Source organism: Taudactylus pleione, unplaced genomic scaffold (genome assembly GCF_031769625.1).
Source record: "Taudactylus pleione unplaced genomic scaffold, aTauple2 ptg000183l, whole genome shotgun sequence".
NCBI classification, from domain to species: Eukaryota; Metazoa; Chordata; class Amphibia; order Anura; family Myobatrachidae; genus Taudactylus; species Taudactylus pleione.
In genome coordinates, this window is record NW_028284585.1 from 12,267,202 (window position 1) to 12,411,380 (window position 144,179).

Genomic DNA, 144,179 nt, shown 5'->3' on the forward strand with positions numbered 1-144,179 from the left:
TAGTGAAAAACAACAAGACACACACACACCATAGTAAGTAAAATTTTATTACATACACCTACCACACTCACACATACTTGCCTTCTGCCAGATGTTCTGTCTACTTCTCCAAGTAGTAATCCAATGGGTGTACCTGTAAAAACAATCCAATATTCACCTCCTTCACTGCGTGGATCATGTCCTTTTCTGTCCATGTAAGCATCTACGGGCTTGGCAAAACTAAAATACATGGACCCACATGTATTGTAATCTAAGGACAGTACTACCCAAATGACCGCTCCGCCGCTAGATTTCACTATAGAAATCTTGGTGCTGAGCTTTCATTGGCTGAGAGAGGCGAGCCTTCTGCCTCTCAGCCAATGAATGGGTCCCACATTGACTTCAATGGTGATAACCACAAAGGTAACTTTGGAGGTTCTCACCATTGAAGTCAATGGTGGGACCTATTCATTGGCTGAGAGGTGGAAGGCTCGTCTCTCTCAGTCAATCAAAGTTCAGCACCTGGATTTCTGTAGTTAAATCCCATGGTGGAGTGATCATTCGGGTAGTACCGTCTTTAGAGGACAGTACTAAATTCGTGGGTCTGCGTATTTTAGTTTTTTTGTTTTGCCAGGTCCGTGGATTTCTACATGGACAGAATAGGACATGATCCACACATAGGAGGAGGTGAATATCTGATTTTTTTTTGCAGGTACCCTATGGATAATCTACTGGACAAGTGGACATGATGGCTTCAGGGATACATAGGTGACTATATGAGATAGTGAGTGTGAGTGTACATGTGTATGTGCGTGTATGTTTTAATAGACTTTTACTGTCACGGTGTGTGTGTGTTCTTTGGTTTTTAAAATATTTACTTTGCCATGGAACTACTGGTACCAACAGGCCATAATGCCCTGCATGTTGGTACTTGTGGTTCTCCAAGTACCAGCATGCGGTGTCAGGCTTGCTGGGACCTGTAATTCCACAGCAAAAGACAATTTGAACTCATCTAATTTTTACACCACACTACACTATCAACCCAGCACCCACCGGCCAGGGGTGCTGGGGATAGCCCCGGGCTGTCAACCTAGGCCTGGGGTGCCCTTGAAAGGGGGACACCTTTATTAGGGGGGTCCCCAGCTCCCCAGGGATCCCTGGCCTTGGCTGACTAGCGGTCAAGGGTAATGCTTTGGCTAGGTGAAAGGGTTCCCATGGTTGTGGCATTACCCACCCAATAGAAAAAGTTTGGTGCTGGTTCTGGAATTTACAGGGGAACTCTAAGCATTTTTTCCCTGTATTTCCAGAACCAGGACCGCATCAGAGCCTAGTGCTGGTTGCATTAAATACAGGGGACCTCTTCATCTATTGTCCCCTGTATTTTGGCAACCAGGGCTGGTCCTGAATAGCCTGGTGCTGGTTGTGCTTAATCCAGCAGACCCCTATGTCAGTTGTCCCCTGTACTTAACACAACTAGTACTGGGTCTCCAAACCCCGGGGCTAGTTGTTCTTTTGAGGGGGGGCATGCCATTTTTTTAATGCATTTTTTCACTGTTTTACATTTTTTAAACACAAAAGCACAGATGGATCTCACTGATCCCGTCGTACTTCTTTGTTTATTTATTTACACACAGAAGCATGTATCAAGAATCTCCCTGATCCATGCATGCATCTGTTCATTTGAGTTATTCAAAACCGAACAGTAAATAAAATTAATAATACGAATGACAACGAATGATTGCACCATTGAACAACATGAATGATAGGAGCTCGGTCGCTTATTTCATTCAGTAACCTGATCAAAAAATGAAACACATGAATCCAGACGATGTCATCCGAGATTGATCTTGGGTGACATTTATAGATATCGGCACCTTAGTAAATTTACCCCATAATGTCTGCAAAGGCTATGTGTAAGTAAACCCTTTATGATATTTCTCCTATGCTCATTAAATCTATATTTTAAAGGCCTTCTAGTTCTCCCTACATAGTAAAGATTACAGCTACAATGGAAGAGAGAGATGACAAACTCCATACTACACAGTAATATAATCTTTAACACAACAAATCTTCTCACTCTTAAGGAAACTGAGGTTCTGTGGGAAATAAACAGCATGTGATACAATTGAGTTTGTTACATCTAAAATTTACCCTGAGGTCTTGGTGGAAACCAAGTAGCTGGGCCTAAAGTTGATTCTCATTGATTGAAAAAACAATTCACAACTATTAAAATTTTAAGATTTGTTTTTTCTTAATAATGATGGTAGGTTTGGGAGGAATTATATCACACAATATGGTGTATTGTTTAAGAATAGAATCATTCTGATGGATTATTATTTTTATCAGTGATGAAGTTTATATTTTGAAATAAAGGTGGTTTCAAACATATTCTGGTTTCTTTGCAGGGAATTACATTTATTTTGTTTTGGTATTCATAAAATTTTCTTATCCATAAGTGACACTTCTGAATAAGCCCTCTGTACTAAGGAACGGAGATAACCCCTTTCTAAAACAATTGCCAATTACTGTATTACTGTATCTCTAGCTTGATTTTTTAAATCTATAACAGAAGTGCAGTTATGGTTCAAGCTCACAAATTGTCCCCTGGGTACGTTATCCTTCCACTTTCTATAGTCAGTGCTTTTTTTATTTTTGTTCGACAGTTTAAAGAGTCGGCCCTGCCATTGCATGCATACAGGATCAGATCCTGGAAATTAATAGTGTTAATTTATGTGTTCAAATTAAGAGAGTGAATAAGAGTTACACGACAGATGAGATGCAGTTGCATCAAGCAATTTTTCACATACTGCGCTGTTGCTAACTGAGCATGAACCATTTCAAAGGTGTGTCTACAGTTACTTGCTATTCTGAGTCGGCTGTATGCATTGAAGATGTAAAATTAATTTGCATCTCCTGCACCTAGCATGGAGTAAGTGTAAGTGCCAATGATAGTGAATGCAGATAAGAGTGGGTGGTATGTTCAAATAGATGCATACATCTTGAAACGTGTAAATAAGGGGTGGGGAACCTTTTTTCTGCTGAGGGCCATTTTGATATATATAACACTTGCAGGCCTGGCACAGGCCACGCTCCTTTTTCGTGTGATGTCACACGAGGATATAGCAATGCCTGGAGCATCCTGATGATGCTCTGGGGAGCTGTAAGGGCAGCGGTGTGACCACCTGAAGCATCCTAAGGATGCTCCAGGCGGCACTGCTGCATAGATTCTGGCTGCAGGGTGCCATTATAGACACCCTGCTATCCAGATGAGGCTAGCAGAAAAAAGCTCAGAGGGCCAGACCAAATGATTTTGGGGGCCTTATACGCCTGGTGTATATAGTCCCATTGATATTCTATTTGTAGCAGGTATCCTGAGTTGCATTCACATTAATCAGAATCAGTCCCATTATTTCTATTTGTTATAATATTTTTGGCTACACTAGGAATAAATAGTCTGTTAATACATACATTCATTCATCAACACATCTATGTAATAATAAACAATAAAGTGTATGACTGTCTGTTTGTCCTTTATGCCAGAGTTTTGTACCTAGTTCCACTAAATATGGCATGGTGGTGTAGATTTACCAGGCTTAGGTTTTTAGCTATTTTTTAAGTTTGTTAGGGCCATGGAGGTCTACATGGTGCCAACCAAGTAGGCAGTGGAGTCTCTGATTTGAAATTTTTGTTTAAGCAAGTTCACTCAGGTTGTCTTCCAGTACTTAAAACTGCACTGATCTGAAGGCACAGGCTGATATGTACCAGTGAGGAGCAGGCAGAGCTCCAATGGAAGAGCAGTGAGTTGGAGGATCAACTGTCACACTGCACCGGCACTGACAAGCACATTTTCATATGCCATGTTCTCCAATGTTGGTCTGCAGAGATTTCTGTTCTGCAGTGATTTTTGTTCTACACGGATATCTGTTCTGAATTAATATCTGAAACCACAGTGATTTGGGAAGCTATTCTGATTTCTGTCCTGTAAGTCACTCTGCTCCTGATAAACCTGCCTGCCTGCACTGTCATTTACTCCTAAATTACATTTTTGTGCAGGTGTGACTGACTTCTGTTTTCCTTGTCAAAGCTATCCCCCTTTAGAATACCACATTCAAACTAAGGGGTCTTGCCTTGGAGAGAGTTAAAGTGGATGAAGATAAAGTAACAACCAATCAGCTCCTATCTGTCGTGATACAGGCTGTGTATGAAAAATGTCAGGAGCTGATTGGTTGGCACATTATCCAGATCCACTTTATCTCTCTCAAAGGCTTTGTATGGGGCAGATATATGAAGCTCTGGAAAGTGATAAAGTGGAGAGTGATAAATGACCAGCCACTCAGCTCCTAACTGTCGTGTTACAGGCTGTGTTTGAAAAATGACAGTTGTGAGCTGATTGGTTGGTGGTTTATCACTCTCCACTTCATAACTTCCCAGAGCTTCATACATCTGCCCTATAGACTCCTAAATTTTGTTCTTTTCACATCCAGCCTTCAAAAGTGTGGTCCTTTTCTGGGCCATTCACTTTTAATGCACAACCAAAGACTATGTTTCAGAACAGCCATGCCACTCAAAAAAATGATCTAATCTGGGTTGCAGCTCCTCAGCTGCTATAAGTAAAAGAGAGGCAGTGCAAGTACAAGCATGCTTGGCAGCTCAACCAGTGTTGAGGTAACAATGTCTAAATACTCTATATAAATGATTAGATAGGTCTTTTTCAGGGCTAAAACTATGTTAGCAAACAAAGGGGTTATAGTCGAGGACAATGCAAAACATGAAGGCTGCAGATGTACTTAAATGTTCATTATTCAACCCAGGAAATGCCAGGTATCCCAGTTAGTATATTATTCTGAGAGCAGAAGTTCTTGTGATTTCAAATATGTGAGAAAAAAATAGATACAGTACATCTTGAAAAAACCTTGTATTTTGTCAGCCTCCTACCATCCTGTCCCATAAATAATGTAAAATAGAGTAATCAGTAGAGAAACCCTTTAAATATGTCTTGAACATGTCACCTATACACTTATATGATTTGGATAAGCAGAATGTTTAAGAAATCCGGGAAGTCACTTTTCTCTAGAGTAAAATAATAATCTGAAATAGAAGAAGTAATGTTATTAGCCAATCTGAGTATTTTATTACAAACATTATCAGTTTACTGTACTTCATATGTTTACAAAGAATAGGAAAAATGGTCTTTAAGTAGCATAATAAAATGCTTATATCATGTCAAATTACTATCATGTTTTAAGATCAAAATGATTTTACATTGCCACAGGTTATCTCTTGTTTAATCAGGATCATGTTATGAGATCAAAATGATTTGAAACAGACTTTCTACCTCCAGTAGCTGAATCAGATTTGGGAGAAGAGCATAAAAGGAACATATCTGCACCTTGGGAAACCATGATGCCCTGCAGGTGGGGAAGATACAATGTGTGGACAGACTTAGAATTGGATGGTAGTGTCCTAACTAAAATCTAAATTCTAGTGTAAAAATAAAGCTGCACAGCATTCGTGGGCTACATGCAACAGCAGCCATGATTGACCCAGCATGCAAAAATATAAACTGAATTGCAACATCGTTTGTCCAAGTGGAAAGTTTCTCCTTTTCTTGTTCTGATTCCAACTCAGAATCTGCACCACAATGTTTATTTTATGAACTTGCAATTTGCTCGTATGATTCATTGTTGAACTAGTGAAGGTAGAAGTTGGAAATTTGTAAAATGCACAAATCTTTAGATATTTATAGAAAGGGCATTGGACAGGTAGCTAAATATTTTTTTACACACAACATATAGCAATCCCCCTTTTCTGGAAAACACTCCATTATTCTAAGCCCAGCTTCCACTAGTTATTTATATGCTATTTGTTAATGTGTCTACACAGTGCCGTACCTGTATATTTTTGTTCCCAGGGCAGACAATGCTGCACCCTCCATTCCCCCAATTCCCTACCACCTCCACAACCCTAATTCCCCTACCCACCCATGCACAACCCAGGTTGGACTTAAACATATGGCTAAACTTAGCTACTATTCTTCCCTAGCTACTCTCTGCTACTGTACATTATCTTGAAATTATGATCTCACATGTGCAGCACTCAACAAAGTAGAGAGCCTCTTCATGAACCAGAAACCTGTGCCACTCATAAAACAAGTAATGTTCAGCCATGGCACCCCCTTAGCCTTGTAACCTGGGTGGCAGCATACAGTAGGTTGAACTACACTCAGTATGGCCCTACCATAAAGCTCTATGGAAAAGACATGGATTGATTCCCTCTCCGTATGCCAACAGCTTACACTCTGCTCTGCTCACAGTGGCACAAGACTTTAGGTAATAGTGGATTAATTTTGAAGGGGACATACCTATTATATCTGGGTAGGGGGAAGGAAATAAACAGCAATTGTTCAAAATCATCTCAAGCAAAGGAAAATAATACATGTGAACCATCTCCTGACCAACCATTTTATAATTACGAGTTGGGTATGGGATGCTGGTGCTTGGGATCTTGGCGGTCAGAATGCTGACACCAGCATCCTGACAGGGTTAGGATACCAACACATGTTGGTCAGTATCTTAATCCACATCCTCTCCTTACCTCTAACCCCTACCCTCACTCCCCAATGCTTAAACCTAACATTCCCCTTAGTGCCTAAACCTAACCTTCCCCCACACTCTAAACCTAACCCTCCCCCTTAGTGCCTAACCCTCCCCCTAGTACCTAACCCTAACCTCTAACCTTCCACCTAACCCCAGTCCTTACCGTCGGGATGCTGGCTGTCAGGGTTCTGACAAGTGTTAGGATTTCAATGCTGCCATTCTAACACCAGCATCCCGACTGTCGGTATTATGACCACATCCCTATAATTACAATGGGCTTGAGGCTTTGAGGCAGATATATTAAGCTCTGGAAAGTGATAAACTGGAGAGTGATAAACAACCAACCAATCATTTTTCAAACACAGCCTGTAACATGGCAGTTAGGAGCTGAGTGGCTGGTCATTTATCACTCTCCACTTTATCACCTTTCAGAGGTTAGTACATCTTTAAGATTATCTATATTTAAATATTTATGATTAATTTAAGCCATAAATAAGTCTAAGCTGGGCAATATTTTAGTAGAAAAATAAAAATGTTTATGTCATTGAAAGGGTTGTTCAAAATTCAGTAGTTGTAGTTTAATGTTATGTGTCCTTGGAGAATGTTTAACCTCTGCACACCTAAATTCACTTCTTAATTATACAATCTAGATGGAAGCTTAGGTCGCATCACAACATTCTAAGCTAGTTGGGTTCACTTGTCGTGAAATACCTACTGACAAGCAGCCCATGATTTCATCTTAGGGATAATGATTAAGAAGAAAGCCAGTATGTATCATGTAATTACACCATAATACACTGTATATGCTTTTGTTTAAATATTTCTTTGTGGCTGCATTGATCAGGTGATTGCAATTAAATGTAGTATGCTATAAAATATTAACCAGTTACAGCCCTTTTATGGGGAAATGGTTACATTGAACTTGGCAGCCCCGCAAGCAAAAAGCTATCAAATGACAGAACATCACCAGAGGACTCAAGTCAGGTTTACAAACAGGTTAAAAGTTCAAGTTTAAAATTCAGTAGTCTTCTGATGACCAATAGAAAATAAACAACTTATATGATCTGTCCTTCTGGTTTTGTTTAGAGAAGTGCACATGATCCTAATTGTTTGTGACACTAGTGTTTGCAGTTTTACATGACAAGCACAATACTTTTTTCTCTTTTTTACTTCTAACTCCAAGTTTTATCTTTGGACTACAGTATATAAACATTGCGTAAATCTTGGACAAATCTGTAAATACTTCTTTTTTACAACAGCTTTCATTTTAGTTGCAATCAATTTTTAAATGTTTTATTAAATTGACTTAAATTAGTGATAGGATTAAGGGTTGCATTGCACTGTTTATCTTTTTTTTACTCAAAGAGACTGATGGAAAGTTCCATTTTCATCATCAATCCCTTGGGAAATTCTAAAAGCCACGTCTAGAAATCAGGCTGTTTTCATAAGCGCTGTATCACGTGTCCAATAAGAGATGACATCACCAAACTTAAATCATCAATGAGAAACAGATACCCAGGCAAATTGACAAGCAAAGTGGAATTCTTCCACGTCAAAGTTTCCTAACTAAATTATCATTAACAGTGACAGAAAAAAAATAGAAATTAAAGACTATTTTAAACTAATATGGCTATTGCAGGCAAGAGCAAATTGAAACGAGCTGAACAGGAGACCTAGGAGATATATGGCTCACAAAAATGTTCCTAAATGCAAGGAGAATGACGTCAATACTGACAGACAAAACTTAGACTCAAAGGGAATTAAATGTTAGATTACATGCTTAATGCATTGCTAAAAATATGTGAAGCATAAGGAGTAAGTGATAATGTAGTTTACTATGTTTCTCATTCTAGACTTGAACAGACGGTATCACTTGACCTTAAGGCAAATATAAACATCTTGAGTCTGTTTAAGACTACTGCAAACATGCTACTCCTTTTATGTATTTAATGAGTATGCTATACATCTTTATCACATGTTAAATAGAATGCTTTAAAAAAAAAAAAAGCAGATAAAACCATTTTTGTATTACCCCATAATTTGGTTATACATGACTTAACATTGATGGACTAATGCAAAGTTGACCATAAAATGAGCATAATATACTTTTTTTAAAAGTGCCAGCGAAAGTGACTTAGAGATGTTCATCTTGAGATATGGCTATTACTGCATGTGTGCCACATTAACAACAAGTGCAAAAATAGTATACAGTATATGCACACATATGCTGAACAGCATATACAGCTACAATGCAGTATTGGCAACAGTTAGGCTCATTATTCACAAATATCACTGATTCATACCAATTAACTAATATTAACCCCTTATCTTGAATTCTCACGATTTAGGTGTACAGCAAATACACATCCACATTACTCTCTTATTATGTTATTTAACGGCTTCAAATCAGCTTACACGATAATAAGATTTAAATGCCATAATTTATTACTTTAACAATCATTAACCACTAATATGTCAGCTTCATTGTCTACAAACGCTACAATAGTAGAAATTGTGCAATGAGTATGCTCAGTGTTGATCAGTGACTGCACTTAGGCTTTTATTAAATTAGCACAAAAATTTATTTTATTTGTGTACACTGTGTCATCACTGCGACCATTGTCCACAATGACCATTGTCAGGTTTCCAATGTCCCTGCCTCATTTACAACCAAAAAGACATGTGCATCTTCCCTACTAAGTGCTTCATTGAACATACAGTATACACCTTACTGTTCCTGAAACACGTTCATCACACTGGTTAAGAGAAAAATATTTAGATATTTATCTTAACTTCATTACAGCTAAACCATACTTATTTTTTGCAAAGAATCAGATAGATGTGATAATAAAAATCACTCACTTCCACTAACCTAGAAATGCTGGACTAACATTGTGCATGGTGATATACATTTTTTCTTTGTTGATAAAAATATATATATATATATTTTGTTTTTGTTTTTAGATCTCTTTCAAAGGAATGGGTATGAAATACTGGTGGGCGCCGGTTCAAATTCCGACAGGACAAGATGCTGGCTAGCACTGGTAAGTACACTAACCGTCCCCTCTCCCCCCCAACCCTTCTTTAGTGGTACCTAACCCTAAAACTCCTGGGGTAATGCCTAACCCTAAACCTTCTCCAGGGGTGCCTTAACCTAACCCTGCCTTCCCGCACCATAAACCTAACCCTCCCAGGGGGGGTGCCTAACCCTAACCTCCCCCCAGGGGCACCTAACCCCAAACCACCTCTTCCCCTAGCCTAACCCTAACCCACCCTGGCGGGGGGCCTAACCCTAAGTCATCCCACGATTCCCTAAACCTAACCCCTCCCCTGCGGCTAAGTGCTAAGATTTACCTTGTTTGGACCGGCGTCTGTCTGTCCTCCAGCGTCGGGATTAAGATAGGCGTCAGTATTTCTAAGCCTACCTTAAGTCCCCCGTCGGGCTATAGCAGTCAGGATATAGACCGGCGGCATTTAGCCTGCCGGTTTATTAACTACATTCCCTTTTAAATAGATTTTCAATTTTCCTCCAGAGGCCAGCAACATAGGCTAGATACCTGTGTCTTCTGATTTCTGGTGGCAAGTCATCCTCAATATTAGTAGTAGCTATGAATGGAATACAATTGTTTTTCAGTACACATTCATCTTAGAAATTTATTATTTTCAGCATTCAATGCTTTAGACATCATTATGTGGCTTAGTTGGTGACTATGGCTTTTTTGTTACTTATTTGTTGTCAAGACCAAAGCTAAACTTTCTGACATTAAAAATATTACTATCTCTGACATTAAAGGGAAGAGAAAGTGGACGGTACAGATCATGTAGTTAGTTGCAGCTAACGGTGTAAAAGCCACTGCTTAGCAAGATTTCCAAACTGCTAACATTAACCATCAATGTCTCCATGAACATGAACCATGGTCCATCACTGCCTCTGTCTTTTAATTTACTGTAAGTTCATTAGCACTCCTTAAGGCTGAGTTCAATAGAAAGTAGGATGAGTTTTAGACTCTGAGAATAAATTGTAGGATTATATCACATTGGAGCTTATATTCAACAACTGTAGTAGTTATTTTATTTCTGTGTATGGGTAGAATGTGAGAGATGCATGATAGATAAGGTTTTAGGTTAACTGATTAATATTACTAAAGGTTAAGGGAGATCTACTACAAAGATTTCAATATTTGTCATTTCTATCTAATAGATTAAAGGGAAATTTATACGTGGATATTTTGGTGATATAATAAAATCTAAAGAGTTTGATGGTAAAGCATAATTATAAGGCATAGTTGTAGAACTTTAGCTAATCAATAATGGTAAATTAACAGTAGAAGTATTCTTTGCTAATCATTACAATATAATAATATATAATATTTTGATGTTGACTTATCTTTGTCAACTATACTTGTTCTTCTAATAAATAACCTGGAGAGAACGTTTTCCTTACGCTTGTTTCAATGTGTATTAGCTAAAGGGGGTAAGCGTAGGTCCATTTTATCTCTAGTTATAGAATATCATTATAGAATATCATTATCTTTTATTTATAAGGCATCTCAAGGGCTCTGTAGCACAGACAGCATATATATCCACATAGATACATAATTACAGTGTGCAACCAGCATAATTATATAGCAAAGACAAAGGGTGGAGGCACTGCCAAGACAATAGCAATTCAGAAGAAGCCAGTATAATATACTGTAGTGTGACTCTGTCATCTATTCCAATCACAGGTGAGCAGGTACTACAAGTATACTCAGGTATGTTGTAGTTAATTATTTATTTCTTTTCTCTCTCTCCCTCTGTCTCTCTCCCATGTTGGCTGACTTCAGCTATAAAAGCTGTCATGAACAACTGCTATCCTCCTCTATATAAACAGTTATAATAGTTTGTGAATGACCCTTTATTTAGTAGATCAGGAAATACGAAGTATGATGTTTGATCTTAACAATATGATTAGTTATTGAACATTTTCCAAATATAAAGTATGACTAAAAATTTGTATTAATTATATAGCATTTCTCTGTTTTCCTTAAGATACATCTAGTAGTATTAAAAATACTGTAGCTACAACATTCTACACCACACTCATCTTATACAGTAGTTCATCTGTAACTTCTCATAGGCAGTAATGAGTAAGGTGTGTATTTGCAGGGTTCTTGAATCTTTACTGTTTATTTCTGCATGGCTTTTCCTGGAATGTGATTGTTACTGACACCTGTTGCCCCCTGTGGCCAATTAGGAGAAACCCCTTCCTATGTAAGTCCAGTGTTTTCAGTACTTAAGTAAAACTTTCCTATGGGTAATTCCGGGAGTGCTTTGTTGTGAATTCCTATCTTGACCTTGCTTTGTTTCCAATCTTGTCTGTCTGTTACCTTCCCTAATCCTTTGCCTTTGTAACACTAAAATTGCTTTTGTCGTTCTTTGATTATATTTATCCTTATCCTGTCTAGAGATGGGTGGATATAAATGGCAATTCTAAATTGGGCCAAGGCATGGCCTATGAACTAACACATTTATGCACCATTTTGGTAAAATACACTTTGAAGAAGCCAATAAACATTTATGACAAATGCCACACAGTTACATATATATTATAGTCCTGAATTTACAGTAGCTGTATTTCAGATTGTTGAGAGTAAAGCATTGTGCTACATATTATATAATGCTATAGCATTATTTATCAGTAGTTCATCAAAATAATGTGGAGGTGGCTTTATGCTAATTTAGTCAATTTTCAATTTACTTTGCATCTCTCTCAGCAATTTGACCACAAGAGTTTTGATTATCCAATAAAATTTTATTAATAACCCAAAATTTCAGCAAATATTTGTAGACAAGCTGACAAGTGATCCCTCACCAATTTTATTCTTACCACTGACAGGAACCCTTGCATGTTCCAGATTAAATATAAGATATCATTTCATCTTTTTAATGCTATTATAGATTTTAATTTTTCATACAGTTTTTATTTGTCACAGAAGGACCCCCAACGATTATCTATTATATAATCAGGTACAGTATTCACCTAGCACAGGTGCCCCAAACACTGTACACAAGGTCACTCTGGCGGTGACAGGTGTCTGAGTTACAGACACTCAAAAGAAGATGCGCATGAGAGCCCTCGCAATATCCAACGCCCCATTACACATTTCCCCTCCCATACCAACCCACTCATCTACCTTAACATAAAACATAATTAGCTCTTCTTTACAATACGAATAAGCTGGGCAGCATGAGCAAGCTTCCATGAGCTGCAGTATCTGTACTGAGAAAAACAGCCCTCCTCTGAACCTTCACACAGTCATATATTGGCTGGCCACATATATAAAGATGCACGCTGGCACATTTAATGTGTGTCTAATGTCAGCCTGCTGCATACTGTATGTCCAACTCAGCATGCATACATAATTGTGTTTTGTCTTGTGTTTGTTATATAAAATGCATCCATCTGTACTGTATATAAGGCCAATATGAACAGTGGTCCTGCTCAACAGTGTGTAAGCAAGTGCAGAATTGTGCCTGTCTCCTTGTTTTTGCAGTAGATGTGGTAACTTTGTAGTAGTAAAGTTTTGCTGACATGTCAGCTAACTTTAGATTACAATTACAATCTGAAATAGATAGCATCAGGGAATGACTGGCTGGTAAATTTTAGCCTGGGGGCCAACTACGCATGGACTTCGACCAATAATTTAAAATTATTAGAATACAGACACTTTTTGGGTAAAAACTTTTTTTTACAGGAGAAAACAGGTCTTTTTGACAGCAAGAGGACTACCTCTCGCCTCACCCTAAATACAGCGTCAATAGGGTCTGTGATAATTCATGTTGGCTGGAAGAACAGAAATTTCTAAAAAAATAAATAAAGCTTCATTCTTGGAATAAACCATTAGTTTGCTGTTTACAGTATTTGTATTGATTTATCAAAAAAAGTACTTGGTAATTATACAGCAGTCACTGTAGATCACAAGCGGAATATTTGAAAACAACGTTACAAGTGCAAGAAGCAGCGTACCAAAAAGAGAAAAAATCACTTCATTCATTTAAATAAATTTAATTGAACCCCTTTGCTGCTGATGGTTTTCTCACCCTTGTGCTGAGGGCATTTTTACACATTTGCGTTTGTTACATTCCAACATCAATATCAAAGATTTTTTTAATGTGGTACCCACACAAATTATACCTTGTTTTTTATAAGATAACATTAGTCTTTATAATCATTCTAACATGTCCATGAAAATGTAACCCAAATAGCTAAACAAAGTGTTTTACTGAAATTTAGAAGCAAATGTGATATTTTTTGTTTAATTAGCACCACAAAGAAATACTTTGTGGTTCTTGTTTTGCCAATAATCCACCTTTCCAAAATAGTAGGAAGCAGGAATCTATGTGTAGGTTTTGACAAAATAATCTGCACTTAAAATGAAAATATATATATTTTTTTGGCCGCTTGGTTTAAACGCTTCCTGTGTGTAGGAAGAGTATGGTAGTTCAACAAGGCCTACCATTTTATAAATGAGACAACTGACTACATTAAAACTATTTTTGTCCATAGCAACGGGCAATGTTGTCACAGGTGATCACCAAACAATAATTTAACTACAAAAGGGGCAACATTATTTGAAAGAAAGGACTCCTATTTTACATTAAACATGTAATTATGGGCATAATAGAACACCCACAATACCTGTTCTCCCTAGCACAGGGTAATATTGTGTGGTGATCACAGGTGGAAAAACAGACTCCCCTCTTTTAAATATGGGCACTGTGAGGAATATAGCGATATGGCACATAGTGCAAATTATATTTTTAATGTCATAACAGATTGGTAATTAAAAGCCATGGAATAACTGGTTCTCTAAATGTGAGGGCAGGAGAGCTGACTGTCTATATTAGGTCATGCATCCTTTGAGTCCTGTTAAAGGTTAATGAATTGCAGGAAAGATGGAAAGCAAACCATTGGACATGCTAATGGCACCTAGCTCTGTATGTTCCTGAAAGGGCCTAATTTCACATTTCAGAGCCACAGCATAATCTTAAGAATTGTTAAATGTCATAGGACTCACATGATAATCATTCTTGGAAGTGTACAAGGCAGGAAGCCTTTGGTTAGAGTCTTGCCCAGGTAATGAAATTAACAGGTTCCCACTAGCCTGTTAATTAAGTAAGGAAATACTACCTTAGAGCTGTGTGTCCGCTCAATTATGGTAACCTTGTCACCAGGGCATGTGTATAGCTAAGCCTTTGTGTCTGCATCTATAGACAGTCAGCACCCTAGGGGGTAAAACAAATAGGAACCAGGCTGATATTCAGGTGTGATGAGATATGGCAGATCAAAGATCAATCATATTTGGATGGTTTATGAGATAAAATGGATGTATCAGTGATAGCTGCAAGCTTGGGAAATTATATACATATAACGGGACTCTATATCCAGGTTGTGTGCGATTCCCAGATCACTGAGGAATACAGTTTTGAAGATATGAGATATCTCAGGAATGCACTATGACAACCACATCATATTTACACTTTTATAACAGATCAAATATGGACCAGGATGATGAACACCCCATATTGTAGGTAGTCCATCCACAGAGGAAGTTATTAGGCTTATTCTGTTATAAGTTTAAAGGGATTTAAACTTAGCTGGGAGGTTCCTGTTCTTCAATTATCTAATCCACCAATCAGAGCGGATGGGTACAACACCACCCTAGGTGTGATGCTCTTCTGATAAAAGGGATTGAAGTCCTGTGTTCGGTGTTCAAACTGGGGGATCAATTTGTCGCATTGAAGTTTAACCTTCATTCCTTGCATTTCCTACCATTCCTCCTGGGCAGAACGCTACGTGTTTTCTAACGCTGCGTGTTTTCTGTAAGTCTACCTCTACCATTTTTATTTTATATTGCTGTATGTACCTTTGTAACCATTCTTTTCTCTGTAACATTCTTTTTTAAGCATTGTACTACCTTTTGTGTAAATAAAGTATTCTTTATTAGTTTATTACATATATGCTCCAAAACCTAGTATTTGAAGAGATTATTAGACTGCTAGGGTGACGCTTCACATATTGTTAAGTATGGAAAGCAGAGGGTTGGTCTCAGCGAACTGTATGGTCATCTGGGATGCCAAGTCTGTGCAATTGTGGAGAGGTTAAGCAAAAGATTAACTGCATGGGAATCTTGCTGAGCCTGTGCAATTATTGGGACAATAGAGGACCGGTGGCCTCTTTAAATCGTTTCCATCGGTGGTGGCAGTTTGGTAAGTAAGGTATTTGTATTACGGCGCTCTGTCTATAGCAAAGGTGCCCCCCCCCCACGTCAGGGATACTGGGTACGGGTCCCTGGCAGGCACCCAAAAATTTGTCAGTGTCATTATGAGGGTGAGAGTGCCCTATATATGGAAGACATACCTTTTCTATAGAGCAGCTTTACGTTTTCCAGTGATCATAGGTGATCACCAGACAATAAGTACTAAGGAGAACAACTTTTTGAAAGAAGGGACCACCTCTTTCTAAAATGGGTGCCCCTGATTTCATGGATGCTTGGTTGGAGGGAGACCTTCCCGCATACCTGAACTCCATGATTTGTCTGTAGTGCAGGTGGTTTTGCCAGGTGATCACACTGATCACCAGGCACACATCTCTATGGGGCAAATAGCTTGATAGAGGAGACCCCCCATTTTTATTTAGGGGTGCCCCCATTTCTGTAGGTTCCAGGGTTGGAGAGATAGAGAGGCTTAAATTATCTCCCACATCACTGGCAATACCTTTAAAGTGTATAAAAAAACAGTGGCGAGATGACATCACTACTCCGGAATTGGTCCCAGTGATCCTCCAAACTCCCCACCAGTGGTTAGTGCCAGTGGGGAGAAAGTAAGTAACCTGGGGGCAATTTGCTGCTGGTGAAGAGTGGGATTTGCCATCTGCAGTTTTATGGTATGTGCGGATGATGAGTCTCACTTATGACAAAATAAGTTATATAGTTTTTATATATTCTACATCTGAAATGCTTTTTTTAACAGCATAAAAACAAATATAATTTAATAAAACTTCTTTCTTTCTTTATTAGAATATTTTTAGATGCACAATTGTCCACTTTTCTCCCCAAATGTCATCCCTGAGAGCAAAAGAGCAGAGAACCTGTTTTTCCATTTTATTTTTGTCATTAATTTTTGTATGCAAATGAAGTTCTGTGCTTTTCTGCTTTACAAATTATGAGATTTATGAAACTAACAGGAAATCATTGAGCCATTATGACATATTTACTAAAAGTATGCATGAGTACAAAGTCATAACCCATAACAACCAATAAAAGGTAGCTTTTACTAGACCGATTAAAGCTAAAAGCTTATTGTAATACCTTGTAATGTAATTTGTTCATACATATGTTTAAGAGAGAAGATGCAGCTAATTAAAAATACAGTTAAATAAAGTGTTTGCGAAAATGTAATTGTATTTTAAACAATAATAATTCTCATCAATATTTTTGCAAATTTGCTTTTGATTTGACAATAGATTGATTTTATTTTTTTATTATAATTATGCATGCATGATTAAGTGATGTTGTAAACTTAGCAATGTCTTCCTGTAATTGTATACAGGGAAACACTGGCCTCTTGGCAGTTCTCAGATGTCATGTAACTTCCTACAGTATTTCCTTCATTTATTATGTTTTGTGTTTTATTCAAAATATAAACCCAACAGGAAAAGAAAGTTGTTTCTACATTAGGGAGGACTCTGGATGTGGCCTTGTAGAACTGCCAGAACATACATGGGACGTGTTGCTCTTTGCATAGTTTTCGTATTGTGATAAAGAGTGCTGCGAGGAATTTCTTCCCCATTTTATTTACACTTTTCAGCAATTTTAGTGTATTATCCCTGCTCATCTATTATTTAACCATTTGTCTTTTGGAATAAAAGTTGCTGTCAGAGTTTTATGCTCACAATGTTAATTTGAAAACAAAATAGGTCACTGAGAAATCAGTATTAATGTCTAGTGCACAAGTGAGTATGATACACTAAGACATAATAAAGGTGATATTGGGACTGATGTAGAATTGGACACATTTTGCACAAAAACACAGGCATTAAAAGCTGCCCTGAAAAAAAAGACACATTTTGCTAAGACTGATGACCTCGCTGTATCTCAAAATGTGTAGTGTCCAGCTCTGCAAGGGTAGCATATGTCCAGTTTTACTCAAGAAGAAAACAGTGGTATATGCTCCATATTGACAGGGCTGCCATCAGAAATTGTGGGTCCCAGTATATATGGAACAGTCCCCCTCATCCAACCTTCCCCGGACTCCAACCTTTTGGATGCACAATGACAGGTCCAGTGAGCCCTGGCATCCAGACCAAGCACATGCAATGATGGACCTTCCCACATGACATTTGCACCGATTAGCCAACACATTAAAACCACCTGCATAATATTGTGTAGGTCCTCGTGCCACCAAGACAGTTCTGACCAGAGGTGCAACTAGGGTTTTCGGCACCCAGGGTAAGATGAACAATGGCGCCCCTTCCCTACACACACACACACACACACTAAACTATGTGTGCCACGTGGCAAAAAAAATGGGCATAGTCTAATATTCAAGGGACATGGCCACTGAAAATGAGGCATTCCAACTTGACATGCTACCCATTTCGCATCACTCTGGAAACATTACTTTCTATTCTATAAGCACCTTACCTATATGATGGTTTCTCACAATGTGGAACCTCTGAAGAAATGTGTCCTTACTGGGAAGACGGCGTCTTCAGCCGGTATTCACTATTCGTGTAGGTCACATCGTCCGGAAGATGCCTGTTTGTGTAGGAATATTAACAAGGTCACCATCATACAACAGCGATTCAACCAGACTCGTTCCCCCTGTGTAACGTCCTGCTCCCTGTGTCTCCCAACCACACCATCTCCTACCTGCATTTCTCAGCCACACCATCATCTCCCCCTGTATCTCTCATCCACGCCATCATCTCCCCCCCTGTGTTGTCTCCCCTTCATTTTATGTCTCTCTATGTGCCCCCTTCATTCTATGTCTCTTTTTGTGTCTCTCCCACCCCCCTTCATTCTATGCCTCTGTTTGTCTTCCCCCCTTCTTTCTCTACCTCTCTGTGTGTCCCTTCCACTCCCCCTTCATCCTATGTCTCCCTGTGTGTCTTTCCCCCACACCCCTCTTCCCCTCACCTCCAGCCAGCGGGGACGGTGAGGCCAGCCAGCAGGCTGAAGCTCAGAGAGCATTATGCTGGTGTCCTGGTCACACTCCCGGCAGCAGCCCTAACAAAGTGAGATCTGCTGCAGCAATGCCGCTGAGCACCACGGTCCTTGCTCAATGGCGCAATGGTGGCAAGTGGGCAGCTATGGGACAATGGCGAGGGGGTGAGCAGTGTGGGTACCATGCACTGACCAGTGACACACACACACACCCTGCTGGGCCTGCCATGGCACCCAGGGCATGTGCCCCGCTGGTTCTGACCCATTGAGGCATCGACTCCACAAGACCTCTGAAGGTTTCCTGTGGTATCTGGCACCAAGATGTCAACACCTTGAACTCTTTGTCATATTCCACAAGCCATTCCTGAACAATTTTTGCACTGTGGCAGGGTTTATTATCCTGCTGAAAGAGACTACTGCCATCACTGAATATCATTGCCATGAAGAGGTGTACTTAATATGTTTAGGTAGCTGCTACTTGTCAATAACGTGTCCAAGTTGGAACTTGGAGAGCCCAGTAGTATATGTGCCTGGTTTTGCGAGGAGTTGTGGCTTGGTAGTGTTAGTAATAAATGCTAAAGTTACAGTACACAATTTGTTTGCAATATAGTACTTTTATGCAGGGTTGGACTGGCCCACAGGGGTACATGGAAATCCCTAGTGGGCTTTACTTTCTGAGGGCCCACCTGCTCCTCTACAGGTCATGTATCAGACTGTGCACTTGAATTATATTTGGTTATACTCTATTAGACAACATGGTTACTCTACTAGAGGGCCAGTTACCTGCTGGAACAGGACCACAGATGAAAATGGGTGCTTGGTTTGCTTCTAAAGAAACTATAACAAGAAGATTCACCCTCCTGACAATCAAAGTAGATGGTCACAACACACTCCTGTGCCTCCCTCTTGTTGGCTGTGGGTTTTATCATATTGAACAAAGGGCCCAATTCAGAACCGCTCGCCAGGATGCGTTCGCAAGCAGCCTGCCAATGTTTGCATTCTGCACATGTGTACGCATCGCAGTGTGCGTGAGCAAACCAGTCCATGCGATCGTGAAGCAATCTCCCCTAATGCGTAGATGCCTTGCTAGCTTGAGTGACAGGATGAGCCGTTTGTGGGTGGTGACAGGGGACGGTCAATGAAAACGGGGATGTGGTGCGAACGCAGGCCTGCCTGAGTATCTTAACACTGTTTCAGAGGCGTGCATAATTAATATGCAGCATCATAGTACACGTCACATGGCTGAATTTGACACTGAAGCACTCGCAATGCTTGTGGTAGGGTATGGTCTGCCACAAGTGCTGCGAATGCATCCGATGGTTCTCGATGTTACCGATTGTTGCATACACTTCCTGGAGATGATGTGTATTGCTAAGGGAAAGTGGGCATCCTAAGACAGACTGGTGGGCATCTGCATACACACCGCATTCGCACGCCAAGACATAGTGGGCATGCTAATGCCTTGCTGTGCAATCATGGAATATGCATACTATGGCTGCGTCAGGGCTGTCTTAACAGCAGTGTGGGCCCTGGGCAAAGCAATGCACTGGGGCCCCTACCCACCCATTCACGGGGTGTCAGGCTCCTGGCATAGGTCTAATGACAGGCGTCAAGATTTTGACACCTGTCATTTGTACCTTGCCGGGATTTGACAGTCGGGAAGCCGGCGGTCGGCATTGCGACCGTCGGCTTCCTGACTGCACTCCCAGACAGACACAGAGGCAAGAGGGCCCCTGCTAACTATTAACATTAAGGTACAAACATTGGCCCTGATTCAGAGCCGGACGCTCTGACCAGAGCGCTCGCTCTGAATCAGGGCCGTCCTAGTTAAATTTGGAGCGCCATTTTGGACGCTCGCATAGCTGTGGGTTACCACCCACAGCTTATGCGAGCGTCCATAATGATGGTCGCGATGGTCAAGACCATCGCGACCATCGGGCTTGCGACGAGACCCTGCAGTAGGGTTTCGCTGCCTCAAGCCCTGGAGTGATTTTGGCTCTATCAGAGCCAAAATCACTCCCACTGACATCACTAGTGATGTCAGTGGGGCCGGACCCAGATGGTAGGCATTCCCATGGGAACGCCGCCATCTGGCAGCCACGCCCCCGGCACGCGCATGCGCATTTGGGTACCATCGACCCGCTTGTGAGCGTACTGCGCTCGCGAGCGGGTCTGAATGAGACCCATTATCCAATCTAGCATGGATACAAAATGGTGTATGCAGACACTGGGGCCACATTCTGAGATAATATCACTCTGGATGGATTATGACATGGTGTCTGTAGATATGGAACCATGTGACATCCTGAGATAATATCAAATGGTGTCTTTAGATACAGGGCCACATCCTGAGATAACATCATACTGGATGGATTAATACAGTACATGGTGTTTGTAGCTATGGGGCCTCTTCCTTAGATAATATCACATTGGATGCACCTTGACAGTGTCTGTATATATGGAGCCACTTCCTGAGATAATATCACAGTGGATGGATATAAAGATTACACCTGTGTGCAGGAGGAGGACACATACTGTATGTAGTAGATACTGATCGCCTATCCAAACAAATGAAGATCCTTAGTAAAAATATAGTACAAACGCTAACCTGAACATCGCTTAATATAATGATATTCCGTAACTTGATTTTTAGTTTTAATTCCTTACATTCTGAATTTTTTACAACAGTACTAAACGTAATATGGAACAGCATTTACAGAAACGGTCTGTATTGTAAAATAAGTTGCATGTCATTTCTGCAGCCGGAACAATAGACACTGTCATTGGATGCTGGCCCAAATTCTAAGAAAACTGCTCCCTCCTGTGACTACCCTGTCACACTCACTTCACTTCAGCCTAAGGTAATGTAGCGCCAGCCACCACATCCAGTCTCCAGTGATCCCTCTTAAAACCCAGCAATATTGTTGATAATGATGTAGCCGGAGGCAGGAACCTGGCTATAGCGCTTCCTTGCCTCCTAGGGCTTACATGATGCACCTTACTACTGTACTCCGCAGTGGTGGCTCGCCTGTCAGAGGAGAGGGGTCTCCTATCCTGACTCTGAAGAGGCTGTGAGAGCCGTGACAGCCGACAACATAGACGGACTGGACCTTGACGGATCCTCGAGTGACCAGCAGTCCGGCTCCAGACACTGCGCGGCACGCGGTGGGCAGAAGCGGAACAGCATAAGGAGCCAGGGGCAGAGCTGCTGTGGCACGCGCGTCCAATCAGCAGCCGTCTCTTTGACTGGCACAGGCGGATAAAGCAGAGCAAATGCATCGGCGGTGGGTCTGGGTGAGTACTTTTCAACCGCGGAGGGAGGGGGAGAGTCCGCGGTCCGCTCGTCACCCATGGAACACAGTGGTGCTTTGAAAAAAAAATTAAAAAGAGAAAAAACTGGCCGCGGCTGCAGGGGGGCTGGTGGGCCCCTTGTTGCTTCGGGCCCTTGGGCACCTACCCAACAAGCATCTAGCGATCAGGCCTGAATCGGGCCCACAGTTCCTGCTAGTGATTAGTAAGGTTTTTGTATTCATTAACTAACATACAAGTAAGTAATCCCAGTGTTAAGATCTTAGTATTTTTTTTCAGTGGCATGTATTGCTACTTTACTAGATTTAATACAGTTCTCATTCTATTTTAGAAAATGAGGGAGTCAGTTCTGGAATCCCCTATCACATGTGCAGTGCATTAATGTGGTATATATATATATATATATATATATATATATAACAGGATCATCATCATGTTCTTACTTATAATACATACTGTACTGTATGTTACACTATACTGCATTCCCTGGACTATGCTGTATTTACTACAGTGTCATGTTGTTGTTAATCTGGCACATTGTCATGCATGATTTATACAAAGAAGAAAAGCACACTGCGCTTAGTAACGGCCTAATAAGTAGAAATATATCAGATACTCCAATAAAATAAAAGATAAGGTTTTATAGCATATAAAAGTAAATAGCACAAACTAATAAATATCACTAATACAATCAATACATATATGAACAGACACAATAACATAGGATAAAAAAAATCGCATTTGATTTTTAATGGTGTTGCTTTTTACATTGATTTGTTATATTCGTCAAGTTCAAATGCAGTCCAACACTGTCGGTTATTAAGTGTCTATCCACTTATAAGAAAGTAGAAAATTATGTAGCAGCGGTATCAGAACTAATAATTGAATAAATGTGTCTTTGTGTCTATGCTGGCATCCCACGGACACTGTTGCATGAAAACACAATAATGAGTAGTCAGAAAAGGACTCCTCTCTCCAATATTCTCTTTGAATTAGATAGGTGCCGGATAATGTTCGTGATCACAACTAAAAGTAGGCCCGTTCTCCTCTCCAGGGTCCAAAGTGTTATGTCAAAGTGTCAGTAGCTGCAGCTACTGACCACAATCTACTCACCTTTCCAAGATGCCCTGTGAGTCGGTATATCTTCCCGTGTCTGTGGCTAAGGGCACACTTCGCCACCTCTTAACAATCATGTGAGCCGGTCAGAGTTCCCGTGCCTGCGGCTTGGGTATACGCTGCTCACTTCTCCATGGTGGAATGAGAGCCCACTGGAGAAATCTGTGTCTGTGGATGTGTGCACAATGTTCACCTTACCAGAATAGGCAGAGTGGTATTGTTAGGTCCCAGTATCCGCTCAATTTCAAACAACTGGGATAAGTGGTGACTGCTGGATGTGTGGTAATAGAAAGTAAGGTCAAGTTGTGATTCCGAACAATTAGCCACTGCTACAAATGGGCATACACAAACACTAGTGTCAATGCATTTCACCTCTGTTTGCTTGGAGACTTTTTCAAGACTTGAAAAATTCTACAGTGAACAGAGATCCAGCTCCTATCTAATTCAAAGAGAATATTGGAGAGAGGAGCTATTTTCTGACTACTCATTATTGTGTTTTCATGCAACAGTGTCCGTGCTGGGAAGCCAGCACAGTCACAAAGACACATTTTTTCAGTTATTAGTTCTGATACTGGCTGCTACATAATTTTCTACTGCCTGGATGGCAGCAGTATGATTTGTTGGGTATGCTGCCACAGCCCTTGAGAGACAGCACTGCCTTCATTTGAATCTGGGGCTGATCATGAGTCAATCAGCGCTCGCGGACTGGCAGCCAATTAGTAGCACCTCCTGGTCTGCAAGCTCTGATCGGCTCATGACCGACACCAGATTTGAATGACAGCGGTGCTGTCTCACCATGGCTGTGGCTACATGCTAGTGCACTGTGTGTTACTTTGTGGCATAATGTTATAAGGGGCATTACTGTGTGGCGCAATGTGAAAGGGATGTTACTTTGTGGCATAATGTTATAAGGGTCATTACTGTGTGGTATAATGTGTTATAAGGGTCATTACTGTGTGGCATAACTTGTAAGGGGCACTACTACTGTGTGGTATAATGTGTTATAAGGGGCACTACTACTGTGTGGCATAATGTGCATAAGGAGTACTACTGTGTTGCATAAAGTTAATGGGCTCTGTGTGACATGATGTGAATGGGTTATGTGTGGCGTAACATGATTGGGCCCTGTATGGCATAACATGAATGGGCTGTGTGTGGCATAACATTAATGGGCTCTGTGTGGCTTAACATGAATAAGGGGCACTACTGTGTGGTGTAACGTGAATAAAGGGCACTACTGTGTGATGTAACATGAATAAGGGATACTACTGTATGACGTAATGTGAGTAAGGGCCACTACTGTGTGGTGTAATGTGATGAAGGGGCACTACTGTGCGCAATCATTTGATTTGTGGGTACTATTGTGTGGTCATGTCCCTTCCCATCAAGACCACATCTATTTTTTTTTTCTCCATGCTTCACTAATGGATGGCGGCACCAATGCTCTTTATGTACAATGCTCTTTATGTACACATGGCACCAAAATGTGTTATTGTGGCTCTGGTTTGCTTTGCACAGATGTGTCCTCCTCTGTGTTCAGCACCCCTGTCCTAAAAAATTTCCACAGTGAACACTATCTAATCCTCTAAAACTGCTAAGTTACAATTTGGTCAATTTGGAAAATGCCTTCGCTTTTCTTTGTGTGTGACCTACACCTATGCAGTGCCAGCAAGACCTAACAGAACTAACAAAATATCAAAAGTCTGACTATGACACATGTTTGAATTCCCTGCATGATGTGCTCCATTGAGTGTATTTTAAGACAGAGAATGATGTACACTTGTATGTAGTTCTAATATTAATTATATTTGTAAGAGCATAGACTAAGAAGTGGGAGTAGTCAGGAATAGCAAGGGAAGAAGTCTATGCCAGGAGCCCAATGTTGATGCGAGGTGGGCCTGTGCATGCCACACCCCTTAAGCATGGACTCCTACCACTGCATTCCCCAAATGGGTCATTAATGCCACAGTTCATCTTTGCATTCATGAAGTAATATATATATATATATATATATATATATAAAAAAGACACAATCTGCCGGCACTCAAATGAATAAAAGGGCAACTTGCTCCGGTGCATCCAGTAGCATAAGCGAAATCCAGAAGGAAAAAGAACTGGCACTCGGAGACAGCAACAAGAAAAAAAAAAAGAAAGAGAATATTCATCATTTTTTCTTGTTGCTGTCTCCGAGTGCCAGTTCTTTTTCCTTCTATATATATATATATATATATATATATATATATATATATATATATATATATACAGTGCATCCAAAAGTATTCACAGCGCTTCACTTTTTCCACACTTTGTTATGTTACAGCCTTATACCAGTATGGAATAAATAGATTTTTGTCCTCAAAAATCTACACACAATTGCCCTCATTCAGAGGCGGTCACAAGAATCGAACGCTCGCTCTGAATGAGGGCGGCCGCTTGACTTTTCAAGAGCGGCCTCCTGGTCACTAGCTAAGCTGTGGGTTGCGCATGTGCAGTGCGGGCGCTGCACGTGCGCAGGGCCTAAACATTGACCTGGTTGCGAGTGCTCCACGCTTGCGACCGGGTCTGAATGAGGTCCAATACCCCATAATGACAACATGTAAAATGTTTTTTTGAGATTTTTTGCAAATTTAATAAAAAAAAAAACTAAGAAATCACATGTACATAAGTATTCACAGCCTTTGCCATGAAGCTCAAAATTTAGCTCAGGTGCATCCTGTTTTCACTGATCATCCTACAGCTTAATTGGAGTCTACCTGTGGTAAATTCAGTTGTTTGGACATGATTTTGAAAGGCATACACCTGTCTATATAAGGTCCCACACTTGACAGTGCATGTCAGAGCACAAACCAAGCAAGAAGTCCAAGGACTTGTCTGTAGACCTCCGAGACAGGATTGTCTCGAGGCACAAATATGGGGAAGGGTACAGAAAAATATCTGCTGCTTTGAAGGTCCCAATGAGCACAGTGGCCTCCATCATCTGTAAATGGAAGAAGTTCAGAACCACCAGGACTCTTCTGAGAGTTGGCCGGACGTCTAAACTGAGCGATCATGGGAGAAGAGCCCTAGTCAGGGAGGTGACCAAGAACCCGATGGTCACTCTGTCAGAGCTACAGCATTCCTCTGTGGAGAGGAGGTCCTTCCAGAAGGACAACCATCTCTGCAGCAATCCACCAATCAGGCCTGTATGGTAAGCCACTCCTTAGTAAAAAGCACATGGCAGCCTGGAGTTTGCCAAAATGCACCTGAAGGACTCTCAGACCATGAGAAACAAAATTCTCTGGTCTGATGAGACAAAGATTGAACTCTATGGTGTTAATGCCAGGCGTTATGTTTGGAGGAAACCAGGCACCGCTCATCACCAGGCCAATACCATCCCTATAGTGAAGCATCATTCTGTGGGGATGTTTTTCAGTGGCAGGAACTGGGAGACTAGTCAGGATAGAGGGAAAGATGAATGCAGCAATGTACAGAGACATCCTGGATAAAATCCTGCTCTAGTGTGCTCTTGACCATAGACTGGGGTGACGGTTCATCTTTCAGCAGGACAACGACCCTAAGCACACAGCCAAGATATCAAAGGAGTGGCTTCAGGACAACTCTGTGAATGTCCTTGAGTTGCCCAGCCAGAGCCCAGACTTGAATCCGATTGAACATCTCTGGAGAGATGTACCGATGCTTCCCATCCAACCTGATAGAGATTAAGAGGTGCTGCAAAGAGGAATGGGCGAAACTGCCCAAAGATAGGTGTGCCAAGATTGTGGCATCATATTCAAAAAGACTTGAGGCTGTAATTGCTGCCAAAGGTGCATCAACACAGTATTGAGCAAAGGCTGTGAATACTTAGGTACATGTGATTTCTTAGGTTTTTTTTTTATTAAATTTGCAAAAATCTCAAAAAAATTTCTTACATTGTCATTATGGGGTATTGTGTGTAGAATTTTGAGGACAAAAATGAATTTATTCCATTTTGGAATAAGGCTGTAACATAACTCACTGTGGAAAAAAGTGAAGTGCTGTGAATACTTTCTGTATGCACTATATATATCTATATATATATATATATATATATATACAGTTACTTGAAAAAGGGTTCATTTGTTCCTTGAAAAAGGGTTAATAAAGACCTGAAATGTCAATTCATACCCTTGACTGTTTAGGCCATTAGGCATCCCAGACCAATTGCCACCCCTCTGAGGAGATTTTTATCCAAATCCATCCAGTGGAAGGCCCAGAGCAGGTTGCCCAGGTCAAAGTTCTGCCCAGCGTATGCCAACGGGAGGTCCGACTGGGTCCCTAACCCCCCTAACACCTGCCCAGGATCCAACTGGACCACCTCACAGTGGTTTAATTCCAATAGGTGCAGGGGTGTATCTTCAAGTTATTAAGTTTTAATATGTGATGTTGTCCAAATCCATCCAGTGGAAGGCCCAGAACAGTCTCCCTGGGTCATAGTTTTTCCCAGCGCTCTCCACCTTGAGGTCCAACCGGAACCCCAACCACTCCATTATGCATCCCAGACCAATTGCCACCCCTCTATGAAGTTTTGATCCAAATCCATCCAGTGGAATGCCCAAAACAGGCTCCCGGGTCAAAGTTCTGCATAGCGTATACCAACGGGAGGTCCGACCAGGACCTCAACTCCCTAGTATGTCTTCTGGGATCCAATGTTACCAATCTGTGAAGTTTTCATCCAAATTATGTGATGTCGTCTAAATCAATCTAGCGGAAGGCCCAGAACAGGCTTCATGGGTCGGAGTTAATTCTGATGCATGCCGCCATGAAGTCCAACTGGGACCCCAACCTCTCTGTTAGGCATCCCAGACCAATTGCCACCCCAAAGGGAAGTTTTCATCCAAAACCAAGAACGGCCCAGAATAGGCTCCCCAGGTCAAAGTTCTGCCCAGCATCTCTTAGTCAAAGTTCTGTCCAGTGTACACCAATGGCAGGTCTCATTTGGACCTCAAGCCACTAGTATGTCTTCTGGGATCCAATGTTACCACTCTGTGATGTTTTTGTACAAATTATGTGATGTCATCCAAATCCAACCAGTGGAAGGCCCAGAACAGTCTTCCTGGGCCAAAGTTCTGCCCGGTGCACTCTGCCGTGAGGTCTGACCAGGATTCCAACCACTCTATTAGGCATTCCATACTAAATGCCACCCCTTTGTGAAGTTTTCATCCAATTACATCTAGTGGAAGGCCAAGTATAGGCTCCCCAGGTCAAAGTTCTGCCCAGTGTAAACAAATGGGAGGTCTGACTGGGAGCTCAACCCTCTAGTATGTCTTCTGGGATCCAGTGTTACCACACTGTGAAGTTTTCATCCAAATCCATCAAGTGGAAGGCCCAGAACAGAGTGCTTGAGTCAAAGTACTGCCCGGCACACTCCACCGTGAGGTCCGACCAAGACCCCAACCACTCTATTAGATAACCCAGACTAAATGCCACCCCTCTGTGAAGTTTTCATCCAAATCCATCTGGTGGAAGGACCACAACAGGCTCCCCGGGTCAAAGTTTTGCCCAGCGTACACCAACAGGAGATCTGACCAGGACCTCAACTCCCTAGTATGTCTTCTGGGATCCAATGTTATAACTCTGAAGTTTTCATCCACATTATGTGATGTCATCAAAATCCATCTAGTGGAAGGCCCAAAACAGGCTTCCTGGGTCAAAATGATATATATAAGTAGCTGATCTATGTCTGTACAGTGAATATACAGAGTACCATGCAAAATATATTTAAATACAAATTTGTAAACAACATCAATTACTAAGTTCAATCACATACAATCATCCTTTATGTTCCCCTTTAAAAAGTCAGGTGGAATTTGTTTTGCTGCCACAGAAATAGTATAAGAAGTATCTAATAAATAATGCAAATACAGTAGATGACAGCAGCCACATTAATAATATAATTAAGTGCATCAGTGATTAATTTCTTGTGGCAAAATTTGTGACTATAAATGTTATTCAATAGCATTTTATTGCTAATTAATTATCCCAAAGTATTGATTTGAGATCTGCAATTCTTGCAAGATCTTCACATTTGCAGCTATATGTAAAATAAAATAAATTCATCCTGTAAATAACTAATTATACTACATCAGAAATAATAACAATTTCCCTATGAGCCTTACATTTATTTATTTTGAAATATGGGTAACTCTTAGTTCCATGTCATCCTTATGCTATAAATCTGGTGCCACTATTGGTTTATTACACTTAATTAGATGTGGTGATGGAGAGCAAATAGGTATTATCACTTGTGCATAGCTTATAGCAACCTCATAACAGCTCTCGTGATACATTCCAACGCACTTCAATGTAGAACTAGATGCTTGGATGATTTCAGTTTTGGACCTCAAATCAAAGTCACAGCTTTAGATTTGGCTCTTTAAATGTGTATTACATGAGCATATCCCCACAGAGAATGGAACTAATTAGTCACTTTTGTTGAGCTGGCCCAATATACTCCTTTCTCAGTTTCTGGATATCACATTTTCTTGTTGAAGAATTATATTTTTATATTTTCTTCCATATTATTAATATAATTACTATTGTTTATATGTATACTATGGAACTATAACATAAGTAAAGTTTATATTCTGAAAAAATATATCATTTTTCAAAAAATATACTGAAGCTACTTTTTTCCAATTTGCTGTAAATTATAAACTTGCCTTATAGAAAGTGGTTTAAGTTGAACAAGCTGAGGTTTCAGGCATTATGCAGTTAAGAGAAGCCTTTCAATATGTGGTAAGTTATGTAATATTGGACCTGATTCTGAGTCGCACGTCATGGAGCTGAGCAATTTTTTGCTACCGCGTATGCGCAAAAATCCCTAAAAACTTGTACGGCGCATACGTTACACAGTATGTACGTCCGTACAAAGGTGCAGTTATGATTGAGATGTACTGCATCAAAAATGCTTTGGAAAAGTGCTGGGTGGTGACTGAGAGGGGGCTGTTAAGATGCACCAAAATTATCCATCTTATGAGCATGTTATGGAAGTGGCGCAGGCATGTCGCCAGGGGCGTATCTATAATGGGTGCAGGGTGTGCGGGGAACATGGGCCCCTCCTCTCTTGAAACTCCCCTGCATGTCGCTAAAGTGATTGCTTCATCATTCCCATTGGGGGGAGATGTATCAAACGTTGGAGACAGATAAAGTAGAGAGAGATAAAATACTACCAACTAATCAGCTCCTGTCGTTTTTCAAACACAGCCTGTAAAAATGACAGTTAAAAGCTGGTTGGTTCTTTATCTCACTCCACTTCATCTCCCTCCAAGATTTGATACATCTCCCCCTAGAGGCCATATAAAAACTGGACCTGCCGTAGGGCTGGTGAGCTGGTGAACGCTTCAATGGTACAACCAATAGTGGTGTGTAAAAGATGCACCAGTCAGTATTACAGCATCTGCTAAAACTCAAAGTGGGCATCTCAATCCTTGCACATTCATATTGCTGTACACAAGGGGAAGGTTTTGTAGCAGCATTTGCTATAAGCTGTCAAACAAATTATTGATAGATGTGATCATCAAATTACACAGAAATATTTAGACTGTGCTGTCCTCAAACTATAAATGGTTAGAAGAGTGGTGGGGGAGGTTATTTTTTATTTAATTTTTTGGGTGGGGATTGGAGGGGGGCTGCTAAAGAACTTTACCTATTAATTTCTGAAATGTAAAAATGGGCTTCTCAATGCATGACTAGACATGGGCTCATGGAGGGCCTGATTATGAGGTGGACACACTCACATCTGTGACTTTATGCTAATGTCACTACAAAGCCCTTCCCTGGAGTACATCAGTGCATTTGAATGTGCAAACCGAGATGCCCATTGTCTGGGTCTATACCCATTGTCTGGGTCCATTGTCTGGGTCTACGTTCACTCGTTCAGTCCAGGCACATCCATCATCCCCGCACATGCTGAACCTGACGGGATGGTTAGGTTGACCAGCATGTACGGGCGATGATAAATGTCGGAAAAGCGACCAGCGTGAACACGCATCACTGGTTGCTTCCGTCCAAAACATGCTCGATGCATGACCGATTTGCAAGCGATTGCACGATAATGACGTCGTTATCGTGCAATCGCTTACTAAAATTGCCTAGTGGATACCCCCCTATACTGTCGAAGCTGAATAATTGGCTGAGGCAAGTTCAGTTTAAGATTTAATCGCGATGACACCATCTTGCGACTGGCCGCAAGACGCCATTTTGCGAAATGGCCGCCTAAGCGCCATTTTAGATAAACTCACACTTTAGTACATGTGGCAATAATACTATTAGCATCATGCGAATGCATCTGTGACCATCGCCATAAGTTACAGCAATTCACCAGAAGCCTATTTCATGACTTTGCGTATTATAAAGGATATATTTCAGAAATGGCATTACAGTATGTAAAAAAAATTGGATTTCATTAGATGAATAGAGCAAATGGCTACGTGACAACTAGCTTGTGTAGATAAGCTTCCTGGACAGTATCTGCCCTCACTACAGGTGGTCTGGCTCGAATACACACCTTACATTAGCAAGCTTCCTGCAATGACATGACTTCAAAGACTAGAGTGTCATCTTAGGTCTGTCTCTGTAGCTGGGCTATTTGCATTTCACACAAGAGACTGGGAGAATAAAGAGTTTTTCTTTTGAAGCCTGGGACAGGTGGGGGGGACTGCTGACAGAGTGGGCATGTGGAACTATCTGGCTCAGCATGTCACGCTGCTAAGATGTTCACTTAGTGAGAGTTAAGTGCACCCTTCCTCATACACACATTAATACGTCTTTATATCAAACCCCGAATACTCACACATTACATATTTACACATAAGGATTAATAAGCTTTAAAGTATATGATTTAAGTTGGTTCAGTTAGTTTAAATGCTGTGAAATAAAGATATTTGATAACTAAGGTTCTATACATGTTAAGACAGCCGTGTTTGGTTTTGAACTGATGCGTACTCTTTCAACAGAATTCCGGTACTATCGGTGTGGAGATCGCATCATGCATTCTCAACTTATGGACCGCAGAGACTACAAGCAACAAAATGTATATTTTATGAACAACTGTTAAGATGCAGCATGGGGAGGTGGGAGGGAAAAGACCCTCAGTTGTTAGAGGCTGGGCGAGTCTATTTGAACCAGCCTGTTAAATGCATTGTAACATATGCTTCTCACCTGGGAACCAATGGCATAAGCAAGAAACTTCTCTATTGTCCTGTCTATTCTGGGGGGGTATAAACATGTGTGTTCAAACACTGGGTCTTTAGTGTTCTGCTGAATGCTGATTGATGGAGGTTTTCTTTCTGAATGCCGGGATCTGGTCCAGAGGCGCTGCGTATGTATACTGTACTTGGGTCTGTATAATTTCTTTGCGCTAAATTGTACACAGATCATAGCATGTAACTGAAAAGGGGGGGAGGGATGCGCTAATCCACTATTATTTGATTGGGGTTATTGCAGAAGTACAGCCACACTGTGCTGAGTGTAACCAGGACTAGCCCTATATTGCAGAGCAAGTAAAACGCTATTTAGCGTATTGCTTAAGGCAAACACACTGTATATGTTGTTTGTAGCGTAACATTGTTTGTAACGTCCTATGTTATTTGTTGTATACCGGTACTAGTTCCAGCAATTGCGTAGCCTCTATTACATATGGCATGCTGTCCGTTTTTATACAGTCATTATCATAGGTATAGGCACACAAGGTGCCTCAAATTGTGACAATAGACAATATTTATATAAATTTCATTATTCAATTTATTAGTACTTTATCAATTTCAGTCTTCATTAATTTTCAATATCTTAAATAAAAAAATTGTATTTTTATATATTTATTTTGTATGTATTTATTTCATTGGGAATAGACCTAATCATTTTTATAATATGTATTGATAATATTGCAGGAGACACCCTTTGTGGGGCTGCAATACATATGTATATTGATTGATTGAATGATTAAGTAGTACCACTCATTTATCTATTATCTGATTAACTAGGATGTTATATGAGCTAGGTGTTCCCTCTCCTTCGCTTCACCACATAGCGTGTAACTGACTGTACTTTTACTTGAATAATACTAACCACATGTTCTGAGTCTGGAGTCTCTATTTATTGTATGACTGCGTACGCAAATTAGCGTCATCCTTAGAGGTTTATAGGAAGGATTTTAGAAGGTACAGGCAGGGGTATATAGAGGTTCATTTTAATATCAACAATACCCTATCACTGTGTTCTACCTATGGACATAACTTAAACCGTGCAATAATATTCACTTTCAAGTACAACAGAGTGAAAAAGCAACAATGGCCCTCATTCAGAGCCGCACGTTAACAACAGTACGCTCGTTCCGAGCGATGTTTGCACATCTGCGCATGCGTACGCTTTTTAGTACGCATGCGCGAACCAGTCAGTGCGGCCGAAAATCCTTTGTACGCTATATAGCGAGTGCCGGCTATTTTGAGTGACAGAATGAGGCGTATGTGGGTGGTAACAGGGGAAGGTGCTTGAAAATGGGGAGTGGAGATCCGAACGCAGGCGTGCTTAAAGGTCAAAACGGGCGTTTTATGGGTGTGTATATTTAAAACAGCAGCGTCATTGACCACGTCACTGGGTTATTTTATAGCCCGAACTGCACGCAAATTTGTGGTAGCAAACACCAACCACAAGAATAGCGAGCAGTTCATACGCTGGTCGATGTACTCGATTAATCTAATAAATAGCGGACATGACGTAGGATGCGTGCGGCCAGGGGGCGTTTTTAACAAATAAACGAGCGTATGTTTTGCTCGCTCGTTCAGACTTAGAGGCGTGAACAGACTGCAATGTGCGTACGGATCATTTGAATAGCCACCCCTTGTTTTTAAACGAACGACCGCAAATAGCGTACGGCTCTGAATGAGGGCCAATGTTAGGATAATAAAATAAAATACACGTAAAAACTTCTAAAAAAGTAACTTAATATCATATAGTTACAACAGTTGCTGATCAATTTATAAGTTCATCTGTGGTGAAATCCAAAAAATATTGTCCTCTTGTGTGTATCCCAGAATTTCACTTATGCCCTGAGTTGGGCAGTCGTGGCTGCTAACCCTATCTATCCCTACCTGAAGATCGGTTGATGTTTTGCAGCGCTTCTCTTATCCTTCGTGGCTGCTGGTGATCTGCAACGGGGACTCGTACAGAGTAAGCCGCAGCAACTCCTTATGACGTCAGACGCTGGCAGTTCTCCTGGCTTCTTATCCCGCTCACTCCAGCTAATGCCTTAGAATGTGCTCCTGGCTACTGTGTCCAATGTTTCACATTTCTCCGGATGCTTTTTCAAGGATTCATTAGTAGGTTCAGGTATGCTTCTTAAATAGGAAACTTTATTGACAAAAACAATGATGGCTGAAAAAACTGTGCTAAAAAAGCAGCGATCACATGTTCCTATATGCCAAAAAAAAATATATAAAAAATTGTTGTGCTTACTCTTAAATGGGGAGAGGGTTAATATGTATATAAATATATCTTAAAATGTATTAAAAGTGCAAAGGTAAAATTATGTATTATATATATATATATATATATATATATATATATACAGGGCCGTTGGGAGCCCTGCTGGGCCCCGGTAAAGAGGGGGCATGGCCTAATTGCGGGAGGCATGGCCACACCCCCTCGAATAAAAAAGTACAAAAAAGGATACATGTACGCGGCACTGCGCGCCGGGGAGCGGGGCGCCGCGAGCCCCTCAGCCCAGCGCAAAGCCAGGGGGGGCACTATCAGTGTGATTGCTCCCCCCACTCAGGCATAGGAGATTGCTCGCAGCTGCTAAGCAGCAGCCACAGCAATCTCCCACTGCATCTCAGCACACGCTGTGTGCTGGGAGATAGTGAGGAGGAAGGTGGGGCGGCGCTGGACCCGGCCCCCACCGGGCCCCTCTGGAAGCCCGGGCCCGGGTAAATTGTACCCGCTCCCCCCCCTCTCGGCGCCCCTGTATATATATATATATACCAATCGCAGGGCGGCACTCCATAACAAACTTGTCCAATACTAGTGAATAGTTTTGCGACGTTTCAGCGCCTTTATTCGGCGCTTTTGTCAAGCTTACATATCAAACACATATTTAACACTTACCACATATAAATAGTCATTAGGCACCATGCCTCACAGAGACATCACTTCCGGATTCCGAAAACGGAAGCCTGCGGACCCGGAAGTGACCTCACAACATCACAACAGCATCGAACGGTTGCCATAGCAACCGCAATGCTGGCCAACATGTATACATATACTAACAATACCCATGAACATTTAAAATTGTCAAAGTGCTCATCAGGCTACAAACGGAGCACCAATGCTAATACATATACATTTCCCAACGAAATGAAAAACTGAAAAATTAAAAAATAGAGAAATAAATAAAAAAACAAAAGAACAACAAAATAATGGGTAACAGCATACACAATAATTAATACAAAAAAACCTTTTAAATAATGCGTAACTGAATACACAACAAATACATATCGACTATTGCTAATGAAAACCTAGACATCTATATTGAATAAATGTTCGTTTGACTTATTACTATTAGTGATTGAAGAGTCTAAAAAAGAAATAGATGTAGCAAAAACTAAAATTAAAAGCTTTGAGGATATACATCTGTCGACTCTCTCCAGTGATAAACAAACTGATTGAATAAAGAAATTAGGCATCCTGTTGGAACTATACAAAAACGATCTTATTAAATTCAAAAACGAGAAGAAAAAGAAAGTAGATCTCGATTATGAACATCATCGTATATACAACTGGTTGATGGGATCTTTTTGTAAAACTGATAGACGCCCGTTACTTCAACGGACTGTTGATAGAGCACGGTTTGATACTTCAGAAGATACTGGCACGACTGAGAGTGAGACAGAGGCCTCTACTAGTGTGTTGCCTAGAGCAAGTGGATCAGGCAATACGGGTAAACGTACCAGAAATCGTTTTTTAGACCTGGGCCCCATCGTACTCGCAGAGGTCAGCAGACTAAAAGGGAGGGGAAGACCTCCAAACGGCCGCAGGATTTAATTTTTAATTTATCCGATAGATTTTTTTCCGATGTTGAGCTTTCTGTCCTTAGTAGAGGTCTTTCTTTCATACCAACGGTCTCGTTTGATAAAATCCAGTGGATGAAGGAACTTTATATGCTCAATAGGAGTATCAAGATTAAAGAACATTTTGCTAACAGTCCAAACATTGTGTCTGATGTCCCTGCACAACTTTTGAAACTACAGGAGCGGTCGTCCTTTGATCCTATTAGCTCGAATGCGTCCATTAAGACATTCTCACGCTTGTTGGACCAAGCTGTCTGTGAAAATGTGAATGCTCTGCAACCTAAATTTAGAAATTTGAATAAAGATGAGCATTTGGCTCTCAAGCAGTTATCTATGTATGATGATGTTGTGTTCCGCCAGGCGGACACGGAGGGGCAATTGTGGTACTTAATTTGTGTGATTACAAAGATGAGGCTTTTAGGCAACTTGGTGATGTGGAGACGTATAGAAAGTTGCCGCATGATCCTACATGTGAATTCAAGAAAGAAATAGATACATTATTGTCATTAGATTGCACACAGGGATTCATTTCTCCATCTATTAAGAAAGCCTTACAGGTTAAGTTCCCAATTAGGCCCCTCTTCTATTTAATTCCCAAGATACACAAGGACCCGGTGAAGCCACCAGGGCGGCCTATTATCGCAGCCCGAGGATCATTGTATCAGACCATCTCTACTTATTTAGATGCCCTTTTACAACCTTGCGTACAGGCTAGACCTACTTTTTTGAAGGACACCAATAGTTTATTGACGTCCCTGAAAGCTCAATGAGCTGCCTAAATTTGATGATGAGATATTTATGTGTGGCATTGATGTACAGAGTTTGTATACGGTGATACCACATGATATGGGACTGGCGGTAGTTAGATGGTATTTAGTGGGACACCCCCAGTATCAGGGTCCTGATGTTGTGTGGTGCAGTGAACTATTGAGTATGGTCTTAATGAAAAACTTTTTTTATTATGATGGGGCTTACTATTTGCAGGTCAAGGGATGTGCGATGGGTTCAAGTGTGGCCCCTGCTTATTCGAACATATTTATGTTCGAAGTTGAAGATGACATTTTTTTTGGTAATACATCTATATCTGACAATATTGTATTTTATTGCAGATATATAGATGATATCTTGCTCTTTTGGAAAGGTACTAAAGAAGGTCTTACTGAGGTTATTGATAACCACAATAAGAAATTACATCCAATTAAATTTACGTATAGTATTAGTGACCACGTTATTAATTTTCTGGATGTTGAGATAACGTTGTGTGAAGGCATTTTATTCACAGCGTTGTATTCCAAACCTATGGACAGAAATAATATATTACAGTATTCTAGTTACCATCTGGAACCTTTAAAGCGTGGTCTACCTTTCTCTCAGTTTTTGAGAATAAAAAGGATCACTTCGGATCCCGATGTGGCTTTAAGGCAGATGGAAGTTATGATTAATAAATTTAAGGAAAGAGGTTATCATCCTAGACTTTTTAGAGCAAGCTAAACAGAGAGTGCTTGGTATGGATCGTAGTAAACTTCTTGATTCTGCTACTAAGAAAAAGCAATCACCTATGCTCCCTTGGGTTTGTTATTTTAATCCTACCAGTAGAGCCATTAATGATACATCTAAAAAATTATGGCACATAGTTCAATCCGACCCTGAGTTAGGATTGGGTGATACCAATCTAATGTCATGCTACACTAGAGGTAGAAATTTAAGGGAAATCTTGGTAAAATCGGATGTAACTAAAAAAACTGATTAAAATTTTTTTCTGGGCAATAAAAAAGGCTGTATGTACCACCTGCCATTATCTAATTCCGAGTGACACTTTTCAGCATCCCCATTCGTACTTTTTATATCCGTAAACGTCTTACCTGTAGCTCAAATTTTGTAGTATATCAACTGATCTGCCCCTGTGGACTGTCATACATCGGTAAAACCGAACGTATGTTTAAGGAACATATGGCAGTCCACAGGTCGGCTATTAGAGCAGCTCTGTTGAGCGGTAATAGCAACCAATCTGTGGCCTGTCACTTCTGTCTGGCACATCATCCTTTAACCTCATTGAGGTATCATATGATCGATGTGAGACCCGGTGGATACACTGCCTGGGCACCCTTGTTCCCAAGGGGCTTAATGACCAACTGGGTTTAGGTAACTTCATTTAATGATCTCTAGTAAGCATATGTGATATTTCCCCCTGTTTTTCTAAATTTTGACCATGCTCAATATTCAGGGCTGTTAATATTGAATAGATAAGGCAATTAATATTATAATCACAATCTATTGGAGTTTTTTCCTATGTAGTGTAATTGACTTTACTTCAATATGTGCTTGTGAGTATATATCATAATAATATTGTGTAAACTCCGTTTGTGCCAGATTTTGTCTGTATATTATGTATCTATTGTGTATAGGTTTATTAATGTGCCGCTGATCTCCATCTGTTTAGTGTGGTTAGTTTCCATGGTGATGGGTTTCACTTTGATGATGCCTCCTTTGATGACGTCATCAAATGCGCCGGCTGGACAGGTGCTCGGTCCCGCTTCCGGCTTGTGCAGCATTCACATGGTGGGTGAAGACTACTTAAGGTAGGAGTATTGTTGTTTGTGGTTATAAGCCTGATGAAAAGTGCTGAATAAAATAGCACTGAAACATTGCTGATTGACACATGTCGTGATACAGTGTATTTTTTCCCAAGTCGTTTGGAATGCTGCATCTATTGTATGTATATATATATATATATATATATATATATATACATACAATTTTACCTTTGCACTTTTAATACATTTTAATTTAATATGATGCTGTTTTATTCCTATCATCTGTTACGGGGTCAACTGACTTTTTTTACTTTAGAGCTAAACCTAAGTCTTTTGGCTTTTATGTACCTCAGTGCTTCTGAGCTCATTTATATTTTGAGAGTTTGTTATACAAATAAATTGTGTCCATTTTATCTGCTTATGTTATCTGCTTGCACCATTGTACATTTTTTTTCTATGCTTAATTTTCTTGTCTTCACCGTCTGATACGTCACCCACCAAGTATAGTATTATTTATTTTATTGTGTTTCACACCCCAAAGGGAGGTCTCACTGCATTGCATTTTTTACCTGTCATGAGAATAAGATGTATGAGCACTGTTATGTGTATGATATTATTACATACTGTGCCTAGATTTGCACATTTCCACCAAATTGCAATATGGAGATTCAAAATGTGCCCTATTCCAGAGAAGGATAAGAACTTAAGATCAGCATAGTTGGTGGAAAATTCTAATTCTTTCACATAGAGAAAATGGCTGTGTGCTGTTTCATACAGAAGGAACCACCCCAAAAATTGTGCCCTTTCCACGCTATTATTTCACATATATAATTTCACTCCAGAATGCTGGGTACACTCCACTCTACAAAATGCACACTCTTCCCCTCGCATTGTGCCTCAATGTGCTGTAGCAAGCCACCTCTGCACCCGCCCCATGTATACGTCACACTATAAGCTCCGGGGATACACTGGGAACAGGAAGATGGATGCTGGGTGCATTAATTTTATGAAGGAAAATGGTGGTAGGCTGCCTCTTAAGGCACCTACCATGCCTCCCTCTCTACCATGTAGCACACCCTTTGCTACGACCCTTGTACTACAAACCTTTGCCTTAGTGGGAATCTGCACCTGCACATATGGAAGTGTATGGCATGTGGAACTCTGCACTGTGCAGCAGACATTTTGTTTTTTTGTATATAACCTCTAGTAATTGTATTATACACTGACCCTTTTATTCATTTTAGAAATCAGGCTGACATAGGCATAATTTGTTATTTTGAGTATGCACTTTATCAGACAATGCAGTCTGTTCACTTATCACACACTGACATACATTTAGACTGTCTATTATAATTTAAGGTGGCACATTGTATGGGAATGGTGAGGATTAGATAGATAGATTGATAGATAGATAGATAGATAGATAGATAGATAGATAGATAGATAGATAGATAGATAGATAGATAGATAGATAGATAGATATGTAGAACTGCAACAAAGAGGCAGCTTCATATGCTTCCTCACACTAAGTATACCCTAAACCCCTCCCAACGACCTGTCATTGGCTGCTTAGACAGACTAAACTTAAAGGGGAAACTACCAGCACCATATTAAAGTGGCAACACTCAAAACCCTTTGTGGTTTAATGTCCCTCATGCTTAATGTCAGCCTTTGGGATAACTTTGATTGTTCTGTGCTTGACGAAAGAAGAGCACACAGCATATCACTGACAGCTAGTGTCCAACTATAGTAACTGGGGTACTCCATGCCACTATCTCTAAATATGTGGCCTGTGCAGTGGGCCACCTTACACTACATTGTCTTAAGGGCAACCAATGCTCTTGGGGCTTTTGCAAACTGATCACATTAGGTACTTACTTGAGCCTGGCCACATTAGGCACTTACTTGAGCTTCACAGACAGAGAAGGTCTCATTCTGAAAACACTTGGTATGATTCAACTAAGTGAGATTCTGTAGGAGCCTTGCTATGCTCCTCTGCAGGATATTACTGGTACAAATCATCACTCATTGTGCATTATCAATGGTTCTGTACCAGTGGCAAACAGGATTTCTAGAGAGGGGTTTCCAAATGCTTGATTTTAGAGTGAGTGTGGCCACTCCATGAAGATGGCATAATTAACACTTATTCAGCTGTAATATGCCTCATACAAAGTGTATTGGGTGTCATAATTCCAGTATATGCAGGACCAGCGATCACAGAAAAAAATTACATGCGGCAATAAGTCTACCCTGTATGAGCTGAATGTTTTTACTTCAGATATGGGCATCTTTTCAGAGCATTGGAGCAAGTCTGGAAGAGCAGAAGAAGAACCTTGCACTGCCCTTGACATATAAAGTATGTGCTTATTGGTCTCTAGCAGCCCTAACAGTGCATGTTTTCCAGATCTCCTAGTTGGTGCACAGGTGTATTTATTACTGTCTGACACATGTCAATAGATCTACATGTGGTGCTAATTATTTCATTTGTTATACTGAGAAGAACATGCAGCACTAGTAAAATTTTATTATATTACCATTTCTATTGTTGTCATAGTGTGGGACGGGGGAGGGGGGTTTCCAGGCAACCGGAAACCCCCTGCATTTGCCTATATGTACTGTAACCACCTGAACTGCGCACATGTAATTTATTTATTAAATACAGCCTATTTCAATATTTTCAAATATTTTTTCTTTGTCTATCCAATTGTTTCATTTGTTGAATAATAATTGTGAGTACAGTGTACAGTTAAAGTATAACACTTATTTTAAGATAAACACATAACATTTTTGCCTATGTTACAATTTCTCTAGAATGTTAGCTTTATTAAGCAGGTCGTGTAACATACTCAAGGTGCTTAGGTAAAGGAGATTAAAATGTGAAATGGATATAAATTCCTGAGAGCGAGCATGTGAGAGGGCAAGAGAGAGCACCACAGGCTGTCCTGCAGACTTCACAGGGAACACACCGCAAGGAATGCTACCCAATACATCTACAGGGGAAATACATCAAGAAATCCATTTAGGAGTTAAAAGGTTAAGATTCACAGATGTTTGTCAGGAATGTTGTATTCATTTTAAAAGGCACTTAAATTGGTCTATGAAAATAATTGTTAGATGTATAAATATTTGCTTGTGTTATCTATTATTATTATTATTATTATTATTATTAGAATTATTATTATTACCATTGCTATTATTATTAGCTGTAGCAGTAGATTTTGTTTTGTTTTGTGTGATTCAAGTGTGAAACTATAATTGTATTGTACTGTAAGTCACTGGTTTCTTGTTCATTTATTTGTTTATGTACTTTGTAAGGCGCTGCGGAACACTTGTGTTGCCATATAAATAAAGTATAATACTAATAGATCAGCCACAATAGCCAGGTTAGTTGTGGTCTTTGCCTTCAGTAGCCCCTTCCCTGTGATTATGTTCTACATAGTAATGTGGCATCACCAGAGAAACTTATTAGGGCTTACCTGGTACTACAAGGGTTAACTCCCTGGCAGTCCTTTCATATGCACAGCAAGTGTTGCTGAGGATTGACTCTAGGACCCAGGAGCAGCCAACTGTGAGCAGCACTGCTGAGCCCAGGATTGAAAGTAAAACTAGAGAAGGCAGAGGAGAAGCAGCCATGTGGAGCATGACAGGAGCCCTGTTGTGTGAGCTGATGGAGAGAAGCAGCTGCCAGGAGTGTGTGTGTGTGTGCTGCACTGAGCCTTGACTGAGGGCACCGAGAGTGGGGATCAGCAGCTGATCGGGGTAATAGTGGCTATGAGGAGGAGACCCCCTCTATGTCAGGCAGCAAGACAAGAGGGCTTGAATGTGCTCAGTTTTACTGAACTTACTACAGCACCAAAGGGAGGAGAGGCTGTGCAGGTCAAAGGGAGGGTCCAGAGTGCCCGCAGGGGGCTTCCAGCACTGTGGAAAAGAAGTACTGGTAAGAGAATGGCTGCAGAGCCACTCCCACGCCAGCAGTCATTGGACAGTGACACAGTGACATCATGATACCAGGTCAGGTCATGACATCACTGCACATCCAAAATATTCTGGTTTTATTTATATTTAACATTGATATATGTTATTTTATTTTTATTATGGCGCTCGTGTACAATCAAGACTCAATATGGGGCCTCCACTTAGGGATGCTATATTATATAGTATACTAGGGATGGCCACCAACCATCGATAGTTTGTAAATCGATGTTAATGAAACATCGGTGGTTGTGATCTCGAACAATCGATGGTTTCTATTGATGGTCGAACCCATTGGCCATCGATGGTACAGCTATCAAAGGCCATCATTACAGTATACAATAAGAATTGCTATTTTTATCGAATACAATGTTTAAATAAATATTTTTTTTATAAAATCGTGTTGGATAAGTCTTAAAAAGATGTTCTTGACCTAATTCAGTCATAAAAAAATGACAATTTCTGAGCGGTTTTTAGAAAAAAAAATTGTCAGTTAAGTGATTAATACCCGGGTATGCTTTCTAATGGGCCCCAACACGCTGATCAGCCTAAAGTTGACATTATTCTCGTGTGCACTAGTCAAGGGTTGTGGGTTGTTTATTAGAGCTTCTAAACATAAATGCATGGTTATGTGTTGTGAAGTAACAATGAAAATGGTAACTGTGCAGTATAAATGGTAAATGTGAGATTACTTGTATTGTTTTCGCACAAAATTTTTCCCATCAATGTGATGCTGTTGTTATATGACTAACTGTTTGTTATTAATAGAAGAATAGCCAAGTAAATGTACTGAGAAGAATTCTATGATGCCTAATTATTCACTGATCTCTAAGAGTTACAGTCTGTTTATAAATACACCCATGCTCTGTGGAATGAAACTGTTTAAACATTCCTTATGTGACTTCCATCCTCCTTGCCTCTCTGAGTCCATCTGAAGAACCTGCTATGAGCATCCTGGCTACAAGGTAAATTGTTTAGAGTTTGCCTTTAGGGTGCAACATTTGGCATCACGAACAGGATTCTGAGTCTAAAGTAAGGAGATTGGGAACCCAAGAGAAGATGTCAACAGACTAACCCACACTAGCAGAGCCGTCCAGCAGTGAAGCAAGACCATCAAACTCAACAATGGTGGAGATTAACCAGATTACACTACCTTATTTTTTCGGGGCCCCATTGCTCCCAATTTACAGTGGAAATGTTCATGGCACAGATGGTAACACCCTTACTGAATTAAAAAAACAAGATGAACTCAATGTTTTGCTTGTACCCCTTGAGCGACCAAAAGCAGGTCAAAATATTAATAGGACAACTCAAAGGATCAGCCCTTCAAGAAGTTACATCATGGCCATTAGGTGAGAGGCAGAAAGTGGATCAAGAGCTAAAAAGATTACCCACCACATTTGAGACACGAACATTAGCTGCACTAAAAATTAAATTCTACGTGTGTAAACAGATACCGGGGGAAACGCTTCGCAATTATGCCCTTACTCTGCAAGAAGCTTTGCGTGCAATCCAGGCCATAGATTCAGAAGAAGTCAGGAATACGGATGAAGCATTAGTGACCCAGCTGGTTGAAGGGGCTAATGGGGAAGGGACCCGAACCCAATTGTGATTGCTAAGAATGCAACTCCTGCAACACACCTTTCTGGACTTCAAAAAAGCAGCAATCAAGGTGATAGGCACAGTCACAGACCGGGACATGGATTTTCCAGAAATGCTGGGTTTTCATGAACGTCCTCACCCACCTGGGACTAATCACCTGAACTTTGATCAGACACTAAAGTGGAAGGATACTGCTTTACAGGGAATACAAACACCATCCACGGATCCTCTGCAATTGCTAGGAGGCAGATTGAAGATTTGACAGTAGGGATGGTGGAGATGTGGAAAGAAGTGCACCGCATGTCGTAATCCCAAATGCAAAGCTCTACATAAACAAGGTGCAAAAAATAGAGGAGAGCAACCAATTCCTTTGATTCACAAGAATGTCCCATCTGTCAAAGATGTAACCAGTGTGGTCACATCGAGTGCTATTGCATCCAGAGAGAGCCTATAAACACAGAAGTCCAGAGGCCAAGGACCAGCCCTCAGGAGGGACAGACAGAATAGGTCCACTGATGGAAGAAGGGCAGCCCAGAATTGTGAGTCTGGGCCCAATATTGCAGAATCAAATAGAAATTGTGAGCATGCTACCTGCAAGCGATGTTACATCAGCCATAGCAAGAAGAATTTTTTGCAAAGTCATATGGTTCCATGTACGACATGGCTATGGATTCATAAAATGTGATGAAACCAAGAATGATATTTTTGTTCATTATACGGCCTTTCAAAAGAACCAAAAAAAATACCATCGTAGCCTAGGAGATGGAGAAATTGTGGAATTTGATGTCATCAATGGAAAAAAAGGTCTATAGCAACAAACGTCACTGGTCTTGCTGGTGTTCCAGTTACAGGCAGCAGATATGCATCAATTCACAAGCGTTACTGGTGCTTTCCACAATACAGAGCTCCTCCACGTTACTACCGGCAAAACCGCCAATACAGTTTAAGTGGAGAGGAGCGCGCAGAAGCAGAAAATGTGTCAGAAAGTGTACATCAACCACAGCCTTATTTGATGGGTCACTACCCACCATACTCTTCAGAGCGACCATATGGACACACACAATAATATCCTGATGTCCCAGAAGAAAGTGAATCATTGGGATGAATAGATGAGCAAACTGTGGAGGAGCAAAGTGACACAGTGCAGCAGAACCTGCAGGATATAACCGACCGAAACTTCCTCCAGAGCCAGCATGTGAGGATAAGGCCAAAATGGAGGACTTTCTAATATGACCGACTGATCAGGCTGATTCAAGTTACCAGGAAAAGACACCAAGGAAGTGATCCACACAGCTACAAGGAAAGACTTGGGGGTTCCCCCTAAACCCAATGCATCAGATTTAGCTAAGGCAACATCTGATCCTCAAGATCATGGAAAATCCCTGAGCGGAGCTAAAGGGGCAGTGAAATGACTTTTTCCAGAGCAGAATCTCTTAGACTGCGAGTATGCCTCAATAAGCGGTGAAGAGTTTGTCTTACTTCTGCAACAGGCAATGAGAAAGCCAGGAAAAAGGAACAAAGGTGATCCATATATACACTGTAGACAATAGGGTGGTCGGCAGGGGTAAGTTTCTAACTCCTGATTGTAATAATGGTATTACATTGATATGCTGTGTTCGTAGCAAAAGTTTACTGAAATGTGTTTTTATAAACTGTTTTCTCTCACTGTTACTATGTAGCTGACATGAACATTGTTGGTAACTGCATTATTCTGATTTTGTGCTGATCCCACCATAATGTACTATAGACTGTTTTATGCAGGACTTTAAAAGTTACTTTCCTGCATGAGGACATGCAACCTTTTAGCGGGGAAGTATGTGGCACCCCCAGAGAAACTGCATAGGAACATGTGTGAGCATCATTGAGCCTTGGCTGAGGGCACAGAGAGTGGGGATCAACAGCTGATCGGGGTAACAGTGGCTGTGAGGAGGAGACCCCTTCTATGTCAGGAGGCAAGACAAGAGGGTTTGAAAGTGCTCAGTTTTACTGAACTTACTACAGCACCAAAGGGAGGAGAGGCTGAGCAGGTCAAGTGCTACAGTACATTCTGATAGTCAAGTGCTGGCATCTGGACACGTACCCTTTGCATTGTAATACATGTCAGGTGAAGGACTGCGCAATTATAGAGACTGATCTTATAGGAAGTGGATTTTCTGCAAAGACTGCAACTATTTCAAGTACAATTTAATACCCGGGTATTCTTATTAATGGCCCCAACGCGCTGATCAGCCTACAGTATTGACATTATTCTCGTGCACACTAGTCAAGGGTTGTGGGTTGTTTATTAGAGTTTCTAAATGTAAATTCATGGTTATGTGTTGTGAAGTGACAATGAAAATGGTAACTATTCAGTATTAATGGTAAATGTGAGATTACTTGAATTGATTTTGCACACCATTTTTCCTGTCAATGTGATGCTGTCGTTATATAACCACCTGAAACACGTTGGGTGCTGATAAAGAATATCCTTCCTATTCTGGAGCAGCGCTTCAAATCACGCACACCAGCGGAAGAATTAGACAAGCACAGAGAGAACCAGCCAGCACACGGAAGGTAGGCAGGGACAGGGCTAGCTAGTTAGTTCTACCTGCAGCCACCCGGTCAATACTTTCCTACTGGCAACATTGGAACCCACAGGAAAATACATTCAAAAGACTTTTAACTGTGCAAAATAGCTTTATAAACATCCACTTATTAACCATTTTTTACAGTAATCGCGCTACACATAAGTTTAGTAATCACCACAAGCGCTCCTTTTTTCTCCATCACTTACAATAAAACCAACTGTTTGTTATGAATAGTAGAATTGGCAAGTGAATGTACTGAGAATAATTCTATGTTGCCTAATTATTCACTAATCTCTATGAGTTACAGCCTGTTTATAAATACACCCATGTTCTGCGGAATGAAACTGTTTAAACTAGGGGTGAGCGTGTTCGGATTTCTGAAATCCGAACCCCCCCGAGCCCCCCCGATCCGAGTCCGATCCGAATCAGGCTCGACTTTTCCCGCCTGACTCGGATCTGAAATCGAGGCAAAACGTCATCATCCCGCCTTCCGAGTCTCGCGGGTTTTGGATCCTATATAAGGTACCCACGTCGGCGCCATTATCTCACTCGGCTGTGGACAGTGAAGAGGGAGGGTGGGAGTTAGGGCTGTGTAGTGTAGTGTAGTGTAGTGCTGCTGTTGTCCACTACTTCAAAGTCCATAGGGGCTGGCTGTGTTGTGCTGTGCTGCTGTTGTTAATAGGGGCTGTGTCCACTACTTCAAAGTCCATAGGGGCTGGCTGGACTGTGTTGTGCAGTCAGTTCTCCATAGGGGCTGTGTCCACTCCAAAGTCCTGTGCAGTGTCCCAGTCCTAAAGGAGTGCTGCAGTGTTGTCCAGGGGGTGCTCTGTCCATCAGGGGTGCTCCCCCCAAGTGCTAAAAAAATAATATATTTTCTGTGTTTGTGAATTGTGTGCGCAGTAGCCGCACGTGCATCAACAAAGTAGTGCCAAGCATGCGCCTGTGTCATAAGTAAAGGGCCGGCTGGCTTGACCGTTAAGGGTGCTGTAACCCCCGAAAGTACACTCCAGTCCAAACCAAAAAAAAAATTATTTTCTGTGTTTGTGAATTGTGTGCGCAGTAGCCGCACGTGCATCAACAAAGTAGTGCCAAGCGTGCGCCTGTGTCATAAGTAAAGGGCCGGCTGGCTTGACCGTTAAGGGTGCTGTAACCCCCGAAAGTACACTCCAGTCCAAACCAAAAAAAAAATTATTTTCTGTGTTTGTGAATTGTGTGCGCAGTAGCCGCACGTGCATCAACAAAGTAGTGCCAAGCGTGCGCCTGTGTCATAAGTAAAGGGCCGGCTGGCTTGACCGTTAAGGGTGCTGTAACCCCCGAAAGTACACTCCAGTCCAAACCAAAAAAAAAATTATTTTCTGTGTTTGTGAATTGTGTGCGCAGTAGCCGCACGTGCATCAACAAAGTAGTGCCAAGCGTGCGCCTGTGTCATAAGTAAAGGGCCGGCTGGCTTGACCGTTAAGGGTGCTGTAACCCCCGAAAGTACACTCCAGTCCAAACCCCAAAAAAAATTATTTTCTGTGTTTGTGAATTGTGTGCGCAGTAGCCGCACGTGCATCAACAAAGTAGTGCCAAGCGTGCGCCTGTGTCATAAGTAAAGGGCCGGCTGGCTTGACCGTTAAGGGTGCTGTAACCCCCGAAAGTACACTCCAGTCCAAACCAAAAAAAAAATTATTTTCTGTGTTTGTGAATTGTGTGCGCAGTAGCCGCACGTGCATCAACAAAGTAGTGCCAAGCGTGCGCCTGTGTCATAAGTAAAGGGCCGGCTGGCTTGACCGTTAAGGGTGCTGTAACCCCCGAAAGTACACTCCAGTCCAAACCAAAAAAAAAATTATTTTCTGTGTTTGTGAATTGTGTGCGCAGTAGCCGCACGTGCATCAACAAAGTAGTGCCAAGCGTGCGCCTGTGTCATAAGTAAAGGGCCGGCTGGCTTGACCGTTAAGGGTGCTGTAACCCCCGAAAGTACACTCCAGTCCAAACCAAAAAAAAAATTATTTTCTGTGTTTGTGAATTGTGTGCGCAGTAGCCGCACGTGCATCAACAAAGTAGTGCCAAGCGTGCGCCTGTGTCATAAGTAAAGGGCCGGCTGGCTTGACCGTTAAGGGTGCTGTAACCCCCGAAAGTACACTCCAGTCCAAACCAAAAAAAAAATTATTTTCTGTGTTTGTGAATTGTGTGCGCAGTAGCCGCACGTGCATCAACAAAGTAGTGCCAAGCGTGCGCCTGTGTCATAAGTAAAGGGCCGGCTGGCTTGACCGTTAAGGGTGCTGTAACCCCCGAAAGTACACTCCAGTCCAAACCAAAAAAAAAATTATTTTCTGTGTTTGTGAATTGTGTGCGCAGTAGCCGCACGTGCATCAACAAAGTAGTGCCAAGCGTGCGCCTGTGTCATAAGTAAAGGGCCGGCTGGCTTGACCGTTAAGGGTGCTGTAACCCCCGAAAGTACACTCCAGTCCAAACCAAAAAAAAAATTATTTTCTGTGTTTGTGAAATGTGTGCGCAGTAGCCGCACGTGCATCAACAAAGTAATGCCAAGCGTGCGCCTGTGTCATAAGTAAAGGGCCGGCTGGCTTGACCGTTAAAGGGTGCTGTAACCCCCGAAAGTACACTCCAGTCCAAACCAAAAAAAAATTATTTTCTGTGTTTGTGAATTGTGTGCGCAGTAGCCGCACGTGCATCAACAAAGTAGTGCCAAGCGTGCGCCTGTGTCATAAGTAAAGGGCCGGCTGGCTTGACCGTTAAGGGTGCTGTAACCCCCGAAAGTACACTCCAGTCCAAACCAAAAAAAAAATTATTTTCTGTGTTTGTGAATTGTGTGCACTGTGGCTGCACGTGCATCAACAAAGGAGCAGCGCCAAGCGTGCGCCTGTGTCCCATAAATAAAGAGCCGGCTGGCTCATTTCTTAAAGGGTGGTGTAACCCACAAAGTGCACTACTCTCCAGCAAAAATAAAATAATATTTTCTGTGTTTGTGTGCGCTTTAGCCGCACGTATATATATCAATATAACATAAATGGAGGACCAAACTTTCTCCGATAAAAATAAAATAGGGAAAGATCAAGAACCACTTCCTCCTAGTGCTGTTGCTGCTGCTGGGAGTTGTTCATCATCCCAGAGAGGAAGTAGGAACATCACTACTTTTACTAAACAATTGACCCTCCAACAGTCCCTAGCGATGAGGATGAAGTACGACAGCAGTCATCCTGAAGCAAAACGTATAACTGAGGCCTTGACTGCTATGTTGGTGTTAGACGTGCGTCCGGTATCCGACATTAGTGCAGTGGGATTTAGACAATTGATGGAGGTAGTGTGTCCTCGGTTCCAAATCCCGTCTAGATTCCACCTGCATCCTCAAAGCAGCAGCGACAAGCGTGCGTCTGTCTGTTAAAGGGTGGTGACACCCTCAAAGTGTGCTACACAAACAATTAAAATATTGTTCTTTTTTTTTCTGTCTTTGTGAATTGTGTGGGCTGTAGCCGCACCTGCATCCTTAAAGCAGCAGCGACAAGCGTGCGTCTGTCTGTTAAAGGGTGGTGACACCCTCAAAGTGTGCTACACAAACAATTAAAATATTGTTCTTTTTTTTTCTGTCTTTGTGAATTGTGTGGGCTGTAGCCGCACCTGCATCCTTAAAGCAGCAGCGACAAGCGTGCGTCTGTCTGTTAAAGGGTGGTGACACCCTCAAAGTGTGCTACACAAACAATTAAAATATTGTTCTTTTTTTTTTGGTCTTTGTGAAATGTGTGGGCTGTAGCCGCACCTGCATCCTTAAAGCAGCAGCGACAAGCGTGCGTCTGTCTGTTAAAGGGTGGTGACACCCTCAAAGTGTGCTACACAAACAATTAAAATATTGTTCTTTTTTTTTCTGTCTTTGTGAATTGTGTGGGCTGTAGCCGCACCTGCATCCTTAAAGCAGCAGCGACAAGCGTGCGTCTGTGTGTTAAAGGGTGGTGACACCCTCAAAGTGTGCTACACAAACAATTAAAATATTGTTCTTTTTTTTTTGGTCTTTGTGAAATGTGTGGGCTGTGGCCGCACCTGCATCCTTAAAGCAGCAGCGACAAGCGTGCGTCTGTCTGTTAAAGGGTGGTGACACCCTCAAAGTGTTCTACACAAACAATTAAAATATTGTTCTTTTTTTTTCGGTCTTTGTGAAATGTGTGGGCTGTAGCCGCACCTGCATCCTTAAAGCAGCAGCGACAAGCGTGCGTCTGTCTGTTAAAGGGTGGTGTAACTCTCAAAGTGCTCCAAAAAATAAAAAACTATTTTTTTAATGTGTTTGTGACTTGTGTGCGATGTAGCCGCACCTGCATCCTTAAAGCAGCAGCGACAAGCGTGCGTCTGTCTGTTAAAGGGTGGTGACACCCTCAAAGTGTGCTACACAAACAATAAAAATATTCTTCTTTTTTCTGTCTTTGTGAATTGTGTGGGCTGTAGCCGCACCTGCATCCTTAAAGCAGCAGCGACAAGCGTGCGTCTGTCTGTTAAAGGGTGGTGACACCCTCAAAGTGTTCTACACAAACAATTAAAATATTGTTCTTTTTTTTTCGGTCTTTGTGAAATGTGTGGGCTGTAGCCGCACCTGCATCCTTAAAGCAGCAGCGACAAGCGTGCGTCTGTCTGTTAAAGGGTGGTGTAACTCTCAAAGTGTTCCAAAAAATAAAAAACTATTTTTTTAATGTGTTTGTGACTTGTGTGCGATGTAGCCACACTTGCATCCTCAAAGCAGCAGCGACAAGCGTGCGTCTGTCTGTTAAAGGGTGGTGACACCCTCAAAGTGTGCTACACAAACAATTAAAATATTGTTCTTTTTTTTTCTGTCTATGTGAATTGTGTGGGCTGTAGCCGCACCTGCATCCTTAAAGCAGCAGCGACAAGCGTGCGTCTGTCTGTTAAAGGGTGGTGACACCTCAAAGTGTTCTACACAAACAATTAAAATATTGTTCTTTTTTTTTTGGTCTTTGTGAAATGTGTGGGCTGTAGCCGCACCTGCATCCTTAAAGCAGCAGCGACAAGCGTGCGTCTGTCTGTTAAAGGGTGGTGACACCTCAAAGTGTTCTACACAAACAATTAAAATATTCTTCTTCTTTTTTCTGTCTTTGTGAATTGTGTGGGCTGTAGCCGCACTTGCATCCTCAAAGCAGCAGCGACAAGCGTGCGTCTGTCTGTTAAAGGGTGGTGTAACCCTCAAAGTGTGCTCCACAAACAATAAAAATATTCTTTTTTTTTTCTGTCTTTGTGAATTGTGTGGGCTGTAGCCGCACTTGAATCCTCAAAGCAGCAGCGACAAGCGTGCGTCTGTCTGTTAAAGGATTACATCGGTGACAGCATCCAAGTAGGCATGTCAGACAGTCCGTACCTGTACTGGCAGGAAAAAGAAGCAATTTGGAGGTCCCTGTACAAACTGGCTCTATTTTACCTGAGTTGCCCCCCCTCCAGTGTGTACTCCGAAAGAGTGTTTAGTGCAGCCGGGAACCTTGTCAGCGAAAGGCGTAGGAGGTTGCTTCCACAAAATGTGGAGAAGATGATGTTCATAAAATGAATTATCAACTCTTCCAGGGAGACCAGCCTCCAGAACGTACAGAGGGACCTGTGGTTCCAGCAGGGACGAATTAATACTCTGTGAGGATGAGGATGTACACACTGAAGAGGGTGAGGAATCGGTGGATGAGGAGGATGAGGATGACATCTTGCCTCCGTAGAGCCAGTTTGTGCAGGGACAGATAAATTGCCAGCTTGTTTTGTGGGGGCCCAAACGAACCAATCATTTCAGCCACAGTTGTGTGGCAGACCCTGGCGCTGAAATGATTGGTTTGTTAAAGTGTGCATGTCCTGTTTATACAACATAAGGGTGGGTGGGAGGGCCCAAGGACAATTCCATCTTGCACCTCTTTTTTTTCTTTGCATTATGTACAGTTTGGGGCCTAGTTTTTCAATGCCATCCTGTCTGCCACTGCAGTTTCACGCCTAGATGGGTCACGTGTTTGTGCCGCCCACTTGTGTCGCTTAGCATAGTCATCCAGCTACCTCGGTTCAACCTTTTGGACATAAAAACACTATTGTGAGGTGTGAGGTATTCAGAATAGACTGGAAATGAGTGGAAATTAAGGTTATTGAGGTTAATAATAGCATAGGAGCAGAAAAACCTACAAATTCTGTGATTTTAGCTGTTTTTATGCTTTTTTTCAAAAAAATACAGATCCAAAACACAAAACCCAGAACCCAAAACACGCAAGGGTGGTTTTGGCAAAACCAATCCAGATCCAAAACACGAAGAAAGATCCAGATCCAAAACCAAAACACAAAACACGAAAAGTGGCCGGTGCACACCCCTAGTTTAAACGTACCTTTATGTGACTCCAATCATCCTTGCCTCTACAAGTCTATCTGAGGAACCTGCTATGGGCATCCTGGCTACAAGATAAATTGTTTAGAGTTTGTCTTTATGGTGCGACAGTAATAAAGAAAAATAAGAGTGCTAATTTATATGTATTTGTGTGATGCAAACTGCACTAAAAGGTGACTTACACTCAATTAGAATAATGCAGCACTCTATCTTTAAAAACATAGAAAGTAATAGCGGTTATCCACTAAATTATATTTATAGCCCTACTGTGGGTTCGGTCCTTAGGTATGGAGCAGCGGCAGATGGATGAGGCAATGGAGCCTATTAATGGAGGTTCTAACTAACCCTATCTGTCCCTCTTTTACCTCCTGGCATCCAAGGCGGAGTGGCAGGCCTTCTCATTGCCTTGTTGCTGCCGAGATTGTGCGCTCTGGGTCCGACTACTAATGGAAGTTGCCTGCAGGTCACGCCCTGGTGCTGAGATTGCAGTTGTCATGTGTAGCAGCTGGTTGCTCTCTCCAATGGGTTTAGTAGCCTACTCGGTACTTGTATTTATATATATATATATAATATATATATATATTATATATATATAAAAAAAAAACATTTCAAGTAACGTTATTGTTTATCTAAAGATGGACATGTTGGCCCGAAAATTACTTAAAAAAGAGTAGCAATCTGATGTTATATATAAAGTGCATGGATAAAGGTTTGCGTTTTTAGTTAGATGAAATAAACATGTGGAAATAAATATAAGTATTAGAGCAGTGGTTCTCAAACTCGGTCCTCAGGACCCCACACAGGTCATATTTTCCAGGTCACCTAGCAGCTGCACAGGTGTACTCATTACTCACTGGCACATTTTAAAAGATTCACAGATGGAATTAATTATTTCACTTGTGATTCTGTGAGGAGACCTGGAAAACATGCACTGTTTGGGGTCCTGAGGACCGAGTTTGAGAACCTGTGTATTAGAGGAATATATTCTGACTAAAAATTAAAATGAATAAAATTGGGCAGAAAAAAAAATCATTATTTTATATAATAAATTATTGAGAAAATGTGTTAAAAATTGTTGAGACCAGTCATTTTTTGAATGTGGAATAAGGAGCTATGAGAATTTTTATGGAGGTGTTGACTATCCTTTTAAGAACACATTCAATTTTATATTGATGTTTAATCCTTTTGGAGTAAGTGTTTTCAGTGTGTGGATCCATTTGGTTTCACATTTCATCAGGACAGTGACTACAGTATGTCTCCCCCTCTCCAATGTGTTGAAACTTTTTGGATTCCTAAAAACTTTAATCCACTTACGCCCTTGTCATATTTCTCCAGAAAATGCTGCAAAACGCTGTGTGCAGTTGGTCTTTTTTTTAAATTGTAAACATATTCGGCAATTCTTGTTGTAAGTTTTCTCTTTGTTTGTCCAATATATTGTTGACCACAGGGGCAGTCCTGCATATATATAGCCCCGTACATTTCATTTCGTTTTTGTGATGTGTTCTTTTATTATTATTATTATCCTTTATTTATATGACGCCACAAGTGTTCCGCAGCGCCTTACATAGTACATAGAACTAATAAGTGCACAAGAAACAAGTAACTTACAGTACATTACAGTGCAGGACAAGGACATGAATTATATACATTGTTGGAATAGCGATTAAACACTCACAATAAGCAGCAGGGAGTTGGCAGTCACGTGTTAGGTGCCCTTATGGGGAGTAAAGAGTCGAAGAAAATATAAAGAGAAGCACATGAGGGAAGAGGTCCCTGCTCGTGAGAGCTTGCATTCTAAAGGGGAGGGGCAGACAGACAGGCGTGACACAGAAGGCGAAGATAGGGAGGAAAGAGCATGAAGTGGGTTAGGATGATAGCTGGAAGGCCTTGATGAAGTAGTTGGTCTTGAGAGCCCGTTTGAAGATTTGTAGAGAGGTGGAGAGTCTGATAGGGAGAGGAGAGCATTCCAAAGGTAGGGAGCAGCACGGGCAAAATCTTGGATGCGGGAGTGGTAGGAAGTAATCAGTTGGCAAGAGAGGCGGCATGCATTTGTTGAGCGAAGTGGACGGGTGGGAGTGTGAAGGGAGAGAAGGTCAGAAATGTATGTGGGAGAGGATTTGGTGAAGGCTTTGTAGGCGAGTGTAAGAACCTTGAATTAGCATCTGAAGGGGAAGGGGAGCCAGTTTAGGGCTTGAAGGAGAGGGGAAGCAGATGTAGAACGTCTGGGGAGGAAGATGAGCTGAGCAGCAGCATTGAGAACTTATTGTAGTGGAGAGAGGTGAGAGACTGGGAGGCCAGCTTTTGTGGCTTCTTAAATTTTGATTTGATGTACATTTCTTGGTTCTTTTTGTAGTGTTATATCGGGATGTTTGCACCCTTTACATTTCAGGAAATGAAAAAGACCAATTGTTTGCTATATTCTTCCTTTTCTCAGTTGGCACATAACATTTTGTTATTTATTTTTATTATGTTCTACATGAAAAATCAGGCAGTATTCTGCCATTAAAAGTCACTTTTCTTTTGCACCCTTATCACAGCATGGTTTTTCCAGGTGCAAAATTGCACCATTAAGCTGGATTTGCTTCTTGGTTTTTGTGCACATATCTTTAGTCCGAGTTCCAAACTGGCAACAGATCCAAACCAGGATTTGGTTCAAACCGGGTCACAAAAGTGAATCCAAATCTTTACCCGATTCTACTCGGAACCCCTAAATTCGGTTTCAGAAATCCGGATCTGCACATCTCTAGTTTAAAGTGACTAAAATCTAGACATTTACTAACCACATGATGATCAGAAAATAGAGCAGGTTTAATATTAGAAAATTACAGGAAGTGCACAATCTATTTGTCCCTGAATGGACTAAGAAGGTACTATCAACCAAAGAAAAAGGCATCATGATAGTTTTTTTAAAATTGGCTAACTTTGCTTATGATCTCCAGAGTGCAATTAAAATCTCCATCAAGCAAAATGCACTCTAGAAAAATCTGGACATGGTGCACAACCATTGAACATGTTCAAGACAGCACCCTCTATTACCGAAATGGAGAAGGTAGCCCAAAAAGAGTGCCTATATATTTGCCAAGACCAAAAGCATCAGAGAACATCAAAACAATACCACTATGCTTCAGTCAAGTGCAATGCATAATGTGTATCGTTACAAAAAACACACCATGTACCCACCTTGCCAAAGGAAGGGAAAGTCTAGAATCTATCAAAACAACTGGTGCAACCATGAATAGGTAAATAAATCAAAGTAAGTGATTATTAACTTCTAAAAAAGAAATGAATGACTTGAAGAAAGAATGAAGATAATTGTCTTTTACAAAGTAGAAGCTGATAATAAAACTTTCTTGCTCTCAGGTGTTCAACTGAATCAGATGTTTTGCTTGTGTGATTCATCTACTGTACATAGATATCCCAATTCTTCCAACCAGCAGAGGCTCCTACCTCTTCCCACTGCCGGTCCAGTCTAAAATGGTAGCATGTGTGGGATCGCAATCACATACATGCGCACATATCAACAAGCGGACTTCTAGGAACAGCATCAGCTGCAGCCCCTAGAAGTCAGATTGGGCTGACATTATAGCAGGGGTATGTCTTCCCATTAGAAGCACTCTCCCCAGTGGCGTCACAAGGGGGGTGCGGGGGGTGCGGGCCGCACCGAGTGTCACCCTCCAAGGGGGTGACACCAAAAGCCACAAACTCATGTCCGCAGTGACTCCTGCCCACACCCCACGCACGCGCTACCGCCACCACACACCTGAGTCCCGTCCTCATTCACCAGTATGTTCCCCACTTACAACCCCCCCAGAAGGGGGTTGCGGTTTGACAGCTCCCCCCCCCTCTCCGAGAGAAATGAGTGTGCCTATCACCTACGAGTGGGAGCTCCCAAGCTCCGCCTACCTGCTTCCGCTGGATTCCGGGATTCCGCTGGTGTCTGGTCACATGCGCGTCATGACGTGATGATGTCATGGCACACGCGCCTCTGAGTGACTGTCTGTGAAATTGGAACCTGTGAAGAGCCAGAGCGCCGAGGGGGACCAGCACCATCAGGCTGCATCTGTAGATGGAGAGTGACTGAGAGATCCGTGGTGACTGACAGCTGCCTGCCACTGATAAAGAGGGGATCAGTCAGCTTTAAGCACTACTTAAAGCTATAAGGTAAGTAATTAGTTTTTGCAGCTGCAGAAGAGGGTGAGGGAGGGGGGAGGCTCTCTGCATTGCATTTAATCTGCAATGAAGTATAAATGGTGGGAATATATATAGGTTTGTTGCAAGTTTCAGTGAACTTATATGGAAAAAGGTTTGCTTAAATGGTACATATATATATATATATATATATATGTAAATATACACACCCATACTTGCAAGTAACAAAATTGGTTACCTCAGTATGGGCCTGATTCTGAGTTGGAAGCAGATGCTATCACAGCTATATCTATTGCCGCAGGCGTGCCTGCGTTCTTACGCAAATGCCGGTACAAATTCACTGCTCTGTGTACTAGCATGCATTTCATTGTGCATGGACTGAGATGCCCACTAGCAAAATCTATAGACGCCACATTACCGTCCAGTATATCTTTTAGACACATTATTGGCGTAACATCGGTCGCACCATCGAAATTTGCAATAGCCCTATATCAGGTGCACTTTCTCCTGAGTATGGCCTCCTTTGTGAGCGGCCATGCTTCTCTGTATGTGCCCACTTTCAGCAAGACACCTACCTCACTCCCATAAGATGCAATATTAGCATGTGTCTTTTTTTACACCCCTCTTTTACCTCCCAAGAATGCACACTCAAATTCTCAAACCCTGATTCCAGATCTGTACTTTACAGAGAATCGGGGTGCATTCTCTGTGCATCTTAGATGCATTTGCAATATGAAAAAACATTGGCTGATTGCATCCATATCGGCAATGCTGCTGACTCAGAATCAAGAACTATGGGTTTCATTCAGAGGATGTTGAAGGGTCTGTGCAGGACCCATTCTGTGCATGTGGTGATCCTGCTCACAGATCCCCCAAGCGGCAGTATGATTGATCTGTGGCATTTGGGGAGGTGGAGCAGAGGGAATGCCTGGGCACTGTTCCCGGAAACACGGGGACTGTCGCCTCCATTTTCCGGGAGGGATGAGGCCGGGGTCTGCATTGGTGGGCGCAGATTCCTGGCCTCTTGCGTGAGCAGGCACCGGCTAGGCTGCAGGAGGCTTCAGATCCCACAGCCTGACCAAAAGAGCAATCATCACGACTATTGGTCGCAATGGTGATCCTAGCCTGCGACTACATTTGCATGTGAGATGGACGGATTTGCACTGCCGCTTGTGTTTAGCTGTGTAATTCCGTCCATCTCTCTGAATCAGGCCCTATGTTTTGATCATTGGCTATAATATATGATGATGAGACGGTATTAAGAATATATCCATACACCATGAAAAAGCTACTTTTGGTATGTTTATATAATCTGATTTGCCTTCTATGACAAGTTATGGGGCCTATTCATCATTACTAAAAATATCGATTCAGGTAATTAGGTTTAGCGCTCGCATGGAGTTCTACCTAATTACTGGAGGGATTCATCATTCCTCCTCCCTATAACTATCTATTCCGAAAAGCTGTAATTTTTGCGATGACAGCTTTTCAGGAAATAGATACTTTTCCCTGCCTACACTACCTTACCGCAGCTGTAATCAGTGCTATGCATGCGCTGTTACATTCACAAAAGTGGCGCATGCGCAGCACTGATTACAGCTGCGGTAATTCTGTGTCCTTAAAACCATTATTTTAGCGTTGATAAATAGGCCCCTATGAGTTGAAAACAACGAGGTGAATAAAACAAAGTAATTACTTGGGTAAAAAGCTCATTACACCCAAAATTTCAAATGTGCAGGTAAGATAACATGCTTAAAGGCTTAATAAATGTAAAAAGTTACTACAAGGTATATGGTTGATAATCTGTCACATATAAAAGGCTACCAGAATATATAAACATACCAAAATTGATTTGCACATGGTGCACTCATATATTCGCAATAACTTCTCATCATCACTTTTATAACTAGAGATCAAAACTTACGATGGTAACCAAATGTGATAAGAAAAATGGGAAAGGCCTATATACTGTGTGTGTATGTGTATATATATTACAGTGATCGCAAATACATGCTATAGTAGGCCTTTTACTCTGAAATGGCTGCCTAGGAATCTCAGGATTGGCCACACTAGTCTTGAGACAGAGTGGCAAACTGATAAGAAACAGTAACACAATTTCTACATAGGTGGGTATCCAATTAGTCCCGACGCCGGCACTTATCAGGGTTTTTTTTTCAGGACCTAAGGTGTCCCAAAAAATAATCCACAATAAGTGCCGTTTTCCCCCCCAAAAAAACGAGAACAAATAGGTCCGAGAGCTTATTGCGGCTCCTATGTGTTTACAGGAGAACTATCCTATTATTACGCCTAAAATAATAAGATAGGGTGAAAAAAAACATTGGCGAAAATCGTGGATAATCGGCGAAAAATCCCCGTGTTTTGCCGATCGCTGGGATCAATTAACGCTTGAACGATGTTCGGGGCTAACTGCATACCGCCCATAGTGCTGGAACTGGGACAACCCTACCAAATGTGTAGTTTCGTCTATGGGGAGGAGCAGTGTAACTGCTGGGCTGGTAAGGAGGGAGAGTTTGCGGAGCTGCGCACCTTGATCCCGATTTTTTTATTTTTTGGTGGATGGAGGGGGGGTGTCACCATGTGTTACAGCACCGGGTGACACCAACCCTAGTGACGCCTCTGACTCTCCCTGCTAATTGCAATCAGGACTGGCACAAGGGGGAGAAAACACCTCCAGTCTTTCCTGCTGTGATTAGCAAGGAGCGCTTGCAATGGGAGTCCTTGCCACTGCTAGGCAGTCCCTGCAGGTGGTGAATTTTACTCTGAGGGCTACAGCCTTGCAGCCTCTAGGTAAAATCTGCCACTGCTGCCAACCAGCTCTGCTTCATCAGCCTCATCGCCATACGGCACTCCACTTTCTATGAAAATGATCTCAATTGAAATTCAGTATTGTACAGCAGCTGATTTATGAGATCCAAAACATTTTGTCAATAGAGTTTTTAACTAGAGTTTCCATTTTCTATTTATTTAACAACCAGAAATGACTGTGTGGAAGAATGTCTGACAATATTCGATTAGACAGGGTCTAATGTCTGATGCACTGGGGTCAATGAGGCAGTAAAATGAAAGAACTCTCCTGCTGGTCACCATCAATGGGCAGATGATCACTGTGCTAGTAGCCATTGCTCCCAAACTCCCAGAATTGCTAATACACAGCAGAGATTTTCCCCTATTTAAAGAGGTCCTCCAAGAGCAGGTCTGCTCCGAAGGTCAGCAATTGAAATGCAGGCCAAAAGTCTTATCTTCAAAGACCTGCTTTAGGGCCATGGGGAAGACGTCCTTGACCTGACAGAATTAACCTTCCTGAATGTGGTCCAGGGGTACTCCACAATGTCTTCAGTGTCGGGGCAACAGCTCTGTGGAATAAACCAACTTCCAGCATATTTTGCAGGTGTCGTCTTGGACAAGGATTTTCCAGCCCCTAGTGAGGACTCTCGGCCTGATTCAGCATGATTGCAGCTGTGTAATCGCATGCAATGAAGCAGCGAAAATATGCAAATGTCTGCCGCTGCTTACCCAGCAGCACATCCATAACACCTTGCAGTCCTGCATATACATCGGAGAACATCGGTCCCTCACGTACAAGTACAGCAGAACTGACTTGGCAAGTCTTGTTGCATGCAGTGAGTACTCAAGCTGCATAGGCAATCACTGTGGCTAATTTCTGCACGCCCATGCAACGGCGTTCAAACGGACAGGCACACTTCGTTTCTTCAACCACTCCCCTGTCACCACCCCCAAACGTTTATGGCATGTCACTCATTCTATGATGGATTCCACGGTGCGTCCGTAATCATTGTGCGATCGATAAGCATGCACGTTGCATTCACATGCACAGTATGCAACAATCGGCCGACATGCATACACATCTCATCTACAATTGTGATCCATGTTGAATCAGGCCTTATATCTGGACAGTACTATCACTGGGTTTTTCATTAAAAGATTTTAGACATGTTTAGCTTAGCAATGCAACTCTTGAAAATGTCTTTAAAAATGTGGTGGAGGTTAATGGGGTAGAATAAAGTACTTGCCCAGCGAATGTTGTACCCTTTTTACATGATCAAAACAACTTGTTGTATAGCGTGAGTAATGTGCAAAGTAATATTGTTGAGAAATTGTTGGTGCCACAAATCCATGTACCATTGGTCTTAAAGGTCGCACATACACATATTTGTGGGGGACACTTAGGGGAAGATAAAAATCGGGAGAGAATACTGCTGAGGTTTTATTGGCCAGGGATATTCATGGCAGTAAATAAGTACTGTCGGTTCTGTTTCATGTGTCAGAAGCCTTACCCTAAACTTGACTATAGGGCGACCCTTTACTGTAGTACAAGATCCTTTGAACATGTAAGCATGAATTTAGACACCTCTTGGAAAAGTCACCAAAACAACCACACATGTTGTCAGTGTGCATCCACATGTCAGGCAGGTGGCCTGTATATTGCTTTTGTCTGTGTTGAGGAAACTGAGCAAACATCAGGAAATTAAGTGAAAACTTTCAAAGTGTCTTTACATCTTTCCAATATGATAATGACAAACTTAGCCAAGATGTTTTATTGACAGGTCATGGATTGCTATATGAATTAGGCAGTGAACAATGCCAACAGAAAGGTCAACGTTAAGGTAGTTTTTGGAACTCCAGCCATTTTGGTTCTCATTGGAGCATCTACCAGAGGTTCTACATACAGATGCCCACTCTATAAAGTATGCGCTTTCCACATATTTTGTGCCTACTACTTGGCGCCACTGGAAAGGGATATGTGAAAAAGAGATCTCTGCTTCCTGGATTTATAGTGTTAGCTGATAGGTTGTGAGCTGTGAATAAGAAACTCACAGTAATACGTTAGTGCTTGGATGGAAGGCTTTAAGTGTGTTTTTGTGTCGGGGTGGGTGTGACGATGCCAATTAGTGACTGGTGTATAACTAACTGGTCTTTGTCTTTTAAGAGACAGGGTCACATGAATTTTGGATGTTTAGTTTTAAACAAATGTGCTTTCTACTTTGGCATCCTGATGAATAAAGAGATGACTTACTTTAGCATCATTTTGAGGTGTCAGTATTTGGGAATACCTTTATCACAACATATACATGACATCTCTCCCTTCACCCACTGTGGGAGCTGGAAGGCGGAGCTCATGAGTGAACTCCAGCCTGGCTCTGGCCATAGGTGCAGCATCCAATGAGAGTCTGTCTGACTCTCATTGGCTGCTAAAATAATCTCACCGCTGCCGGGTAGTACGAGTGTACTACCCGGTGGCAGTGTGTTTGTTTTACAGTGTAGTTTGGACCGCACTCACTGCAGTCCACACTACACTCACTTAAATGGACCTGGACCGTGGCCTGGCGATGCCCACCTGCGCACCTCTGGTCTGACGGCGCCCAGGGCATGAGCCCCTGAGCAAGGGTTATATCATTATATCAACATTCCAATTGATAATCTAAATGATCATTGTTCCATCAAACTACTTTCTCTAACCTCTAACCTTCTTTCTTGGCCTCTCATAATGAACTGATTTTTCTACGCATTGGGGTGGCCACTGCTTTGATTTTGTTTGAGAATGCTCAGTTTCTAATTTCTTTGACACTCATTTCTCGTGTAAGAGGGGCGCGGGGTGGGCTGATGTGTGTGCCTGCTGCTGTACAGGTGTGGCATGAAAATTACCTCTCGCACCCCATGGCTCTCACCTTCAGGCAGCCAAGGTTACTCCTACCGATGGTTCTGGGACTCTGGTTCGACACAGCTGGTGATGATCTACCCTGCCAGAGAAGTCGGACATGCTAAGCCTCTGGAAGGGACCCTGGTGCCACAAGACTGACTGACAGACCTTTGGGGACTAGTGGATGGTCATCATTGGCACTTCTGGCCTCAGATTGGTGCACCCATGTACCAGGCACAAGGGTGCAACCCAAACAAAATGCCCGAGAAGGGGAAAAGGGAGAGGGGATAACACACAACAGCTATGCAACACACAAACACAGAATGCACTCTCCGGGTATACTCCTGTCCCCTTGACGGGCGAGTGGTCCTGATCACAACACCTGCAAAAGAGCACAGCAGCTTCGCACGAGAGCAATACCTGTTGCTTAGCGCCAAACAAGAACATTACCTCCGGCCTAGTGCCGAATAAGAACAATACCTGCGGCCTAGCGCCGAATGAGAAAGATGCCGACGGCCTAGCGCCGAACAAAAATAATACCTGCAGCCTAGCACCAGATGAGAACAATACCTGTGGCCTAGCGTCGAACAATAATAATACCTGCGCCTTGGTGCCGATTGAGAATAATACCGGTGGCCTAGCGCCGAACAAGAATGATACCTGTGGCCTAACAAAGGGATACAATGGCATGGGCCTAACGCCGCACAGTGGTGACACAGGGGGTGAACAATGAGGCCACAGTGGCCTAACAAAGGGGTATAATGGCCTCGGCCTGACGCCGCATGGTGGTGGTACAGTGGGTGAACAATGAGGGCACAGTGGCCTAACAATACAAATAAAAGGGCCTCAAAGGGCTTACCTGATCCGCTGACCACGTCCTGGACTCCCTCCAGTGATGATGCATCTCCTATGGTAACTCCCGAACACCAACCCCTTCCAGGTCACACGCGAGGGTTTAAATACCCCGCCGCATGGCCCTCTGGGGTTGATGACCTGGCGGGCCCTCATTGGTCCTCCACGTTGCCCGGTGATGACGCACCACACCACGGCAATGTGGAGTCTGGTCCCCAACGGCTTCTTCGTGGGGAAAGGGGCACCCTGCCCCGGACCTCCCACACACTCTTAAATCATTGCCTTATTACCTACAAGCTCTCCTTCTTTACTTTAATCTTTCCTTCAAACTCTAAGAAGTCTGCTTATAGACACAGAATTATTAGTTCTATCAGTTATTAACCAATAGAACTAATTAAATCTATCTCAACTTCTCTCCCCAATTTCTGCATTATGTTCTACTGATGAGGCACTATCACAACTAGGGGTGAGCGGGTTTGGATTTCAGAAATCCGAACCCCCCCGAGCCCCCCGATCTGAGGCAGATCCGAGTCAGGCTCGACTTTTCCCGCCTGACTCGGATCTGAAATCGAGGCAAAACGTCATCATCCCGCCTTCCGGGTCTCATGGGTTTGGGATTCTATATAAGGTACCCACGTTGGCGCCATTTTCTCACTCGGCTGTGGACAGTGAAGAGGGAGGGTGGGAGTGAGGGCTGGCTGGGCTGTGTAGTGTAGTGTAGTGTTGTGCTGTGCTGCGCTGTGCTGCTGTTGTCCATAGGGGCTGTGTCCACTCCTCCGAAGTCCATAGGGGCTGGCTGTGTTGTGCTGTGCTGCTGTTGTCCATAGGGGCTGTGTCCACTCCTCCAAAGTCCATAGGGGCTGGCTGGACTGTGTTGTGCAGTCAGTTGTCCATAGGGGCTGTGTCCACTCCAAAGTCCTGTGAAGTCCCAGTCCTGAAGGGGTGCTGTAGTGTTGTCCAGGGGGTGCTCTGTCCATCAGGGGTGCTCCCCCCAAGTGCAAAAAAAATAAATATTTTTTCTGTGTTTGTGAATTGTGTGCGCAGTAGCCGCACGTGCATCAACAAAGTAGTGCCAAGCGTGCGCCTGTGTCATAAGTAAAGGGCCGGCTGGCTTGACCTTTAAAGGGTGCTGTAACCCCCAAAGGGCACTCCAAACAAAATAAAAAAATATTTTCTGTGTTTGTGAATTGTGTGCACTGTGGCTGCACGTGCATCAACAAAGGAGCAGAGCCAAGTGTGCGCCTGTGTCCCATAAGTAAAGGGCTAGCTGGCTTGTCTGTTAAAGGGTGCTGTAACCCCCAAAGGGCACTCCAAAAAAAATAAAAAAATATATTTTTTTGTGTTTGTGAATTGTGTGTGCAGTAGCCGCACGTGCATCAACAAAGTAGCGCCAAGCGTGCGCCTGTATCATAGGTAAAGGGCCGGCTGGCTTGACCGTTAAAGGGTGTTGTAACCCCCAAAGTGCACTCCAAACAAAATAAAAAAATATTTTCTGTGTTTGTGAATTGTGTGCACTGTGGCTGCATGTGCATCAACAAAGGAGCAGCGCCAAGCGTGTGCCTGTGTTCCATAAGTAAAGAGCCGGCTGGCTCATTTCTTAAAGGGTGGTGTAACCCACAAAGTGCACTAGTCTCCTACAAAGCTGGCAAAAGCACAGTGAAGAACTGTGCATTCTAAGAAGATATCACAAATCCCCAAGGAGAGTCCAAGTGTGGTGGCGGTTGCGATGCCTGACCTTCCCAGCACTGGACGGGAAGAGGTGGCTCTTTCCACCATTTGCACGCCCCCTGCAAGTGCTGAAAGGAGCACCCAAAGTCCACTTGCTGATATGCAAATTGAAGATGTCACTGTTGAAGTACAACAGGATGAGGATACTGGTGTAGCTGGCGCTGAGGAGGAAGTTGGTAAGGAGGATTCTGATGGTGATGTGGTTTGTTTAAATCAGGCTCCGGGGGAGACAGTTGTTGTCTGTGGAATGAAAAAGCCCATCACGGTCATGCCTGGGCAGAAGACCAAACATTCCACCTCTTTGGTCTGGCAATATTTCTCTCCAAATCCGGACAACAACTGTCTTGCCATATGTACCATATGTAAAGGTGAAATAAGTAGGGGTAGGGACGTTAACCACCTAGGAACATCCTCCCTTATACGGCATCTGCAGCGTGTTCAGAAAAAGTTACTGTCAAGTTCAGAAACTTTGGCTAAGACCATAAGCAGTCCAGGGACACCTAAATCCCATTGTTCTGTTGTATCCAAGCACCAGCAAACCACACCGTCAACTCCCTCCTCGTCAATTTCCTCCTTAGTCAGGATCGGAAGTAGTCCTGCAGGCCATGTCACTGGCATGACTGACTCTCCTATCCGTGATTCCTCCGGAGGATCCTGCATTGCTACACGTACTGCTGCTGTTGCTGCTGCTGGGAGTCATTCATCATCCCAGAGAGGAAGTAGGAACACCACTACTTTTACTAAACAATTGACCCTCCAACAGTCCTTAGCGAGGAGGATGAAGTACAACAGCAGTCATCCTGAAGCAAAACGTATAATTGAGGCCTTGACTGCTATGTTGGTGTTTAGACGTGCATCCGGTATCCGCCATTAGTGCAGTGGGATTTAGACAGTTGATGGAGGTAGTGTGTCCCCAGTTCCAAATCCCGTCTAGATTCCACTTCACTAGGCAGGCGATACCGAGACTGTACTGAAATGTCAGAAAAAGTGTCCTCAGTGTCCTGAAAAATGCGGTTGTACCCAATGTCCACTTAACCACGGACATGTGGACAAGTGGAACAGGGCAGACTAAGGAATATATGACTGTGACAGCCCACTGGGTAGATGTATCACCTTACGCTGCAACAACAGCAGCGTCACCAGTAGCAGCATCTCAGAAATGCCAGCTCGTTCCAAGGCAGGCTACGCTGTGTATCACCGGTTTCAGTAAGAGGCACACCGCCGACAACCTCTTAGAGAAACTGAGGGAAATCATCGCCCAGTGGCTTACCCCACTTAGACTCTCCTGGGGATTTGTGATATCTGACCAATATTGTGCCGGCATTACATCTGGGCAAATTCCAGCATGTCCCATGTTCTGCTCACACAATAAACTTGGTGGTGCAGAATTTTCTGAAAAGCGACAGGGGTGTGCAGGAGACGCTTTGGGTGGCCCGAAAAATTTCTGCCCACTTTCGCCATTCAGCGTCTGCGTGCCGAAGACTGGAGCACCAGCAAACACTCTTGAACCTGCCCCACCATCACCTGAAGCAAGAGGTTGTGACGCGGTGGAACTCAACCCTCTATATGCTTCAGAGGATGGAGGAGCAGAAAAAGGCCATTCAAGCCTATACATCTACCTATGACATAGGCAAAGGAGGGGGTATGCACCTGACTCAAGCATAGTGGAGAATTATTTCCGTGTTGTGCAAGGTTCTCCAGCCCTTCGAACTTGCCACACGTGAAGTCAGTTCAGACACTGCCAGCTTGAGTCAGGTCATTCCCCTCATCAGGCTTTTGCAGAAGCAGCTGGAGAAAGTGAAGGAGGAGCTAAGATGGAGCGATTCTGCTCGGCATGTGGGACTTGTGGATGAAGCCCTTCATTCACTTTGCCAGGATTCCAGGGTGGTCAATCTGTTGAAATCAGACCACTACATTTTGGCCACTGTGCTCAATCCTAAGTTTAAAGCCTATGTGGTGTCTCTCTTTCTGGCTAACACAAGCCTGTTGAGGTGCAAAGACATGCTGGTGAAAACACTGTCAGCTGAAGCAGAACGTGACACGTCAACAGCTCCTTCTTCATTTTCTCCCGCAACTGGGGCTGCCAGGAAAAAACGTAGGTATCCTAAGCAACCCGCTGGTGGTGATGCAGGGCAGGCAGGACCAAGTTTGGACATCTGGTCTGGACTGAAGGACCTGGCAACAATATCTGACATGTCTACTGTCACTGCATATGATACTGTCACCATTGACAGAATGGTGGAGGATTACATCGGTGACAGCATCCAAGTAGGCATGTCAGACAGTCCGTACCTGTACTGGCAGGAAAAAGAGGCAATTTGGAGGCCCCTGTACAAACTTGCTCTATTTTACCTGAGTTGCCCCCCCTCCAGTGTGTACTCCGAAAGAGTGTTTAGTGCAGCCAGGAACCTTGTCAGCGAAAGGCGTAGGAGGTAGCTTCCACAAAATGTGGAGATGATGTTCATAAAAATGAATTATCAACTCTTCCAGGGAGACCAGCCTCCATAGCGTACAGAGGGACCTGTGGTGGTGGATTCCAGTGGGGACGAGTTAATACTCTGTGAGGATGAGGATGTACACAACACTGAAGAGGGTGAGGAATCGGTGGATGAGGAGGATGAGGACGACATCTTGCCTCCGTAGAGCCAGTTTGTGCAGGGACAGATTAATTGCCAGCTTGTTTTGTGGGGGCCCAAACGAACCAATCATTTCAGCCACAGTTGTGTGGCAGACCCTGGTGCTGAAATGATTGGTTTGTTAAAGTGTGCATGTCCTGTTTATACAACATAAGGGTGGGTGGGAGGGCCCAAGGACAATTCCATCTTGCACCTCTTTTTTTTCTTTGCATTATGTACTGTTTTTGGCCTAGTTTTTCAAACAGCCATCCTGTCTGCCACTGCAGTGTCACTCCTAGATGGGCCACGTGTTTGTGCCACCCACTTGCATCTCTTAGCATAGTCATCCAGCTACCTCAGTGCAACCTTTTGGACATAAAAACACTATTGTGAGGTGTGAGATGTTCAGAATTGACTGGAAATGAGTGGAAATTAAGGTTATTGAGGTTAATAATAGCATAGGAGCAGAAAAACCCACAAATTATGTGATTTTAGCTGTTTTTATGCTTTTTTTGCAAAAAAATACAGATCCAATACACAAAACCCTGAACCCAAAACACGGAAGAGTGGTTTTGGCAAAACCAATCCAGATCCAAAACACGAAGAAAGATCCAGATCCAAAACCAAAACACGAAAAGTGGCCGGTGCACACCCCTAATCACAACTTAACCATAATTAGCAAAAATCATTATTCAAGTGGCACCAGCTGCTGTCTACACTCCATATTGAAACAATGCCTTAAAATACTTTCTTGCAAAGTAGAAAGTCTTTGGAATAAATCTCATATTTCTACTGACTGTCTCACATTTACTGCTATCTATCATGCCTATCAAAATGCCGTGGACACTATGAAATAAACATACTTATAGATTGCATTTCGGCTCAGCCTTTTAACCCCAAATGCTTTTAATACATTTAAATATCTTATCAAGCCTCCCACACCAGACCTTCCAACTACCACCCAAGATCTTCCTTTCTTCTTCAAAGACAAGAATGATAAAATATCTCACATCAAATGATATATTCTTCCCCAGTCAAAACCTGCCCACCTGTACCCTCTGTCACCTTCTCTTTATATGATGTTACACATGGATACAAAGTATCTTCTTTTCATTATACTCTACTACCTCTCCTCTTGAACTTATGCCCTCATAAATCAGTTTATTCCTGACCCCTTTACTCATATAACCCTAACTAAAAGTTGTAGTCTCTCTGCCTCTATTGATATATTTTTATAATTATTGAAGCAAGCAGTCCCATCTCCAGCTTTCACACAGGCTTTGTTTCCTCACACAACCTATTGGACCCTCTTCTGACAGGTTTCCATTTACAATACTACACAGGGACTTCACTACATCTAAAGGTCATTACTCACATCTAAATATACTGTACATTTCTGTTGCATATGACACTGTTTAATCGCTTCTCAATTGCTATATTCCCTAGATCTTCAGGACACTGTCATCTCCTGGTTGTAATTGCACTGTCATTGTTTGTTTCTCTGGATACTGCACCTCTCTGTCTTCTTTATCAGCTTTCTTCCTCAACTGGAAGACTACAAGGTTCAATTTAAGATCTTCTGCTCCTCTCTATTTATACCACTACTTTTGGAAAACCTATAATGTCCTAGAGCTGCTACCTAGGCTATCATCAGTGTAATTGGGGACATGAAAAGCATGGGTTACCTCCATAAATGCTAATACCAGTTGTGCCCTGATGTCACAGCATACATGGACATTTATCAGTGTTGACAGTGCTCTGAAAAGATAAGGTTCTTGGCATTGTTTCAGTTTGTCTACTTTTTTTAATCCATGGAAAGCAGGTCCCTCCAATACCCTTATTATTCTGTGAGAAATAAATAGGTGAATTTGGGTCTATTTTGTAGTGAGTTTATTTCTAATAAAGTTATTTGTTTGCTGTGTTTTCAGCACATTTTTGTCAATCCAGAAGAATTGTGCATTGTGTAGAACAGTCCAGAGCTGAAAGTCATTATAGTAAGGGGAACTCCATGATGTTGGTTTTCCTACTATAGTGCCATCGGCAATGGCTGGAATATTAACATATTCAGTTGGACCTCATGGTTTTCATCCCTCCAATATTCTTCCAATTATTTGTATATGTTTACACAGGGCCAGATTAACAATGGGGCAGATGGAGCGGCAGCTCCAGGTCCCCCATCAAAATAGGCCCACAGGATCGGTGCAGCTGTAGACAGGAAAATTTATTTTTCTGTCCCCAGCAGCTGAGCAGCACAGCAAATGGCCGTCTGAAGCCCCGCCCACTAGAACCTGCTGGGCCATCATTACAAACAACCCCTGGCCGCCCATTCAGGCTGGGTGACAAATGGGAATGGCAGTGCAGTGGAAGGCTACACAAGCCCTACCTGCGTCCATAGTGTTTCACTGTCTCCCCGTGATGTGTTTCCCGGTGACGGATGGGAAGAGGTGCTGGCAGGTGGGTAGCTGCAGCCAGTTAATCATATAAAATTTAGCCGAACTGCGGCTCTTTGTTTTCTACCTCGGCGGTGCTTCACAGCACAGCCGCAGGCTCAGTGTGTGTCTGTCTTGATCCACTAACCGCAGCGCATGTATTATGATGGCATTGAAGAGAGCCGGGCCTGGAAGGAGGCAGGCGGTGATGTGAATCAGGCATTCTTCTGGTGAGGAGCATGACTAGAGCCAGCGCTCCCTAAACACCGACAGTGTCTGAGGCAAGTGACCAGAGACCACTGGCACCTAGCCATAGTACGAACATATAAGTTTTAATTTGATTCAGTGCTATACTACATAAACTACCTGTTAAATCTAAAAAAATTTAAATAATGACTTCTATTAATTGTGCACTGATATATATATATATATATATATATATATATATATATATATATGTCAGGTCCATAAATATTGGGACATTGACAGAATTTTCAGATTTTGGCCTCTATTCACCACCATAATGGTTTTGAAATGAAACAAACAAGATGTGCTTTAACTGCAGACTTTCAGATTTAATTTGAGGGTAATTACATCCAAATCGGGTGAACGGTGTAGGAATTACAACAGTTTCAATATGTGCCTCCCACTTTTTAAGAGGCCAAAAGTAATGGGACTATGAACTCAAAAGCTATTTCATGGACAGGTGTGGGCTATTCCCTCGTTATATCATTATCAATTAAGCAGGTAAAAGGTCTGAAGTTGATTCTAGGTGTGACATTTGCATTTGGAATCAGTTGCTGTCGACTCTCAATATGAGATCCAAAGAGCTGTCACTATCAGTGAAGCAAGCCATCATTAGGCTGAAAAATCAAAACAAACCCATCAGAGAGATAGCAAAAACATTAGGTGTGGCCAAATCAACTGTTTGGAACATTTTTAAAAAGAAAGAATGCACCGGAGAGCTCAGCAACACCAAAAGACCCGGAAGACCACGGAAAACAACTGTGGTGGATGATAAAAGAATTATTTTCCTGGTGAAGAAAAACCCCTTCACAACAGTTGGCCAAATCAAGAACACTCTCCAGGAGGTAGGTGTATATGTGTCAAAGTCAACATCAAGAGAAGACTTCACAAGAGTGAATATAGAGGGTTCACCACAAGATGCAAACCATTGGTGAGCCACAAAAACAGGAAGAAAAGATTAGAGTTTGCCAAACAACATCTAAAAAAGCCATTACAGTTCTGGAACAACATCCTATGGACAGAGGAGACAAAGATCAACTTGTACCAGAGTGATGGGAAGAGAAGAGAAGGAAAGGAACTGCTCATGTTCCAAAACATACCACCTCATCAGTGAAGCATGGTGGTGGTAGTGTCATGGCGTGGGCATGTATGGCTGCCAATGGAACTGGTTCCCTTGTATTTATTGATGATGTGACTGCTGACAAAAGCAGCAGAATGAATTCTGAAGTGTTTCGGGCAATATTATATGCTCATATTCAGTCAAATGCTTCAGAACTCATTGGACGGCGCTTCACAGTGCAGATGGACAATGACCCGAAGCATACTGCAAAAGCAACCAAAGAGTTTTTTAAGGCTAAAAAGTGGAATGTTATGCAATGGCCAAGTCAATCCCCTGACCTGAATCCGATTGAGCATGCATTTCACTTGATGAAGACAAAACTGAAGGGAAAATGCCCCAAGAACAAGCAGGAACTGAAGACATTTGCAGTAGAGGCCTGGCAGAGCATCACCAGGGATGAAACCCAACGTCTGGTGATGTCTATGCGTTCCAGACTTCAGGCTGTAATTGCCTGCAAAGGATTTGCAACAAAGTATTAAAAAGTGAAAGCTAGATTTAGGATTGTTTAGTTTGTCCCATTACTTTTGGCCCCTTAAAAAGTGGGAGGCACATATAGAAACAGTTGTAATTCCTACACCATTCACCTGATTAGGATGTAATTACCCTCAAATTAAATCTGAAAGTCTGCAGTTAAAGCACATCTTGTTTGTTTCATTTCAAAGCCATTGTGGTGGTGAATAGAGGCCAAAATATGAAAATTCTGTCAATGTCCCAATATTTATGGACCTGACTGTATATATATATATATGTATATATATATATATATATATATATATATATATATATATAAAGGCGTAGCTGGATGGCACTACAGGTCTTGTATACAGTAAATAAATGACTGCGACCACAAACAGTCAGTCCTGACTGTTTGTGGTCGCAGTCATTTATTTACTGTATACAAGACCCGGAGTGCCATCCAGCTACGCCTTTATAAGATACCCAGGCAAATATACTTGTCCTTTACTGGAGTGCTGGTTCATTTCTCCCCAATATTATACTGCTGCAGTTCCTATATATACTATGTCTGACTGCCGCCTCAATTTGATATATATATATATATATATTATATATACACACCCACACACACCATTAGCTTGCTGCTATGCATCTGTGATGTCTCTGTATTTTATGGTGGTCATTTGTTCATTGGTGTTATTTGTATCACGTGGCACTTACCGCAATGGTTTTTGTATTGTATTGCGGTAAGTTGGTTTATTGAAAGGTGGTCACTGATGTTTTTTCTGTATTATATGGTGGTTACTGTAATGTTCTCTGCATTCTATGGAGGTCACTGATCCTCTCTGTATTGGCAGTCCCTCTGATGCTCTCTGTACTATATTGTGGTCACTTTGATGTTGTTTGTAATATATGGCGGTGATATAGAAAGAGGGTGCCGCCCATATACTTGCCATGTTCCCATTAGCCCTGATCCTTGTCCTTCTCCTACTCTCTTGCTAGGGTCTGTTTGGTCCACCTAACAGTGGGAGCCGCTCCCACTGCACATGCATGTGGGAGATGGGACAGACCATAGAGAATTATTATATGATATAGATACATTTTATATATGTGTGTGTGTATATTATTAACTGCCTCTCTTGGCAGTTTGGTACATCATTAATTTTCTCTTCACATGACAGGCAGTAGGAGGTATCTTGAGGGTGCTAACACATTCATCATTATAGAGGACGGTTTGGGTTTTTCTCCCATATTTCGCACACGGTATATCATTTATATGTACATACATGTGGATATAATACACTATGGGGACCATTTATTATTTATTGGGTATTAGACACGATAATTATAATTTCTTATCGTTGCTTATCATGGCAATAAGAAAATGTACCGCCAGTATGCATCAATAATCACATGAATGGACAGGGGTTTTGATAGGAGCCCTTCCCTGCGCATGTGCAGTCTGCTGACCGTGCATGCATGAGTGGAGAAGGATCCTACAGATCCCTCTCCCACTACTTTTTGCGGACTGTAGCCTGTAGGCTACAATGTCTACACTCTAGAGCCATCTTCAGATGGCATTAGCTTCCGGAGCTTGGTAACTGGCACCCCTGTATATTCACGTGAGGGATAGCTAATATTTGTGGGTACCCTCTCCTACTCTTTTGTTGTTTTATATTAACTAACAGGTGGTGCATGCTTCATATGAGTGAAGAGGGAAGGAAGATTGAGATTGTTGATGGTAGGTGGTAGATATGTCCTCCATGGTACTAGCTACATCCCATGGCACCGACCACACACCTTGTGTAGACTACATGCCCACATCACTAGTCACACCCCCGCGGCATTGGACTCAACCCCTGCAGCGGCACACAATAGGCCCTTCATAAACTTCAGCTCCAGGTCCATGTGGACTTTAATCTGGTACTGAGTTTACAATAAAAAAAAAGCGCCTACAGATGACAGTCATTATCATCAGTTTAATGATGGCAACTGTAGCGCATGATGTGCTTCAGGGGCCTATTCATCAAAACATAATTATCATATGTGATAATTATGGTTTGAACTCGCTGCATGTTCAAACACAGTTTAGGAGGCATTTATCATGCCTCCTGCCCTAAACTATCACTTCCGAAAACACTGCTGCATCTACGTACCAGTTTTTCGGAAGTGAAAGATGTTTCTCCTAGGTTTCACTGACCTTCCACCCCTCCTCCATGCGGGTGTATGACCCGCAACACCCCAGCGGGTGTCTGACCCCCTCCGACAGGTGTACTATCCACCTTCTTCCCGCTGTCGCATCTCTTTAGCCAGGCTCATCTGTCTTTTTTTGGTGAGTCCAGGCCACATGTTTGCAGTGCCCCGAAGCTGACCTCCGGGGCTCGGCAGTGCAGACACAGCAGGGAGGGATCGGAATAAATCCTTCTGCTGTGGCTGCCATGTAAATCCTCACAGGCTGCCGTGTGCCATCTCAGAATGGCGTTCAGTAACACCATCAAGTTCCGAAAAAAGTGCTTTTTCGGAACTTGTTGAATGACCCTGACACTTATTTTTTTACAAAAGTATGTGAAAATGTTAACTTTCACATGCTTTTGTGAAAAATAAGTGATGACCAATAGTCCCCCGTATCACAACTCTACAGTCTAATCAAATTGTACTGTATATTTTTGAGCGCAATTAAAATTTTTTCTGTAAACTGCGTCCAACTTTACATAAGGCCTCCATTGGTCAACATATAAATTATTTTGCATGTAAACAATGTTTTTTACATTTTCAGATTATTCTTAGTTTATATTTACTTTAATTTCATAACTGTATTTTAAACTGACATTTTGACAGTAATTCCTAAAGTTACTGTTTAATATGGAAAACATTTTCTGATAGATTCTCTAGAGAACCCATATGTAAGAACAAAAGGATCATGTTACTTGACAAACATGCTTTAAATAAAAAATCACCAATCAGGCCGAACTGACTTTGACAGGCTGTGCAAGGAGGAAACTAATAATCTGTAAGAATATAAATTGTATTACACTTAACTGTGGGCCAAATTCAGACCCGCTCGCGAGCGCTGAGCGCTCGCAAGCGGGTCGATGTTGGCCCAGTGTGCATGCGTGAGACCCAGATAACAACGGGCAAGCCGTCGCTCCGGGTCTCGCTACAAAGGGGGCGTGCTGTCGATGGTGAGTGACAGCACGCCCCCTTTGGTGGGCGTGCTGTGGGCACGGCTGCCCAGACGGAGGCGTTCCCATGGGAATGCCTACTGTCTAGGGCCGGCCCCACTGACATCACAAGTGATGTCAGTGGGAGTGCTCTCAGCTCTGATAGAGCCGAAAGCACTCCAGGGCTTGCGGCAATGAAACCCTACCACAAGGGTCTCGTCGCAAGCCCGATGGTCGTGATGGTCTTGGCCATCGCGACCATCTTCCTGGCCGCTCGCTATAGCTGTGGGTAACCAGGAGGCCGCTATAAAAAAAACAGAAGGCCGGCCCTGATTCAGAGCGAGCGCTCTGTCAGAGCGTCCAGCTCTGAATCAGGGCCAGTGTTCTCTAAATTATCTACAAAATAAACATCTCTATTTGACTTCTTGTAAGTTTCTGTATGACATGCACATACATATATGTACATCTACAGTGTGTATATACAGACATATATGTACATATATCTACACTGTGCATATTCAGACTAGGGGTGAGCGGGTTCGGATTTCTGAAATCCGAACCCCCCCGAGCCCCCCCGATCCGAGTCCGATCCGAATCAGGCTTGACTTTTCCCGCCTGACTCGGATCTGAAATCGAGGCAAAATGTCATCATCCCGCCTTCCGAGTCTCGCGGGTTTTGGATCCTATATAAGGTACCCGCGTCGGCGCCATTTTCTCACTTGGCTGTGGACAGTGAAGAGGGAGGGTGGGAGTTAGGGCTGTGTAGTGTAGTGTAGTGTAGTGCTGCTGTTGTCCACTACTTCAAAGTCCATAGGGGCTGGCTGGACTGTTTTGTGCAGTCAGTTCTCCATAGGGGCTGTGTCCACTCCAAAGTCCTGTGCAGTGTCCCAGTCCTAAAGGGGTGCTGTAGTGGTATCCAGGGGGTGTTCTGTCCATCAGGGGTGCTCCCCCCAAGTGCTAAAAAAAATAATATATTTTCTGTGTTTGTGAATTGTGTGCGCAGTAGCCGCACGTGCATCAACAAAGTAGTGCCAAGCGTGCGCCTGTGTCATAAGTAAAGGGCCGGCTGGCTTGACCGTTAAAGGGTGCTGTAACCCCCGAAAGTACACTCCAATCCCAACCAAAAAAAAATTATTTTCTGTGTTTGTGAATTGTGTGCGCAGTAGCCGCACGTGCATCAACAAAGTAGTGCCAAACGTGCGCCTGTGTCATAAGTAAAGGGCCGGCTGGCTTGACCGTTAAGGGTGCTGTAACCCCCGAAAGTACACTCCAGTCCAAACCAAAAAAAACATTATTTTCTGTGTTTGTGAATTGTGTGCGCAGTAGCGCACGTGCATCAACAAAGTAGTGCCAAGCGTGCGCCTGTGTCATAAGTAAAGGGCCGGCTGGCTTGACCGTTAAGGGTGCTGTAACCCCCAAAAGTACACTCCAGTCCAAACCAAAAAAAAAATTATTTTCTGTGTTTGTGAATTGTGTGCGCAGTAGCCGCACGTGCATCAACAAAGTAGTGCCAAGCGTGCGCCTGTGTCATAAGTAAAGGGCCAGCTGGCTTGACCGTTAAAGGGTGCTGTAACCCCCAAAGTACACTCCAGTCCAAACCAAAAAAAAATTATTTTCTGTGTTTGTGAATTGTGTGCGCAGTAGCCGCACGTGCATCAACAAAGTAGTGCCAAGCGTGCGCCTGTGTCATAAGTAAAGGGCCGGCTGGCTTGACCGTTAAGGGTGCTGTAACCCCCAAAAGTACACTCCAGTCCAAACCAAAAAAAAAATTATTTTCTGTGTTTGTGAATTGTGTGCGCAGTAGCCGCACGTGCATCAACAAAGTAGTGCCAAGCGTGCGCCTGTGTCATAAGTAAAGGGCCGGCTGGCTTGACCGTTAAAGGGTGCTGTAACCCCCAAAGTACACTCCAGTCCAAACCAAAAAAAAAATTATTTTCTGTGTTTGTGAATTGTGTGCGCAGTAGCCGCACGTGCATCAACAAAGTAGTGCCAAGCGTGCGCCTGTGTCATAAGTAAAGGGCCGGCTGGCTTGACCGTTAAGGGTGCTGTAACCCCCAAAAGTACACTCCAGTCCAAACCAAAAAAAAAATTATTTTCTGTGTTTGTGAATTGTGTGCGCAGTAGCCGCACGTGCATCAACAAAGTAGTGCCAAGCGTGCGCCTGTGTCATAAGTAAAGGGCCGGCTGGCTTGACCGTTAAAGGGTGCTGTAACCCCCAAAGTACACTCCAGTCCAAACCAAAAAAAAAATTATTTTCTGTGTTTGTGAATTGTGTGCGCAGTAGCCGCACGTGCATCAACAAAGTAGTGCCAAGCGTGCGTCTGTGTCATAAGTAAAGGGCCGGCTGGCTTGACCGTTAAAGGGTGCTGTAACCCCCGAAAGTACACTCCAGTCCAAACCAAAAAAAAAATTATTTTCTGTGTTTGTGAATTGTGTGCGCAGTAGCCGCACGTGCATCAACAAAGTAGTGCCAAGCGTGCGCCTGTGTCATAAGTAAAGGGCCGGCTGGCTTGACCGTTAAGGGTGCTGTAACCCCCGAAAGTACACTCCAGTCCAAACCAAAAAAAAAATTATTTTCTGTGTTTGTGAATGGTGTGCGCAGTAGCCGCACGTGCATCAACAAAGTAGTGCCAAGCGTGCGCCTGTGTCATAAGTAAAGGGCCGGCTGGCTTGACCGTTAAAGGGTGCTGTAACCCCCGAAAGTACACTCCAGTCCAAACCAAAAAAAATTATTTTCTGTGTTTGTGAATTGTGTGCGCAGTAGCCGCACATGCATCAACAAAGTAGTGCCAAGCGTGCGCCTGTGTCATAAGTAAAGGGCCGGCTGGCTTGACCGTTAAGGGTGCTGTAACCCCCGAAAGTACACTCCAGTCCAAACCAAAAAAAAAATTATTTTCTGTGTTTAGCCGCACGTATATATCAAATCGATATAACATAAATGGAGGACCAAACTTTCTCCGATAAAAATAAAATAGAGAAAGATCAAGAACCACTTCCTCCTAGTGCTGAAGCTGCTGCCACTAGTCATGACATAGACGATAACATGCCATCAACGTCGTCTGCCAAGGCCGATGCCCAATGTCATAGTAGAGGGCACATACAATCCCAAATGGCAAAGTTCAGGAAAATGACCTTGAAAAAGACATTTAAATCAGCTGAAGAGAAATGTAAACTTGCCAATATGCCATTTATGACACGGAGTGGCAAGGAACGGCTAAGGTCGATCCCTAGTATGTTCATGACTAGTGGTTCAGCTTCACGATGACGATGGAAGCCCTCCTCCCACTAAAAAAATCAAAAGAGTTAAGCTGGCAAAAGCACAGCGAAGAACTGTGCTTTCTAAGAAGATATCACAAATCCCCAAGGAGAGTCCAAGTGTGGTGGTGGTTGCGATGCCTGACCTTCCCAGCACTGGACGGGAAGAGGTGGCTCTTTGCACCATTTGCACGCCCCCTGCAAGTGCTGAAAGGAGCACCCACAGTCCACTTGCTGATATGCAAATTGAAGATGTCACTGTTGAAGTACAACAGGATGAGGATACTGGTGTAGCTGGCGCTGAGGAGGAAGTTGGCGAGGAGGATTCTGATGGTGATGTGGTTTGTTTAAATCAGGCTCCGGGGGAGACAGTTGTTGTCCGTGGGATGAAAAAGCCCATCACGGTCATGCCTGGGCAGAAGACCAAACATTCCACCTCTTTGGTCTGGCAATATTTCTATCCAAATCCGGACAACAACTGTCTTGCCATATGTACCATATGTAAAGGTGAAATAAGTAGGGGTAGGGACGTCAACCACCTAGGAACATCCTCCCTTATACGGCACCTGCAGCGCGTTCATAAAAAGTTACTGTCAAGTTCAGAAACTTTGGCTAAGACCGTAAGCAGTCCAGGGACACCTAAATCCCATTGTTCTGTTGTATCCAAGCGCCAGCAAACCACACTGTCAACTCACTCCTCGTCAATTTCCTCCTTAGTCAGGATCGGAAGTAGTCCTGCAGGCCATGTCACTGGCATGACTGACTCTCCTATCCGGGATTCCTCTGGAGGATCCTGCATTGCTACGCCTACTGCTGCCGCTGCTGCAGTTGCTGCTGCTGGGAGTCATTCATCATCCCAGAGAGGAAGTAGGAACACCACTACTTTTACTAAACAATTGACCCTCCAACAGTCCTTAGCGAGGAGGATGAAGTATGACAGCAGTCATCCTGAAGCAAAACGTATAACTGAGGCCTTGACTGCTATGTTGGTGTTAGACGTGCGTCCGGTATCCGCCATTAGTGCAGTGGGATTTAGACAATTGATGGAGGTAGTGTGTCCCCGGTTCCAAATCCCATCTAGATTCCACTTCACTAGACAGGCGATACCGAGACTGTACAGAAACGTCAGAAAAAGTGTCCTCAGTGTCCTGAAAAATGCCGTTGTACACAATGTCCACTATCCACGGACATGTGGACAAGTGGAACAGGGCAGACTAAGGACTATATGACTGTGACAGCCCACTGGGTAGATGTATCACCTTACGCAGCAACAGCAGCAGCGTCACCAGTAGCAGCATCTCAGAAATGCCAGCTCGTTACAAGGCAGGCTACGCTGTGTATCACCGGTTTCAGTAAGAGGCACACCGCCGACAAACTCTTAGAGAAACTGAGGGAAATCATCGCCCAGTGGCTTACCCCACTTAGACTCTCCTGGGGATTTGTGATATCTGACAATGCCACCAATATTGTGCGGGCATTACATTTGGGCAAATTCCAGCACGTCCCATGTTTTGCTCACACAATAAACTTGGTGGTGCAGAATTTTCTGAAAAGCGGCAGGGGCGTGCAGGAGACGCTTTGGGTGGCCCGAAAAATTTCTGGCCACTTTCGCCATTCAGCGACTGCGTGCCGAAGACTGGAGCGCCAGCAAACACTCTTGAACCTGCCCCGCCATCACCTGAAGCAAGAGGTTGTGATGCGGTGGAACTCAACCCTCTATATGCTTCAGAGGATGGAGGAGCAGCAAAAGGCCATACAAGCCTATACATCCACCTATGACATAGGCAAAGGAGGGGGTATGCACCTGACTCAAGCGCAGTGGAGAATGATTTCCGTGTTCTGCAAGGTTCTCCAGCCCTTCGAACTTGCCACACGTGAAGTCAGTTCAGACACAGCCAGCTTGAGTCAGGTCATTCCCCTCATCAGGCTTTTGCAGAAGCAGCTGGAGAAAGTGAAGGAGGAGCTAAGACGGAGCGATTCCGCTCGGCATGTGGGACTTGTGGATGAAGCCCTTCATTCGCTTTGCCAGGATTCCAGGGTGGTCAATCTGTTGAAATCAGACCACTACATTTTGGCCACCGTGCTTGATCCTAGGTTTAAAGCCTATGTGGTGTCTCTCTTTCCAGCCGACACAAGCCTGCAGAGGTGCAAAGACCTGCTGGTGAACACACTGTCAGCTGAAGCGGAACATGACACGTCAACGGCTCCTTCTTCATTTTCTCCCGCAACTGGGGCTGCCAGGAAAAAACTTAGGTATCCTAAGCAACCCGCTGGTGGTGATGCAGGGCAGGCAGGACCAAGTTTGGACATCTGGTCCGGACTGAAGGACCTGGCAACAATTTCTGACATGTCTACTGTCACTGCATATGATACTGTCACCATTGACAGAATGGTGGAGGATTACATCGGTGACAGCATCCAAGTAGGCATGTCAGACAGTCCATACCTGTACTGGCAGGAAAAAGAGGCAATTTGGAGGCCCCTGTACAAGCTGGCTCTATTTTACCTGAGTTGCCCCCCCTCCAGTGTGTACTCCGAAAGAGTGTTTAGTGCAGCCGGGAGCCTTGTCAGCGAAAGGCGTAGGAGGTTGCTTCCACAGAATGTGGAGAAGATGATGTTCATCAAAATGAATTATCAGCTCTTCCAGGGAGACCAGCCTCCAGAAGGTACAGAGGGACCTGTGGTGGTGGATTCAAGTGGGGACGAGTTAATACTTTGTGAGGATGAGGATGTACACACTGAAGAGGGTGAGGAATCGGTGGATGAGGAGGATGAGGATGACATCTTGCCTCCGTAGAGCCAGTTTTTGCAGGGACACATTAATTGCCAGCTTGTTTTGTGGGGGCCCAAACGAACCAATCATTTCAGCCACAGTTGTGTGGCAGACCCTGGCGCTGAAATGATTGATTTGTTAAAGTGTGCATGTCCTGTTTATACAACATAAGGGTGGGTGGGACGGCCCAAGGACAATTCCATCTTGCATTTCTTTTTTTTCTTTGCATTATGTACAGTTTGGGGCCTAGTTTTTCTAACTGCCATCCTGTCTGCCACTGCAGTGTCACTCCTAGATGGGTCACGTGTTTGTGCCGCCCACTCGTGTCGCTTAGCATAGTCATCCAGGTACCTCGGTGCAACCTTTTGGACATAAAAACACTATTGTGAGGTGTGAGGTGTTCAGAATAGACTGGAAATGAGTGGAAATTAAGGTTATTGAGGTTAATAATAGCATAGGAGCAGAGAAACCAACAAATTCTGTGATTTTAGCTGTTTTTATGCTTTTTTTAAAAAAAATACAGATCCAAAACACAAAACCCAGAACCCAAAACACGGAAGGGTGGTTTTGGCAAAACCAATCCAGATCCAAAACACGAAGAAAGATCCAGATCCAAAACCAAAACACAAAACACGAAAAGTGGCCGGTGCACACCCCTAATTCAGACAGATATGTACATCTACAGTGTGCATAAACATTTCCCATATAAAATGGGATTGTGACTTTTTGAGAGGGAACATCATTGCAGCTTAATCACTATAAAAGCAGAAATTGTAGAATTGATGTAAGTTACCCTTATCGACACGTTTGCATGTATAAATAACTATTTCTTGCTTAGGGGCCTATTTATCATTGAATTTTTCCCTAAAATCAAGCTGTTTTATTTTTATTTCCCTTCATGTGTATGATTATATGGTATCAGCAGCTTTTTATTACAAAGGGGTGGGTCTATTAAACAGTATACCACTTAATTTATACAAAAGCAGGTGAAAATTAAATTTTTCACATACTTTTGTATAAAATAAGTATCAGACCCATTTATCAAGTTCTGAAAAAACATTTTTTTTTCAGAACTTGATGTGTTACTGTATGCCATCCTGAGATGGCATACAGCTCCCAATAATCTTCACAGGCTGCCATTTACATGGCAGCCTGTGAAGACTTATACGCAGAAGCTGCAGCAAGCAGATGGATCATTTCAGATCCCCCCTCCTGTATCTACAGAGCTACGGAAGCTGGGAGCTCTTGGGCCCCACAGCCCTGTGTGCAGCCCATACTGCCTCCTGCTTCGACTCACCTGCTCCCGTCCAGACTCTGCAACGCTGTTCTGGGTGGAGGAGACAGGTGAGAGGGTTAGAGCAGAGTGGGGGAGGGAGAGGATACAGAGGACAGGACATATAAGCAGGGTAAGGAGAAAGGACACTGGGGATGGGGGGAATGGAGCAGACACCGGATTGGGGAAAGTATGCGGGGGATGGGAGACTGCAGCAGGAGGAGGAGAGGAGAGATGGGGGGTATGGTTGGACACTACACCAGAACAAGTATGTGGGGAACAGACAATAGCAGCAGGGGGGACAGAGGACACAGGGGAGAAAGAGCAGACACCTGGGAATGGATGCGAGGGGTTTAGACACAGCAGCAGGGTGGAGGAACGATGACACAGAAGATGCCAGGGAAAGGTTACACACAGCAGTGGGGATAGCGGGGGTCACAGATGGGGGATGCAACTGTGGGTGGGGGGTGCAAACACCGGCAGCAATGGGGAATCCATAAGGACACAGCAAGTGTAGGGGTAAAAGTATCACTTTTCTGAAAAGCTGATTCAACAAAAAGAGCAGCTTTTTGGAAGTGATACTTTAGTTTATGAGGCATGATGAATGCCTCCAAACAGTTTTTAAACTCACAGTGAGTTTAAAACATTAATTACCAAAAGTGCTCATTATGTAATAATGAATAGACCCCATGATCACTATTCCGATGCCCTGTCCAAGAATATCTTTGGATATTGAAGTTGTTTACTAACGCCATCTCTTGATGACGTTAGAAGGCATTTTTTGCAGAGACTTTTAGATCCCTCCCTTGTGTTTTGTGCAGATCCTCCCCCTCAAGATGTGTCGCAGATACTGTCAGTCCATTTCAATATCATTTCCAACGTACTTTCCCCACATCAGTCAAAGGTTTGGGTTTTTTCTCCATAGCCGTCATGTAACATTTATTTTCCTATTGGACTTGTATGTTAAGTTTACTTTATCTTTGAAAACATAAGTATAATTACATGGAATGTTATGGTGCCATGAATGCATTTCAGGCACCAAAAACATGAAATAAATAAAGTTGTGTTATTAAGACCTGAGCTTGACATTTTTTTCAGCTTTCCGCTTTTGTGACTGCACAAGCTTGAATGGAATACGGATCATGTTTAAAAGCCACACAATAGTGAAGTTCATTGCATTGCCAATATCATACTCGTAAGTTGACATGATTTTATTGAAAACTGTGACTAATAAAGACAAATGAGTTTTGTGTACTTTTTCTGTTTGTGTGTTAGTTTTAATATTTCCATTAATTACTTTTCTATTTACCTCAAATTGTACATAGCCCCCAATAAATATTCAGATTTATGCATCCTCCGATTTGGTATTAAAAAAAATCCAGCCTCACCAAGTCGCCCATGTATTAGCAGTGCCCCAGCTGCAGAAGATGCTAGTACTTAGTAACACCAACAGTTCCGCCAGTCCGACCAACATTCTCCCAGTGTCCAGAGTGTTTTGGGGTCACTTGCACATTAGTGCTAGCACAAGCAGGCTCAACACACAAAACCTTGTAGAAGTAGATTAAACAATGTCACCGACTTACAATAGGTTCTATGCTCTAACACTTAGGTTGTGCTTTCCAACTTCAGTTTTAAAAGGCACTGAACTCAATATTAATATATTGCCACATCATGCTATCATGGTTCTCTTACAGTCTTCAATGCACCAATATTGATGCTAATTGAGCCCAAAGTAAATGATGAGTTCTGTAATCCTAAACATGATTCTTCAAGTTCTTTCTTAAAAGTGATTTTTTTGTTTCTTCATAAGATATTCCCAGTGGCTCACAGCTGAGACTTTTTATAGACTCAACATATTATTTTCTGATTTGAGGCTCATAATGTCCAGTGAGCATAGAAAAAAATGCTCCGTTTATAGAATATAACCTTATTTGACATAGTGTAAGTTCTCACCAACTCCTACTAAATATTTCAGAGAGATGAGCAAGTTTAACATAAACTGGTTTGAGAAACATTGTGATTGATGTGCCAGTATTTTTATTCACTCTGCAAAACTCTTAGGCATGAAGACTTGGGACCATCATAATACCCAAGCTTATTCAGCATAATTGTTATTTTTCAATAATTCTCTTGAATTATTTTTATTCAAGTCCCTCTGAAACCTCCTTGAAATGGAAATTAATTCATGTTATTTACCCCCAGCAACTAGAGCAGCAAATCATGATTTCTGTTTGATGAAATGGAAGTGCTGTCTATGAAGTTTATTTGTTGTTACAGTATTTTCACCTTCATTTTTGAAATCACCCAGATTTTCCAGATGTTCCAGCTTAAACAGAATGTCATATACTGTAAGAGACATAAAAGGGAGAGATGTACTGTACTAAGCCTTGGAGACAGATAAAGTGGCAAGAGATGAAGTTCCAAACCAATCAGCTCTTTATCTCACTCCACTTTATCTCTCTACAAGGCGTAGTACAGTACATAGACCCCAGAAACTGGCAAGATACATTTGTCAAGCTAACAATTACGGTTGAATGTGCTTTGTACCATCTCCTCATAATTTTAGAATTTCACACGCAAGGTCCATTGTTTCATCGTCTTTAGATTAGCATATGACTAGTGTTAAATTTGTTCATTTTATTCTGACGAGAGAGTATGTACAGTATATGGCTTCCTTCTGTGAATGTGTATTTATTCTATTTCAATAAAGTTAATGTTTTGGGTACTTTTTTTTACAACTTTGCAATTTGGTTGATATATAAGTTCATGTTTCCTTTTCAATTATTTAAAAACATTACAGTAAAAATCATATAATGTAGGAAATAATGTGACCGGTACTGCCAAATATAATGATATTAGAGGGACACTGTGACAATATAGAGGCTCAAAATGGCATGCCGCCTATGGCACTCTGACTTTTAAGCTACTTATAAATTAAAGAGAACTAAAAATTAAATTTTGTAATACAAAAAATTATTTTTTATCATTCTAATTAAGAAAAAAATGTGGTTATAGTGATGGGGAATAAAGCTACTTTTAAATGTGACTGTAAAAAGAAATTGATGTGAGGTAAAAATAAGGCAGTTTTCATTTCTTTGTGTTCTCATCATGTTTCATTTTTTATTACCAAAGGTCTTGCTACTGTATTTATGTGTTTTTTTTTATTTAATATAGTTTGGGGATATATACGGGTACTTTTCTAAGTCTGGAGGCAGATCATTTTGGTTTCTCTCATATAAGGCTAACAACAAAACTAGACTACACCAACATACTGTACAGTACATCTGTTCACTTACTGTATATATAAATATCTCATTTCTCTTTTTGCAAGATCTATGTCTCTCATCCACACTTCTTACGTGCTCCCATTCACGATCACAGGACTTTTTCGGGCTGCACCCACTCTGTGGAATGCCCTCCCACAAACAACAAGACTTTCTGCTGGCATTCACACCTTCAAGCAATCCATATAAACTCACCTATGCAGACATAATCATCAAATCCCTGAACCACCCACATAACCTCTCAAAGTTATTCTAGCTAATTGTATCCCTTGTGCACAGTCCACACATAACTTTACATATGTTCTCTTTCTACACTGACACATCCTACTGACCTCTGGCCAACATTCCTGTGTGACTGGATCACCCAGCACACCAAGAACCTATACAATCTGGCTGGGCCAATATGCAACATGTAGCACTCATACTTGTGGATCAATGTATATTACCCTACAGATTCTAAGTTTGCGAGCAAGGCCCTCTTACTCTCTCTCTTTATCTGTCTTTTATTGCACATTTTGTTACTGTTTTATTCAACAGAATATACTGGCACTAAATAAACAAACATTATGGTTGTTGTTATTATTATTATTATTATTATTATTATTATTATTATTATTACTCCTCAAGATGATGACAAGACATCTACCAATATCAAATCATATAACCAGTCCTGACTCCTCAGAAATTCCACCTTATGGTTCAGAACATCCACCAGGCTGTTCCCTAATTTGCAGTGCTTCCAGAGACACCACACAATGATCAAAGCCATATCATAATATACAATACTTGTCAAGAATCTTCCCTCTCTACTTCTTTTGCTTTCTATTTCTTCCTGGGATTACTCCAAAAGAGTTTTTGAAATTACGGTAATTACTGTATACAGATCATATGGTTGGGTGGGTGCATCCATGTGGCCTATATCTCTACATCCTCACAGGCATACTGTAACATACAATAAAAATAACTGTTTCTGCTATATAGGTTATAGCATTCTTTTTGGAACATACTATACTCTTAGCTGCATCTTTCAATCCAGCAACTCGATAGGGGTATATTTATTAAAGTTTGATTTTACATTTGATTTGATATTCAATTTAGCTCACCTCAAATTGAACCAAATGGAATCTGCAAATCCCTTTTAAAATCCCACATTTACTAAAATTCAATTTTAGAAGGCAATTCTAAATTGAATTCGATTTGGTTTGAATTTGAACAGTGATTTGATGTTCGATTTTGCATGCCCATGTGGAAATCGAACACCAAATCCCACTCAAAATTGAACCTCAAATCCCCAAAGTAATAAACATGCTTCATGCTTATGTTTTCAGCATAAGTAGGTCTAATTGACACAGATGCATGCACAGATCAGTGAGATTCGTGCATGCATCTGTGTTTAGCTAACTTGGAAAGAGTTAAATAAGAAAAATTGATGTGGGTTCCTTCCCTAAAAGCTCAACCAGCCCTGGACTTTTCAGAGCCCTTCCTGATTGTGAAAATACAGGGGACAAAATAAGTAGGGGTCCCCTGTATTTGCTATAACCAGCATTGGACAATTTCTAGTGAGGGTGTAATGCCACAGCAAGGGGAACCCTTTCACCGGGTCCCCCAGCCAAAGCATTATGCCTGACCACAAGTCAGCCCAGGCTGAGGATCCCTTGGGGTGCCCTCTCCAGGGCACCCCAGGCCTAGGCTGATAGCCCGGGGCTATCTCCGGCACCCCTGGGCATTGGGTGCGGGGTCGATAGTGTAAAGTGTAGTGTAAAAATAAATGTAAAAACATTGTCTTTAACAGTAGAACTACAGGTCCCAGCAAGCCTCCCCCAGCATACTGGTACTTAGAGAACCACAAGTACCAGCATGCGGGGCATTAAGGACCCACTGTTACCTCTAGTTCACCTGTAAAGAAATGTTAAAATAAAGACAAGACTCACACACAGTCACAGTATAAATCTATTACACATACACATTTACAAATACTCATCTACAATACCTGGACTGGTCCTCTTCTCCATGTAGGCTTCTTAAAAGAAAAAACGATGAGCCCAAACCACGAACTGATCCTTCCTCTAAGGACGAATGGCAGGGCAGCTGCAGCATTTCTCTTAGAAATGCCGGGGCTGAATGTTCATTGGCTGAGAGCGGTGAGCCTCTGTCTCTCTCAGCCAATTAACTGTTCCCACCATTGACTTCAATGGTAAGAACTGCAAGGTTACTAAAGGTTAGCTTGCACCTCTCATCTCCTTTATTAGGGGGATCCCCACCACCCCAGGGATCCCTGGCCTCGGCTGACTAGTGATCAGGCATAATGCTTTGGCTGGGGTTCCCCTGGCTGTTGCATTACAACCCCACTAGAAAGAGTCCAGTGCTGGTTATGGCAAATACAAGGGACCCCTATTCATTTTGTTCCCTGTGCTAGTAGTGCTAAATACAGGGGACACTTATGTCTTTTGTCCCCTGTATTTTCACAACTAGGACTGGCTCCGGGGCTGTTTGTGCTTTTAGTGGGGGACAACACACCAATTTTTTTTATTATTTAAGTCTTTCCAGGTTAGTTAAACACAGATACATGCATGAATCTCACTGATCTGTGCATGGATCTGTGTCAATTAGACCTGCTCATGCTAAAATCAAAAGCTTGAAGCAGGTCTATTCATCTGGGGATTTGAAGTTCGATTTAAAGTTCAAATTTGTGTATGATTTCAAATTGAATATTAGTAAATAAGGGATTTGTGTGTTGGTCTTTGTAAAAGTACAGATGTTTTTCCGATGTTCGATTTTGAGCAAGATTTCAGTGAAATTCGGTTTATGTTTGATTTGACATTCGATTTTGCCTTTAGTAAATCTCGACAAGCAAAATTGAATGAAAATCGAATGTCAAATTACTTTAAAATCAAAATCGAACATTAGTAAATATGCCACATAGGGGCATATTCAATTGGGTGGAAGAATAGCAAAAAACCCGCACCTGCGATTTTTTTCCTCCAGGTGCGGGTTTTTTGCTATTCAATTAGGTGCGTGTTTTTTTTTCTTTTCGCTCCGGGAGGTTTTTTTCACGCACCTCCAGAGCAAGCATGATTTTTCCTAAAATCGTTCATTTTAGGAAAAATCAGTGGGACTTGCTTTGGCACCCCAGTGGCACCCCCCCCCCCTAGGACTAATTAAGCAATTGGAAGTTTCCAATTTGCTTAATTAGTCCTTAATTACTTACCTTCTGCAATGCTGTTCTCTGCATCTAACGTCGGAGCCAGCTCTTCTGCAGCAGAGTGAGCATGTCAGTGTGTGTGGTGTTTGTAAGTGTGTATGAGTGGGTGTGTGTGTATGAGTGGGTGTGTGTGTGTGTGTGACCCCCACTGCCAGTGTGCCCCCCAGTGTCCGTGTTGCCCCCAGAATGGGCGCTGGGAGAACTTCATCTCCCAGCAGCCCTTGCCCCTCCCACCATCCCCTGGAGCCTCCCAGGAGCCCCCGGGGATCCCAGCAGCCCCCTCTCCAGTAAGAAGAGAGAGGAGAGACCACCGGGAGCTACGGAGACCACCGGAGACCCCCGGCCAGGTAAGTGAAGAATATTTTTTTATTATTTATGCAGCACAGGGTTTTCAGAGCTGAAAACCCAGCCACCACTATTTTTTTAATTGAATACCGCGGGTATCGGGAGCGCACATACCCAAGGTATTTCTAAATTTGGCAGGAGGGGAGTGAGGTTTTATCCCTGCTAAACCTCGCACCCAATTGTATATGCCCTATAGTCTCCAATGCATGCATTTTGACCATATTTTGAGACTAAACATTTCCTTTCTGCTCACTCCATGTCACTCATCTTTTATCTGGGATTGTTCTCAGTATTTGGTAACCAAATGTTATAGATTGTTTCTATACTGTCTTATGTTTTTTATAATATTATTTTTGTTATATAATCTTTTCATTCAAAAGTATGAGCTGATTCTCGCAACAAGAAGAAGAGGAAGAAGATGCAAAAAAAGACAAACATAACTAAAGGGAGAAAGGAGATAATAAAGGGGAAAAAGAAGTAGAAGAAGAAGAGGAAAATATGAAGATAATAAAAGGGAAGAAGAAGAAGAAGAAGATAAAAAAAGGAGAAGAAAAAGATGAAGATAAAAGAAACAAGGAAGATAAAAGGGAAGAAGAAGGAGAAGAGGAAGAGAAGAAGGAGGAGGAGGATAATAAAGGTGAAGAAGAATATGATGAAGAAGAACATGACAATAAAAGGGCAGAATAAAAAGGTCAGGGGAATGTGAAGGAAAAGATGGACTATGAAAAATATTTTGTGTATGTTTTTCCAGGCCTATTTCTATTTCTGTGTTTCTGTATTGCATTATACTACATTTAGATGTATTTACAGCAGAAATGTCATACATATTGTTCTCATCACATAACATTTTACATAAATTGCATGTAACTGTTTTGAAAATGTTACATATCTAAGAAGTCTGTGCTCAGATTTAAGACTTTACAGAGTACAGTATAACAGTATATTTTATTCAAATAAGTACCCTTTGTAGTTTTTTAAGTGTGGTCACTCCACAAGTGTTTTCTGGGGATTCATGCATCAACTATCTGCATTCCTATCATAATGACATAGCAATTACTGTAGGTCACATCTGTACTAGCTTAATCCTCATGTATTATACAACATTATATTAACATATGAATGTGCACTTTAAACTAAAGTATGTTGAAGAACTGTATAAAGCACACTGTTCTATCAGAAATAATACATAGATATATTATATATCACACCATGAAAGAAACAACAGGCACCTGTAAAAACAGAAAAAAGACAAGTTGCAGTAATTATAGAACAGTAAAAAGCCAATCCACCCAGATTTTATTGAAATATGGAAAAGATGATAAATATTAATAATTAATTTATATTACTCTTCCTAGTCAATTAAAAAAGATTCTAGTTATAAGGCTTAGCACAGAGGTTCCCAAGCACGGTCCTCAAGGCTTCCCAACAGTTCAGGTTTTAGAGATATCCATAACTGAGCACAGGTGACTTAATTAGTACCTCAGTCAAATTGATTTAACTACCTGTGCTCAACCATGGATATCTCTAAAACCTGAACTGTTGGGAAGCCTTGAGGACCGCGTTTGGGAACCTCTGGCTTAACAGATACATTTTAGGTTAAACTGAGAAAACATATTAATATTAATATTGAAATTTAAATGGGTACAGGTATAAAGCATATTAACACTAACAGTGTACTTTATTAAGGATATTATAAAACCATGTTGTATCCTAGAATGACAAGCGTAAATAGTATAATGCATGTTATAGGACTATGTAGACTGGATATAAGGAGGATGGACAGTCCCAAATCTTGCTACAGTATGTAGCATGATGATGGAATCTTCCACCCTTGTTCAGGTGGACTATGCTGAGGGTCGGAGGCATAGTAGCCTGCTATATGGGGGCTGTGGGAGCTTGGGTATCTTCAAAATTTGTGCTGCCATTATCTATGTCTATGCATGGCATTTTTCAGTCATATGGAGGGATACTACCAAATATTTAAAATTAAAAATATTTTGTTGGCTTCTATGGTCAGTGGTGTGACCACTTTGGCTTTGCTATTAGGTACAAGCTTATTTTTTTAGAAAGTTTCATTCTATGGTAAAGTTAACAAAGTTATGTTGGCAAATGACTTCAGTATTATTCTATTTCATACTGTGACTATTGACAATATATCTTTTAGGTGTTTGTTCCTGGAAAAAAAATGACAAATTCTAATTTTATATAGCTTGCAATACTTTTTATATGGACAGTGCTATATGGTGCCATGGAACTTATTTGTGAACAAGCAATTATATCAGGAACAATTATCCCACTACTGTGAATTAGAAGTCACAAACCAATATAAGAGGCACAGAACTGAGAGCCTGATTCAGAGATGTTCAGTGATATTATTTGAGGCCTTATTTAAACAAAAGGGATAACTCATGTTGGGCAGATTTTCCGCTGTCAGTACCACAAGTCTGGTCCTCCATGAGGTGAACCACATCCCAGCTGAGTGATTTCTATGATATTCAAAGGGTAGAGCACTAGTTTCATTTGGTTCTGCCTCCCAGGTACATGGGAGCATAGACAACAAATTGTCCTCTTCACTGCCTATCTTATCAGGGAGTGACTTCATTTATCACATCTATTTTCTGGTGGGAACACACAGTATTAACAAATACAAATACACATCTGAATTGGTGCCATCTCTTCACAGTAGGTTTTATTTTCATCACAAGGATGACATTTTTAATTTATTATATAAGTATATTGGTGTTGGGTGATTGTGCCAGTGTTATCTTTTCTTTGATTTCCATTGCCCTTAGAGTGGTATTGCTGTCCCTTGCTTTGCATTTTATAGCTCTCTTGGTTCCATACCTTTATGCAAATTTGGACATGTCTCTCCTTACCCTTTTTATATCTGCTAAATTTGCTAAATTAAATTACTGCTTCAATAAACTCTGGGGTGGTGGCTACTGTACCTGAATCATTACTACCAGGAATGGGAAGGCAGAAGTTGACATCATTACCCAGATTATCTGTTGACACAGAATGTCCAAGAGGTTTGCAGTTGAAAACACCATCAATGGGCCTGTGCATAGTATGCAAGCTACTTGTCCTTTAAAGTGTCTTTGTTGAGGCAGACTGCATGGTGCTTTTCTTCTTGGAATTGTCCCTTCTTTCTGGTACAATGAGAAACTGGAAACTACAAATGTTAAGTTCGGTACTGAGACAGGCACAAGACCTCTCAGTGGATTTTGTGGTACAGCAGGTCTACTGAGAACCTCCAGGTTAGCCTGTTGCCTTCTCACAAGGTGGTGATTTGTTCTATAAGGAATACACCCATCACTTACAGTGGACTCAGTCTTTCAGATCCTCTGTCTAGGATGCTGGAATGGGAGAAGTTACATCCCTGCAATGAGAGGCATGTATCAACATTGACTTCTTTACTTTTATAGTGGTCAATGTTGTCAGCAATACTTTGTATGGACCTTTCCAGTGATCTGTCAGAGAATCTATAAGAAACTTCTTACCATGACCCTATATTCTGCTTTGATGGATTGTCAAATGGCAGGCAATTTGGGTTGTGCACCTATCACAGATGCTTGCAAGTCTTTTAAATGATTAGTAATTTTTATCAGATAACTCACAGTCACATCATTTGCAGTGCCTTCAGGCCTTTCATAATATGTGGGAGCTGTACAAACAGAATTTCATAGGGAAAAATGTTCAGTGGCCCTCTATGAGTACTTCTGATAACAAACAGTACAACAGGTAAAGCATCAGACCACAGTAAACCAGTCTCTCAGGTTACCTTTGCCAGCTTATTTTTGATTATGAAATGAAGGCGTTCTACCTTGGTTGAGGTTAGGGGGTGGTAAGGCGTGTGCTATTGTTGCTCCACCCTTACCATCTTGCACATTTCCTTAACCACTTATTGTAACTGATTATTTTTTTCCCACAAAACCGCTCAGAAATTTTCGTTTTTTTTTTGTATTATTTAATAAAGTTTAAAAAGTATTTTTAATAATATATTTAAATATTTTATTTTCAAAATATATATCTAGGGGGTGTTTTGCACCCCCATCCCCCTTTGTCCATAGACCCTCATTAAAAAATAACTTCCCACCCCCCATTGACAATAGACCCCCAGTGGTCATAAATCCTAAACATAGAAAAACCCAACATGACCTTAGAAGTAAAAAAACATCAGTTCTATAAACCCACTAACCCCCTTGTAAAAAGCCCCTGTTTTTTGCACTCTCCTCCTACTACTACCCTGTGACCAATGTAATTTGTTTAATAATTTACCCCATTCCATCCTCATATTTCTTTAAATTACACCTCCCCCACCCCCACTGATGCTAGAGTGCAGTGGAGCATGTTTCAGGGGGGACTGATGATCAGCCCCCCTTGCTGCAGCTGATCTCTGCACTTGCAAAGATCAGCCATGTAGTGTTTGGATGGGAAATTAGTTCCACTCTTCTCACTGTGATTCCTGGCACAAGTACCCCGGAGTGCTGTTCACACAGCATTCTTGGTGTGCCACCCTATCTGATGCACAAAATACTGTATGCTCCCCCTTATCTGGATGTTGTTACTGTGAGCCTACCCTGTCTATGTGTTCTGTATTGTACTTCCTCTTGTCTGCATGCTTTGTACTGTGAACCTCACTTCCTCTTGTTTTAATGTTTTGTACTGTGATCTTCCCCATCTATATGTTCTGTATTGTGCTCCCCCTTGTCTATATGCTTTGTACTGTGTTCCTCCCTTTGTCTATATGTCCTGTATTGTTCTCCACACTGTCTGTTTGTACTTATTCTGCTCCTAAGCCCATGTCTGTATGTTGTTTTGTGCACCGTCTATTCTATATTCTGTATTTTGTATTTTGGGCCTCTTGTCTGGATGTTTTTTTATTGTGCTCTTTCCCTGCCTCTCTCTATAGATTATACAATGTGCTCTCCTAAATTTATGTTATTTATTATCTTTTCTCCCCCTTCCATATACTGGCCCGCCAAGAGCTGCGCTGGACCCGGGTAATAGGGGAATGGCCTAATCGTGGGATGCCCCCTTAGAAAAAAATGAAGATAACAGTTTTACATCACTGCGAAGTGCTGCATGCTGGGGTGAGGAGCGCTGTGATCCCCCTCAGCCTGGTGCATAGCCAGTGGGGGGCCGCAATCAGTGTGGTCACTCCCCCCACCGGCATAGGAGACTGCTGTGGATGCTTAGTCTCCCAGTGCAGCCCAGCACATGGCAACATGTGCTGGGCTGCTGTGATGTAAGAGGGAGGGGGGTGGTGCTGGACCCGGGCCCCTGCCAGGCCCCTCCAGCAAGCCCAGACACGGGTAATTAGTACCTGCTCCCCCCCTCTCAGCGCCCATATATATGTTCACCGCCTTTGTCTGCATGTTCTTTATTATGCTCCTCTCCCTTCTGTATTTTTTTGTGCTCTTACTCCCCCCCCACCCAATTTATATGTTATGTATTGTGCTCGACCCCTATCATGTCAACCCCCATGTAGTTTGCATTGTGCTCTCATAACACATGTAGTTTATTTGCCTCTTATTTTATTATTGTTTTGCTACCAATTGTAAAGGGCAAAAGAATACAGCATGCTGGTACAACAACACAATAGTACATTTATTTTTATTTTATTTTCCTGATTCCTTCCTAGTTACAGTGCCTTACAATAATGAGTACAGTAGCCATACCTATCATTATATGTACTGCTGCTATGTTCTACAGTCTTTTAACTACACTAGATCTACATTATTGATGGACATTTTTAAAGTCGTACCATAGAACTTTCATTTACTAAACTGCCTGATGTCACAAATTTTTATATAGTGTTTTTTTTTTTTGCTTTTTAAACAAGTATTTTTAACTGCTTAGAGGTAGATTAAATTACATTGTGGATTTAATAACTAGATTTACATTATTTATGGACATTTTTAAAGTTGTACCACATAGGACTTTCTTTTATTAAACTGCCTGATGTTACCATTTTTGATATAGTAAGTACACACAGTAAGTGTTTTGTTTTGCTTTTTAAATAAGTATTTTAGCTGCTTAGAGGCACAGTAGATTAAATTACATTGTGAATTTAATAAAAAGAAAATACAGCTATCTCCGAAAAATGTAGCAATCTATATAGAAAACAAATCTGTGTATGCGTAATAGACAGTTATAATGTAGGTATGATAAACTAAACTTCAGCTAACTTAATATTTTATTGTGTGCCACGTGTTAATAAATGACAATTTTTGTTGAATACAAAATTAGCTTGATTACCTTTTCAGAGCAGAGGATTTTTGTATAAAAAACTTATATGGGATATGAACAAAAAATAACCAGTACCCTTAGAATTGGTGACATTATCATTTTTAGTAAAATTGGATACAAGAACCACTTTATGTGCATTCTTGATCCTAAGTTATTGTAATGTATTGTAAAGTAAAAGTTTTTCAGCAGAGGAGGTCTGCAAGAGATAAAACAGAGTAGTAGTAATGGAAGTACAGTAGCGGTAGTAGCAGTGGTGGTTGTTGTACAGTAGTAGTATTATAGGTGGTGGTGGCAATGGTAGTAGTAGTAATAGTAGTAGACTTATAGTCTTAGAAGTGGTGCTGGTAGTAGTAATAGTAGTCTTATAGTCTTAGTTGTTTTAGTAGTGGTGGAAGTCGTAGTAGTGGTAGTATTTAGTAGTGGCGATAGTAGTAATATTGGTGGTAGTATTAGTATTGGCGATAGTAGTATTAGTAGTATTGGTAGTAGTCTTATAGGCTTAGTAGTGGTGGTAGTATCAGCAGTAGTACAGTATTAGTAGTGGTAGTCATGGTAGTAGTAGTGGTAGTTGTAGATTTGTGGTATTGCTGCAGTAATGCCACCCAGTAATTGGGTATACTAAAAGTATAAAAATAATCTTGATCATAATCAAACTATTTTATTCTTCAAAATGTGCAGAAAATTGCATTGACATGATTTGTTATCAGTGGTAAATTGTTTGCAATTACATTTTACTGAGTTTTATACATGAAAACGATTAACCGCATCATCCACTTTAATGGCATGTACAACATTCTAGCTGGAAATTAGCTTTCATAGAAATGAGAAGTAAACAGAAATACAGTAGAAAGTACAAAAATAAAGAAACCAAATGTCTAACATAGGTCTCAGAATGAAAGAAATGATGAGAGAAAAGTGTGCAGACGGTTGAAATAACACAGGCCATCAGACTAAGGAATCCATAGCTGTAATGTATGCCACTGGCTTCCTAATAAACCTATAGAAATGCAACATTTCCTCTAGCAGCACCTAATTCCATAGAGTGCAAGAGTGCATTCTCACTGGTCCTTGGTTATGCCCAGATTTTTAAACGCCCTAGCAACTGATGACAGCTTCTACCCCAAATGCATAATTAATAAAGAATGTCTCCCTCCTGCACCTTGTTAAAACCCATTATATATTTGAAAGTTTCTATCATTCATGTCCCCCCTTTCCCTTTTCTGCACCAACTATACATATTAAGATCTTTTAGTCTTTCCTGGTAAGTTTTGTGATGTAGGTCATGCACCATTTTAGTTGCCCTTCCTTGCACAGTCTCTAATGTGTTTAAAACCTTCTGGCGATATGACCTCCAGAACTGAACACGGTATTCTAGATGAGGCCATACCAATGACCTATACAGGGGCATTATTACTTCTTTCTTCTTGCTACTGATTCCTCTCCCTATGCAATCAAGCATCTGAATTGCCTTTCTCATTGTTTTGTTACAATGCTTACTTGCCTTTATGTCACCTAAAATAGTGACTCCTATGTCCCTTTCCTCCTCAGTAGTTTCCATTAGAGTACCCTTATTACTATAATTAGCTTTTGGGTTCTTGAGACCCAAGTGCATGATTTTGCAAATTTTAGCATTAACATGTAGTTGCCATGATCTTGACCATTCCTCAAGTCTACCTAGATCCTCCATCATTTGTCTTACTCCTGGTGTGTCCACCCTATTGCAAATTTTTGTGTCATCTGCAAAAAGGCATACTTTCCCTTTAATACCATTATCAATGTCACCAACAAATACATAAACATTGGTCCAAGTACAGAACCTTGGGGTACAGTAGTAGTATTTCCCTCCTGAGACTGCACTCCTTTTACTACAATTCTCTGTTTCCTATTCTGCAACCAAGTTCTTATCCATTCTACCATCTTAGAATCCAATCCCAAGTTTTTGAGTTTATCTATCAGTCTGCGATGTGGGACAGTGTCAAAAACCTTACTAAAGTCTAGATAAGCTACATCTACGGCCCACACTGGCTTCCTTTTCCATGTGCCTTTCCTAACACTATTAATACAAAGAACTGTTGCTGTCAGTATTGCACTTTTACATTTTTCCCACCTCTCCTCCACTGCTTCCAAGTTCCTCCAATCTGCCAATTAAGTGCTTACACATCTCCACATCTCTGCAAAATCAGCCTTCCAAAAATCTAACATGTTTGTTTTTGTGTGGTATAAATCAGTCTCTGTTTGATGGTCACTGGATCCTAGGTTCTCTCCAACATTGACATCTGATATCCTCTCACCATTTGTGAGTATTATGTATAGTATAGCATCTTTGTGAGTGGGCTCCCTCACCAGTTGCTTGAGGGATTCTCCCTGCAAGGCATTTAGAAAGTCTCCACTTCTAGTGGAACTTGCAAAAGTACCACTTATAATCCCAGTTTACATCAAGTAGATTAAAGTCTCTCATGATTATTACCTCTCCTTTTAAAGTCATTTTAGTGATGTCTTGCAAAGGTTCTTGTCCATTTCTTCCCCCTGGCCTGGTGGTCTGCAAATCACCCAAGTGCAAATAATGTCCTTCTCCCCTGTTTTTATGAGATGTAGTTAGAATCCTGATGCATGGGAAGCTGTCTGACGGAATCCCGGTGGCAAAATCCCGACTTAGTACTAAAGATAGGCATCTAAATACCGATGCTTATCTTTAGCCCAATGACAGAATCCTGACAAGGAGCTTCCTGAATGAAGGTAAGCGGGAAGTTTTAGCTGTTAGCTGTGGGGGGGAGGGCTAGGTTTAGGCACCCCCGGGGGGACTTAGAGTTAGGAACCCCCCAGGGAAGTGTTAGGGTTAGGCTAGGGGAAGGGGGGTTAGGGTTTGGCACCATATGGGGGGAGGGTAGGGTTAGGCACCCTCTGGGAGGGTTAGATTTAGGGTGTGGGAAGGGAGGGTTAGGTTTAGACATCCCCGGGGGGACTTAGAGATTTGGGGTTAGGCACCACCAAGGGAGGGTTAGGGTTAGGGGGGAGAAGACTAGGGTTAGTATATTTACCTGCCCTGTCAGGATTCTGCTGTTTCGGGCTTCCGGAGGCAACATTTCACTTGGCGGGGATTTCATACCCGGCCCATTTCTATGGTCACCCAAAAGGCCTCAGTTATTCTTCAATAATTTGTATTGAAGTAGTCTTTATGTTGTTTTTCACATACATTGCGTCCCCTCCTCCAATTTTCCTATTCTGTCCTTTCTAAATAAAGTGTATCCTGCATAGCTATGTCCCAGTCATGATTTTCATTGCACAATGACTCTGTAATAGCCACGATATCCAGATCATCCCTTGTCACTATTGTTATTAGCTCTGTGACTTTATTTCCTAAGTTCCTAGCATTTGCACACATAGCTCTAAGAGGAATCAGTATGATTTACTGGCAGACGGGATGCCGGTGGTCAGAAGTCCAACAGCAGCATCCCAATGTTGCATATCCTGACAGGGGATGGTAAGTAGCCTAACCCTCCCCTGGTGGTGCCTAACCCTAACCTCCCCCCAATGCTGCCTATCCCTAACCTCACCCCGGTGGTGCCTAAACCTTTCCCCCCTCCCCCCCAGTTGTTCCTAACTCTAACCCGCCCTCACCGCAGCCTAACCCTACCCGGTCAGAGCCTAACCCACCCCGGCAGGTCCTAATACCTAACCCCCCAATCCCCGGCCTAATGCTAACCACAACCCGCGTGCTAACCTTTGGGATGCTGATATCAGCATTCTGACGGGTGGTGGAATTCCGGCATTAGTATACTGACTTCCAGGATCCCATCCACCGGCATCCTGACTGGATCACCTCTAAGAGTTTTATTTGTGCCTCTCTTATTCCTAGCCATGCTCAGACAGTACATTTGCAAATCAATAGTTTTTTGAGTTTACCTGATTGTAGATGTTGTTCAATGTTTGTTCAACTGTTTTTTAAACTGATTCTTAAATTACACTTTGTGATTTAATACACTTTTAATCAGGGCTAGACCCCACATCCATGGCTGCCCCTAGACTGGTTCTAAAATTATAGTGAGCCTGATTAAGACATGCTACATCTGCACACAAATGGTCAGCCGATCAAAGGAGATATTTTGCATTGGGTTTGAGTAAACACTAATTTTAACCTACAATAAACTAAGCTTCACTGAACAACATCCCCCATCCAGTTTGGAGCAGAGAAAGGAAAGGAAGGACATGATATAAAGTTTGAAATACTATATCATGGGTTTTAAACAAGGCGCAGGAGGGAGACATTGGGGGTCATTCAGACCCGCTCGCGAGCGCAGGACGCTCGCGAGCGGGTCGATGTTACCCCACTGCACATGCGCACGATGGAGGGAGCTCCGTCATGCGCATGCGCAAGACCTGGCTAGCGACGGGGTAGCCGTCACTCCGGGTCTCGCACCAAAGGGGGCGTGCTGTCGATGTTGATTGACAGCATGCCCCCTTTGGTGGGCATGCCGGGGGCGTGGCTGCTAGACGGAGGTGTTCCCATGGGAACGCCTACCGTCTGAAGCCGGCCCCACTGCCATCAGTAGTGATGTCAGTGGGAGTGATTTTGGCTCTGATAGAGCCAAAATCACTCCAGGGCTTGCGGCAGCGAGACCCTACCGTAGGGTCTCCGTCGCAAGCCCGACGGTCGTGATGGTCTTGACCATCGCGGCCATCATCATGGATGATCGCATAAGCTGTGGGTGGTCACCCACAGCTATGCGAGCGTCCAGGAGGACGCTCCATTTTCATGTAGGAGGGCCCTGATTCAGAGCGAGCGCTCTGGTCAGAGCGTCCGGCTCTGAATCAGGCCCATTCTTCAAAAGAAGAGAAGTACTAGAACAAGAGGGCATCATTTCTGGAGGGAGGTAGGTTGAAAGGAAATTTGAGGAAAAATTACTACATGGAAACGGAAGTGGATAAGTGAAATAGCCTCCCTTCAGAGGCTAAGACAGTAAAACAATTTAAACATGCTTGGGATAGGCATAAGAATATACTTACAAAGAAGTTATTGGATTGATGTTGCCAAAAAGTAAAAAAGGGCAGACTAGATGAGTCAAGTGGTTATTATCTGCCATCAAATTCATGTTTCTATGTCTTAAACATAGACTGTAACACTTTAACAATGACACATACTATAAGTGATGTTGAAATTGGTCATCATTATTATTTATTTAAAACACTATGATGACGGAAGTAAGAGTGGCTGTCTCCTTAGTGAAATCATTTGGCATAATAAAGCTCACTTCAAATAGCATTGCATGGGCCATTTGCTATAACAACAACACATAACATAAAATGTCTCCAATAACACATGCAAGGCTCACCCAACAAGATGGTGTCAACCAATCAAACCAATCCTTACAGTGTGGTTCAGTGACGTTAAGCATCTCAGTGTCAGAGAACCAGTGTAACAAGTGGAAATGGGCTAAGATGCAGTGGACTTGCTCAGTCTGCCAAACTTTCTACTACAAACAACCACCCACACCTATATTTCTCACTTAGGAGTTTGTTATAGAAATAGCAAAGACAGACAAAAAGTTCATACCTTAACTGAAGACACCAGATCATGAGAAATGTATCAAGGATATTACTAAGAATAGTTGCTAACATTTCATTTACAATACTTTTTTTTGTTTAATTTGCTTGACTTCATTCTATAAATAAATACAAATGCATTGCATACACCTTAACAGGTAAATTATAATAAAGAGTTTTATTAGAAAATAACAACTCTAAAGTTGATTCACAACTCTACAGATCTTGTAAAAATTGAAGAGATGTAGCTTTAAAATGGGACAACTGTTTGCGTTTTTGTTAATATTTATTTATTTTTATATATATGGGATCATTTGGTGGAAACGACTTGTTTCCAAAATACAGCAATTATTTATTAAGTATCACATACACCTATTTTCCCAAACAAAGCCATTTTAACCACTTTCAGTAAAGTGTTAGGTACATTTTCTTCCTATATTAAATAATTTAACTTTTTCTTAACCTATGCACCAAGATTGTATATATATATATATATATATATATATATATATAGTATATATAAAAGTAAACTGTGGCACTCACATGACCTTTAGAAGAAGACCCTAGACAACAATGATCATAGCTCGACGTTTCAGTCTCACCGACTTTTATCAAGAACATATATCTGTATATAGTATGTATGCTTTCAGAGTGTTTTCTTCCCTCTTTTTATTCAATATCTACAGACCTCTACTTATATGGCACAAAGTACAACTTCTACACATTATAGTGTTTATATGAAGTGTCTCCCATATACAGTATCTGTTTGAAGACATTGACTGTTTAATTAAGTAAACGTCAAGGCATTTCTGCCACATGTCTTCTAGTGAAAGCCATATGAAAGTTTTTGGACAGAGAATTAATCAGGAGCAGAAGATAATAATTATGTATACTAACCAAACTGTTGTAAAGTTAAAAGTGAATCTGCCAAAAAAATAAAAAAAAATTCTTGAACACTTCAAAACAACTGAAGACTGCTTAAAATAAAGAGAATTATTTGCAAAAAAAATAACCAGCAACAATGAAAAGAAAACCTTTACATGTATCATGGAGCTGTTGAAGTTTAGGAAAGAATCAGTTATAATCAACAGTAGATCTCACAATTACGATAAATGATTATTATCCAACCTAGGACTTACCAGTATAAAACCCCAAGAAAGAAAGACACACAAGTGAATATAAAACATTACATTTTCCCAACTAGTCATATAAGTGTTATATAAAGTCACCCAGTTGCATCAATTTACTTTATAGTCATTTTATGGTTCAATACATTTACCAACATATTCAACATTCTCTATAATTATAGCCCATTGTACTTTCTTTTTTAAAAGTTATCCAAAAATCTGTAGAGAATAATTTATTTTGGGAAATGTCTAGCTGTCTGAACTTGATGGTTGGCCAGTAAATTTGCTTTTCATTGTTCATTTGGCGCATTTCCCTTGTTTCCCAATAGAGACTAAGACAAACAAGCCTTTGAATCCAATGACAACATGACTGACTGCAAAAAGTTCTTTGTATATTTCAATATTTATAAGAGCAACAATGTATCGTTCTATCAAAAATAAAAAATCCTGTCAGAGTCATAACAACTGAATAAGATATGGAAAAAACGTTTCCAGTTATTAACCAAATATAAACTCATCATTATGTTCTAGGATACAGGTAATAAACACTGAGAACTTGGTGATTCATTTGTAAAATGCAGCGTTTTATTATGCCCAATCAAGTCAAATCCAAAAAACAAAAATGAAATAAATAAAGGGCTGGAAATTTAATCAGGTCATGTACAAAAGTAATGAAAACCATTCTGTTATATAAATCTCTTTGGCATCTCATTTTATAGAAATTTGTTTGTACTTATTAGAATATTTGCTGGCAGTGGATATGGGCATAACTCAGAAAAGTATTCCTTCGCATGGATCCCATGTAATTGCAAATTATTGCAGTAAATAACCTGACAAAAACTACAATGTATCAAAATTAACTGCACGAAGATTATGGTATGTGAATGGTTATATTACCAGGAAGTTATTGGTAGTGGACTAAAAATCATGTTACATGCATATAAAACATATGCTAATAAAACTAGTCAAGTATAAAAAAAAATGAAAATGCCCAAGGCCAAATATAAATGTTATTAAAGTAAATTTTGGCAACTAATAATTGTGCTACAATGCAACATTTTTGGTGTGCATATTGTGCACAGTAGATTACCGCTGTAGAAAATTGAAATATACTGTACACTGCAGATTATCCCCATGGAGTATATAACTATACTGTACACTGCAGATTAGCCCTATAGAGATAGAAATATACTGTACACTGTAGATTATGCCTATAGAGATATAACTATACTGTATATTGCAGACCACCCTTATAGTGAATAGAATGACTGTATACTGTACACTGCATATTACCCATACAGTGAATTGAAATATACTGTACACTGCAGATTACTGCAATAGTTTATGGAAATATAATGTACACTGCAGATTACTACTATAGAGAATAGAAATATGTACTGTACACTGCAGATTAACTCTTTTGTGAATAAAATAATAGTGAGTTTTGTGTGCACCTTAGTGCATAGGGGATGTAGTTAAAAGGTCAACAAGTACAATGTCTACATTTACAATGTTGACACCACAATGGCAACAGTTATGATGCCGACATTGTTAAAATGTTGACAGGCAACGGGTCGACATTTTCAGAAATGTCGACATTGTCAGAATGTCGACATTACTGTTAGGCTGTAGGCGGGAGGGTTAGGCTACAGGGGGAGGATAGGTTTATGCTGCGGAAGTTTAGGGTTAAAAACTATGGCAGACTGGGACCGATGGTTTTTCCTTTTTCCTGATGGCATAGAGCAGTGTTGGCTAACCTTGACACTCCAGCTGTTATGGAACTACATAACCCAGCATGCACTGCTACAGTTTTGCTATTAGGGCATGCTAAAACTGTGGCAGGGCATGCTGGGATTTATAGTTCCACAACAGCTGGAGTGTCAAGGTTAGCCAACACTGGCATAGAGCTTAGTTCCGCCTCCAAGTGACCCATCCCTGATTCTGATTGGCCCACGGTCAACTGCCATATACATATTCTAATCTTCATCAAGCATCTTTTTACTTTGGTCTGAATTGTCCAATAGTACACTGGTCTGGATTGTACAGCCCAAGATGCTTTCTCATGAGGTCAAGCAGCTGAGGCAGAAGTAAGCATAGGAAGCAAGTGGATAGAGCAGCCAGATACAGTATAATGTCCGTACCAATCAGGCTGAGTTGGCTCAAACTTAGTAAGTAAAAATGTAAGTAAAATAACAAGAGGTATATAGTCAGGACAAACAGAGTTCACACAAGGTCAGGAAAGGGTTTGACACTAAACAATAGATAGAAGTCAAATTAGCATCAGCACCCACATATGGTAAAAACTATAACAGATAAAAGGTCCTCTGGCTTGATATGGTTGTAAACAAAGATTGTGTACATTGCTTATGCAACATGCATGCTACTACACACACCCCCTGGTGCATATATACATACTGTATTTTTGTCCCTGATTATTATTATTATTAACAGTTTCTTATATAGCGCGGCATATTCCGTTGCGCTTTACAATTGGAACATTAACAGAACAAAACTGGGTAATAACAAACAGATATATAGGTAGGAAGGCCCTGCTCGCAAGCTTACAATCTATAGATGGAGTCACGATTGACGAACCACACAGGAACATATCATGTCTAAGGAAGCTGTACCTGTTATTACATACAGTACAACATTATTTCAATGTGAACTTTTGGACTTGTGAACATAAGCTTTCTTTTTTCAGTGTTTTTATATTTATATAAAAAGTGGATTGCCTTTCCAAATTTTGCTTGCCTGTACCTGCCTGTTCTCTGATCATTTATACTGAAGATACATTCCCCACAAGGAAGGAGGCGCTGTGGATAGAGTAGACATTGAAATCATATTTGCCATCGAATGCGTCTTATACATTGTGAAAGGCAGGGTCGTAACTAAGGCTGAGCTGGGTGTAAGGCTGTACAGGGCGCAGGGGAGGGGAGGGGCGTCGACTCTGGGTTCAGTTCTGTTTTCTGAGAAGTGCTGGCCACAGGTAATGCTCGCCTGCACCTGCTATCAACAATTGTTACTGGCCGTTCTGGTCTGTTTCTCTGGACTAGCCACTGTTATATTGTCAATCTGCACTCACTGTTAATGAGCACCGTCCCCTGCTTTCTGACTGGTTCAGCTCAGTGTGACATGGAGCAGAGCAGTCATACCCTGAGGTGGGGGCAGGTTTGCAGTTAGCCATATTTGACTGTCAGCTCTCTGTCCCCATTAGGAGTGTTACAGTGCTGCGGCACAGTGCATTTAGAGGGAGATTTATCAAAGCTTGATGAGAGATAAAATGGAAAGAAATAAAATACCAACCAATCAGCTCTTAACTGACATTTTTCAAACACAGCCTGTAATGTGACAGTTAGGAGCTGATTGGTTGGTACTTAGCTCTCCCCACTTTATCTCTTTGATAAATCTCCCCCTTAATCAAGGGAGTGAGCAGAAGACTAAGGCAGCCCGATGGTTACAGAGGAGCAGGAGCTATTGCATGGGCAGTCAGTTAAAGTTCCCTTTGTTCCTTTCTCTATAGACCCTGTATAAGGTTCACCGTGACGTGGTAGGTGGGCAAACATCTTTGGCCAAACATGTACTAAGAAACCTTACATTTAAAACCATGTTAATTATTGCAGTCTATTATAGATATTTTGATCATTTGTTTTCTCAGTGCTTATAGTGTGCACCTGCTCCTCCCCCCTCTCCTTTTGCTGTAGAACTACTGGTCTCAGCATGGTAGCACCTATTATCATGTTTAATATTAGGATGTGCAGCCCGGCCCCTCCCATTTCCTGTGTGTGTGTATTTAAGCTGCTTTAATCACCCTAACTAATGATCCACAATATGAACATTTGGAATTTCCATACCATACAGTGATAGAGTACGTTAAAAGACTCAATTACACAGGAATTAAAAATTTACAAGTAACGACCTTGATAAACCACTTGCTGTATGTTTTCTTAGGGAAAAAAGGTGTTGCAAAGCCTTCCCAACTACTGATGAGATATGTGAAGACCACAATAGATCATCAGAAAAGTTATTCCCAAGAACTTGAAACCACTAACCCTCTCTACCTCTGAACCATTTAAATATAAGGGTCGGGGGCAATTTTCCTAGTGCTTCTACAATCTACCACCACCTCCTTGGTTTTCTCTTTTATTCAATTGAAGCTTGTTATCCTCACCCCACTTTACAAGTTGATCCACCTCCTCCTTATAACTGTCCTCATCCCCATCACTGATCAAACCCACTATCGTGGTGTCATCTGCAAATTTACAGATAGAGTTAACTTCTGTACTAGACACACTAAGCCGCGGAGGCACGCTATGGGCGACTGTCGCCCGTCTCGACATGCGTATGCATTGCAGTGCACGTGCGCAAACCAGTCATTGCCATCGGGAATCGTGCGCTCTTAGCACAAAGACTGAGCGCTACTTTTAGTGACAGAATGTGCCGTTTGTGGATGGTATCAGGGGAAGATGCTTGTGAACTGGTGCTGCAAACGCAGGCGTGTCTGGGCGTCTAACCTGTGTTTTATGGGTGTGAATAATTAGCATGGAAGCGTCATTGTACACGTCACTTGGTTGTATTTCAGCCTGCAGTGATTGCAGTGCTTGCGGTGGAGTAGGGTCTACCTCAAGCGCTGCGTGCAGCTCCGATGGCTCTCGATGGTTCTGATTAATCATACAGATGACGTTTGTTAAGAAAGAAAATCATACAGATGGAGATGACGTGTGTTAAGAAAGAAAAGTGGGCGTCTTTATACCGGCGTTCGCTCACTCTGCCATCGCTCTCTAAGACATAGAGGGTGTCCTTACACCAGACAGTGCATTCGCGGAATCTGCATACCCGACCCCTTTTGGCAGTGAGAGAGCACAGCTTAGCGTCCGGGTCTGAATCGACCCCACAATCCTGTGTACAAGGTGTATAGAAAAGGACTAGGGGCCTTATTCAGCAGTGATCGGGAATCTGCGCAGGCGCATGATCCGTTCTGCGCATGTGCAGAACAAGTCTGCGATACCACACGGAGACTGGCAGCAGATTGTCAGTGATTGACAGTCTGCTGTCGTTTGTGGGCATGTCACTGCCATTGGGGATGAGAGAAGAAGTGTTGTCTGATGGAGATTTCCTGGCTTCTTCCTCTAACCTGCAGTGGCCGTCTGCGTGACCCCAAGTGTCACCTTAGCCGGGCGATGTTCCACAGAGTATCCGATGCTGCATTGGACAACACAGCTTGGATACGTAAGGCAGCAGGAGGCAAGATGCCTCCTGCTGCATTACCAAATATGCACAGATGGAATTGCAAAGCTGCTTGCAAGCAGCTTTGCAATTCCGTCTGAAGCTGAATTAGGCCCTAAATACACAAGCTTAGGGTACTCCAGTACAGGGGCTGGCTGGCAACTTTCAGTCTGGGGGGCAAACACAAGCCAGTGGCCCCGGCTTTTCTTTCAGCATATTGTGAAGCATTTAGCAGCTTGGCCCCGAAAGGGGAATGCTTGAACGCACCATCACTGGAAAACCCGACCCCCACCCTCCCGCTGGCGTTACTCGATAAACGTTCAGGGGGAGGGAAGGGACGCGGCAATGCAGCACACTATATATACACACACGTGCAGTAGTGGTGACAAGAAATTATAATTATCGGGACTAGGAACCGATAATAAAAACGCTGCTTTGGGGCCCCATATTAATGTATATATATTGTATAAATACAAACATTATATATACTCCTCACACAGCTCCCCGCCCCCACAGCTCTCGCCCCTCACTCAGATCTTTTCCCTCATATAGCTCTCCCCTCCTCACACAGATCCCACCCTCTTATAGCTCTCCCTTCCTCACACACAGACTCTGCAACACACAGCTCTCTCTACTTACTAAAATCCCTCCATACAGCTCTTTGCCCACTCACTCAGCTCTCCCGATCACACACACAGCCTCCAACTCTCAGACCCTCCCCCACATACACCTACAGCGCTGCACCCACAGATCCCCCACCGCCAGGGCCGGCAACAGAAATCTTGGGGCCCGGTACAATGATACCAATGGGCCCTCCCTCCAGTAAACCCCGCATTTACCAATACATGAATAAAAAATAATACACATTATATATGTATAAATTAGGGGTGTGCACCGGCCACTTTTTGTGTTTTGGTTTTGGATCTGGATCGTTCTTCGTGTTTTGGATCTGGGCTGGTTTTGCCAAAACCACCCTTCCATGTTTTGGGTTCTGGGTTTTGTGTTTTGGATCTGTATTTTTTTGAAAAAAAGCATTAAAACAGCTAATTGTTGGCACGTCCATCAGTCCGGACCAAATGTCCAAACCGGCCCTTGACTTATGACACAGGCACACACTTGGCGCTGCTACTGTGTTGATGCACGTGCGGCTACAGCGCACACAAGTCACAAACACAGAAATTTAAATTTTTAATTTTTTGGAGCACTGTTGGGTTACACCACTTTTCAACAGACGAGCCAGCTGGCCCTTGATTTATGACACAGGCGCACGCTTGGCGCTGCTAGTTAGTTTGATGCACGTGCGGCTACAGCGCACACAAGCCATGATTCAGAGCCGGACACTCTGACAGAGTGCTCGCTCTGAATCAGGGCCGTCCCTGCTCCTTTTTGGAGCGGCCTCCTGGCCGCTCGCATAGCTGTGGGTGACCACTAGTGATGTCAGTGGGGCCGGACCCAGACGGTAGGTGTTCCCATGGGAACGCCTAAGTCTGGGCAGCCACGCCCCCGGCACGCCCACCAAAGGGGGCGTGCTGTCAATCACCATCGACAGCATGCCCCCTTTGGTGCGACAACCTTAACGACGGCTTGGCCATCGTTATTTGGGTCTCGCGCATGCGCACGATGGAGCTGCCTCCGTCATGCGCACTTGGACACCATCAACCCGCTTGCGAGTGCTCAGCGCTTGCGAGCGGGTCTGAATCAGGCCCACAATTCACAACACAGAAAGGAAGAATTTTTTATTTTTGTTGGAGCGCACTTTGGGGGTTGCACCACCCTTTAACAGACTTATGGGACACAGGTGCACACTTGGTGTTGCTCCTTTGTTGATGCACGTGTGGCTACTGTGCATACATTTCACACACAAACACAGAAAAAAGAGAAGAATCGTTTATTTTTTGTGGAGCGCACTTTGGGGGTTACACCACCCTTTAACAGACAGGCGCATGCTTGGTGCAGCTCCTTTGTGGATGCAGGTGCAGCTACAGTGCACACAATTCACAAAGACAGAATTTTTTTTAATTTTTTGTGGAACACACTTTAGGGGTTACACTACCCTTTAACGGACAGATGCACACTTGGCGCTGCTGCTTTGAGGATGCACGTACAGTGCACACAATTCACAAACACAGAAAAAAAAAAATATTTTTTGGAGTGCACTTTGGGGGGTTACAGCACCCTTTAACGGATGAGCCAACAGGCCCTTTACTTATGACACAGGCGCACGCTTGATGCTACTTTGATGATGCACGTGCGGCTACTGCGCACACAATTCACAAACACAGAAAATAATTTTTTATTTTGTTTGGAGTACACTTTGGGGGTTACACCACCCTTTAACAGACGAGCCAGCTGGCCCTTTACTTATGACACAGGCGCACGCTTGGCACTACTTTGTTGATGCACATGCAGCTACTGCGCACACAATTCTCAAACACAAAAAAATAATATATTTTTTTTGGATTGCACTTTTGGGGTTACAGCACCCTTTAAAAGACAAACCAGCCGGCCCTTTACTTATGACACAGGCGCACGCTTGTTGCTGCTCCTTTGTTGATACACGTGCAACCACAGTGCACACCATTCACAAACACAGAAAATATTTTTTTATTTTGTTTGGAGTGCACTTTGGGAGTTACAGCACCCTTTAACGGTCAAGCCAGCCGGCCTTTTACTTATGACTCAGGCGCACGCTTGGCGCTGCCCCTTTGTTGATGCATGTGCAGCCACAGTGCACACAATTCACAAACACAGGAAATAATTTTTATTTTGTTTGGAGTGCACTTTGGGGGTTTCAGCACCCTTTAACAGTCAAGCCTGCCGACCCTTTACTTATGATACAGGCGCACGCTTGGCGTTACTTTGTTGATGCACGTGCAGCTACTGCGCACACAATTCACGAACACAAAAAATATTTTTTTTGTGGAGTGCACTATGGGGGAGCACCCCTGATGGACAGATCACGCCCTGGACAACACTACAGCAGCCCTCTAGGACTACAGCCTTTATGGGACACTGCACAACACAGTCCAGCCAGCCCCTATAGACTTTGGAGTGGACACAGCCCCTATGGACAACTGACTGCACAACACAGCCCAGCCAGCCCCTATGACAGCAGCACAACACAGCCCAGCCAGCCCCTATGGACAACAGCAGCACAACACAGCCCAGTCAGCCCCTATGGACTAAGGGGGTCATTCAGACCCACTCGCGAGCGCAGGACGCTCGCAAGCTTGTCGATGTTCCCCCTCTGCGCATGCGCACGATGGACAGAGCTCCGTCATGCACATGCGCGAGACCCGGCAAGCGACGGGCTCTCCATCACTCCGGGTCTCGCACCAAAGGGGGCGTGCTGTTGATGTTGATAGCACGCCCCTTTGGTGGGCATGCCAGGGGCGTGCCTGCTAGACGGAGGCCACTGATATCACTAGTGATGTCTGTGGGAGTGATTTTGGCTCTGATAGAGCCAAAATCACTCCAGGGCTTGCGGCAGCGAGACCCTACCGCAGGGTCTCCATCGCAAGCCCGATGGTCGTGATGGTCAAGACCATCGCGACCATCATCATGGATGCTCGCATATGCTGTGGGTGGTCACCCACAGCTATGCGAGCGGCCAGGAGGCCGCTCCATTTTCATGGAGGAGGGCACTGATTCAGAGCGATCACTCTGGTCAGAGCATTCGGCTCTGAATCAGGCCCTAAGTGGACACAGCCCCTATGGACAACAGCAGCACAGAACAGCCCAGGCAGCCCTAGCTCCCACTCTCCCTCTTCACTGTCCACAGCCGGAGTGAGAAATGGCGCCAACGCGGGGACCTTTTATAGAATCCAAAACCCGCGAGATTCGGAAGGCGGGATGATGACATTTTGCCTCGATTTCAGTTCTGAGTCAGGCAGGAAAACCCGAGGCGGACTCGGGGAGGCTCAGGGGGGTTCGTATTTCAGAAATCCGAACCCGCTGATCCCTAGTATAAATATATGGAATTGGTATGAAATACAGCTGGACAGGATGCCGGCGGTCAGAAAACCAACTGTAGCATCCTGATCTTCACTATACCGACAGGGACCGGTTAGTAATCCCCCCAAAAAATATATATATGTGTGTGTATATAAAAATATATATGGAATCAGTATGAAATACACCAAAACATATATACACATATGTATGTATACATATACACAGGCACACATATACGCATACCGTACCCTGTGCAACCCAACATCCGGTACCAGGAAAGGCCGGAAAACCTGATGAAGGCATCTCAGTATAAAAAATACTATTAATGTAGGTGAAGTAGTACAAATACCTCTATGTCTAAGCCGTATATAAATCTCTAGCGCACTCACAATGCACACACACACATATATATTGTCATGCCTTCAGCAGAGGGTTTGTTATGTTACACTATTTCACATTAGCAGCCCCACATAGTGGTCAGGACAGCAGCAGTATAAAACTGATCTATTTTGACCTTCTTAGCATGCCTTAGCAGTCTAGCAATGCATTCTGGGCTAAAGGAGCTGTAAGCAGCCATTTTCCTTTTAACATGGTCCCAGACAGTCATCATTACATATGCTCAACCTGGTACAGCATCCGATGGTGAGTTCTAAGCTTCAACCTTGCCATCATATTGTAGATCTGCTTAGCCAGTTATATTATGCATGTTAGCTGTACTATGTGACATTGCAGCCAGTACTTTGCATTCATGTTGTTTTCATATCCCATGTTATGTATATGTTTGCCTTGCATTCCCATGTACATATAGTAATCGCTATTTATTGTTTGTTTACAGTTTTTCCACATCACTTGTTGTCTGGATGCAGAAAGAGTTATGGAGAAACAACGCCTACAAGCAATTAGTGAGAAGCTCGCTGCAGAGAAGGAGGCAGCAGCTGCTATCATTGAAGTAGCATTCTTAGAGTCTGTAGAACTTATTAATATAAGGAAGATCAATGTGCTTGACGCAGAGCTTGGATCACAGAATTCATTGCAATTAGGGGTGAGCGGGTTCGGATTTCTGAAATCTGAACCCTCCCGAGCTCTCCCGATCCGAGGCCGATCCGAGTCAGGCTCGACTTTTCCCGCCTGACTCGGATCTGAAATCGAGGCAAAACATCATCATCCCGCCTTCCGGGTCTCGCGGGTCTTGGATCCTCGGCTGTGGACAGTGAAGAGGGAGGGTGGGAGTTATTGCTGGCTGGGCTGTGTAGTGTAGTGTACTGCAGAGTAGTGTTGTGCTGTGCTGTGCTGTGCTGCTGTTGTCCATAGGGGCTGTGTCCACTACTTCAAAGTCCATAGGGGATGGCTGTGTTGTGCTGTGCTGCTGTTGTCCATAGGGGCTGTGTCCACTACTTCAAAGTCCATAGGGGCTGGCTGGCTGGACTGTGTTGTGCAGTCAGTTGTCCATAGGGGCTGTGTCCACTCCAAAGTCCTGTGCAGTGTCCCAGTCCTAAAGGGGTGCTGTAGTGTTGTCCAGGGGGTGCTCTGTCCATCAGGGGTGCTACCCCAAGTGCTGAAAAAAAATATTTTTTCTGTGTTTGTGAATTGTGTGCACTGTGGCTGCACGTGCATCAACAAAGGAGCAGCGCCAAGCGTGCGCCTGTGTCCCATTAGTAAAGGGCCGGCTGGCTTGTCCGTTAAAGGGTGCTGTAACCCCCAAAGTACACTCCAAACATAAAAAATATATATTTTCTGTGTTTGTGAATTGTGTGCGCAGTAGCCGCACGTGCATCAACAAAGTAGTGCCAAGCGTGCGCCTGTGTCATAAGTAAAGGGCTGGCTGGCTTGACCATTAAAGGGTGCTGTAACCCCCAAAGTACACTCCAAACCAAATAAAAATATATTTTCTGTGTTTGTGAATTGTGTGCGCAGTAGCCGCACATGCATCAACAAAGTAGTGCCAAGCGTGCGCCCCTTCGTCATAAGTAAAGGATCGGCTGGCTTGACTGCTAAAGGGTGCAGTAACCCCCAAAGTACACTCCAAACAAAATAAAAAAATATTTTCTGTGTTTGTGAATTGTGTGCGCAGTAGCCGCACGTGCATCAACAAAGCAGTGCCAAGCGTGCGCCTGTGTCCCATAAATAAAGGGCCAGCTGGATTGACCGCTAAAATGGGTATTGTAACCCTCAAAGGGCACTCCAAACAAAATTTTAAAAAAATTTCTTTGTTTGTGAATTGTGTGCACTGTGGCCGCACGTGCATCAAAAAAGGAGCAGTGCCAAGCGTGTGCCTGTGTCCCATAAGTAAAGGGCCGGCTGGCTCATTTCTTAAAGGGTGGTGTAACCCACAAAGTGCACTACTCTCCAGCAAAAATAAAAAAATATTTTCTGCATTTGTGTGTGCCTTTGCCGCACGTATATATCAATATAACATAAATGGAGGACCAAACTTTCTCTGATAAAAATAAAATAGGGAAAGATCAAGAACCACTTCCTCCTAGTGCTGTTGCTGCTGCTGGGAGTTGTTCATCAAGTAGGAACACCACTACTTTTACTAAACAATTGACCCTCCAACAGTCCCTAGCGAGGAGGATGAAGTACGACAGCAGTCATCCTGAAGCGAAACGTATAACTGAGGCCTTGACTGCTATGTTGGTGTTAGACGTGCGTCCGGTATCCGCCATTAGTGCAGTGGGATTTAGACAATTGATGGAGGTAGTGTGTCCCCGGTTCCAAATCCCGTCTAGATTCCACCTGCATCCTCAAGCAGCAGCGACAAGTGTGCGTCTGTCTGTTGAAGGGTGGTGTAACCCTCAAAGTGCGCTCTACAAACAATAAAAAAATTCTTCTTTTTTTTCTGTCTTTGTGAAATGTGTGGGCTGTAGCCGCACCTGCATCCTTAAAGCAGCAGCGACAACCGTGCGTCTGTCTGTTAAAGGGTGGTGTAACCCTCAAAGTGTGCTCCAACAAAATAAAATAATCTTCTTTTTTTCTGTGTTTGTGTGTGAAATGTATGCGCAGTAGCCGCACCTGCATCCTCAAAGCAGCAGCGACAAGCATGCGTCTGTCTGTTAAAGGGTGGTGTAACCCTCAAAGTGCGCTCCACAAATGATAAAAAATTCTTTTTTTTCTGTCTTTGTGAATTGTGTGGGCTGTAGCCGCACCAGCATCCTCAAAGCAGCAGCGACAAGCGTGCGTCTGTCTGTTAAAGGATTACATCGGTGACAGCATCCAAGTAGGCATGTCAGACAGTCCGTACCTGTACTGGCAGGAAAAAGAGGCAATTTGGAGGTCCTTGCACAAACTGGCTCTATTTTACCTGAGTTGCCCCCCCTCCAGTGTGTACTCCGAAAGAGTGTTTAGTGCAGCCGGGAACCTTGTCAGCGAAAGGCGTAGGAGGTTGCTTCCACAAAATGTGGAGAAGATGATGTTCATAAAATGAATTATCAACTCTTCCAGGGAGACCAGCCTCCAGAACGTACAGAGGAACCTGTGGTTGTGGATTCCAGCGGGGAAGAATTAATACTCTGTGAGGATGAGGATGTACACAACACTGAAGAGGGTGAGGAATCGGTGGATGAGGAGGATGAGGATGACATCTTGCCTCCGTAGAGCCAGTTTGTGCAGGGACAGATTAATTGCCAGCTTGTTTTGTGGGGGCCCAAACGAACCAATCATTTCAGCCACAGTCGTGTGGCAGACCCTGGCGCTGAAATGTTTGGTTTGTTAAAGTGTGCATGTCCTGTTTATACAACATAAGGGTGGGTGGGAGGGCCCAAGGACAATTCCATCTTGCACCTCTTTTTTTTCTTTGAATTATGTACTGTTTGGGGTCTAGTTTTTCAAACTGCCATCCTGTCTGCCACTGCAGTGTCACTCCTAGATGGATCACGTGTTTGTGCCGCACACTCCTATCTCTTAGCATAGTCATCCAGCTACCTCGGTGCAACCTTTTGGACATAAAAACACTATTGTGAGGTGTTCAGAATAGACTGGAAATGAGTGGAAATTAAGGATATTGAGGTTAATAATAGCATAGGAGCAGAAAAACACACAAATTCTGTGATTTTAGCTGTTTTTATCCTTTTTTAAAAAAAAATACAGATCCAAAACACAAATCCCAGAACCCAAAACACGGAAGGGTGGTTTTGGCAAAACCAATCCAGATCCAAAACACGAAGAAAGATCCAAAACCAAAACACAAAACACGAAAAGTGGCCGGTGCACACCCCTAATTGCAATGCACATCAGAATATGTCAATCAAGCATCCAAAATGGACAGCAAACCTCAATCAGTACAAAGCATGCATTCAGATTTTGTCAGTGAAACAATACAAACACACTATGCAGTGCCCTAACTAGTCAACAGTGAACTACAAACTTGCAAACAAGAGAATTCTAGACAAAGGGAACCTATGAGGGACAACCTTCCCCCACACCAGGTGTCTGAATCTGCAAACTACAACAAAGGCACAACTACCCGCACACAAAAGTGGTATGATACAAGCCAACAGGAACCATACAATCCTAACAGGTATGACCACGCACCATTTACTCACCATGTTAATGTACAAACAACATCTCTTAGAGCCAATCAAGACACATTAGACATTGCCAAGTTTCTTGCTCTCCGTGAGCTGGTCACAAACGGACTTTCAAAGTTCAATGATCACCCTGAGAGCTTCAGAGCCTGGCAATCCTCTTTCCAAAATGTAGTCAGAGGGCTAGGCCTTTCACATAGCGAAGAGATAGACCTTTTAATTAAATGGCTTGGGAATGAATCCACTGAACATGCTAGAAGGATAAGAGTGATCAATATTAACCACCCTGAGAATGGCCTTAACAAGATCTGGGATAGATTAAATGAGTGCTACGTCTCAGCAGAGATGATAGAAAGCGCACTATTCAATATAATTGATTATAGGTTAACTAACAAAAGCTATCAGAGACTGAGAGAATTAAGTGACTTACTAAGGAGATTCAAGTAGCCAAGTGTGAGGAAGACTTACCAGGACTTGCCTTCCTCGACACAGGCAGAGGCATTAACCCTATAGTGCAAAAGCTACCTTACAATCTGCAGGAGCAATGGCTCTTCAATGGTTCCAAATATAAGCAGCGGCACAACGTGCCATTTCCACCATTCTCTGTTTTTGTGGACTTTGTGCACCAACAAGCTAAGGCCAGGAATGATCCTAGTTTTGCCTTTACACTGACTAGCTCAACCCCTATTCTACCTAACCCCCGCAAAATGTCAGTCGCAGTTCACAAGACTAATGTGCAATATACAGATTCTTCCCACAGGTCTACCTATTCTACTCGTCAAGAGAACAAAGATAAAGATCCTGCCAAGCAGTGTGCCCTGCATATCAAACCGCATCCTCTCCTGTAATGCATAGCCTTCAGAGAAAAATCCCTGGAGAACCGCAAATCATTCCTAAGAAAAAACGGCATCTGCTACAAGTGCTGCTCTTCTACAACCCACCTTGCCAAGGGTTGTAAGGTTAGTGTTAACTGCATAGAATGTCACAGCACAGAACACAACACAGCTCTACACCCTGGACCTTCCCCTTTGACTTTACAGCACTGTTATGGTGACACAGAGCACGGTGGGGAGCTCAGTGTGAAGCAAAGAGACACTACTGCAGTCATACATGAGATAACTTCACAATGTACTGAAGTCTGCAGAGACACTATTAGCGGCAGATCTTGCTCCAAAATCTGTTTAGTCAGAGTCTACCCCAACGGCCAACCAGAGAAAGCCGTCAAACTTTATGCAATCCTAGATGATCAAAGTAATAAGTCTCTAGCCAGATCAACCTTCTTTGAGACCTTTAATATCAAAGGACCCAGCACTCCATACTCCTTAAGGACTTGTGCAGGGAGTTTTGAGACAATGGGGAGAAGAGCAATCGGCTATCAAGTTGAGTCCATAGACAGAAAGACATGCCTTCCCTTACCTACTATCACTGAATGCAATGAGATCCCTGATAATAGGTCTGAAATCCCTACACCAGACGCAGCTATCCATCATGCACATTTGAGACGTATAGCACATCTGATACCAGAACTGGACCCACTAGCTCAGATAATTCTACTCATTGGGAGAGATATCTTATGAATCCACAAAGTCAGAAGTTAGATTAACGGTCCACACAATGCTCCTTATGCTCAAAGATTAGACCTAGACTGGGTCATAATAGGAGAAGTATGTCTTGGAAATGTGCATAAACCAGCTACTGTCAACAGCATACTTACCTGTACTTTAGAAAATGGACGCCCTTCTTTATTTCAACCATGTCACAATCACTTCCTCATAAAGGAACTACAACACTGCACTGTCATAGACTCTCCTAGTGACAACCACATCTGTGACAGCTACCAAGAACATTTGGGGTGCACAGTCTTCCAAAGAACAAAAAGGGATGACCAAGTCGCAATGTCCATAGAGGACAATCTATTACTGGAAATAATGAATAAGGGACTAGTCAAAGATGATGCCAACAGTTAGGTTGCACCTCTACCCCTTAAAACACACAGATGGCGCCTACCTAACAACAGAGAACAAGTATTTAAACGATTCTCTTCACTAAAACGCAACTTTCTCTTTCATGGACAAAATATTTGAGAACGGTCATGCTGAGATAGCTCCCATTCTTAAAGACACAGATGAATGCTGGTACTTACCAATGTTTGGAATATACCACCCAAAGAAACCAGGTCAGATCAGAGTCATGTTTGATTCCAGTGCCAAGTTCAAAGGCATCTCCTTAAATGATGTTCTCCTGACAGGACCAGACCTTAACAACAAACTCCTTGGAGTACTCATACATTTCCATAAGGACTCTATTGCCTTCACAGCTGACATTCAACAAATGGTTTATTGCTTCCTCGTGAGCGAAAGTGACAGGAATTTCCTAAGATTCCTTTGAATCAGAGACACTGACCCCTCTAAAGATATTGCAGAGTACCGCATGAGGGTACACATCTTTGGTAACAGCCCTTCCCCTGCAGTTGCCATCTACCGACTCAGACGTTCAGCTCAAGAGGGTGAGCTAGAGTATGGTTCTGATGTTAGACAACTTGTGGAAAAAGATTTCTTTGTAGATGACTGTTTAAAATCTACGCAAACGGATGAGACAGCAATCAGCCTCCTCAAAAGAGCTCAGGAAATGCTTGCCTGCTCTAATCTCAGGCTTCACAAAATAGTTTCCAACAGCAAAAGAGTGATGGAGTGAAGTCTCAGCTATCATCAATGCTAGACCTTTCACTTCAGTTTCTAATGACCCAGAAGATCCGCTTCTACTTACTCCTGCTACTCTTCTTACTCGGAAGACTGGTACTATCTATGCTGCTTCTGGAGTGTTCATCAACAAAGACTTACTCAAACAACAATGGAGGCAAGTTCAAAGCCTAGCAAACACCTTTTGGAACAGGTGGAAAACAATATATCTCTACCCTGCAGCTAAGGACCAAGTGGCAAGTTGCCAAACCCAACCTAAAACCTGGTGACATTGTGCTTTGTCAGAGATTGTCAGTCACAATGTAACGAGCGGCCTTTGAATATTGTCACCAAGACGTTCCTGAGCAAGGACGCAAAAGTTCGTAAGGTCGAGGTCAAGATCTGTAAGCAAGGAGAGACTAAGTTGTTTCACAGACCAGTGTCTGAACTGTTTTTACTGTTACCTACTTAGAGTTTAAATTTGTAGTATCAACGATACCAGACGAGGAGTGTCATGCCTTCAGCATAGGGTTTGTTATGTTACACTATTTCACATAAGCAGCCCCACCTAGTGGTCAGGACAGCAGCAGTTTAAATCTGATCCATTTTGACCTTCTAAGCATGCCTTAGCAGTCTAGCATTGCATTCTGGGCTAAAGGAGCTGTAAGCAGCCATTTTCCTTTTCACATGGTCCCAGACAGTCCTCATCACATATGCTCAACCTGGTACAGCATTAGATGGTGAGTTCTAAGCTTCAACCTTGCCATCATATTGTAGATCTGCTTAGCCAGTTATATTATGCATGTTAGCTGTACTATGTGACATTGCAGCCAGTACTGTTGTTTTCATATCCCATGTTATGTATATGTTTGCCTTGCATTCCCATGTACATATAGTAATCGCTATTTATTGTTTGTTTACAGTTTTTCCACATCACTTGTTGTCTGGATGCAGAAAGAGTTATGGAGAAACAACGCCTAGAAGCAATTAGTGAGAAGCTCGCTGCAGAGAAGGAGGCAGCAGCTGCTATCATTGAAGTAGCATTCTTAGAGTCTGTAGAACTTCTAAGCTTCAACCTTGCCATCATATTGTAGATCTGCTTAGCCAGTTATGTTATGCATGTTAGCTCTACTATGTGACATTGCAGCCTGTACTTTGCATACTGTATGTTTCATGTTGTTTGCATATCCCATGTTATGTATATGTTTGCCTTGCATTCTCATGTACATATAGTAATCGCTTTTTATTGTTTGTTTACAGTTTTACCACATCAGTTTTCTTATCATCACTCATCTCATCACATTACTTATCATTTCCACGCAAGTTCCTCTATCGAATAATAAACTCAGTTCTTCAGATCACATCTGACTGGATTATTGGAAGATAGAGTATTGGTTATGCTGGCTGCTCCAAATTTGTCAGACACGTACTGCGGGGCAGTACATATATATATATATATATATATATATATGCACACATACACATATATACACAGCTACACTGCACAGTTTGTATCAGTCACTCTAGGCTGGCTCAGGACTGCCAGCCTGGGAGGGAGGGTGTCCATAGAGGGAGAAGTGTTGCTTGAAGTTGACAGTGCTGGACTGTCATTGTTCCCCCGCCCCTAACACAGAACACACGGTGGGAGATCACCTGCTGAGCCTGCATTACATTGAGAGATTAATGCCTCTGAGGTGTGGATGTGGTGGGAGCAGCGAGTGCCACTCCGTCCACGACATGCACCCTGTCTGAAAGTACTGATCTCTCAATATAATGCAGGCCCAGCAGGTGGTCCCTTAACCACCCGCCCGTGTCCTCCCTTCTTCTGGCAAATGGCCTGCACATAGGCCCTGATTCAGAGCCTGACGCTCTGACAGAGCGCTCGCTCTGAATCAGGGCCATCCTTCCTGATTTTAGAGCGGCCTCCTGGCCGCTCACATAGCTGTGGGTGACCACCCACATCTATAGCGAGCGGCCAAAAAGATGGTCGCGATGGTCTTGACGGGCTTGCGACGAGACCCTTGTGGTAGGGTCTCGTCTGTCGCAAGCCCTGGAGTGCTTTTGGCTCTATCAGGGCCAAAAGCACTCCCACTGACATCACTTGTGATTCAGAGGGGCCGGCCCCAGATGATAGGCGTTCCCATGGGAATGCCTCCCTGGCCAGCCACGACCCCGACACGCCCAACCAAAGGGGGCGTGCTGTCACTCACCATCGACAGCACGCCCCCTTTGTAGCGAGACCCATACGCTATCCGGGTCTCTCGCATGCGCACGACGGAGCCGGTCAGTCGTGTGCATGCGCACTGGCCCAACATCGACCCGCTTGTGAGCGCTCGCGAGCGGGTCTGAATCAGGCCCAGAATCAGCAGCAGCACATACCTCCAGGGTCTGCAGCAATGGAGAGAAACTCCATTGTATCCCATAGTTCCGCCCCTAACCGCACCGCCCGGCCTTATACGAGCAGAGGGAGAAGGCAGAGCTGAACAGCCTTCAGGCAACTTCAGGTCAGGATTCAGCACACTTTGTATTAAATGACGCGGCCAGAACAGGTGGAGCGGTGCACCCCTGAACCACACTCCATAGTTTCCCCAGTGCCTGTCTGTGTCTGCCAGCCCCTTCTCTACTTGCACTGCTGGAGCCTGACAGTGACAGCCAGGAGGCAGGCATAGGAACCTCCCCGGCTGTATTCTTACAGAGCACATTGGTGGCCCCTAGTGCTGGACAATTGTACTGCCACTGCTCCGGTATTCACAATAAATAAAGATGAGAGAAAAATCCCCAATCCTGATTGACTACGAACAGTTAGTCAAGAAGTCCAACACCCAATCACAGATAAACACATCATAACCAATTGCCTGAAGCTTTGCAATTAGTATAGACGGCACAACAGTAAAAGCAGAGCTATAATTCACAAACAACAGTCTTGCATTCAAATCCTTACTGTCTAGGTGACATAACACCTTATTGAGAACCATAAGAACAGCATCCTCAGTAGATCTATTTGATTTATATGAAAATCAATAGCAATCAAAATCCTCTGTAATGCCACCCTTAAGGTGTCCCAAAACTATTCACTCAAAGCACTTCATAATTAATGACATGAGGGCAATCGGATGATAGTCATTAAGGCCAGATACAGACATAGTTTTAGGAACAGGGATGATCGTAGTAGTTTTAAAACGTCTAGGGACAACACCCTGAATAAGTGAAATATTAAAAGTCATAGTAAAAATACCCATTAATTGGTTGGCACACTCACGCAATACCTTCCCTGGGATATAATCATGACCAGCAGCCTTCCTAGTGTTTATTTTTCCCAGGCAAGACCTAACATCAGACCCAGTTAAGTTCCAAGAGGTAACTAAAGAGGGATCACAAATTTTCACTGCAGGACTCAAATTAGCCTCCTCAAACCTTGCATAAAATTTGTTAAACTCATCTACTGAGGGGCCCCCTACCTTAAAGATACCCAAATCAGGAACTTTTTAATTGATTAAATGCTTAATCCTCTGCCACATAGACCTTGAGTCACTAGATTCCCTAATTCCCTTTCTAAGCGAGCTATTTTATACAATACACAATCCTTAGATCTAAAGGCCCTATCTCTAGCTCTCAACAGGGAATGTACCTCATCAACCATCTATGTTTTTTCATTTGGGAATACACAAATTGACTTTTTACAATAATTCAAATACAATAAGACCATAGAAGCCAACCAATCCACATTAATGTTTGAACCCACCCTGGCCTCCTCCAAAACCAAATCTCAGTCAGTACATTCCAGGCAGCCCTGAAGTTTTAATAAAGCCCCCTCAGGCCAGGCAGTAATATTCCTAATAACTGGCCTGGACCGACTAAACAATGAATGATAGGTTGGCACCAAAAAGAGGGATAGGTGATCCGACTGCCCAATATGGGGGCACAGGAGGGTTTTATAAGTGTCTTTGACATTTGTATTAACATGGCTTGTTACTAAAGCAGCTAATTATGATAGAAGGGTTCATTTATTTAGAATGAGGGAGGTAGTAATTAGCAGGTAAACGCATAAGATGAAAAAATTATATGGGTGTTAATTTATAATAGGAATAAGGGAGTTAATTACTGCAAAGGTGATAATTATGATTATGGTGAAGTAGTTAATGATTTTTTATGAGGAAACATTTTATGGCCGATACAAAATGCTCTATTATCTCTCAGTCAATGCCCTGCTCTCTGAATTATCTGGCGGTCACTGCAATGCTCTCTGGATTTCTGGCAGTCACTGCAATTGCAATGCTCTCTGATTTATCTGCCAGTCATTGCGATGCTCTTTGTATTATCTTGCAATCACTGTGACACTTTCTGTAATATCTGGTGGTCACTGAGATGCTCTCTGTTTTGTATGGTTGTCACTAGGAGGGGGGGCAGTAAAAAGTGAAGTTACAACTCTGGTCAGGGCCGGATTAAGGAGGGAGTATGGGCGATCACTCCTGGGCCCCCACACACTCCTGGGCCCCCACACATGGAGGGGCCCCCACTAGCAGCGTTGCAGCCGGTGGCTTGCACTGGGGTCCGCTGTCTGCACCTGCTGCTAGTGTAGTGTAGAGTGACCGCAGCGAGCGCAGTCACACTACACAGTGACAAACACACAGCCGCCGGCGGCAACTGTGTGTTTGTTATAGCAGCAAATGAGAGTTAGACAGACTTTCATTGGCTGCTGCATCAACGGAGGGAGCCGGCTAAAGCTCACTCATGAGCTCCACCTTCCGGCTCCCCCCGCAGCGGGTAATGATGGGAGGGACGTCAAGACGCTGACGTCTCTCCCATAATGCAGGAGAAGAGCCGGGACTCGGAGCGGACAGCTGCGATCACGTCAGGAGCGGGGTATTCAGGTAAGTTGTGTTTTTTTTGTTTGTGTGTGTATAAGGGGCACTGTGTAGGGGGGCCGCTACAGGGGTCACTATATGGGGGGCACTTCTAGGGGCAATGTATACTGGTGGTGCTACAAGGGGCAATGCATAGGGGGGACTACTTCTGGGAGCAATACATAGGGGGACAACTACAGGGGGCATTTTATAAGGGGCACGGCATAGGGGGGGCCACTACTGGGTCTGGGAGCACTATTTAAGGGACACTACTGGGACCACTGCTGGGGGCACTGTATTGGGGGGACCACAACTGGGGGCATTATAAAAGGGGCACTGCATAGGGGGAATTTCTACAGGGGGTAATGCAGGGGGGGAACAACTACTGGGGACACTGTATAGGGGGGACTAATAGTGGGGGCACTATATAAGGGGCACTGCATAGGGGGTCTGGGGGCACTATATAAGGGGCACTACTGGATCTGGGGGCACTATATAAGGGGCACTACTGGGGCACTGTATAGGGGGGACCACTACTGGGGGCATTATATAAGGGGCACTGCATAGGGGGACCACTACTGGATCTGGAGGCACTATATAAGGGGCACTACTGGGACCACTACTGGGGGCACTGTATAGGGGGGACCACTACTGGGGGCATTATATAAGGGGCACTGCATAGGGGGACCACTACTGGGGCACTGCATAAGGAGCATTACTACAGTGGGCACTGCATAGGGAGGACCATTATTGGGAACATTGCATAATGGGCACTACTACAGTGGGCATTGCAAGAGGGGCATTACTACTGGGGGCATTAACATGAATAAAAGGAAAACAAATGTTCCTGGGGTGACAAGAAATGGTGGTAAAGTATATAGGGGCCCCTACAAGTTTGTTGCCCAGGGGCCCCCACAGACCTTAATCCAGCCCTGACTCTGGTGATAGGTTTGCATGTGTTTTTTGTTTATATATATCTGTGTAAAAATGTAGAGGTATAGCTGGCCCATTGAGCTCCCTTAGGTAGACCAATCAGCACAGGATCACTGGAGGGAGACACTTTAAGAAAAAGCAAGTATCTGTACATCTTGGCAAAACCATGCTTGTGCAAACAGACTTAGATGTGGCAGGAGTGCATCCAAACTAAAATCTAAATTGCAGTGTAAAAATAAAGCTGTCCAGTATTTGCACCCCTTGCATTGCAACATGGTTTGTCCAGGTATACAGTCACAGCTCTAAATCTATTCCCAAATCTAAATAAGACTCACTCTATTCCACAACTGTTCCACTAGAGGCCTTCTCCATCAGCCATAACCCCTAGGTTCTCAAGTGGCCCCACACTTTGCCATTAGTCCTGGTACTATAAAGTATACAGGCATGCACTCTTGTTTTTCTTCCTCCTCCAGTGCCTTGGCATATAGAGAAATAGGCCCATGTCTTTTTACTAGTGTGTGGCTTTGAAGCCCCCAGGAGTGTTCTGCCTTAGTTAGGCCCATTGTCATTAATGTTTAGTTTGCAGTGTGTTTGGAGGTCTGACCACCATTTTGGTTCAGGCATTAGGCCTGCACCATCCACTTGCCACCAACACACTTGTACAGTACATTAGGCACTAGACCTGCTGTGTTTATTACTACATCTAGGCCTGGACATAGTAGGAGGTTTGACCATATGTTGTTTGCACTGTTTACTAGTCTGGGCCATATTGCATGCTCGGAAATACAGTAAATGTGGATCCATCTTTGTATTCACAGTTGGCAGCACTATTTGTGAAAGCAGCATTCATCACTATTAGCACACATTGGAATAAGGCCTATCCTTGGGATGTCTCTTCCTATAATCCCTTCATATGCCCACTCAAGCAGCCATCATCTCTATAAGCACTCATTTGCACCAGCCATATCCTTTTTATCCCTGTATACACTCACTTTCTGTATATCCCACCATTGCATTGGCATTACGATTGAGGCACATGGACTCAGAAATGTCTTGAAAATGTAATGGACATTTCTGGTTGGTGACAGGAAGGTGACTTAGCCAATGCACAGAGATCATTTGTATTATAGGCGTGTTATGGGAATGTCATGGGTATCTCACAGGCATATCGCTGAAAGCCGCATACAGAGCCGTTCAGCCTCTCACATAGGAGGATATACTTATATGAAGAAACTGTTCCTGCCATAGGGCTGGTGCAAGTATCGATGGTCAAATCGATAGTGCATCTAAAGACGCACCAACAGATATTTCAGTGTGTACAGACGTTGGCAGTGGGCATCTCAGTCCTTGCACATTCAGACACATGGATGTACACAAGGGAAGGGCTTGTAGCAACGTTAGCATAAAGTGGCAGATGGGCGACTGCAAAGGATGCATATATATGGACACGGTAGCATCTGACTAAGAATCAGCCCCCAAATCACCAGAAAGACATAAATAAATTAGATAGTGTTTAGAAGGCTACTGAGATAGTGAATAGTCTACATAACAAAGCTTACCAGGAAAGTCTAGAATACCTCAATATGTACAGGTTGGTGCAGAGAAGGGAGAGGGGAATATGATAGAAACATACAAATATATCAAGGGTATTAAGGTTCAGGAGGAGAGCATTATGCAGAGTAAGGGTAGCAGTGTAACAAGAGGATATACATTAAACACAAGGTAGCAGGTTTAGGGACAGTTAGTAAGAATAACAATACTATAAGCATACCTCCCATTGTTTCTGAGTATTGATTCGAACCCCTTCCCATTTACTGACATTTTTACTAGATCAACACAAGCTACCTTTCTCTACTGGAGCACCAAGAGAGGGAGAGAGGGCCTGGGATTACAGGGGAGGTGTTACCGTGCTCCCTGTGATGCCGTGATCAAACCCCTTGGCAAGTTCACAGCAAAAAAGGCAAGCAAGCAGCTGGCGCTGAGCTGATACAATTACTTCCACTAACAATCTGCAGCCTCTAAATTGGGGTAATTACCAATCCCCAGGCAAAACAGACTAAATTAATATAGAAATAGAGGCGCTAATTGTTCAAACAAATTTATTTAAAATACACTTTATATTTCTATTCAATAAAATATCATTGCCGGCCAGCATAATACAGATCATCTAATCCACATTTTTGTATTATTCAATTTTTAAATTTAACATGTGAATCTGATCACATAGATGGTGCACAATTTAAATATACAGCTTAGCCTGGATATTGTTATTTAATTAATCTCTGCTCATAAAGCTAATTCTTTCAATAGAAATATTAGTAAGACCTTCTATCACATATACTGTATAAACAAATTCAGCTCTATAGGTCAGTAAATTTGCACAATAACAGTGTTATTACAGCCATATATTGTACAGGCAATGTTGGATGTCACTTCCAAAAGCAGGCAGTAGTTAGTTTCCAGTTAGTAAACATTTTAATTAGATTGTAACATTAGCAACAAAAAGTTCAGCAGCAAACAATATTTAGTGTTGTTATTATATAGCCATTTTTACAGGCAAGTTTAACATTTGCCTGGCAGTGGTTAGCTTTTAGTTAATCAGCTCTTAGTTAGAATGTAGCAGATAGTTATAGAAAGTTCCGCAATATTGCATTCAAATACTGTTGTTATGTAGCAAGTTACTTATTTACTTAGTATTCAAGCCAACTTACTGCCCTTTAGTGATCCAATGATCCATTCCTCCGTGTGCCTGTGTAAAATCACAATTTTTTCCTCCCAGCTGCTGGCAGCATTCCCAGTATGCAGCTATATCCAGAGGGTATCCAAAAGGTATATATGCAGACCACCACGATATAGGACAATGCTCCGGCTGGCAGCTCTCTTGGTGTGAAGCTGGTAATCCTTAACGTGTTTCCCAGCCTACTCTCACATCAGCAGCTTCCTCAGAAGTTCACGTTCAGTATGCATCATAGTTGCATACTGAACAATGGGGCATAGCCCGGACCCTTCTGTGTCCATGACCCCTTAGCACCCAGGCCTGCCAGAAGTCTCAATAGCCCTGTGTGGTGACACTAAAATATCTCCAAATCCCCCACAAGTCATAATTGCAGGACTATCCTCTGAAACAGCTGCTGTCCTGCCAATATTGGAATAGTGTGTAGCTGTCATGTCGGCTGTGTTTGCTGATCAGTATCGGTACTCTTGGTTTAAACTAGGGGTGAGCGGGTTCGGTTTTACTCGGATTTACTCGGATCTCTAAACGGCATTTTATTGGCTATTGCCTATCATGTGTTTTGGATAGCCAATATAATAAATCCGAATTTGCGGTAAAGTGGCGATAAGAACCGAGTAAAACCGAGTAAAACCGAGCCTGCACATCCCTAGTTTAAACAGGCAGCAGAGGTGAAGCTAAAACTGGAGGCCTTGATAAGACTTCTGCTCATCTAGGAAAACACCAGAATTGGAGTAGCACGGCAGAAGGGAAGGAGTCCAAGGCCAAGAATTGGACCAGATACAGAACTGGAATCTGCAGTAACAGAACCCTGGAATCAATCGTGAGAACTTAACCCAAGATTCTAGGATTTCAGACATAAATCCCACTACTGGGAACTTTAGAGAGGTATAAATGCTAGAAAGTCAGAACTGCAATAAGCTGGAACTGGAAGCAGTAAATCAGAACTGAACACAGGAATGAGGATCTCAGGACCTGTGAACTGACTACAGGTGCACAGACCTGGAACCTTCACACTGATATACAAAACTGGAAATGGAACCTGAAACTAGGCTACAAAATACCCTGAACAGAGAAATCTGTAATCTACAACAAGTGGAGTGCTAATGGATGACCCGGTGGCTGTGGTAGTTGTAGAGAAACAGACACTTGGTGTAAATGGAGCACTTGCAGGAGAGACATGCCCCTTAGGTGAATGCAGGGTTAAAGCTGAGGAACAGGCACTTGATGTTAACGGATTCCTTTCTGAGAAACAGGGTACTTACCAAGAAACAGGCACTTAGGAGTAAAATTTACTAAGAATCTGGCCGAGAGTGAACACACTGGGTATCGCTGGGACACGTGTGAGTTTTTCTCAATCAAACACACAAATTTACTAAGAATCATGTTTGACTGAATCGTGTTTTCCAATGGTGTATGAAATTGTGTTTGATCGTGTGTGAGTTCCATTGTGTTTGGACTAAAATGAATAGACCTGTCTGTGAGCTGTGTGATCTGCAGAAGCACTGCTCTCCCCGTGCTGTATTTCTATCTAGGAACACTTGTTGAGAAATACAGGAACTGAGCTGGAAGCAGACTGTATGCACTATGGAGAAGTAGCATGTACGGGGAAACGTGGATAGCCAGGGGAAGTGTGGGCAACCATGAGACAGGATAAATGGGGCTAAGCACCCTACTGTATGTGTGACAGTAGGTAGGCTAAAAGGAATGTTGATGGGTGTAATAGCCTTTCAACAAAAGTGGTAGAGGCTGATATTGTAAAGAAACTTAAACATGAATATAAGGCACATGTATATAAGACTTACCTAATTAAGGGGAAAAAAAAAATATCAAATTGTGTCTGACTTCAACTTTCCTCCCATACAACCCAATAGTAGTTTGGATCATTCAGGTGGACTTAGCAATGCACTTGTTTTTTGACTCCCCCTTTGTACTGTAATCTCTCATGTACAACACTTCCTCAAACAGTAATGATGAATACTAAAAATGGATACGACATTAGAGGCCTTCAGTTCTACAGAAGTCATTCTAAGCTAATCGTGACATCCAAGAGTATTATACCCCTTGCTTTTCCAGTAATTTTTATTTGGCCGTCCAATCTTGGGAAATGTAACAGGGGTTTGTATATTCTCTATTTGTTTGCTATCTGCTCGACTTTAGATTAATGTGGACCAAAATCTTTGGCAATGGTTTTGTATTTGTCGCTATTGAAAACTCTTTTTTAGGGGAACACAAATTTCTTTTGATGATTTTCTATAAACCATTGAGAAGTAGATGTGGCAGACACTGTTAGAGTTAGGGTTAGTAGACTTTCACAGTAAGTGCTGGCAACAACTACCTGAGCTTACTTTCACTAATACCCCTTTTACACTAGCATCAATAACCCAAGTTATTGCATGTGAATGCTCAGCAACCCGGGTTACTGTGCAGTGTGAAAGGGCACGGTTGAAATAAGCCGTGTCGAGTGACCTGGCATTTCAACCCTGGTCACAAGAAGGGTTGAATGCATGTTCAACCTTGCTCATGTTGCAGTGTGAACAAATAACCCGAGTCCCGTTCTCTGCATAAGAAGAGCTGGTGCCTGGAGATGAGATTATCTCTAAGTGCCGGCTCACCACATGATTGCGATGGCCTCCTGCCTGTAAGGAGTCTCAGCTGGGTCGCACCCAGAATGACTGCTTGAACATTATCCCGGGTGTGACCCGACAGTCAAATGGAAAAGAGGTATAAGGAAATAACTGATTATATCATATCTGTGATGACATAAGGTTTCAATTTATACAAGTGGAAACATAGGTTTATTTGTAATAACCTTTAAAGCAATTGTATAGCTAGGAAATTAAAGTAATCACTGGCCTCATCAATGGAAAACAGGACTACCATTAACTTCTTGATAAAGAACGAGGTAATATCAATTATTGGGTATAAACTCGATTGTCCAAATTTAAAATCTACCTTAATGTCAGTTGTTCAGAACTCCTGACTATCTGTCTGTGGGCACGTGTGTACTATCAATGTTTGCAGGTATTGGGAAACTTACTGACACTGCGGATATGCATTACAGACATACTAATTGTAAGTGTGATATGTTTGTTTGCACAATATATTAATTGCAAACATGTGTTTTAATTTCATCGACAATGACAGCTTCTGGTAGGTGGCCAAAAGCTGCAGAACACAGCCTCCATATTCAGCTGATGATTACAAATTAAAACCCCACCTGCTCAGTAAGTCAATGTAATGCTGGAGAGCGGGAACCCTAAATCGATTTACTGGTCATAAATTTGCAATGCTGGGCGGGTATTAAATATAATATTTACATTTCCAGATTCATGAGGAAGAGATATATGAAGTGCAATGATATAGGTAAGAATTTGGGAATTTAGTTAAAATTATAAATATAATTCTCCCTTTGATCTCACCAGCAAGTCTGGGATCTGTAAATTACCCGTACATATGTATATTTATAAAAGATTGGTTCATTAAAGATATTTATAGTGTGAAGTTAACTAAAGAACCAATAATTAGGTTTAACAAGGATGCCAGCCTTTTGTATATTCTATATACAGTACATTAATCACACAGTATATCAATAATTACAAGCGCTAAAACACCCTTGAAATCTTAAACATGAAATGACATTGTGCCTATATGCCTTGTATGCAAAAATGACCAAAGTTCAGGGGAATTATTTCTGCAAGCAAATTTGATCACAGCAAAAATGCTGGTACAACAGCGAAAGCCTGTACGTTATTGTGCTACCATTGATTTGATTGCAGTAGACAAGCCTAACACAAAATGTGTAAAACAAGATGAAAGTCAATTTCTATGAGGATTATAAATATTATTACAGACAAAGAGAATTGCTGTTTATTTAAATATCTCCCAATTAATATTTATAGTTATTTCCCCAATAAATTATTGAGTACCTAGAAGCTAGCTCTATTGCTTTGATAAAGAAATTACATTTGTAATTGCTATAACTGACAATATATCTCTGAAACAATCCGGAATATTGGATTTATTATTTTGTTCATAACAGTTAGTAAACAGTAGATGGATAACTCAGAAGTTCCAGTTACCAAATAAAGTATGAGTAACGTGAAATCTGGTTTGATGGGTTGTCTGGATTTCTATGGTCAGCACCAAATTCCAGTACGGATAGTGGGCTCAGTGTGAACATTTAAAAGGGGACAAAATGCGTAAGCAAGCAAATAAAGCAAAATATTAGATTCCTTAATAGACAGTAGAATTTAGGGATTTGCAACCAGTCTTAGTAGTTCAGATGAGGCCATGAGAAGAAGTTCCAGTATTTTGAGCCAGGTAAAGAACAGAACTGGACAAGGTATTGTAAATCAAGAGACTTGCAAGCCACAATAAATTGAAGCCAATGTCTAACCACAATAATCTAGCACCAGGAAGTTGAAGATGTTGTTGGTTGTTCATAAATAACTGCATATTTATCTACTATACATCATAATCTTGATTTACTTAAGTTGACCATTTCACTTTATATCACCCAAACTTTCATCAGGAATCAGTATTAACACTGTTTCAGCCAGATTTCAAACTCCATTGCAGGTGTTTTATAATGCTTTCTGTTTGCTTTTACTTTGATTTAATGATAATATCTCCTTTCATAGTTTCTGAAATGTCATTTTCATTTACCCTAAGGGCTGGGGGTGTCCTAAATGGAACACAATCATCAAATTGGATATAATTTAGATGTTGAAACAATACAACAATACCTTTTCAAACATATTATTATCTTTTAGTTAATGGTGCCATAAGGGGTCTGCAGCACCTTACATAGTACATAAACAGAAACAGTACAAACAAAACAAAAAAGTAACTATTGCTGCACATGTAGTCACAATACCTATAAAAGAAGCGCAGACTGAACCCAAAGACTCAGTGGCATTGTTGGCAATGGGGATGCGATAATGATATACAGTAAGAGAAGGAAGGAAGGAAAAACACTCGATGAAAGAGGGCCCTGCTAGTAAGTTAAGCTAATAGTTATTTTAGGAGTATCAAATTGTGCACAAAAAGCACCAAATTTAATGTTGGAGCAGCTGCTGAATGGCTATTTTTTGCTTTTGTTCCCAACCTTCACTATACTGCAGAGAGTATGTACTGTACTCAGAAACTGATTTACAGTAGGTAAAAATTATAGTGACACAAAAATGCATATGGAGTGAAAAGTACCTGGTCCTATTGGAGAGTTGGATGAAAGAAAAAGGTTCAGTGTGTGAACAGCCAGCCAGCTTGCCTCTGATAGGCACAAAAACACTTCTATGATGGCTGTACAGTATATAGTTAATCAGATACAAACAACTCTTCATCTCCAGCCTCAAGCTTCTGCTCCACTTGTTCCACCACCACTTTTATGATCCTCAGCTGGATTCTAAGGGGTATATTTACTAATGTGAGAGTTTTTAGAAGTGGAGATTTTGCCCATAGCAACCAATGAGATTCTACTTAACATTTATCTAGCACCTTCTAGAACAGGGGTGGGAAATAAGCGGGCCCCCAGATGTTGTAGAACTGCACATCCCAACATGCCCTGCAACCATTTTGCTATTTGGCCATACTAAAACTGTTGCAAGGCATGCAGGGATTTTGTAGTTCAACAACAGCTGGAGGGCCATTTACTGCTCACCCCTGTTCTAGAAGATAATAGCTAGAATCTGATTGGTTGCTATGGGCAACATCTCCACTTCTAAAAACCCTCACTTTAGTATATATACCCCTATTCTCTATAGCATTTTATATGGCTAGCTGATCTGTAAAACATAATACTTGGTCAGTTCCATTTTTGTGCTTCAGCATATAAAATAAGATAATATTCTGTATGTTTGACTAGAATGCAGGAGCATATATTAGATACTGTACTTAAGAGATATGAATCACATTAAAAAGTATTTATGTCTTAGGGTATATACTGTATACTAAGTGGCAGGTTTTCAAATTTTAGACTGTTTTGATCATGTGTTTTGAAACGACAGTAATATTTGGTGCAAAAGCAGGCATGTTTTGTATTTAGTATTACTACTGTTTTAAATCCTGGGGGGCACAATTGCCAAATATCAGCATTTATGAAAGCCTGTCACTTAGTGAATAAAGCCAGAGACTCTAGCGTTTTGATCTATCATATTTCATAAAACCACAAGATACTTAGTGCTCATTTTGAATTGCTATTAATTTCATGTTTAGTACAAAAAATATATAGCGATAATGCACAAATGTACCTTACTGTAATTATTTTCTCATTGGTGCTTACCTATCATTTTTCTTCAATTTATTTTTGTATTCATCCTGTCTGTGTATTGTGCATGTACAGCGGCAGATTGGGATGGAACACCAGCCCAGGAGATTTCTGGAAGCAGCCCTAATGGGGGTTGAAGGGGTGGGTCTATTGAGGGGGCGGGGTCTGTAGAGGAGGATAAATTACTCACTCACTCTTCTTAGGTCCTATTGCAAGCATGGGCATATATATGATGGGTGCAGGTGTGCTGGGCACACGGGCCGCTGAATCCAGGGGTGCTCACACCGCTCACCCTGCACCCATATAGTCTTATACTAAGGACCAGTACTACAGAGTAGCAAAGATCACTGGGAAAATGGTGGCACTGCCAGAGAGAGGAGGGGGTCTGCACATGGGCCCCCTCCTCTCTTAAAAAGCCCCTGGTTGCAAGCCACTGAGAGGAGCAGATCCGGCAACAGAAATCTTGGTGGATGATACACTCTTTTTAGGGTCCCCCCATCCCTCTGCACTAGGTACAGACCAGTCAGTTTTTAAGTCTTTTCTTACCTACTGTGTATGGTGGTTTCTCTGCAACGGGGAACCTCTGAAGAATTTGAGCCTCACTGGGCAACATCTTCAGCTGGTATTCACTATTCATGCAGGAGATCACAATAGATGCCTGTTTATGTAGAAATATAACCAATGTCATCATAATAACTGAGGATTAACCAGACAATATATAGTAACAGAAGTTTTTGTGTAGGGCAAAATGTGAATTTCCCTGATCAAACAATTTCTGTGTCTCTCCAGGCCCCCCTGTTACTCCAGCCCCCCCCCTACATCCCCAGCACCCCTTTCTCTTTTGAGAAAACACTTTAAAATACACAGCATAGAAATCTAATTATACACACATTACTCAATAAATGTATCAAACAATACAAAAATATGATATACCTTAATCCTTATTGCACAATCAACAATAAAAAGGATCACCTCTACAGTATGGTGTATGGTGTCCATAAAACTTACTCCAATCTCTGATTAGATGGCAGATGTTGTATTCATCGGGTCTACAAGATAGACTAATTTAAACTGTATATCTCTGAGCTAATTAGAGCTGGAACTGCTGGGTCATTAGTGAGGTCTTGTGAAGAAACCAATAATATCGGTAAAACTGACAGATTCTTATAAGCAAAGAATTAGCCAACGTGTACTGTATGATGAGACAAAAGTCATTCCCCAGTCCCAGTGTGTCTCTTATTCCTATTCCCCAGCCCTAATGTGTCTTTCAGTCCTAATCCCCAGCTCCAGTGTGTTTCTCAGACACATTCCCCAGCCAGTCTTTCAGCTCCATTCCTGCAGCCCCATTGTGTCTCTCAGCACCTTTCCCCCACCCCAGTCTGTCTCTCAGTACCATTCCCCAGCCCCAGTGTGTCTCTCAGCCCCATTCCCCAACCATTCTTTCAGCACCATTCCCCCACCCAGTCTGTCTCTCAGCCCCATTGCCCCAGCACCAGTGTGTATTTCAGCACCATTCCCCAGCCCCAGTATGTCTCTCATCTCCATTTCCCCACCCAGTGTGTCTTTCAGCCCCATTCCCCTGCCCCAGTGTGTCTCTCATCCCCATTTCCCCACCCAGTGTGTCTTTCAGCCCCATTCCCCTGCCCCAGTGTGGTTCTCCCCCTATTCCCCAGCCCCGTTGTGTCTCTCAACCCCATTCCCCAGCCCCATTGTGTCACTCTGCCCCATTCCCTAGCCTGTCTCTCAGCCCCATTCCCGAGCCCCAATGTGTCTCTCATCCACATTCCCCAGCCTGTCTCTTAGCCCGATTCCCGAGCCCCAATGTGTCTCTCAGCCACATACCCCAGCCTGTCCCTCAGCCCCATTCCCCAGCCCCAATGTGTCTCGCAGCCACATTCCCCAGCCTGTCTCTCAGCCCCATTCCAGAGCCCCAATGTGTCTCTCAGCCATATTCCCCAGCCTGTCTCTCAGCCCCATTCTCCAGCCCCAATGTGTCTCTCAGCCACATTCCCCAGCCTGTCTCTCAGTCCCATTCCCCAGCCCTTTGTTTATCTCAGCCCCATTCCGCAGTCTCAGTGAGTTTATAATATGAAGAAGTGTCATATACAAGTGACAGAATAGAGTGTTTACAGCATTAATTCTAAATGCGAATATTGCACTTATAAAAATACATTAAATACAATCTGCCCTATGTCCTTCCTCTACCACCTTAAGGGCCTGATTCTGCATCTGCAACTTTATGATAATTGCGCTACACAGACCTTACATTGTCTACATCTATGTGACCAAATGGGCAAGGACTGAGAAGCCTACTTTCAGCATCTATATACGCTGAAATACTGCTTGGTGTGTTTTTATGTTAGACACCACCATTGGTCTCACCATCAAAACTTGCACCAGCCCTATGATAGGTGCAGATAATGCATTTGAATTTGGCCTCCTATACGAATGAATCTCCATATCTGTAAACAACCACTAACAGCAACTTGCCTGCAACATGCCACTCCCATAAAATGCAACATCTCTGTGCATTTGTTTAACCACCTCCCTGTTACCTCCTAGTCACTGTCCAGTATCTAACCATACATTTATGCTACCATACATCTAAATTTGTACAAACTAAGGGCCTGATTCAGAGCTCGCTCTGAATCAGGGCCCTCCTCCCTCAACTTGGAGCGGCCTCATGGACGCTCACATAGCTGTGGGTTACCACCCACAGCTATAGCGAGCGTCCATGATGATGGTCGCGATGGTCATGACCATCGCGACCATCGGGCTTGCGACGAGACCCTGTGGTAGGGTCTCGGTGACCGCAAGCCCTGGAGTGATTTTGGCTCTATCAGAGCCAAAATCACTCCCACTGACATCACTAGTGATGTCAGTGGGGCCGGACTCAGATGGTAGGCGTTCCCATCAGAACGCCTCCGTCTGGCAGCCACGCCCCCGGCACGCCCACCAAAGGGGGCATGCTGTCACTCACCATCGACAGCATGCCCCCTTTGGTGCGAGACCCACAACGACGGCTTGGCCGTCGTTATTCGGGTCTCGCGCATGCGCATGACAGAGCTCCCTCCGTCATGCGCATGCGCAATGCGGCACCATCGACCCGCTTGCAAGCGTCCTGCGCTCGCGAGCGGGTCTGAATGACCCCCTACATCAGGACACTAGTGGTGCAATTCAGATGCATGCCAAGATGAAAACATCGGTCCACTGCATCCAACAATACTGCACGGTCCAACTAAGAATAAGGACGGGATGTACAAAGCATGAAAATGTGGCCGAAACTGCAGTTTTCTGAGTTTTGGCTGAAATTACATCTGTACCAAGCTCTAGAATGCAATATATTTTCCGAGCTTGGACCTGGTGGCTAACACCATCTTTAGATGGCGTTACCCAATAGAAGCCTATGGGCTTTATATCATTTTTCTTCTGAGAGGGATTTAATCAGATACGTACAATTTGTCCCCCGCGGTGGTGCGTGCCATTCTGCACATACACAGAGGTTCTTCTGGGTAATAAACTTGGAAATTTCTCTGGCATCTAGCCATCGCAAAGGACAGATCTTATCGGGAGAGCTATCCTTTGCAATTTTAATTGCATTTCTAAGTACATACCAGCATAATTAACACCAGTATGTGCCCGATAGGTGGCGGGATGTACTGCATATTAGATGCGATGCTTAGTACATCCTGCCCCAAGGCTCTAAATCATATAGGAATCTTCACTTCTGCAGTAATCCAACGGACCAATAAGAAATCTAAAAAAAACTGCTGCAATTTTAAATTATAGCTGCAATGCTAATAAATGAAGAATTGTCAGTTGGAGGAGTCATTATGCAGACAGCCAGAAGTGCTGCTGGTTTTATCATTATAATCACCATGTAGTGTTTTTACACCAGCCCGCCAGTACATGCAAAAGGTACAACTCCCATGTAATGTATCAGTTTCCATGTTGGGATACATCAGTACTATAGTTGCAAAATCCTGTTTTAAACTGCCCAAATTAAATTCACATATAAAGATCTCATAAATGTCCATAAAATGGATTTCAATTTGAGTAAACTGCTAAAAATCAAATCTAAAACAATTTTATCGATGATGTGATTTCTTTTTTAATATTAACTGGTGCTATGAGATTACACTACAATGACTTTTTTGTGACTTACACATCAATTTATACTGAATAAGTAAGGTCTGTTGGGATTAAAGTATTGGAATATAAATAGGTTGTTTATTCATTGCAAGTACCCAGTCCATGCTATAATCCAATTTTCAATCAGTGCAGTTCTGTTTGCTTAATGAACTCTCCACAAAGTTGATTTTATAAAGGAGTTCTGTTGGTTTTGGTTTCCTTTTTCTTAAAATCTTTATGTTCATGAAATCCTAATCAGTATACTTTCTAAAACTACATTGTTACACAATAATAAATGAAACTGTCAGGCCCTCAAGGTTAATAAAGCCTCATATTCTTAGATATGGGCATTTAAATCTGTAAATAAACATTGGCTGTGTTTCAGTTGATGAAGTGCTGTTGGAATGCTGTAGGAAGATTGTAACTCCAGCACCTCGCTGACACCAACATCTCCTGTTCACCCCATAAAAAGAAAAAAATGGGATATTGCTGTACTGCACATCACCAAGTATTTTCTACCAAATGTTCACATCCGCTTCTCCAATTCCCACGGGTTTACCTGTGAAAAACAAATCCAATACTTACCTACCTCCTGGTCCCCTTCTCCTGTAAGCTCTACGGGTCTTGGCCAAAAAACTATCAATACAGGACATGTAGAGATGTATGTGTGTTAACAAATGACAAAGACCTGAAGGCTTCTATCATTCTCCAGGCCACAGCCAATTAGCGGGCGCTAACTGTAGAGCAGCCTCTGACTGGGTGGCGGCCCCGAAGAATGACAGAAACCACGCAGATACACACACACACGTATCTCACTGATATGTGCAGGCTGCTTGTTTGGGAGGGAAACCAGGGGATTAAACACTGGTAGGAATGATCACATACACCATCGTACCACCATAGTAAATTCCTAAATCTTTTTGAAAAAAAATCCCGATTGTGATCGTTCCAACCCGTGTTGAAAAATGGACAGACATGAGTCAAACACGGTTCTTAGTAAATTTACCCCTTAATGTTAGTGCCACTTTAAATTTTCACCTCAAACCCTCTGAGAAGCAAGTGTCATATATATAGCCCATTTATCCTGTTTCACTCTCATCAGAAAGGCCTGAACTGGCTTTTTTAAAAATGGGTAATTATCAGGAATTTGTATGAATACTGTACTATACTGAAAAAATATGCCCACGCATTGTATGGAAGATTTCCTGTATAATGTGCTGCAGGAAATAGTGGCACTTTTTAAATCATTAACTAAAGCACTGTTGTTGTAATTGAATGTGAACACTGTAACAATGATATAATGCTTGTTTATTAGACAAATTTACAAATAGAAAAGGGTTAAATTGTGCAAATTGTTCAAATGAAATCACCATAACATTAATTGGAATAACAAAAAGTATAAAGTAGCTTTCAAATGTAACACTAACTAATAATTAATTTAACTGCAAAGTATTTCCGGAATAATTTTAAAACAAAAAACAACTTTTAATCAGTTTATTAGTTTTCTCCTACCCATAAACAGTTCCGATATAGTGGGTAATTCAATTAGACCCGTTAATTTAAAGGATGTGAAAACAGGTGGTAGCCTCTGCCTTTTTAACACCCGTCAAATTAACGTGTTAACGGGCATTAACACATGTTAACAAGCGTTAACACATAGGATCCATAATAAGTTCACGGGGTCTTAGCACCCATTAACAGGCAATTTATCTGGGATTTCTTTTCTGGTCTGATCAGACCTGAAAAGAAATCCCCTTTAAATGCAGCCTGCGGGCTCCCGTCAGGGCTAATTGAATAGCTAAGGGGGATAAATCAGCCTGTGGTAAATTATCGTGATTAATTGAATTCCCCCCTTAGGCAGAGCACTTAATATTTCTACTGCCCAAATTATCACCAAGGAAGAGATTGGTTTCTATCAGTTGTTGGTCATGGTCAAAAAATACCCTGATATCCTGATATCTGAATCAGGAATGTAAAGAGGTATACTTCTCCGCAATATTCCTAGGCTTCCATCTATCATTGAAAATTGTTTTATTTATACATTGGCTTCAACTGGCTTTATTTTAGCATAATCGCTGAATCTAAAAGCACACAGATTTGTACTGTATGTTATGTACTTCATAACAGAGTTTTTGTTTCATAATTATAGCAATGTATTCTCCATGTCATCCACAGTCTTCTGTCACTGATTAATCCTAGCTTCACTATTTTTTTAATTGTACATACTTCCTTTATGTAGTAGTGTACACATGGAAATTAAAACCTTCTGAATTTTGTAAAATGTTAATGTAGCCCATCTTGCCTTCCTGGAAGTTGCTTGAAAAAAAATGTTCCAGTGATTATTCAGGCATGGGCAGCATCAGTAACGGCGTTCTGAAACAATGGGCACCGCTCCCTGTGGCTGTACTGTTCTGTCTATTATACCACAGTAATTTGAATCAGTTGGGAAATTAACTTAGACAACAACTGTGTACCATAACTCTTCGTCATATTCATCTGCTTTCAATATGTTTAATAAAGGTTGAAAGGTCATTGTATGTATTTTTCCCACAAATTATATCAAGAATAAGTATACAAAGAGCACTATCAGACACATATAGGATCATAATAAACAAACATCTTGATTTTATTGGGTTTCATAATCATTAATGAATATTATAAATATTAACACATATATGTAAATATCTCAACTATACAGTATAACCATGCATAGGTTCTAAGACACGTGTTAATATAAGTACCACTATATAACCTTCAGGCTGGCAATGCCAATGTTCCTTGCATCAAGCACAACTGAAAGAAAGCCGCATATGCCCCATAAAAGAATAATAGCCAATTATCCATGGTAGAAATGAAAGAAAAGTTCCTGGATAGTTTCCAATTTGTTCATATTCTATTAATATTATGGTTTACATGTTTGTTATAACAGTATACCTTTAAGCTTTATAAAATATCCTACTCTCCTGTGTTTTGGATGTTGCAGTGTGGACCTGCCATAAATGTTTGAAGATATCTAACCCATTTTCTACCAAACTGTTAACCCGGGTTGTTGCCTGAGCTATCCAGATCGAGGTTTGGTGTGAAAGGGTCTGAGAAAAATTAACCAGGTCAGGTTACCGGGAATCCAACCAAGGTGGAACTCAGCATGGTCCCGGGTAACGTTTCGGTGTGAACCCGGGTTGACATGGGTCATGCTAAAAGCCGCTGATTGGGGCTAGATGGTACGCTCAGAGATGAGATCATCTCCAAACGCTCCTGAGAGCTCACAGCATGGCTACATGGACAGATGCTGGCAATAAGAGGAGAGGAGGAGATAAAAATAAACAAATGACAGGCACTGTCAAAGATGCCACTGTACACAGGAGCATTGCACAGATCCTGACATTCAGAGATAGTGATCAGTCACCACCCACTCTTCATGACTTCATCTTTGTGAGCCTAAAACGTCCATTTCTAATGACACAAGTTTTGCAGGACAGACCCGTGTGTGAAAAAGGCTGACCCAGGAATTACCTGGGTACAAAGTGCAGTGTGAAAGGGGTATGATCCGTCTCTGGAACCGTGATCAAAAACTCGGGTCGGACCTGGCATTTTGTTGGAAAAGGTGTTTTACAGTTTGGTTTCTGATAAGCTCCTTTATAATTTTAATGTGGTACAGGCTAGCCACTTAATGTAAGAGTTCACCATAGTATATTCCATTAATGAACAAAATTACTGGGCACATCACTTACTGTTATTACATATACAGTGTATATACATTTATTTGGCATTACTGGTCAGTGACATGTGTCACTGGAACTCTGTGACAGGACGGTAACACATCCACTGCAAGGTACATAGTTAAACATGAAATGTCTGCCCATTTTGAAGTATAATGGATATTTATTTACTGAATGCAACATATTGAAAACAAAATAAAGCAGTGAATGTTGCGTGAGCAAACATCTGTACACCTTGTCAGTCAGTAACACCTTCTTTGGCAAAAGTCACAGCTTACAAAGGTTTTTTATAGAAAACTGTGAGGGAACTGTAATTTAGTATTAAGGTGCATACATACGGTCAGATTTGTCAGATGTGTCAGATGAACGATTGAACGATCTGAATGATCTGAACGATTTGAACTATTTGATGAACGATTTGACCAACGATTTGAACGATTTAAACTACGAACGATTTTTGACTGCATTAAAATGAATGGAATCGTCCAAATCTGACTGCAAACACATCAGATGTCAGATATCGTTATCTGACCATCGGGAACGTGCATCGTTCATCGTTCATCGTTCAGACATGTCAGATATGTCAGATATGTCAGATTTTCCTTAAATAGTTATCGTTCAGATCTGAAGAAAAATCTGACCGTGTGTATGCACCATTATTTTGGGTATAAGTAGCAAGTCATTGAAAAAACAGCAATTTTGGCCTACAAACCACTGAATTTGGAGGTAAAATTACAAATCACAATGTGCGGCAATCTATGGCAGGTTTGAAAGGCCAAAAGGCAAAAAAGGCTAAAAACTGCCAGAAAATGGATAGTATCTACAAAATGTTTCAAACTGCATGGCAAACCATAATAAAGAGGCACATAAAAAATATGTTTTAAGTTATCATTAATTAATGCTTAATTAAGGCCATACAATTAGATAAATATTTATGGGACACAATTATTTAATTAAGTAATTTATTATTGGTAACAAATGCATATTTAATTTAAAAAAATAAAATTTTAACATTCTAAGATCGTCGAAGGAGCAAAATGTTTATTCAGCTCTGGAGTTGCTACTTGCTGATATTATGGCGTTATGACTCAATTAAGTTTTGAGACATGCTTGCCAATTGCCCCAGATAGTAAGGTAAAATCCCAAACTTGGGGTTAGTTCTCCTGGAAGACAGTAGACCACCTTCTTTGTTTCTGTTACTTCTCTGGTGAAGTGGGCAGGCTGTGATGATGGAATTCACTGGTGATCACATTATCATAACCCCACTCCCCATAACAAAATGACACAAATCACAGCATTATACTGAGGGGTGTGTAACAATGCACCCCACGCAACACCCACCTTGATTTACCCACCTTGAATCTCATGTAGGGTTCCCTAAAAAAAAAACAGATAAGTAAAGTCATGACTCCCTACTATAGTTGCAAAAACACATTTTGTCCTTCATCACCTTTTCCTGGATCCCCCTGATGAAGTCCAGGAATAGGTGACCAAGGACAAAACGCATTGGGTTATTGACATTGGGACCTATTTTTCTTTGCGGTGGTCTCTGGGATTCATTATCATCAGATAAGCCTAATTTTTTCTATCTTAAATGTACGCATATTATTTTTTGTTATTGTATGTAATAAGCTTGTTTTGAATATTCTGCACCATGTTTTCTTCATCCATTCCTTGGATAGGTATATGGAGGAGGAAAATTAATATTTAATATTGATGAGCATAACACCAAGAATATATTTAGGATGCTGAATATATATGTTTTGGGTGTAGGCCATATTATTTCTATACATATTTTGGAAGTGGATTCCTTCACACAGTGATTCATTTTACCACCATTTGGTCTCTTGAGCACTTTTGAAGTTGTTACGCAGATTCTAAACACGTGTTGATAGTGTTGTGTGTTACCAGATTCACACTATATTTGTTTTTTTCTTTTTATCTACACAACAATTTAATTGGGATTACAGAAAAATAACTTTCCAGTGACCGTGGAGAAATAAAAGTTCCAAAAATGGCATTGGGCAAAATTTACTAAGAGCGAGTTCTACACCCCAGCGGTTTGGTGGCGGCTTGGCAGCGGGTTCTAAACCCTGGTGGTTTGGTGGAAGTTTGGCAGTAGTTTCTAACTGACACCAAAACTGCCACTTAGTAATTCTAACCCTAGCCCTGTTCTGTTCTATTCTATTCTAAAATGTGTTTTGACAGCGGTTCTGGCCTTAGTAAATCTGCAGATAGCAAAACCTCTGCCAAACTGCAGCCAAACAGCCACCAAGCAGCCAGGAATGATGATGTTTGTCCATGCAAGATGATGTTTTGCCTCTTTCTGAGTCCCGTTTTTTGGAGGGAAAAATCCGAACTCGGCATGCAAATTCGAA

At 42.3% G+C, this 144,179-nt stretch overlaps 1 pseudogene; it reads left to right on the forward strand.

Annotated features, from left to right (window-relative positions):
• Window positions 1–43,919: 43,919 nt before the first annotated feature.
• Window positions 43,920–90,561, forward strand: LOC148519791 (uncharacterized; annotated as a pseudogene).
• Window positions 90,562–144,179: the final 53,618 nt, after the last annotated feature.